The 139057-nt window shown below is 36.3% G+C and overlaps 5 protein-coding genes across 15 annotated transcripts; 3 read left to right on the top strand and 2 right to left on the bottom strand.

Annotated features, from left to right (window-relative positions):
* Positions 1-24071: 24071 nt before the first annotated feature.
* On the bottom strand, positions 24072-72866 carry LOC137237274 (organic cation transporter protein). Of its 9 annotated transcripts, none has more exons than XM_067760708.1 (10): positions 72826-72866; positions 69195-69400; positions 32823-33269; positions 29855-30009; positions 29540-29708; positions 29192-29324; positions 27263-27419; positions 25121-25303; positions 24871-25055; positions 24072-24808 (listed from the first exon to the last, which is right to left on the bottom strand). In XM_067760708.1, exons 2-10 carry the CDS (start codon positions 69314-69316, stop codon positions 24596-24598), a joined length of 1764 nt encoding a protein of 587 aa, XP_067616809.1. In that variant the 5' UTR covers positions 69317-69400; positions 72826-72866; the 3' UTR covers positions 24072-24595. The 9 variants fall into 9 exon arrangements, with proteins under 9 accessions (XP_067616809.1, XP_067616801.1, XP_067616802.1 ...); XM_067760700.1 differs by having other exon boundaries at positions 69195-69631; positions 72075-72851; XM_067760701.1 differs by having other exon boundaries at positions 69195-69547; positions 72075-72851.
* A 29657-nt stretch (positions 72867-102523) lies between these two features.
* Positions 102524-118747, top strand: LOC137237273 (protein CREG1-like). Of its 3 annotated transcripts, XM_067760698.1 has the most exons (5): positions 102609-102682; positions 102750-102824; positions 111958-112481; positions 112559-112640; positions 118462-118747. In XM_067760698.1, exons 3-5 carry the CDS (start codon positions 112032-112034, stop codon positions 118572-118574), a joined length of 645 nt encoding a protein of 214 aa, XP_067616799.1. In that variant the 5' UTR covers positions 102609-102682; positions 102750-102824; positions 111958-112031; the 3' UTR covers positions 118575-118747. The 3 variants fall into 3 exon arrangements, with proteins under 3 accessions (XP_067616798.1, XP_067616800.1, XP_067616799.1); XM_067760697.1 differs by lacking the exon at positions 102750-102824 and having other exon boundaries at positions 102524-102682; XM_067760699.1 differs by lacking the exon at positions 102750-102824 and having other exon boundaries at positions 102555-102639.
* Positions 118748-122202: 3455 nt separating this feature from the next.
* On the top strand, positions 122203-124943 carry LOC137237272 (protein CREG1-like). Its single transcript, XM_067760695.1, has 3 exons — positions 122203-122658; positions 122754-122835; positions 124590-124943. Exons 1-3 carry the CDS (start codon positions 122434-122436, stop codon positions 124697-124699), a joined length of 417 nt encoding a protein of 138 aa, XP_067616796.1. The 5' UTR covers positions 122203-122433; the 3' UTR covers positions 124700-124943.
* Positions 124944-136258: 11315 nt separating this feature from the next.
* Positions 136259-137406, bottom strand: LOC137237271 (uncharacterized). The gene is made up of 2 exons (XM_067760694.1): positions 136827-137406; positions 136259-136733 (listed from the first exon to the last, which is right to left on the bottom strand). The coding sequence occupies exons 1-2, from the start codon at positions 137379-137381 to the stop codon at positions 136392-136394; spliced, it is 897 nt and encodes a 298-aa protein (XP_067616795.1). The 5' UTR covers positions 137382-137406; the 3' UTR covers positions 136259-136391.
* A 398-nt stretch (positions 137407-137804) lies between these two features.
* LOC137237270 (uncharacterized) lies at positions 137805-138929 on the top strand. The gene is made up of 2 exons (XM_067760693.1): positions 137805-138388; positions 138476-138929. Exons 1-2 carry the CDS (start codon positions 137813-137815, stop codon positions 138815-138817), a joined length of 918 nt encoding a protein of 305 aa, XP_067616794.1. The 5' UTR covers positions 137805-137812; the 3' UTR covers positions 138818-138929.
* The last annotated feature ends 128 nt before the right edge of the window (positions 138930-139057 follow it).

Raw genomic sequence — 139057 nt, 5'->3', positions numbered from 1 at the left:
TATCTCAGATAAGATATCTGCATGTGTTTGTGCGTTGCTTCTCCGCTGCGTGTACGTACATATGTGTAGACATAATGATTGAATTATTGATGTGCATACAGTCACTGCTTAGCATCGGCTTAGAGATGGCAGTACCCCTTAGTGTTGCTAACAATATTGTGACGAATATCAGTGACACTAAGTGATACTCCCATCACTAATCTGATACTAAGTAAATAAAGCCACAACACAATGAAGCAAGCTGCTACACTTATATGTACGTAAACAAATTAATGATATGTCTGCGCACATACATGCGGGGCAACAGAGAGAGATACTCACAAGCGCATGCCATCATCAGCCGCTCACATATACACACGCATATGGATAAAAATTGCAAATATACGTGTATATATCTCATAAACAAGCATCTGGTTCACGAAATTACTAGACCTTACGAGAAATGGGTGAACGAGTAAACCGAAGAGTATAAAAGCGGTACAGGCTGAGGCATGAATAATTAGTTTCATTTGAGCTATCAATCAGTTGGTTATTAAGCAAGTTATTCGTTGCAAAGTATAAGTGTTTTCGTGGAGTACTTTAATAAAGGTCATTTTTCCATTATTCAATATTGGAGTTATTTATTCAACAGTTTACCGATATGAACGTTGGCAGAAGATTGCAATAAGGGGAATTGCTGTAAATTCGTTACAATTGGTGTCAGAAGAGGAATTGTTGAATAAATTCCAGAGTTGCAGAGCACAACAGGGACATGGCGAAGTTAAGTGAATTAAGGATCCAGAACTGAAAAAGGAGTTGGAAGCCCGTGGATTGAATACAACCGGCAATAAACTCGAACTTCAGGCAAGACTACGACATGCAATGGAATTAGAAGGAATTGACGTGGAAGAGTATGACTTTCATCTTGATGGCGAGGAAACAACAAAAATGGAAGAGACAGTTACGCAGACAGTTACGAGCACAGACTTGAACATGATTTTGGCTGCAATATCTGCTCAAACATCGACAGTGGCGTCTCAACTGGAATAGCAAAAGACAGATATAACATCTCAACTGGCACCTCAACTGGAATCCCAAGAGACACGAATTACATCAAAGATGGAAACACAACTGAAATAACAAGAGGCACGCATAACAGGACAACGAAGCGCAGGAGGCGCGTATATCATCAAAACTCGAAGCGCGTATGGACGAGAAAATAACGCAGTTAGAGGAAAAAATCGAAGCCGAGGTAGATGCTTTGAGAGTTCGTATACAGGAGTTGCAATTACATCGCCCAGCTGTTTCAGCAAGCAATCCAAAGGTAAAAACACCATCCTTTGACGGTTCTGTTCCTTTCCAGGTCTTTAAGCTTCAGTTTGAGTAGACCGCAGCAGTGAACAACTGGAGTGCTGAAGATAAAGTTGCTGCACTATTCGTAGCATTGAAAGGACCAGCTGCCGAAATCTTACAGACTATTCCAGAGTACGAATGGAACAGTTATGACGCATTGATGGCTGGTGTAGAACGGCGATACGGAAGCGAACACAGGAAGCAGATACACCAAATAGAGTTGCAAAACCGATACCAAAAAGCTAATGAGACTTTGCAGGAGTTTGCGTCAGATGTCGAAAGGCTTGCACATTTGGCGAATGCCGACGCACCCGTGGAATACACCGAAAGGGTAAAAATTCAGAGGTTTATAAATGGCATACGGGACGTCGAAACGAAGCGGGCCACATACGCAAACCCAAAGCCAACATTTGCAGAAACGGTATCCCATGCGCTGACTCAGGAAACAGCGTCACTTTTGAGTAAGCGCACATACAAAGCTCATCGCGTGGAAGTGGAAAGGCCAGACTGGGTAGACACAATTTTGGAAGCATTAAAAGGAACGCAGAAGAAAAACGATGGTGCCGTCAAATGCTTTAAATGTGGAAAGCCAGGGTACATTGCAATTGCAGTACCAATCCTAACAGTTCCAGCAATGTGGGTGGCCGTAAGCGCAGAGCTGAAGGAGAGGAGCAAATCTCAAAATCCACTCAATCGTTAAACTAAATCGAGTCAGCCGCAAGGGGCGACAGCTGGCTCCCGCAGTTGAATGCCACATCATCTCTATCTCGCAGATTGGAAGAAGATCGAGCAATCTTACTGTCGGAGGACATGTGGATGGAAAGGAACGTTTACTGACTGTAGATACGGGTGCATCTCATTCAATCATTCGAGCGGATTTAGTCAACAAAAAGATAAGACCATTGCTTGGAGCAAGATTTCGTACAGCCACGGGAGAGGACACCCAGGTAATTGGAGAAGTAGAATGTGAAGTAGCAATTGGGAACGTCACTGTACTACACAATTTTATAGTGGCAGATATTGTTGATGAAATCATAATTGGAGTGGTCTTCTTAATCGACCAAGGCATAAAGATCGATATGCAAAGCAAGACGATGCGATATAAGTACATGGATGTGCCACTTAATTTCGGCTACGAGAGAGGCTACAGCAGTAAACGAGTGCTGGTGGAAGAGAGTCAGCAAATACCACCAAAATCCGAAGCAGTCATCTGGGCGAAGGTTGATGGAGATTGTGGGACAAACAAATTGTGGGTTGTCGAAGCAGCAAACAAATCAGCACTGAACATACTTATAGGAAAAACCCTGGCTATGACAAAACAAGATGGACGTATTCCGGTAAGAGTACTCAATGAGTTCAAGTCACCATTTAATTTGACCAAAGGAGCTATTTTGGGAAGATGTCAAGAGGCTGAAGTAGTTATTAACTGTGAACAGCTCCAGGAACATGTTTCATCTAGTAATACTGATCTTTCGAATGACATCACGGCATGGGCGGAGGGGCTAGAGGAAGCCTATCAGAATAAGGCAAAACAACTGCTTCTAAAATACGCGAACATATTTGACCAGGATGGTTCCACCAATGTTGTGAAACATCAAATTGACACTGGAGACGCGAGGCCGATACGTGAAGCTCCTCGTAGTTTTCCACTGGCGAAACGGGAAGTTGTGAGTCAAATCGTGCAAGAAATGATCGACAGCGGCGTCATCGAACCATCAGCTAGTCCATGGAGCTCACCGGTAGTACTTGTAAAGAAGAAGGATGGAAAAATTAGGTTTTGTGTGGACTACCGGAAGTTGAATGACGTTACGAAAAAGGATAGCTACCCATTGCCAAGAATTGACGACACTCTGGACTCGATATCTGGTACGAAATGGTTTTCCACACTGGACTTGAAAAGCGGCTACTGGCAAGTCGAGGTGAAGGAGGAAGATAAAGAGAAAACAGCCTTCAGTGTCGGTGATGGTCTTTGGCAATTTACAGTAATGCCTTTTGGACTTTGTAATGCACCAGCTACTTTTGGGAGACTCATGGACCAGGTACTGGCAGGTCTACATTGGAAAACATGCTTGGTATACCTGGACGACATCATCGTATTGGGCAAGAACTTTGAGGATCATCTTAAGAACTTGGAGGAAGTTTTCCAGAGAATAGCTGGCGCTGGTCTGAAGTTAAGTCCCAAAAAGTGTGCGCTGTATAAAAAGGAAGTAAATTATTTGGGTCACAAGGTAACGATAGAGGGCATCTGCACTGCAAACGAAAAGATAGACGCTGTAAAGGATTGGCCAAGACCACAGAACCTACATGAATTGAGAAGTTTCCTTGGGCCGATTTGTACCAAATTTTTCCAGCGTAGCCCAAAGCCTCCATGAGCTTACAAGAAAAAATAAAGCTTTTGAATGGAAAAAGGAGCAAGAGGTGGCTTTCCAAACATTAAAGGAGCGTTTGTGCACTGCCCCAATGTTGGCATATCCGATTCCAGGAGCAACATTTATTCTAGATACAGATGCGAGTGGATATGCTATAGGAAGCGTTTTGTCACGACTGGTTGATGGACAGGAGAAGGTAGTTGCCTATTACAGCCGTTCGATTGGAAAACCAGAGAGGAACTATTGCATTACACGGAGAGAGCTCTTGGCATTGGTAGAGTGCATTAAACATTTTCATATATACCTCTACGGCCAGCGATTCCGTGTCAGGACAGATCACGCAGCGTTAAAATGGCTTCTGCAGTTCCGTAATACGGAAGGACAATTGGCCGGGAAATGCCGATGCAATGTCACGAAGACCATGTAGTTTGGAATGCAAGCACTGTTCAAGGGCCGAGGCTAAAGAAGACATTATAGATGTCCGGCTAATGACTATAACGTGTACGGATGAATGGGACAAGGAACAACTAAGAAAGTGTCAGCTAGAAGATACAGATCTGTCACATGTTATACAAGGGCTAGAACGAAACGAAAGACCCAGCAGAGATGTTAGCAGATAGTCCCATTGCGAAGTCATTGTGCACAGTGGAATAGTTTAGAATTCATATCCGGTTGCCTTCATCGAGTTTGGGAGAGTGAGGATGGTCAATGCAAGAAGAAACTGATAGTTGTTCCCAGAAAGAGGATTCCTGACGTGCTCAGCGAGCTCCATAATGGTCCAAGCGGAGGTCATCTTGGAATCACAAAGGCGCTCGAGAAAATTAAGCAGAGATTCTATTGGGTTGGTTGCCGTCAGTCGGTCACCGAGTGGATTGCCAACTGCGAGGTATGCAACAGAGCGAAAGGGCCCAAAACTCGAAGTCATGGCCAGATGAAGCAGTATATTTCAGGTGCACCATTTGAAAGGATCGCAATGGATGTCGCAGTTCCATTTCCTACTAGCAACCGCGGAAACAAATACGTGCTGGTGGTTATGGATTATTTCAGTAAATGGCCAGAGGTATACCCAATCCCAAACCAAGAAGCGGAAACAGTAGCAGAAGTGGTTACAAATGATTGGGTCGCAAGATATGGTGTACCAATGGAGTTAAATTCTGACCAAGGCAAGAATTTTGAATCAGCTGTGTTCCAAGAAATATGTAAATCATTGGACATTCCAAAAACACGGACAACTGCATTGCATCCTCAGTCCGATGGTATGGTGGAACGTTTCAATAGAACCTTGGAGGAGCATTTAAGGAAAGTAGTAGACAAGTACCATAACGAGTGGGATACCTGCATACTATTATTCTTGATAGCTTACCGATCAGCAGTGCATGAGACAACGGGCCAAACCCCTTCAAAAGTAATTTTTGGCAATGGCCTTCGACTGCCAGCTGATTTGAAGTATGGAATAGGTGCCGATGCGGAGAGGAATGTCAAGAAATCCACTGGTGTCTTGGAAGAAGAGCTGAGAGAGATACACGATCTTGTAAGGCAACGAGCAAAGATTATGAGTGACAAGATGAAAGCGAGGTACGATAAAGCAATTAATTGGGAAGGGTTTCAGGAAGGAGGTTTGGTGCTGCTATACAACCCACAACGAAAAGAAGGTTTGTCCCCGAAATTGCAGTGTAACTGGGAAGACCCATACAAAGTTGTAAAACGGATCAACGATGTAGCGTACCGCATACAAACCATTGGCAAACCACGAACCAAAATGAAAGTGGTTCATTTGGAGAGGCTAGCAGCGGTTATATCGAGAGATTTGTCTGATCGGGACGATCAGACTTAGGTGGAGGGCAGTGTGACGAATATCAGTGACACTAAGTGATACTCCCATCACTAATCTGATACTAAGTAAATAAAGCCACAACACAATGAAGCAAGCTGCTACACTTATATGTACGTAAACAAATTAATGATTATGTCTGCACACATACATGCGGGGCAACAGAGAGAGATACTCACAAGCGCATGTCATCATCAGCCGCTCACATATACACACGCATATGGATACAAATTGCAAATATACGTGTATATAGCTCATAAACAAGCATATGGTTCACGAAATTACTAGACCTTACGAGAAATGGGTGAACGAGGAAATCGAAGAGTATAAAAGCGGCACAGGCTGAGGCATGAATAATCAGTTTCATTTAAGCTATCAATCAGTTGGTTATTAAGCAAGTTATTCGTTGCAAAGTATAAGTGTTATCGTGGAGTACTTTAATAAAGGTCATTTTTCTATTATTCAATATTGGAGTTATTTATTCAACAGTTTAGCGATACGAACGTTGGCAGAAGATTGCAAATAAGGGGAATTGCTGTAAATTCGTTACAATATTATGACATATAGCGGTAATGAAATTTTAGCAAATGCTTTTAATCAAAGAGCTAGAGAAAATGCTCTTAGGGTTTTTGTATCGGGTTTAAGGCGTCCACTTTGTGACATATTGTTTTCTGTAAATCCAGCTGATTTACCCACAGCACTTGCTACAGCTCAAGAGTTGCAACATAACAGGTAAAGGTATGACTTTGCAAATACGTATGCTGTTGCAAGCTCAATTAAAAATTATTCGTCTTCTTCTTTTTTGCGTCGTAATAATAACCAACCTCTATATCGAGTAAATAATCAATTTAATTAAGATCGAATTCCAATGGAAATAGGTTATCAAAGTTCAAACTTTAGAAGCAAACTGATTGCAAGGATAATATTAAAAAGAAACCTCATAGTCAACAAAATATACCTATGCATTCAAATTCTCAACAAATTCTAATGTTAGATTTCCTACAAATAATAATCCAAAAAGAACACATGATGTCAATAGTTCTACTCAATTCATATTATTCAGAAAAATAATCTAAAAATTATGAAGATGAATATTTTGAAGAGGTTATTTTTTTAGGATAAAATCGAATTTGCCATTCATTAATAGAACACTTCCGAATGGACAAGTTATAAAAATTCTTATTGATACCGGAACATCAAAAAATTATATAAAACCATTTGACTTTTTAAAAGCCATAAGAAAAGTTGATTCACCTTTCAAAATAAAATCTATAAATGGATTAAATAATATTTCAGAAAAATGTAGGATTAATTTATTAGGAAAGATCACAACATTTTACATTTTATCAAAACTCAATAGCTTCGATGCAGTTATTGGCTATGATTTTTTGAGTGAAATTGAAGATCAAATAAATATCAAAGAAGGGTTTCTCTATCACAAGTCAGCAAAGGAGAAAGTTAGTAATTTTGAATTTCAACAAGTAAATATGCTGAACAATCAGGAGCATTTGCTCAACCTAATAGAGCCTTACCTTATAATACTCGTGTTGAGACTACAATAGATACAACCATAGTAGATAAGCCAATTTTTTCCAGGATCTATCCTTATCCCATATCTGCAGCAAAGTTCATAAATGGGGAAATAGAATCTCTGCTTATTGATGGTATAATTCGAAAATCATATTCTGCGTATAACTTACCGGTACATGTGGTTACTAAAAAAGGATTAGACGATGAAGGCAATCAAAAACTAAGAATGGTAATTGATTTTCGAAAGTATAATGAACATACTACTTAAGATAGGTATCCTATTCCAGATATTTCGGTAATTTTAGCAAATTTAGGACAGTCATACTTTTTAACTACTTTGAATCATAAATGTGGGGTTTCATCAAATTTCTCTTGCGGAAAAATATAGACATAAAACTGCATTCAGTATTAACAATGGCAAATATGAATTCTTTCGATTGCCTTTCGGACTAAAAAATGCTCCAAGCATATTTCAGAGAGCCATTGATGATGTTTTACGTGACAGTATTGGTAAAATCTGCCATGCCTATGTTGATGATATTATCATATTTTCATCTGAAGAACACTCGCATTTTCAAAATGTTGATTTTATTCATAAAACAAGTAAGGAAGGCTAAGTTCGGGTGTAACCGAACATTACATACTCAGTTGAGAGCTGTGGAGACAAAGTAAGGGAAAATCACCATGTTGTAAAAAGAACCTAGGGTAACCCTGGAATGTGTATGACATGTGTATCAAATGGAAGGTATTAAAGAGTATTTTAAGAGGAAGTGGGCCATAGTTCTATAGATGGACGCCATTTAGGGATATCGCCATAAAGATGGACCAGGCCTGACTCTAGAATTTGTTTGTACGATATGGGTATCAAATGAAATGTGTTAATGATAATTTTAAAAGGGAGTGGGCCTAAGTTCTATAGGTGGACGCCTTTTCGGGTTATCGCCATAAAGGTGGACCAGGGGTGACTCTAGAATTTATTTTGGTCGATATGGGTATCAAATGAAAGGTATTAATGAGTATTTTAAAAGGGCGTGGGCCTTAGTTCTATAGGTGGACGCCTTTTCGAGATACCGCCATAAAGGTAGACCAGGGGTGACTATAGACTGTGTTTGTACAATATGGGTATCAAATGAAAGATGTTATTGAGTATTTTAAAAGGGCGTGGCCCTTAGTTCTATAGGTGGACGCCTTTTCATGATATCGCCATAAAGGTGGACCAGGGGTGACTCTAGAATGTGTTTGTACGATATGGGTATCAAATGAAAGGTGTTAATGAGTATTTTAAAAGGGAGTGGGCCTTATTTCTATAGGTGGACGCCTTTTCATGATATCGCCATAAAGGTGGACCAGGGGTGACTCTAGAATGCGTTTGTACAATATGGGTATCAAATGAAAGGTGTTAATGAGTATTTTAAAAGGGCGTGGGCCTTAGTTCTATAGGTGGACGCCTTTTCGAGATATGGCCATAAAGGTGGACCAGGGGTGACTCTAGAATGTTTTTGTACGATATGGGTATCAAATGAAAGGTGTTAATGAGCATTTTAAAAGGGAGTGGGCCTTATTTCTATAGGTGGACGCCTTTTCATGATATCGCCATAAAGGTGGACCAGGGGTGACTCTAGAATTTGTTTGTACAATATGGGTATCCAACGAAAGGTGTTAATAAGTGTTTTAAAAGGGAGTGGGCCTTAGTTCTATGGGTGGACGCCTTTTCGGGATATCGCCATAAACGTGGACCAGGGGTGACTCTAGAATGCGTTTGTACAATATGGGTATCAAATGAAAGGTGTTAATGAGTATTTTAAAAGGGCGTGGGCCTTAGTTCTATAGGTGGACGCCTTTTCGAGATATCGCCATAAAGGTGGACCAGGGGTGACTCTAGAATGTGTTTGTACGATATGGGTATCAAATTAAAGGTATTAATGAGGGTTTTAAAAGGGAGTGGCCCTTAGTTGTATATGTGAAGGCGTTTTCGAGATATCGACCAAAATGTGGACCAGGGTGATCCAGAACACCATCTGTCGGGTACCGCTAATTTATTTATATATGTAATACCACGAACAGTATTCCTTCCAAGATTCCAAGGGCTTTTCATTTCGCCCTGCAAAACTTTTTCATTTTCTTCTACTTAATATGGTAGATGTCACATCCATTTTACCAAGTTTTTTTCTAAAGTTATATTTTGCGTCAATAGACCAATACAATTACCATGTTTCATCCCTTTTTTCGTATTTGGTATATAATTATGGCATTTTTTTCATTTTTCTTAATTTTCGATATCGAAAAAGTGGGCGTGGTCATAGTCGGATTTCGGCCATTTTTTACACCAATACAAAGTGAGTTCAGATAAGTACGTGAACTGAGTTTAGTAAAGATATATCGATTTTTGCTCAAGTTATCGTGTTAACGGCCGAGCGGAAGGACAGACGGTCGACTGTGTATAAAAACTGGGCGTGGCTTCAACCGATTTCGCCCTTTCTCACGGAAAGCAGTTATCGTCCTAGAATCTAAGCCTCTACCAAATTTCACAAGGATTGGTAAATTTTTGTTCGACTTATGGCATTAAAAGCATCCTAGACAAATTAAATAAAAAAGGGCGGAGCCACGCCCATTTTAAAATTTTCTTTTATTTTTGTATTTTGTTGCAACATATCATTACTGGGGTTGAATGTTGACATAATTTACTTATATACTGTAAAGATATTAACTTTTCTTGTAAAGTTTGAATTTAAAAAAAAAACATTTTTTTTTAATTTTTATTAGGCAGACATATAGTAATAAGAGTAACGTTTCTGCCAAATTTCATCATGAGATCTTCAACGACTGCCAAAACACAGCTTGCAAAACTTCTAAATTACCTTCTTTTAAAAGTGGGCGGTGCCACGCCCATTGTCCAAAATTTTACTAGTTTTCTATTCTGCGGCATAAGTTCAACTCACCTACCAAGTTTCATCGCTTTATCCGTATTTGGTAATGAATTATCGCACTTTTTCGATTTTTCGAAATTTTCGATATCGAAAAAGTGGGCGTGGTTATTGTCCGACATCGTTCATTTTAAATAGCGATCTGAGATGAGTGCCCAGGAACCTACGTACCAAATTTCATCAAGATACCTCAAAATTTACTCAAGTTATCGTGTTAACGGACAGACGGACGGACATGGCTCAATCGAATTTTTTTTCGATACTGATGATTTTGATATATGGAAGTCTATATCTATCTCGATTCCTTTATACCTGTACAACCAACCGTTATCCAATCAAAGTTAATATACTCTGTGAGCTCTGCTCAACTGAGTATAATAGAAAAGGCAGGCATGCATGTATCGCATGAAAAATCAAAATTCTTTAAGTCTGAAGTAGATTTTTTAGGATTTATTATTTCAGGAAAAGGCATACGTACATGTAGTGATAAAATTGATGCGATTGTGAATTACGAAGAACCTAAGTCACTTAGATCTTTACGGTAATTTTTAGGTCTTTCGAGTTATTATCGACGATTCATAAAAGATTATGCTCATATATCTAAACCCCTAATTAAATATTTGAGATGTGATAATGGTCATATAAAACAATCTAAATATGTAAAAATCTCTTTGGATGATGAAGCAAGAAAGTCTTTTGAAAAATTAAAATCAATTTTGACTTCTGAAGACGTACTACTCCAGCATCCCGATTATTCAAAGCCATTTGAAATTACAACAGATGCTTCTTCAGTTGCCTTAGGAGCCTTATTATCCCAATATGGTAGACCTATTACAATGATATCTAGAACTCTCTCAAGAGCTGAAGAAAATTATGCCACAAATGAACGTGAGGTCCTTGCAATTGCTTGGGCAATTCAAAAGCTGCGCCATTATTTGTACGGTATAAAAAATTTTCATATTTATACTGACCATCGACCACTTACATTTGCAATTTCTGACGAAAATCCGAATTCAAAAATTAAAAGGTGGATGGCTTTTATAAATTCGTATGCTCTCAAATTCTTTTATAAAACTGGTAGAGAAAATAAGGTTGCTGATGTTCTTTCTCGACAGTATATTCATAGTTTTGAAAACTCTATAAGTAATCAAACAGTTCATAGTGAAATTTCCTATTCAGATGCAATAAAATCAATAAAAAATTCAGTTAATCAGATTAAAAATCAACTTATTCTTTTCACCTCTAATCATAACAGCAAATCTTCGAAAACTATTTTCAAAAATTTTACAAGACATACCATTAATTTCAAAACAGCTGAATATCTCCTGCAAGCACTTCGGCATTGTCTTAATACAGATGTTGTTAATGGAGTTTGTTGCAATTTAGAAACTTTAGCAAAGATTCAGTGAATTCTTTTATCGAATTTTCCAGGCACAAAATTTATTCATTCTGAGAAATTAGCAATAGATTTAACAAATAAAGCTGATCAAATAAAAACTGCAACGATAGAACATAATAGGGCACATCGTTCTTTACAGGGAAATTATAAGCAGTTGATAGAAGAATATTACTTCCTGGATATAAAAAACACACTTAAAACAATAACAAAAAATTGTAGAATATGTTTAGAAAATAAATATAATTGGCATCCTGCAAAACCTGAAATAGGAGAAACTCCGATTCCCGAATATCCTGGAGAAATTTTACACATTGATATATTTTCAATTGATAAACAACATTTTTTAACTTGTATTGATACATTTTCGAAATTCGTTCAAGTAGTACCTATCGCATCTAGATCGATAATAGATATAAAACCTGCATTATTTGTATTATTAAATCATTTTAAGAAAACTAAACTTATTGTTTCTGATAATGAAAAGTCGTTTCAATCAAATACAATAAGTAATATGTTGAAAAATCACTTTGATATAGATCAATTTTTCATACCACCTTTTCATAGTAAGAGTAATGGACAAATAGAACGGCTACATTCTACAATAATCGAAATAGCTAGGTGTTTAAAAATAGAAAAAAATATTACTGATATATCTGATTTAGTTCTTTTAGCAACATACCATTATAATAACACAATTCATTCTGTCATACAATTGAAACCTTTTGATGTAATTAATTCATTTTCAAAAGAGTTTTTAAGTTCTATAAAATCTTTACTAAGTTCAGCACAGAGTATTGTTTTAAAAAGGTCAAGCAAAGTCAGAAGTAGTTTTAAAGAAGAAGTGGTTTTTGTACGTAGAAATAAACGTTTGGGTAATAAATTGAATAAGGTATATGAAAAAAATGTTGTACAAAAAGATCTTGGAACAACAGTTTTAATTATTGGAAAAAAAAATCATAAAGACAATATTGGTTGATAGCATTTAACTTGAAATTTGAAAATTTATAAATGAATTACATACGTATGTTTAGTGTTTAATTTTAGAAATTATTTGAGTATTTGTCGAAGCGAGGACGTATCGATTTTAAGAGGGGGAGAAGTTAAGCAATGTTTAGTTTAATAAATATAAATTAATTATTTTAAATAAATACTTTGTAATATTTTCTAAAAAAGTACTTAAATAATTTTTGGAATAACCAAAGATAGCATTTGTTGAAAAATTATAACAGAAAAATGTATAAAAAGATATTTTGAGTTTCAGTTTTCAGTTTTTTCAGTTTTCAGTCTGTGAATTCATTGTTAAATAAATAATATTTAAATAGAAAAATTTTAATATTTTTCATTTGTACCCACATGCATTACAGTAAGATACAATATTAAAATATTTTAAACGAAAATTTCACCAAATATGCGTACAAAATTCAATTCAATTTACAAAACAATAAACTAATTTATCAACAAACAAAACAAAAAAAATAACGCAGCATTCATTCGATCTCGGGCGTTACAGCGTACACCGGGTATAGCTAGCATTGTGAATCAAACTAAGTGTGATATCTTCTGCATATACGTCAAAATTCCAAGTGGATCACCTGATTTGTAATTGACTATCGCTGTCTCATTCTGTATCTCTTTCTATCACCCGCTGTAGATAGCCGGCCCTATGCGCCGCCATATTGAACACCCTGACACCCTGTCAAAACGCCAAAAAGTAGCCATATTGAACATCCTGTCAGGCAGTTGACAGATAAGATATCACACTTAGGATGGATAGGTTAGGTGGTAGCTGCCCTGATAAGGATAGCTCACTTGGACAACACGAAGGTCCGTTGTGATACCACATACACCAAAAATAACGGTGACTTAGATCTAGCTACTTAGAGAATCGTTGGGTAGCAACGATAAAGCTCCGAATGATACCGATCTCAACTATGGATATATCCTCGGGAGATCGAAGTGAGTCGCGACCGAAGTACTTTCGCCTAGTTCTGGCAAAAGCTTGACAATCAAGCATAAAGTGATTTGGTGATTCCACCTCATCATCCTCCATACAGCTGCAGCAGGATGGAGTTTCCAGTATATTGAGACGTACCGCATGGATACCCATGGAACAGTGCCCTGTCAAAACCCCAATGACCATTGATAGGTGAGCCTTAGTGAACCCAATTATTTCAGCAGACCTCCTGCCATCCACTTTTGGCCAGAAAGATCTTGCTACCCTGCAAGACGTGGTATCCGCACAACGTTTGCTGAGCTGATACGAGGCCCAGCTATGGAGGAGCAATCCAAAGGTGGCCAGCGGGATCCCGAAATCCCTACAGCCATCTTCACCCGGTTCAGTTGTACCGATGCGGGCTAAGAGATCTGCTTGACAGTTACCCGGGATATCACTATGGCCCGGGACCCAGATAATCTTAATTGTAAAATAATTCGATGCAATCGAAAGCGAGGTCAGGCACTTCCAGACCACCCTCGATCGCACTGTAGTTGAGCTCAAGGCCTTGATAGCCGCTTGGCTATCAGAGTAGATGTTAAATTACCTAACCGTGGTAGCACTGGATAGCATTCCATCCACCGCATCTTTAATCGCAGCAATTTCCGCTTGGAATACACTGCAGTGATCAGCCAACTTAAACTTGCGGCTTAAATTTAGCTCTTGACAAAAGACCCCCCCACCAACCTTTCCATCCAGCTTTGACCCATCCGTGAACAAGTTAACCGGTCCATGCCCCAGATAATTCCTCTTCCCCAATCCTCTCTCTCTGGAATAACTGGGGTGAAGGTTGTATAGGGAGCAGTTATCGGCATATAGTAGTCCGTTCTGTCCGGGATGAAGTCGAAACTGGTAAGAAGGCTAGAGTGTCCGCGGTCAGAAAGTCTATATCCCATATCACGAAGCCTGACCAACGACCTTGCCGCGGTCGCCTTTCTCGCAATATCTACTGGGTATATGTTCAGCATGACGTTCAGTGCCAAGGTAGGTGTTGTTCTGAGAGCGCCACTGATACCGATCAGCGCGGTCCGTTACACTGACACTAACATTTTGGAGGTGCTCCCCGTGTCCAGTGCTTCCCACCAGACCAGCACCCCATATAGCAGAATTGGTTTGACCACCATCTCATAAAGCCAGTGTACTATTTTTGGCTAGAGTCCCCATCTCTTTCCGATAGCTCCTCTGCAGCAGTACAAGGCAATGGCGGCCTTCCTGGCCCGATCTTCCACATTGGGTCTCCAGGACAGTTTCTTGTCCAAAACAATCCCCAAATATTTAACCCTATCAGAAAGTACCAACGGTACCCCTCCAATCTAGGGAGTTCTGAAATCGGGCATCTTATATCTCCTTGTGAAAGGACCAATTCCGTTTTTCCCGGGTTGACCGCCAATCCACATGATTCAGCCCACCTAGCCACAGTATCCAGGTAGCCCTGCAGATCATCACGCAGGATGCCCAGAAATTTGCCTCTGACTAGGATAGCGAGGTCATCTGCATAGGCAACCACCCGACAACCATTGGCTTCCAGCTCCCCAAGAAGCTCGTTGACTACCACAACCCAGAGGAGAGGAGATAGGACACCCCCCTGTGGCGTGCCCCTGCACACCTTCCTCTTAATTATCACCCCTCCCCACTCCGCTGCGACAATTCTGCCGCATAGAAGTTTGCTAATAAATTCAACCAGAGCCGCCTCGACTCCTAAACCCACCAGAGCTATTTCGATTGCCCCCGGTAAGACATTGTTAAAAGCTCCCTCGATGTCTAGAAAGGCACCCAGAGCATACTCTTTGTGTTCTAGGGACCCCTCTATTTGCTTTACAATCGAATGGAGAGCCGTTTCCGTCGATCTGCCCTTGCAGTACGCATGCTGTGAAGCCGAAAGTAACCCCCGAGGTATCCTTTCCCGTAGGTACAGGACAATCAACCGCTCAAACGTCTTAAGAAGAAACGACGAGATACTGATTGGCCTGAAATCCTTAGGTGATACATGAGAGCTTCTGCCGGCCTTCGGAATGAAAATAACCCTAACCGTGTGCCAAGACTTCGGGATATAGTTAAGCCTGAGGCAGTTAGTATATATGATGGCCAACCAGCGGCAGGAAATCCCCAAAGACCTTTGAAGCTGCGCAGGAATGATTCCATCCGGGCCCGGAGACTTATAGGGCTTGAACGACCCTATAGCCCAGGTTATTTGACTTTCCCGTATTGGAATGGCAGGCACTTCTGCATGGCCAACGACCGCCGACCATGCAGGCGAAGATCCCTGCGCAACTGGGACATCGGGAAAATGATTGTCCAGTAAAAGCCTTAAGGAATTCCTCGCTACTCATCGACCAGTCCCCACCATCATCTCTCAGATACCCCAGAAGAGCGGGGTTCCTAGAGAGTATTTTTCTAAATCTCGCGGATTCGTTGCAGCCTTCTACGTTTTCGCAGAAGCTTCGCCATGCACCTCGCTTGGCTATCCTTATTTCATATTTATAAATCCCCAGACTCACCTTATAGAGCTCCCAGTCTGAGGGTAATTTACTCCTCCTGGCTCTGTTGAAGAGCCGCCGACTGGACGCTCTTAGGTCGTCAAGAGAATCCGACCACCAGGGCGGCTTGCCCTTCCCCCTGTAAGTTTTCAATGGGCAGGACAGCTGAAAGGCGCTATTGCTTGCCGAGGTGAAGTTTTCCGCCAGAACGTCTATCTCAGATTCGGACAGGCCCGAACTAATGATAGGCACCGCAGGTAGGAGCTATCCCAGCTTCCTGCAATACAAGTCCCAGTTAGTACTTTTAGGGTTCCTAAAAGATATTTTACCGGGACGTTCTTCGTTCACTGAAAACTGAATATATCGGTGATCAGAGAAGGAGTGCTCGTTGAGAACCCTCCATCCAGATATCCGACCTTCCAGTTCCCTACTAACCAGGGTGTGGTCCAGGACCTCCTCCCTTACCGCAGTAATAAAAGTCGGGTCATTCCCCCTATTACATATACAAAGTCCCTCATCTACAATAAAAGTAAATAAAGACTCACCTCTAGTGTTGGTATCCGAGCTTCCCCAAATGCTATGATGGGCATTAGCATCGGCACCGATGATCACGCCAACACCTCTCCGCCTTGCTTCAGCGGTGATTTCACCTAGTATCGCAGGTGGTGGTCCCTGTACGTCCCCGTGGGACATGTACGCTGAGACCACCCACATTTCATTACTTCCTCGCTCGAGGCAGACCGTGGTTACGTCAGCATTGCTGAAATTAGAGAGAATAAAAGCTTTAATCTCTTTTTTAACAAGCACACAGAATCTAGGCCTACTTGCCTCCCCATGCACCAATGTGTTGAATTTTCCAGTCCTTAATCCAGAAATCTTACTGCCGTTACTACTCAGCCACGGCTCCTGGACAAGGACTATATCCACTCCGCCTTTTTCAAGGCAGAGCAACAAATTTGCGGAAGCCTCCTTAGAGTGCTGAAGATTGATTTGACGGATTTCCATCAAAAGCGCTCTTCTTCCGCACCCCATCCTTGGCGGATTCGTATTAGTCTTGTCCATTCTAAAAAAGTCCCCCCTCAAGGCCGCTATCCGGAGCCGATTGTGTAGTCGCCCTTTAACGGTCTCGTGGTTATCTATGCTATCTTATGAGTAATGCGTTCAGAGCCAGACCGGACGCGAAGCGGGAAAATCTTCAACCGCATCTACACCACCAACTTAACGGCGACGGAGCCGGAACGTACCTTGAGGCCCGCCACGGTTTTAACGGACGTGGGCAGGTGCAGCATTAGCCTACCAGCCATTTCGGTAGAGTTTCACCCCGACCTACTAAAGTGGCAGAATACCGCACCTACCAGCCCAAAGTCATCAAGTCAAAATGTAATGTCAAATCAAAACCCTAAAACAGTCCAGTTCGTCACCGTTGTGTACCGATCTTGACTCTTAAAGAGTTCTCCCTCCCCTGAGCTCGGCACAGATCCGCCATTATCAGTAGAAGCAGGGGCACCTCGTGCAGGACCAGAAAACTAATCACGCGTGACATTCGTCACTATGGCCGGTCTAAGACTGATATCAGTCCCTGATCCAGAGCCTGAAACCACTTATGATATCCAAGCCAAGTATCTTAGCCCCCAGATATCACACTTAGTTTGATTCACAATGATAGCTAGTCTGCTATAGAATTCAACCGATAGCTTGACTGGATGTTAAATTTGTCTACAGGATAAACATTACGACACTGCAGGGAACGAAGCTCTATTTAAAAATTGAATGAATTCAAATTGACTGGAAAAATTTAGCCTTAATAAGATATTGTAAGCCCAAAATTAGAATGCATAATTTCTGCCTGTAGACTTGCTAGTATTGCCACTCTATTGTTTCGCAGACAATAGCTTTGTTTTTTATTACTTGCATATATATCTGCCAAATGTTTCCTTGGGTTATGCGCAATTGTCGACAAGCAATATTTTAGGCCCATATATGCATGTAAAAAAAACACGGATAGCACTCGCTTCAATATTCCTCGTGTTCCAATGGTACATGAACCAGATACGGATAGAGATTTAACATGCAAATGCAACAACAATGTAAACCATATGGATATATGTTAAATCTCTATCCGTATCTGGTTCACGTACCATTGGAACACGAGGGTTATGTACGTTTTATCGAACAAATTCCATCCCTAAACCAGTGATGCCATTCACACCTCTAAGAGCATTCGACAGTACCAAAATTAAATACTTTTTCAACAAATATATGCACGCTTACACACCAAACCACAGTTTACTACATTGTGAATGAAAAATGGTTTACTATATAGCAGGCATGCTTAACCAACGAACCGATATCATTTCGTTACGATAATTAACGTTAATAAACGAAACGAAGTCGTCGAAATGACTTCGTTTCGTTTATTAACGTTGATTATCGTAACGAAATGATATCGGTTCGTTGGTTAAGCATGCCTGCTATATAGTTTGACACCTTGAATTGAGGCTATGTAGCGAATTGAGTGGAAGGCAGTAAAAAAACGGTAGTTCATTGTTTACTATATACCGTTATGTGAAAATAATAGGGACAGAGCTGCAACAGAACTTCATTTCTGTAGATTTCAAGTATGCCGAGCAAATTGTTTCCAACTAACTGCGTATTATTTTACTCAGGCTTATACTGTTTTCACACAGAAACTTAATGATCTCATTTCACCTCTAATGAAATCGTAAGTTTTTTGCTTTCACACAGAAGTAACTGCTCGATTAGTATGAAGAATGAGACAGACAATCATGGCGGAACGATATAAGGTGGGAGCATGGTGACATACCTACAAACAAACAAAATTCCATGTACTTGTAAATTCGATGGACAAATGTCAAAATCGTACTGCGCCGGTAGTTGATGTATCAAATCAAATCAAAAAGGTTATAATCAGCTGTTCGATGCGGCCACCTTGTATCGTTCCGCCATGCAGACAATGACATTTGCTTTGACAAATGACATTTTTAAGGACTGAACACACCAAAAACTAACAAGCGGAAACGGAAGTGGAACGCTGCCAACAGAGTTGCATTGTGCTTTTGACTTCATTAGGCGTTCGATTAGCTACTAATGAAATAATAATAGATTCGAATTTTGTAGGGAAGATTGAGCTCAATAAGCGTCTTAATGTAGAAAATTGCCTTTATTATTCAATAAGCCGTCTGTGTGAAAATAGTATTAAACAAAATAAACACCGTTTGAAAAATCCAAATTATTTCCACACATTTAAAAAAATCATTCCGTCTTCAACAAAGTCTGTAAACGGTTGTGCGATATAATAAGGACAACGTGTAATTTGATAGCCTTGTCGTAAATATTTTTACTTAAACGTGTATTTTTTAATAGATAATGTAAAAAACGAGAGAACATATTGAAAACATGGTGAAACATTCTAAATATACCATAAAGACCGTAAAACATGGTGGCCGAAACATTATGGTCTGGGGAGCATTTTCATACAATGGTGTGGGACTGTGGCGGCCACCGTGGTGTGATGGTAGCGTGCTCCGCCTACCACACCGAATGCCCTGGGTTCACACCCCCGGCAAAGCAAAATCAAAATTTTAGAAATAAGGTTTTTCAATTAGAAGAAAATTTTTCTAACCGCGGTTTTCTAACCCAATCGAAAATTTGTGGAATACCGTAAAAGAAGTGTATAAAGGAATCGAGATAGATATAGACTTCCATATATCAAAATCATCAGTATTGAAAAAAAATTCGATTGAGCCATGTCCGTCCGTCCGTCCGTCGGTGCGAGTGGCTGCGCCCTTTTTCATTTAATTTGTCTAGGATGCTTTTAATGCCATAAGTCGAACAAAAATTTACCAATGCTTGTGAAATTTGGTAGAGGCTTAGATTCTAGGACAATAACTGTTTTCTGCGAAAAAAGGCGAAATCGGTTGAATCCACGCCCAGTTTTTATACACAGTCGACCGTCTGTCTTTCCGCTCGGCCGTTAACACGATAACTTGAGCAAAAATCGATATATCTTTACTAATCTCAGTTCACGTACTTATCTGAACTCACTTTATATTGGTGTAAAAAAATGGCCGAAATCCGACTATGACCACGCCCACTTTTTCGATATCGAATATTACGAAAAAAGAAAAAATGCCATAATTATATACCAAATACGAAAAAAGGGATGAAACATGGTAATTGTATTGGTTTATTGACGCAAAATATAACTTTAGAAAAAAACTTGTTAAAATGGGTGTGACACCTACCATATTAAGTAGAAGAAAATGAAAAAGTTTTGCAGGGCGAAATCAAAAGCCCTTGGAATCTTGGAAGGAACACTCTTCGTGGTATTACATATATAAATAAATTAGCGGTACCCGACAGATGATGTTCTGGATCACCCTGCTCCACATTTTGGTCGATATTTCGAAAACGCCTTCACATATACAACTAAGGGCCACTCCCTTTTAAAACCCTCATTAATACCTTTAATTTGTACCCATATCGTACAAACACATTCTAGAGTCACCCCTGGTCCACCTTTATGGCGATATCTCGAAAAGGCGTTCACCTATAGAACTAAGGCCCACGCCCTTTTAAAATACACATTAACACCTTTCATTTGATACCCATATAGTACAAACAAATTCTAGAGTCACCCCTGGTCCATCTTTATGGCGATATATCGAAAAGGCGTCCACCTATAGAACTAAGACCCACGCCTTTTTAAAATACTCATTAACACCTTTCATTTGATACCCATATCGTACAAAAAAATTCTAGAGTCACCCCTGCCCTCCTTTATGGCGATATCTCGAAAAGTCATCCACCTATAGAACTAAGGCCAACTCCCTTTTAAAATACTCATTAACATCTTTCATTTGATACCCATATCGTACAAACAAATTCTAGAGTCACCCCTGGTCCACCTTTATGGCAATATCTGGAAAAGGCGTCCACGCCCTTATAAAATACTCATTAACACCTTTCATTTAATACCCATATCGTACAAACAAATTCTAGAGTCACCCCTGGTCCACCTTTATGGCGATATCCCGAAAAGGCGTCCGCCTATAGAACTAAGGCCCACGTCCTTTTAAAATACTCATTAACACCTTTCATTTGATACCCATATCGTACAAACAAATTCTAGAGTCACCCCTGGTCCACCTTTATGGCGAAATCTCGAAAAGGCGTCCACCTATAGAACTAAGGCCCACGCCCTTTAAAAATACTCATTAACACCTTTCATTTGATACCCATATCGTACAAAAAAATTCTAGAGTCACCCCTGGCCCACCTTTATGGCGATATCTCAAAAAGGCATCCACCTATAGAACTAAGGCCCACTCCCTTTTAAAATACTCTTTAACACCTTTCATTTGATACCCATATCGTACAAACAAAATTCTAGAGTCACCCCTGGTCCACCTTTATGGCGATATCTCGAAAAGGCGTCCACCTATAGAACTAAGGTCCACGCCCTTTTAAAATACTCATTAACACCTTTCATTTGATACCCATATTGTACAAACGCATTCTAGAGTCACCCCTGGTCCACCTTTATGGCGATATCTGGAAAAGGCGTCCACCTATAGAACTAAGGCCCACGCTCTTATAAAATACTCATTAACACCTTTCATTTGATACCCATATCGTACAAACAAATTCTAGAGTCACCCTTGGTCCACCTTTATGGCGATATCCCGAAAAGGCGTCCACCCATAGAACTAAGGCCCACTCCCTTTTAAAACACTTATTAACACCTTTCGTTTGATACCCATATTGTGCAAATGCATTCTAGAGTCAACCCTGGTCCACTTTTATAACGATATTCCGAAAAGGCGCCCACCTATAGAACTAAGGCCAACTCCCTTTTAAAATACTCATTAACACATTTCATTTGATACCCATATTGTACAAACAAATTCTAGAGTCACCCCTGGTCCACCTTTATGGCGATATCTCGAAAAGGCGTCCACATATAGAACTTAGGCCCACGCCCTTTTAAAATACTCATTAACACATTTCATTTGATACCCATATCGTACAAACAAATTCTAGAGTCAAGCCTGGTCCACCTTTATGGCGATATCCCTAAATGGCGTCCATCACGCCCTCTTAAAATACTCATTAGCACCTTTCATTTGATACCCATATCATACAAAATAAATTCTAGAGTAACCCCTGGTCCACCTTTATCGCGATATCTCGAAAAGGCGTCCACCTATAGAACTTAGCCCCACGCCCTCTTAAAATACTCATTAAAACATTTCATTAGATACCCATACCTTACAAACAAATTCTAGAGTCAAGCCTGGTCCACCTTTATGGCGATATCCCTAAATGGCGTCCATCTATAGAACTATGGCCCACTTCCTCTTAAAATACTCTTTAATACCTGCCATTTGATACGCATGTCATACAATCACATTCCAGGGTTACCCTAGGTTCTTTTTGCAACATGATGATTTTCCCTTACTTTGTCTCCACAGCTCTCAACTGAGTATGTAATGTTCGGTTACACCCGAACTTAGCCTTCCTTACTAGTTGATATTGAAAATCCTTTTCAGAATGGCATCCACCACTATTGCCTTATTTGCAGTTGCATTCTGCGAAAAACTATGCGCCACATACTGAAATGCCATTTTCCTAAACAAAATCACAAATTAATCTTCGAAATATTAATTTAAATATTTAAGTCAGTAAACAAATTTTACCAACTTTCTCGACACTTTAACCACATCAACAAAGACCACGATAAATTGGCAACTGTCAAAATCGATGATAACAGTTGGGTTTACTTTGTCGAATTTTAGGGTTGACGAAAGTGAGTGAATGGTAGAATTGTTAAAATTATTGTTAGGCTTATTTACCGCTGTGGAATGTTGTCAAAAAAGTTAGTAAATAGCGGTACTCGTAATGACACTGTGCATAACCAAATATGGCTATAAATTACGAAAGTAAGCAAAGGAACTGTAGGATTATTACTTTGATCCTTTTTTTGCCTCGTTTCAATAGTCCTTTTAAGAGATAAGGGCGTAAAATTAAATTCACCTCATAACCGTCAAAAATTTCCAGACCCTCCATCAAATATAACTGACTGGAAAATGAGGAAATGGAGGAATGACAATATATTTACACTTGCGCCTGGAATCAATTTTATTTCATTTAAGATTGAGTTGAGTTTATTCAATTTGACATTTTCAGAACACATTCAAGTATATTAATTAAATCTTATTAATTAAATCAAAGGCTAGTTTACACCTTATCGAACTGTGTTTCGGAAAATAAAAAAATGATTTCGACTGCTGAGACTATCTCGGCTATCGTTCGAAGCGTCCCATGTAAGCAAATTTTTGAAATCCGCTTAGAAACGAGCTATCCCAGAATAAAGTCCTATATCAGAATTGAGTTGGAGATCATCCTATCTAAGAAAATCCTATATCAAAAACTCTACCTCAGCATCAATTCAAATTATTTTGAGTTGAGATAGGGCGTTTATAAAAAATTCGTCATTCAAATTATTTAATGGGGCGTTTTGGAACTGGCAGCTGAATTCAGAAAAATTTCCTACTATCAAAGATATAGGCGAGTTCTGAAAACATTCTTCTTTTTCTAAAAATACATTTCTGAATTGCATCTGCAATTTTATGAATTTCACTAGACTTTTATAAAATTAATTTGCCATTATTGTAATACTATGTACAAACACACATCAAATTGGCAACTTATACCATTTGGGCAATTTATTACGCAATTCATCATATAATAAATTGTAATAATAAATTACCAATTTTAAAAAGAATTTCGTAATAAATTGTTTCAAACTGCAAATGCAACCTTGTAAAGTGTGTTTATTGAGAAAATTTAAACGTCAGTTACGCATGGCTCAACTATATGGTTGGCTTATCTTATCAGTCGATTTTATTTTTTTTTTTCATTTCACTGGAGGTAGGGATTGTCAAAAGAAGATGGCAAACTCAAAATAAAACCAAAAACTAAGACCAACACGCACATTTTAACAGTCTGAACAAAGGTATGTTGTTGCTTTGGAGATGAGACAACCAGCTTTGTGTAAGCTAAATTGAGTTTTCTGAAAACCACTCAATTTAAATCGAAATTGCCTCAATTTATTTTTCTGTTTGAACATAGTATAAGGTTTATTTTTAAATGCTTATACATACTCTTCAAATGAAAGGAAAATGTTTACTGGATTATTTTCTTAAGGAGCAGTTACATGTTTTCGGAACTTATATACTTAAAAAATATATTAAATGTAGTAGTGAAAATTGTGATCGACATAACTCGATTTGTTTATATGTAGGTACATAGGTATATGTATGAAAGTATATACGTTGTATAGATATTATTTAATCAATAAGTTTGTAAATAATTTTTTTTTTAAATATGTGTCTTATTAATTTATTTGAAACTACTTGAGATGTCTATAATTGTGTATAATAATATAAATATATAACAAATATATATAAGTATATAACTTATGTTTTACTTTACTTTTCTATGTATATCTTTAGTTTCTAAAAAAAATTAGACCTCGGCTTTATAACACTAGCAATAATAGATAGATGCGTCTGTAGTTATAATTACTAAAAAGTAGCACAAAAACACAATTAATTGAACTTTTGCAACATTTTCTCCATCAAGTATTGGTAATACGTAATATACATACATAAATATGCTTTTAAATGTATTTTTTTATTTAAATATAAATAAGTTCTCAATTTTTATTATTAATTTCGTCTTCTTTCGTTTTGTTTGTTGTTGTGGAAACCGTATTCTGATTAGCTTCCGAATCCGTTTCGGAAGGAACTTCCTCAACACGATCAGGCAATTTGTGTGTGCTTGTCTCGGGTAAAGTCAAAGTCAGTAAACCAGCTACTAAAACGCAGCAACCACAAATTGTGGTAGGAATGTACCAGCCTAGCGTACCCTATAAAAGGAGTGAAAATTATTGGTTCGTTGCAAAAAATTATAGTTTCCGTTAATACTTACCAACATATCTACTACATATGGCGCGGAAATGGATCCCACATGTGCCCATGTTGAGCATGTACCCAACGCTGAGTTACGTACTTCGGTGGGATAAAGTTCGGCGGTGTAGAGCGTAACTATGGAATAAGTAGCACTTATACCAAAACGTCCCAGCATGGCAAAGGAGATTATCCAAGCTGCCTGGCCTGCAATAACAAAAAAAAATCCCAATTAACATTTTTAATTGTTTAAAATAAGAAGATTTTCATACCTGTAGGCACAACGAGCACCATTAGCAATGCTACTCCGGTCAGAATAAATAATGAAGACGTAGTTGGACGGCGTCCGATATAGCGTAGCATGATAACGGGAACCAAATATGATGGTAGGTCGACCATACCGGTAATGGCCACATAAAGAAAGCGACTAACCGATAAGTTGGCAGCATTCAGTGCTAAATTATTAAAAAAAAAAAAAAAAAAAAAATATGTTTATTACTTTATTTTTTATTTATTGATTTCTTACAGCTTATACCTATATACATATAGTAATTATTATATAATCTAATTAAAGTAATTTATATGCATCTATGTATTGACTGCCCAAATGGAGTGAGAGATGGTTAGCAGACGAATAACACCAATACTAAGCAGAATGCTTGTTTATGCTTAGTATCCACATCAAAAGAAAAATTAAAAGTCCATATCAAGGTGAATTCAGTAGAGGTGGTCTTATCCCAACAGCTGATTGCTTCTTCTTGATAATTTTCCATACAAAGCCTCGTACAACAATATGTCAGTTAATCGAAATCAATGAACATTTTCTTTTGACTTGACATTCTTCTGCACAGCAATTTGGTTGAATTCGCTTTGCCACCACCTGGTATAGATTCGCCTTGGTCCATATAAAAAAAACGTTCACGAAAAGTTTCATTTGTCGAGTAATATCTATTTCAAGACGAATCCGTAACAGGTGGTGGCAAAGCGAATTCAACCAATTCGCCGTGCAGAAGAATGCCAAGTCAAAAGAAAATTTCAATTAATTTCGGTTAACTGGCATATTAAAGAACAAGGCGTTGTATGGAAAATAATGAAGAAGAAGCAATCAGCTGTTTGGACAACAACACCTGGTACTGAAGTTGCCTTGATCTATTTCTTAAGAAAACTATTACGCTTTCCGCTAGCTACCTTTTTCCAAGGTGAATTCATTATCAGGTGTTGTTATCTCAACAGCTGATGGCTTCTTCTTGATTTTTTTCCATACAACGCCTGGTACTACAATATGACAGTAAATCGATAACAATTAAAATTTTCTTTTCACTGGACATTCTTCTGCATGGCGCTCTGCCACCACTTGGTATGGATCCTACCAAGAAATATATGTGCGTTTCACTCACATTCTTAAAACCCTGTAAGAACGCAGTCAGTTAAATATCAGGGACAACAGTGACTGTATTTATGATACTTCTTTTAAATGGAACTTGTAATTCTATCCACAGTATAACTTGAAAACACGGCACAAATGATAAATTAATAAATATAGTAAATTATCAATCGAATAAATACTAGTCAACTTGCCAGAGTAGAACTTTTGGGCAAGCGATGCAGAAGATAATTCATGATTAGGGCATGATCAGACGGTTCGTGAAAATTGTTTCACGATAGACGGAAGTTTTTTGTTTTCATAGTTGACAGATTACCTCCTAGTAAGATAACAAGATATTTTATGGTATCGTTTCAAAATTCGTGCCCCTATTGATGATTGAGTTATGATGTTTTGTTTAGAACTGCTAAATATTTATTTATTTACTACAAAATTTTCAGTCCAGTGTCTTCAATATTTGCTGATAGCACACTTGATTTAGCCTTAACATAGAAATTGAGAAAATAGTAACTCACTTAGCCAAAACAAAACACTACTAGTCAATTTATAGGTTAGCGATACGAGAAAAAAAAAATAGATGCAAGGTGCGATAACGTCCGAAGGGGTTTAGGCCGAGTTTCCCATCCAATTTGCGTCGTGCCTCTTTTAATCTTTCCTACAAATTCGCGGGCCGGAACCTAAATATTTTACGCCGACTCCGAACGGCATCTGCAAGGCAGATAAGTTTTAGCTGAGTAGCTTTTCATGGCAGAAATACAGTCGGAGTGCTTGCCAAATCACTGTCGAGGGGCGACCCCGCTAAGAAAAACTTTCTTCTAATTGAAAAAACTTCTTTCTAAAGTTTTGACGTTGCTTTGCTTCATTCTGGTTAACGAACGATACGCTTAACGAAAGGAACCTACTATAACTTAGCCTTTTATTTGTGTGGAATTTTCAGACAAGTTTTCTTATCTACCAAATAGTATCAGAACTATAAGGGACATGCGCGCTGCATAGCTAGAAGTGCAAAATTGTATGTATAAGAACTTACCAGTTACATAATAACTGAGTGAGGTTACACAGAACATAAAATAGGAGGTGAAAATTAATCGGCGCAATTTCCATGTTCCAAATAGTTCACTGAATTGTTTGAGAGGGCCCTCTTTCAGTTTAACCCAAAGTGAGATTTGTGGTTGTGATTCAGCTTCCTAGAAAATGAGAAAATAGTAAAAAAATAATTGAAAAATAGTAGTTTAGTTAGTTAAGGGCCGTTTTCTCGACCGCTTCAGTCGACTGCTTTTTGCTTCAGATGTTCCTTTGAGCTCTGAAGTTGTGTTCAGATAGTTTTTTCGGCTACACGAGTTGTAGGGTCTTTAAGTATGCTTCTCGTTTCACCGCACTATGAAAAACAGATACGTATGTGACTCCGACTGCAGAGCTCGAAATGTGATAAGTAGGAATTCTAGAGTTTCAGTGGACCAAAACAATGTCAATTTAAACACAAGTAAGGAAGGCTAAGTTCGGGCGTACCGAACATTACATACTCAGCTGCCAAATTACAGCTTGCAAAACTTTTATATTATATTCTTTTAAAAGTGGAAGGTGCCACGTCCACTGTCCAAAATTTTAATAATTTTCTATTCTGTGTCATTAGGTCAACCCAACTACCTTAATAAAATCCTCAAATCTCTTGCTGGCAGTACTTGGGGAAAAGACAAAGAAACGCTCATTACCACATACAAAGCAATTGGCCAGCCGATTGCATGCTACGCGTCCCTTATATGGTCGCCAAGCCTAAAAACTACCCACTGGAAGAAGCAATAGGCCTGCCAAAATACTGCTCTCAGAATCGTCACGGGTTGTCTTCTTATGTCCCCAGAACACCATCTACATAATGAGGCGAGAATACTCCCCATCAGGGAGAGAAATGAGTGCTAACCAAACAGTTCCTGTTGAACACCCAGAAACCTAGGCATCCCAACAGACTTCTGATTGATGAGCCAACACCGCCTAGGGGCTTAAGGAGTCATCTCCGTAAGAATTTTGAGGAAATACGGCACCTGAGAACTCAGCCGTATGAACTCCATAAACAGGCGTCGGACCTTTATGCCAGGAATTGCCCGGTGAATCCAGTACTCAAAGAACAGTACCCAAAACTTGCGGAAGAGGAACGCATACTCCCCAGGGAAACGCGAGTCACTCTAGATCAACTTCGTTCTGGATACTGTAACAGGTTAAACTCTTGCCTATCCAGAATCAACCCCGATATACAAAATGTATGCCCCGCTTGCAATGTGTCCCCACATGACACCAACCATCTCTTTAATTGTAATGTGGAACCAAAGCCTCTAACACCCCTTTCATTATGGTCCATCCCTGTTGAAACAGCAAGTTTCCTTGGACTCCCGTTAGAGGATATTGATGACAATTTGTGATCGGTCGCAGCTGTTAGATGGGGCGAAGCACTGCTACAACAATAACAACCTACCAAGTTTCATCGCTTTATCCGTCTTTGCTAGTGAATTATCGGTTTTTCGAAATTTTCGATAACGAAAAAGTGGGCGTGGTTATAGTCCGATTTCGTTCATTTTAAATAGCGATCTGCGATGAGTGCCCAGGAACCTACATCAAGATACCTCAAAATTTACTCAAGTTATCGTGTTTACGGACAGATTGACGGACGGACGGACGGACATGGCTAAATGAATTTTATTTCGCCCAGATCATTTTGATCGGGTTCGGCTTCGTATGTGGACCAACCCAGTGTACTGTACATACATACATATGTACATTACTCGATGCTTCTACGAAAGATCGATGTTTCTTCAAAGCGTTTTCAAAGCAGTGGAGTTCACGTACGTCTTTTTAACTCTTCTTTTAGAGAAATCGGATAAACGTTCTAAATTTAATTAATCCGATTCAAAAATTGTCACTTTTTTGTAAACACTTCTACTTAAAATATCAATTATTTAAAACTTACAACTTTCTTATCGGTGATGGCTTCAATTGGAACTTTCTCAATCTCATAATGGCACTTCTCCTTAAACAAAATTTTGTAGACACTCTTATAGCGTCGCTTTGTTATCAGCCATCGTGGCGATTCATGCATCAAGCTGAATTATGAATGAATGCGGTTACGAATAAAAATGAAATACCCAGCGAGAATTGACGGCATCATTAGGGCACAGTGGAGCATTGGACAAATATAATGTAGCGATTCCCAGCGATAAACCGAATAAGTTCGTTGTTGTAATTGGTAAAAAAATTAAATATATTAGCAATATAAAAAATTAAAATAATAAAAACAAATAAAAAATAAATATCATACTAGCAACTAACGACCAGCAGGAATGCAGGAATTGTCAGCGTCAGTTGCAAATAACGCCATTGCTGAACGAGATATGCAGCGATTGCTAATATGATCATACCAATCGGATAGGAGGCCGAAAAGGCAATTGACATCCATGAACGATGGCGCAAGCAAATGTTTTCCACAACTAAAAAAAAAAATATTTAGAACAAAATTTCTAATTGTTTTTAAGATAATATTTACTAATAGACTAACGCAAAAAATATAAATAATTAAAATAAAAAAGACAAATAAATTAAATTGTGCTTAATTTAAAATTTTTATGATACATACTCATCGTAAATGCAGGATAGAAAAGACCCGAAGATGCTGCTCCTAAGCCGAAACGACCTGCTAAAAATAGCCCATACCATGGCGAAAAAGTACACAACAGACTGGCTACTAAGTAAAATAAGGCACCCAATGAAAAAGACGTTTTACGACCAAACCTGTGAACCAATTTTCAAAATTTAAGAAAGATGTTTTTGATCATATAGCATCTACAAGAGGAATGCAACTTTTTACAAGTCAAATGAATTTTGAATGAATGGTTCTCCAAATGAAATTAAACTTTTTTTATATCAAATGAAACTTTTTTATATCAAATGAAAATTTATTTAAACCAAATGATTTTTTTTAAGTCTAATGAAACTGTCTTTATTTAAAACAATTTTTCGGCTTATGACTTCTATTGGCTTTAAACCTGGAGTTTAGCTTTTATTTTTAATGTTAGTTTTTCATTTTCCCACAGAAATCTTGTACCTTAAAGAATAGTTCCAAAATTACTTGCAATACAAATTCTTAAAGTTCAACCGCAAACTGTATGTGACCACTGCGCAGTCTATGAATTCGGAAAACAAGAAAGAAAAATTTCACCCAAAGTATGTTTTCGGTTTTTGTTATTATTTTGTGATAAAGTTGAAGTAACGATTGACACTCGAAGCAATATTATAAAAGACGATAAGCATAAATGTTTTGGATATTAACTTACAGCCAGGGACGGAATATGCAGAAGCCTGGGGCCCCCGATTTTAGGGGGCCCGCGAAAAATGAAAAATACTTCTAAAATTTTCTTACAAACATAAAATTCTAGAGAGTGCAAGAAAAATATAATCAGAACTGAAAATAATTTTTACTCAAATAAATAAAACTCAATTGACCGCATTCAAAACGCAACGACCGACGAACTAGACAAGGTTCCTAAAAAGGAAATTTCCGACTCATTTGACAAATTCTATTAGCGTGCAAAGTAGTGTATCGAAGTAAAACGAGAGTATATTGATTAATAAAAAAGAATTATCTCAAAATGAACACTGGTTGTTTTTATTTTGAAAACTTTCGGTTCTTTTTGGAACAGAGGGTGTAGAAGCCATCAAGTCTATTTTGACTGCTATGAGTTCAGTGAGTAAGTCATTACAAAGTGAAAAATCAGATTTGGAAATGTGTGCTTTTTTGTACGGATCGTTAGAAGAGAGTTTAGTTTCATTCCGTGAAAAGTTCAATGATTTCGAGGAAAAAACAAAACAATTATTACCTGGTGTAGATTATACAGAAATCGTAAAACGTACTCGTTGTAGAAAAAAACAACCTAATCACGGAAATGCTCCAGAAGTAGAATTTTCGCCTCGCGATGATTTTAAGACAAAAGGTTTCCTCGAAGAGATTTGCATTTCTCATCAACTTTTCTCTGATGGAAACCTTCACGAAGCTATAAATAACTTAGTTATTTTGAAATGAAACAATTCTCAAGTTAAGTGAACTCCAGATATGCTGATGCACAAAAAACTGATAGTCATTTGTATAAGATTCTAATGGAAGATCAATTAGCCGATGTATTTCCTAACACAGAAATAGCTCTTCGGATTTTTTTAACATTAATGATCACAAATTGTTCTGCCGAACGATCCTGATTAAAAAGAATCAAAGCTGCTGAAAGAGCTACAACGCGACAACAGCGACTCAAGATGCTAGGTATACTTTGCATTGAGTCAGATTTATTGAACAAAATCGATATTGATGATATAATTGATGAATTTGCCGAAAAAAAATGTAAAAAATTACAAAATGTAGATAGTAATTTTATTGATATTATTACATTGTGACAATAAAATTTTTATGAAAGATATAAGTTTGTATTTTTTAATCGAAAAAAGGGAACGGACGTGAAAAAGGGCCCCAAATTGATGGTTGCCTAGGGCCCTGCTTACAGCTTCATTTCTTTTGCCGCAATCGTGTCCAAAACGATAGTCGTTCGTCTGTTTTTTTAGCACGATAATCAAAACGATAACAGCCGACTCTTACGTTATATCGGCCTTGTCTATCACGAATAGCTGAAAGCTTAAGAGTAAGTTAAGTTTCTCATATCTGTAGATACGTTAAACGCAATCTTATGCACATCGCCACAATCACGAAAGATGTTGCGTTTGTAAATATGAAGGAACTTCAGACCAGGCATGCTTAACGAACGAAAAGATATCATTTCGTTACGATAATCAACGTTAATAAACGAAACGAAGTCATTTCGTTTCGTTTATTAACGTTAAGAACGACAAATTAACGTTAATTTGACGATCTTAACGTTAATAAACGAAACGAAGTGACTTCGTTTCGTTTATTAGCGTTGATTATCGTAACGAAATGATATCGTTTCGTTCGTTAAGCATGCCTGCTTCAGACTTAGAAATTCAAGTTTATTTCTGGTATAAACATTCACACTATACAAGAAAAATAATTGCTAACATATTTTTTATCGTATAGATTTTTTAAATTGCAATTTTTAACTGTGAAAAATGTTAGAAAAGGACCAACAAGTGTAAAAATAATTTCACCTGCAAAGTATGAAAGCACCAAAGCTTAACCAAAGCAAATGTCGAATTCTTCTTCTTATGCTTTGGTTGCAACAAAAGTTGGAAGTTGACTACTTTTCCATGTCAGATGGTGCCAATTTCGCTCAATCTGCCATTCTCCATAATATACAGTGCAATCTTCTCATATTGCATAAGATTCTGTTATACTCATCTATATGAAAAACCGCTTATGTCACGGAACTTTTAGCAGACGATATCGCCAATACAGTTATTGTTCGTTATGCGTCTCGTTCGTCGAAGAGAAAGCTATGATATACTTTGCAAAGCCATAATTGAGAAGTTTCATTTGATTTGAAAACAATTTCGTTTGACTTAAAAAAAGTTGCACTTGACTTGAAAAAGTTTGTTTTGACCTGAAAATGATATAATTGAATAAAGTACAAAAATTTACTCACTTGTCTGCAATTACACCAAAGGAGAATGAACCAAAAAATTTGCCTAACGATAATGCCACTTGCGCTGAGGTTCGTTGTATCGCGCGATCACATACCAAATCCCAATCTGCTACAAACGTCGTTTCAGCATCTGAGTAAGAGTATGAACCATGTGTTATACACGGTATTTCCACTGCATTGCCGTTCTGTAGTTTTTGCCGTGTTGCGTTGAGCGCAGTCTCGTAAGGCGTTGCACTTAACGTATCGTAATCGAAGGCCCATATTGTACAACCACCTGTATTGAGATTCTTTTGTGTTATCTCACGCTGTTGATTAATTGTCCAGTTGGTCGTCTGTAGAGCGTGTACATTGCACCATTGATCTTGGGGTAAATGACCCAGAAGTGTGTAGGAGGCAACATGAAAACCATTTAGAATATTCGGTGTAACGCAGAGAAAAAATAATGACCTGTGGAAAAATTTCAGAAAGAAATGTTTTGAATTATGTAATGCTATTTGTATGTGATTCGAAGTTTGAATAATTGTGTTAAGTAAAACTATCTTTTTTGCTCGAAGAGTTCGGGTTTAGTTTCGTTTTTTTTTCATAAAAATGAAATGGTAAATTAAGTTTGGTCTGAGTCTCAAAAACTGCAAGTCCCTAAAAGAGAAGAGATAGAAGATAGAGTTCATTTGGGCATGCCCGTCGGTCTCTCCGTTTTTTCGTCTGTCTATTTGTTTGAACGCAAGCTTGTCCGTCAATTTCGATGAAATTTGGTGAGCAGGTAGATTTTAATACACGATTAGATATTTGTTGCACCAGCCCGGATCGGACCACTATGGCATATGCATATCACAGATACAACCGATTTTTCAGATAAAAGGGTTTTTGTAATCTGCCTAGAGAGGAGCTTCAAATTTCACTACATGCTTTTGTATATGCCATATATTTTGGTCTGAAAAAAAAACCGTCGAGATCGGTCATATAGGTATATAATATATAACCCATCCAACTGTTTATTCAGATAAGAGGGGTTTCGTAATTTCTACCCCATTTTAACAACTACAAGCTTCAAGTTTTGCCTAATGCTTACTTATACGGCATACACAGTTGGCTGAAAAAAGCGCCAAGATCGATCGTATGTATAAAAAATATATTTAACACAACCGATTGTTCAAATAAGAGGTTCATAGTCATAGCTATCGACCGCCAAATTTTGTGTGTGAATTAACAATCAATTATATACCTGAGATTTATCGAAAGTGTCGCTTATATATATATAGGATATATGTATATTATTTATCCCATGGACACGATTTGGCCATATTATTGTTCAGCTACATTCATAAGAGATATGAGGCCTGCGGCACAACATAAGACAGCCAAGAAACTTATTTGTTTTAATCAGGATATGAACGGGACTTGAACAGAACCGGCAACGAAAGTAGCAGCCAAACTCATTAATCTAAGTATAGAGGACCTACGAACCCTCACAAACAGGACACTGTAGTCTACGATATCGTAAAATCTATACGTAAAATCTATACGATGAACGAATCTGTCGCTTTTGTAAGCTGGCGGATGTAACACCGGTTCACGTTCTTAGCGAATGCGTTTCTTTGGTAAGGCAGAGACTGGTGGCGTCACTCTTAGTCGCTTCGTGATATGGAGTAAAAAGCCTGAAGAGGTACTTAAATATATTAAAAGCCTCCACCTCAGTTCAAACACAATAAATCTTAAGAAAGGTCGCAGTGCATTGAGGCTCAATAATTATAATAACGTACATGTTTTGCATACTAATGGTTTTTTTTATTTCCGAACCGTTGAGTAGAAACGAAAACCCGTTCAAAGAGCCAAAAACCGTTTGATAAACTAGTCCAAAAGTGTAAAAACGTTTCAAGCCGCTGAACCGAACCTATCATATTCTTGTCACGTCCCCTGCTTTAAAATACTATTTTACGGAACTTATTCTAAACCGTGAAAGAGAAGAAGAAGGTAGCCATTGCACATAATAACGATTATAATACAATACAAACTATTTTGGCGAATGTTAGATAGCTTGTCTGTGACAAAAATTGTTATGCATTTGTCTGCCGCTCAATTTCAGAAATAGTAATTCACTTCCTCATTTAATAAGTAAATTTATACTACTTACGAGGATTCCATGCTTAATTATTTATTTATTAATAATAAATGAACATTTGTGAAGATGGTATTGCCTGTAAGCATAGTATAAATGATCTAACCTACATATCGCACACCTAGATCAAAACAGCGATTAAATGGGGTTACATTTCTCCGGAAAAAGCTACAGGCCTGCCAAAATACTGCCCTCAGAACCTCCTCGGGTTGTCTTCTTATGTCCCCAGAACACCATCAACATAGTGAGGCGAGAATACTCCCTATTAGGGAGAGAAATGAAATGCTAACCAAACAGACATCTGATTAATGAGCCTACATCGCCCAGGGGCTTAAGGAGTCATCTCCGTAAGCATTATGAGGAAATACGGCACCTGAGAACACATCATATTAAGCTAAAAAACACAAGCAGGTCCTCAGTGAACTCCACAAATAGGCGACGGACCTCTATGCCAGGAATTGCCCGGTGAATCCTGTACTCAAGGAACAATACCCATAACTAGCAGAAGAGGAAAGCATTCTCTCTAGGGAAACGCGAGTCCCTCTAGCTCAACTTCCATCTGGATACTGTAACAGGTTAAACTCTTACCTATCCAGAATCAACCCCGATATACAAAACATATGTCCTGCTTGTAATGTGTCCCCACATGACACCAACCATCTCTTTAACTGTATTGTGGAACCAAAGCCTCTAACACCCCTCTCATTATGGTCCACCCCTGTTCATACAGCAAGTTTCCTTGGACTTCCGTTAGAGGATATTGATGACAATTTGTGATCTGTCGAACCTATTTGATGGGGAGAAGCACTGCTACAACAACAACAATCAAAACAGCGATCAGCTCCAAAAATTGTCATGTTCAGAAATCGCGAAACACTAACTGTCTATCCCATAAGCGCCAATGCAATTTTTATTTTTTACAAGGCCTATTCTCGCTGGTTAGTGGAGTTGTTAGTAAATTGAGTATAGAGCTCGGTAGGTATTGAATTTGCTAGTCATGAGGTGAGGTTAAAAACTTCAAACTTCAGATTTTTGAGTTGGCTCCCTATTGATTTAGGTGTGCGATATGTATGTGTGCATAGAAGTGACTTGAGATACTTTTCGAAGGCAAATTTTACCCCTGGACTTTTAGCTAAATTTTTTTAATAGCTGTTATGTGATATTACATCACGGCATAGCATTGAAATAATCGGGAAAGATGCTCAACGTTCCCCTTTTCTAGATTTTTTATTTGAAAAAAAAAAAAAATAAAATAAATAAGTAAAATTTATGGCAAAAGGAAAGCAGAGTTAAAGAAAGAGTGACATTTTTCAATAATTTTTTAGATAGTTCATTCAAACTGGTAAAAATTTCGTAATCATTGAAACCTCTATAATAGAACGGTTTCCATAAAAGGCTGGGGTTTAACTAGGTCAAATGTGACCTCAAGTGAAACAGCGGGAAATCATAAATTGGGTTGTAAAATAAACGAAATCGAAATTTAAGGTTAGGCTTTGACTACAAACTGCTTTATCGACCTAATTGGCATAACAGAAACCAAATGACCAGCGGGTCAGTTTGAGGCAGGTTTTGATGTCAGTCGTTTTATAAGTTTACAAGGCGTGTAGGCTTACGAACTTTGCGAGTTTTGATGACTCAAATTGTATTGGGATGTACAACTCACGAAAGTCAATTACATTTGTTTGCAATACATATTTCTATCATTCAAAAATTATGCGTAAGTAATAAATAATGTAAGCTAAATATGGTAGAATTTAAATTAGCAATTACTCCTACAACCTAATAAATATAAATTTAAATACCTTAACCTTGAAGCGATGATAGCTAATCGGCACTGATTGAATTAGTATTCTACATATGTAATAATGTAAATTTTGAAGAATTCACATACGCATGTATGTACATTAGACCGTTTCTAGATAATGATTTGCTGATAAGCTTGCCGTGAGAGAGAGGAATATTCGAGTATGTATTTAATATAGTATTTTAAATTTGACCAAAACCTAGCTTTTCATAAGTACATGTCTTCCTCGAAAGTGTCCGACGTTTGTCCCCTAGAGCGATCTTATGGATCTATCAGATCAGAATGATCAGCCATCTTTAATTTGTGGAGTAGATTTTCAATCATAAGCGTGGGAAATTTTACTGGCAACTCAAAAACTGACTTTGGATCAGAAGTTGGGCGCAATGGTTACGAACTTCACTCTTTTCTTGAGAAAGATGCTATGTTTTTCCAGGCTGAAGTATTCGGAGTCCTCAAATAATACCCAATTGGGTGGCGGACTAGTAGGAAGGCGGTGGTGTATTCATTTGCAGTGACAACCAAGTTGTTATTAAAACGTTGACTAGCTCTTTAACTATTTCAAAACTGTTTCAATATTGAATGTTGCGCCAGGGTTATATATAGATAGAGATAGATAATTAATTGAGGATCGCACTGCGACCATTGGTCTATTGTGCCCTCAGCTGCTTCACAGCACCTCATCCAAGCCGACATCTCTGAGATTGCGTCACGCTCCAGGAGGATATGGTCCGCCGTCTCCGCTGATCGAGCAGAAAATCTGCATGTGTTGTTCGATATTATACCCAGCTTTTGCATGTGACTGTGCAGTTTACAGTGTCCTGTAAAAATAGCTGTTAGGATTCTTAGGTTATCTTTCGTGCGCCAGGGTGAGGTCTGAACAGACATTCCTGGGCCCACAACTAGTTATAGCAATGTTGCAGTGCCAGAAGATCTAGTTGAGAAGTTTTGAGATTGTTGACAGGTGACTTCACATGGTAAAAACACATGACTGTGTTAAGGATACATGAAACCTTAAGCTGTCCTTATTGAGAAAGAAGGAGGAAGCATTTTCAGTGCGCCTGTTCTACCTTCGCTAGGATGAAGTATGTGGCTTGGGGAAAAGATGCTTTCGTATTGTAATTGCTCTATTTTGATATCTCAGTTTATACCGACAGAATTCGAATATGTTGCGACAGCGATAGTTTTTTCAAACAAGCCATATTGAATATAAGATTTTCGCGAAGAAAAAAATGGAACGGTCTAATGTATATGATGTGTGTCGCTTAGATCAAGGCAGTAAATCTTTATTCTAGAAAATCAGTTGTAACTAGAGGTTATCTGAATTTTGCCTAACTGTGAGATTAATTAAGTCAATGCATTTGTAAAATGGTTTAAGCATAAATAACAAATACATATGTGCATACTTTTTGTTGCATTTTTTTTGAAAAAGTACCCATATACTGATCACAAAAGCTGCTAAGTTATATAGCAAACATGACAACGGCTGACCCTGAACTCCAGACATCGGTTGCCATTCATAAAAATTATGAAATGGTTAATTAAACATGCAGTTTGTACTTAAGTGGCAGTTTAGTAGCAGCTAAAGAATTTATACTGTGATTATTCGATCCATACTGATGTATGGGAGAGTCGTATGGTGGTCCGCTTGAGCAAATCGTCAAACCTAAATTGGTTGGGTGAAGTCCACATAGACCTAGTATGATCATCATAAGTGGTGCTCTAAGAACCACGCCTAGCGAAGCTCTTCAGATCACTCTTCACATTCTACCATTGGATCTAGTTGATTATCCAGCATTGGAAAGTCAGTCCTGCGTCTAATGGGAATAATAGAACCAAAGGACACTCTAGCATACCCAACAAACACAGTTCTCTTCCTCCTAACACGGATCGCTGTGCAACCACAAATGTTGCGGAAAGCGACTTTTGGTAAACACTTATAGTAGGCATGATTGAGAGAAATTAAAAGGTGCCTTGCTTTTGACAGTAGCATTTCCATATACGCCTACATTTTTAAGCTAAAAGGCGGATCTGGAGTCTATTCAAGGCACCTAGACCACCACTGTAGTGTCTTCTAGGCAGAAGTATCAGCCATCATATTGGCAAACTTTACTTTCAGCGGCAGCTAGGCTGTTATCAAATTTCTTTGCTCTCACTCGTTCAATTCTAAACAAACACTAAACAGCATTGCAGACGAACTCGCTAGGCAGGGTACGACCAAGCAGATTATTTCTGACCAAGAATGCTTAGCTATGGCTCTTTGCAACATGCACCTTATGCCGTGAAGCCGAAGTAAGATAGATACAAACAGCGGGGTAACGGACATCAAAAGAAACCTGGATAAAATTGGATCCTAGTAGATCCCATCACCTTTACATCCTAAATAGGGACAACATTTTCACACTTGTAGGAGTACTAACTGTGCACTGCTTTATAGGTGGGTATGCAGAAAGGTTGGGAACTACATATCGTCGTTTCTGCAGGAGTTGTAAAGAGGATGAATGAAAGGAAACGGTGGTTCGCCTTATCTGAAACTACCCGGCCTTAAGTGGGGCAAGGCAGCGATTTCTGTGAGCTTCCCTTCTGGATAATTTGCGCCTGGTCGTGAAGTATCGCATAACGAACTTAGTAGCGTTATTCAAAATAGTTCGAAGAGGAAAGGTACTGTTGTCTTTTCTAATGTCATAGGCCTAGGTGTACTCTCGGGCAGTCACTTCAGCCTAACCCAACAGCTACAAAGCTTATACTTAAAGTTAAATAAATATGTATCGCATATTCTTTAGTCTCGCAACTCATAAGCTCTACCGCTCCTCCATAAAGAACGCTGCCTTTGCAGTTGATCGATATAAGGTTTTTTGAAGGCATTGAAGATACATATGTATGTACGTATGTAAAAACAAATAAAAAAAATTATACGCCTATTAAAATCGAACCTACGAGTATTTACCGAAATTATCAAGCACAAATCCATTTTATGCAATTTGTGTTTAGCTATGCCCCAATCAGTAGATTGAACAAAATTAACATAGAAAAGCTTTATCTTTTTTGTACAGTAACTATTATTATACAGATACATATTAGATTTGTACAGTAAATAAAAAAGCCTCCAAATATGTACATTTTTATTGTCATATTAAATGTGAGTAAACAAATTATTTAATAGTTGCTCGCGCTTTAATAACACCGTGTAAATAAGTACTAATCAAATTTTTTTTATTAATGCTAAAACTTGCACGTTGCTCACGTTAGCTACCAAGCTGTGGCTTGTAAGTATTTATGTAGGTATATTTTTTTGATTAACACCATATATTAGAGATTTACGCCGATCATTTTATCGGCGACGGCGGCGTAGAACCCATTGCATACCTGTAGGCGGCGGCGACGCCGACGTGGCGGTGCGCCCGAAAATTTTTGTTTATATGTATTTAACGGGTTCTATATACTGGAGTTATCCCAGGTTTTTGCCAGGACTAATGGCTGACATTTCAGTGTAACGCAGATTAATTTCCCGTGGGTCTTTCAAAAAAGTGCTCCTCACCAGGAAGGCGGGAAGCACTAGGTATAGCTCCTAAGACTTTCTGACGAATACTTTTGTCGCGGCATGTTGCCAAGCTAAAAGCCCACAAGAAACTATGCGAATCACCAGAGAAACACCTTGAAAAGTTAGGGAGTAACTATTCTTCAAAGGACGCCACCTTCGAAATCATAAACATGGGTGAAGCGGAAAAAGGTCACAGAACATTCAATGACAGGAGCTTCCTAACTTTTTTCGAAGTTAATGGCGTTATTATGTATAAAGCAAAGCGACGCGAAGAGTCACTTTCATCCAAGTGAAACCAAATTCGTATCATATAAGAGCATTCATTCACTTCGGTGACTCTCCGTGACTGTAGGTGATTGTCTTACGTTTTTTCGTATTATATAGCGACGCAAAGTGTCACGGACACTCATTTTTGCTGTCAAAATATTCACTTGCTTCTGGGTCGCGTTTGAGGTATTCACTTGGGTGAATATTTGCTCGTTATGTTCAAAAACATGAAAAAGCAACATAAGTTTCGCTGTAAAAAGTAAAAAATTGTAGTATCCTTTGGCACAGATGAGGTATGTTCAAACTAATAGCAGTTACAGGTTGAATTGCAACCCTGCTAGCTGTTGTGTATGTCAAATTAAAATAAGTGTCGGAAAACAATAACTGAAAGCCGGAGTTATTATTAAAGTTAAAATATTATTCAAAATTCAATGAAAAACACAAAATAAAAAGAAATGAGTGGCTTAAAAACCGGAAAAATGTAAGTAAATTTATAAGTTTGTATACTTATATGAAGCGTGCATGCAAGGTAAAGGTCTAGAACAGCGGCTGACTACTAATACCCGTCCATAAATATGGGCAGTGACCGGAATACGACTTGAAACTCGTCCAAAAATATCGGGAGAGCTGTTCAAAGACGCGCAATGAACCCAGGATCAATAATCGGAAAGCGGAAATTTAATTGTATTTCCTTAGAGCGAAAGAAATTTGGAAATTTTCATGTGGTTAAATTTTGATGGTTTTTACCCACAAAAAAACCCTGTGTAAAAGTGTTTTGCGCGGATTTAGTTTTGATGTCCAAACCGGTGTTCGACCCACCCTGGGTAATTTTTTAATTTTGATGAGAGGTGTTCTGCTCAAAAGTATGTTAATAGTCTAGTTGAGGGGTCGACTGCTAATACGCTACCAAAAATATCGAGAGAGGTGTCAAACGACGCGTCTTGACATCAGTATTAATAATCCGAAGGCGGAAAATAAAAATTTTAACGCGTTCAAAAGATATTAACGAAAACCCGAAAAAAGACCCGCGGGTACCTCCGAAACCGGGGGTCGGATCCATAGTATTTTTTCGCAGAACACCTGTCTGCGTTGGCGGCCCTCGGCCGCGATTATAAAAAATAACCCTGGGCTACGCCATGCCAAGTCCGGGTGTGTGGTATAACCGTGGCTACCGCCACGGTGATGCACAATTTTTTTTGGGGGTACGAACACAACAAAAACCACATGGAAATCGCCTACTTCAAATGCAAATATCTCCGGACAGAGATAAAATTTTTCTTTTCCGCCATCGGATTATTGTTCTCGAGATTAATACGCGTCGTTTGACACCTCTCTCGATATTTTTGGTAGCGTATTAGCAGTCGACCCCTCAACTAGGCTTTTATGAACTTTGGATACAGTCAACCCCGGCACGTTACTGCAAGACTCGGAAGGCTCTCCTCTTCCTCCTAGTCTCAAAAAGTGGATCGCCAATTATCTATGTGGTCAACAGGCATCGATGCAATTCAGGAACGTAACCTAAACCCAGAAGATTAAAACAAGGGGTACACCAGGGAGAAAGCTCGGCTATTCGCCTGCCTGGTTGGAGGAGACTAAAGTGGAACACTCAGGCATGTCACTTTTCACAAAATCAGTAATATGTGTGTTTTTTTATAAAAATTTATTTTTCCATGTTCACAAATAAAGCGATCTGCTTATTATTATTTACAATCACTGCACATAAAAATATTAGCAAGCAATCAATTTAACAAACAAGCGATTTAATTATTTTTTTACACTGTTTTCTTTATTTATTTTTGTCAGGTTTTTCCCTGCAATATTGCCAGGTCGTTAAAATGATGTTATTCCGAAAAAATTGCACTGCAAACTTTTCCGAAATAACAAAAGTAATAAGTGGCTATACTGGCTGCGTATTGGGCTTGACAGTCTCAGTGAATACGCAGTGAATACGTAGTGACTACGTAAGAGAACGAACGCGAATACGTAAGAAGTTACAAAATACGAATTCTGAGTGAATGTGAATGTGAGTGAATGCGACGCAAACATTAAGGGCAATAAATGATGCATTGACATATGTACGAATGCGCGACTTAGGAAGTAGTTAATTCCATTATATTTTACGTGTGAATCATAGTAAAACCAATAAATATGTGATACGTGTCGTATGAGTAACGTAAACAATTCCTGATGAGAATATTAATTATTTCAAAATTCGCAGCAAGACTACCAAATATAAAATTTAGCAAAACAAAACGTAGATATCGACAATATTTAAGATTTTTCCTAGAATTGAAAATAAATTTGTTATTTGTATTTCATTCTTGTCACGGTTTGTTTCGGCTGTACTGCTAAAATATAAGCCTATTATATTTCGCTACTTTCATTTACTGCCTTTCGCCTTTCGTTATATTTTCGCCTTTCGTTATATTTATACCTTTCAAGAAAATGACATGGTATATTAATTTCGTCACGAATCCCAAAATTGTAAGTCCTTAAAGGAAAATAGATAGACCCACCATTAAGGATATCGAAATAATCAGGATGAGTTGATTTGGCCCTGTCCGTCTCTCCGTCTGTCTGTTTGTATGCAAACTAGTCCATCAATTTTTGAGTTATCGTGATAAAATTTGGTGAGCGGGCGCATTAGACATTTGTCGGAACCGACCGGATCGGACCACTATAGTATATATCCTCCATACAACCGATTTTTCAGAAAAAGAGGATTTTTGCATTATCTTCCTCAATTTATCAGATTGAAGCTTCAAACTTCACCATATGATTTCGTGTATTGCGCATATTGTTGTCTGAAAAAATTAATGAGATCGGTCGTATTATAGTATATGTCCCCACAACCGATTGTTCAGATAAGAAACTTTTCGTAATTACTGCTCCATTTTAAGAGCTAGAGGCTTCAAATTTCAACGAATGCTTACGTATATAACATATATTGCTGTCTGAAAAAATCAGAGATCGGTGGTACATATATATATTATATACCCCATTTAAACTGTTATTTTTGCCCCTTTTTTACGGCTAGAAGGTTAAAATTTCATCAAATACTTACGTTTACGTTATATATTTTTGAAATACGTGATTTGTAGTCATAGTTTTTATACGCAGACCACAAAAAACGTGAAACTTTGCATCATCACACAAAGTACCTACCTATTTTTTTATTTTGTACTAAAAGACCCGGCAGACGTTGTTCAGCCCTAAATTTGGCATATCTGCATACATTTTAATAAGCTTTTCCAACTAACACACATTTTAGCCTTTCTTTTTATATATATAAATTTTTATTTTTCACACTTCACTAAAATATTAAAACGAAATGCAGATTTTCGTTGCTTTTGAAATTCGGCTTAAAAATTGCACATGGAACAACTAAAGACTCTCCTGAATTAAAAAAAATGTCATAGTACATCTAAATCGCGGCCCCCTCAGAAATCCCGGGCCCGAGGCAAATCCCCCTAACCTAACCATAACTTATCCTATATTTCAAGTTGGATCGAACTACACACGGGGCGCAAAACAAATTCAAAATTGGTTCAGTAGTTTGGGAGTCCATCGGGAACAAACATAGTGACACGTGATTTTTATATATTAAGATTGATTCGTTATAAAGCATAATATTTTGCAAATTTTCTTTGCAAGTGATGTTGTGGAAGTCAGCCACAGAAATGTTTATTTAAATGTCAGCTTTTCGTACCGGTTTGGGGATTTATCAATCGAAGACTAAGTTCATATCCATCTTCTCCACGACAAAACAATATTGGATATTGCAAGGCATCATAAGAAAGATAAGAAAAATGTGTTTCACAAACACGTTGCAGCTGATTGTTTCGGCAATGCAAAACAATGTCGCGTGATGGAAATTCCTCTCCAACCATTACGATGGAAACATCATCAATCGTAGGTGCGTAAAATCTACCTGGATGTTGTCCATGTGGTACTTTATCTGCATGAATGACAACTTTATGGTTATCCGATGGCATTCGATCGAGTGATGTTTCAAATACTCGAACCAATTCATTTTCTTGATGCAACAATATCTGCAGCTGTTCCACAATTTCTCGTCTGACGTTCGATTGAATTGCACATCGACGATCCAACTCGACATTCGAATTGCCGATAAAATAAATTTGCAAAAATTGTTGGTTAATATTGGGCAATGGTAATAATGATCTTATTCGATAAGTTTTCCCTTGAATCTATTTGAAAGAAAGTTGCAGTTTATAACCATTTATTGAACTAAACTATGAATAAAAGTGCATACATATCTGTACACACCTGTGTGGACAACGAAAGCAGCAAAATTTAAGAGAATTTCGCTTACATGTATTTTTCTCATTAAATATATATAGTTGTGTTAATTTTCGAAAACATCTCAAATTTTTGATATCATATTATATATGTTTCTTAAGCCCACTTGCTAAACAAAAATTTATATTTTTAACTCAGATTTGACGTCAAATGAGGGATTAAATTCATACATTTTTGACAAATTTTCAAATTAACTCTGAACTATAAATTTAACTTGCCGTTCAGCAAGTGGGCCTTAAAGTATCTATTCATTGAATATTTACTCTAAAATTACCGATATTTAATTTATCGAGGAAAAGAATTTAAAGCTTGCTGCTATTTTTTCACACATTCACCGAAAATAATGTAGCTGACATTACGCGACTAAATTACCTTGAAATTCGACGTAAAGTCATTATGTATTATATTAGTTGCGCCAAACGACGGCATTTGGAAGCACAAATTATATGCTTGTATATTTTGTAAAAAATGCTTCGATTGTCCTGTTGCTCCGGACATCAATGAAATCAAAGGCTCAGGTGGAGCTTGCAATACCGGCAGTTTCATTTTTTCCGTTTACACAGCACAACCCCACTGTTTCATTTTTGAATTTTTTCGCACCACAATACCAGGGATGCACCTTAACGTTAAGCTAATCGTTTATCAAAAAATTTCCACCGTTTCCGTTGAAACACTTCGAAATATTATCGATAAAGAAATTATCAAGATACATTGTATCTCGTTTTTAACCGAAACGAAAAGCTTTCGTTAACGTTAAAAACGTTAACAAAAACGTGATACTTTATGTTTGAATTGTGCTGGCAATGCTATAGCCATGGTGAAGCCGTAAGGTGGTAACAGCGCGCGGACATACACACACAAACTGCATGTAATTTGTTTGTGTAATTCGTTGGTGGTAATGTCAAATATACTCTGAGGAATGTTCGTACTGTAATCAGCTTGGCTAATGCTTTCACCTTTAATGACTACGCCATCAATCAGCTTTGCCAGCATAGTTTGAAATTAATAATCAACATAAACGATTTGATTTCGTTTTGATATGGCATAAAACGAAACAAAATCATTTCGTTAATTTGACGTGCTTAACGTTAATAAACGAAACGAAATGACTTTGTATCGTTTATTAACGTTAATTATCGTAACGAAATGATATCGGTTCGTTGGTTAAGCATGCCTGCACAATACTGATAAATTTTGTTCATTGTGCCAATGACAATGGATGTATGTGAACCGTAATCAACTGCGGGATCGTATTCGAACGCAATACGTTCTAAATTGTTACGAACACGGGTTCGTCTACGAACACGAACATTCTAATTGTAGCGTTCACTCCTATCATTAGATCGATTACGAGCAACCGCACTACGCTGCATCCTTAATCTGTCACTTCTATTACGTTCTTCCGTTTCTTCTTCACTTCGATCAGAACGTAACCTACCATTTCGGTCATGTCTGCACACATTAAATCGTTCGCGTTGTTCTTCTGAGCGGTTAGACAAACGTCTAGCATTACGGGACCAACGACCGATATTGCGTCGTATTGGGGGCATAATTAGTGCTCACTGAAAAATTTATTTTAAACTTTAGAAAAAAGAACCAAAAATTTATTATTATCAACACAAAAACATAATTCACTTTATATTTATAACATTTTTTAATAGCTGTCAATCACTGAATCCAATGTTTACGATTTTTTAAATATTTTTCAATCGCTAAATGTATTTTCTAAATTTTCCAATGTGTACTATGTTGTAAACATATCTCAATCATTGCATTTTCTTTTTAAGTTTCCGCTGGTTCACATGTACATACGTACTTATTTTTTGATTAATACGCGAGCTAATTGCAATGAAAGAAGAAAAAACGCAAACCCGACGAATTATGCATGACAATTACTATTACTTGTGGTGGTTGAAGTGTGATGAGGTGCGGTGGAGTGTGGTGAGGTGAGATGAGTTATCTATCATTAGGAACGTCTCCTTTCAAAGCATGTTCCAAACGCAAACTAAATCGGCTCAACAATTTAGTAGTTTGGTGGCATATAAAGTACTGAAAACGCAAGAAAAATGCGAAATCGTGAGATCTCAGCTTCCCGCATTTTCCGGCCGCAAAATCAAATATTTTTGAATTTTTTTTATCTATAAACCTTCCACAAAGAAGGTCCAAGAAACTACTTTTTACAGAATTGAGATCGGCTTAGCCGTTTGGGCAGGCATCGCGGTCGTACGAAAGATATTTCATTTATATATATATAGATTTATCTTAAAAATCGCTTAGGTGTATACATCTGTTCACTATATATTTATATTTATACAGCCGATTATTATTTGGAGGTTAAGAATGGGATAAGATTATTGTTCAGCCCCATTCATGAAAGGTATGAAGTTTTCGGCGCAACCGAAGACAGTTCCGTCCTTACTTATTTTTTTTTTTTTTTTTTTTGGTTCCGTTAATTAGATAAATTTGTATGCAAGGTACAGCTGTTTACACTCTCGTTTCAGCAACTGACTTTTCGAATGACCATCTTCCATTAAAGTTAATGTCATACAAAAGCAAAAGAGTAGTTACAGGAAATCGTTTCATAGCTATAGCACATTTAATTGTCTAAAAATAGAATTTTTTTCATTGATATCTTTTTTTATTAGACTTCCATTTTGTTGAATACATTTAAAATTCTGTTATACATAGAATTTACTAAATTTAAAATTAAATTATTCTCTAATTGCTCTCATTTACACACACAGTGGCACACTTCAGTGAGTTTGTGGAGCTATGTTGGTGGTTTTTCCGCATAGACTCTACGGGCTAATAATCCCGATATATTTTCTATGGGACTTAGGTCGGACAAACAAGCCATTCCAAAACATTAACACTATTTTCAGAAACATTTTTTTTTTGTGTCGCGACTGACATGTATGGGTGCATTGTTCTGTCGAATAGTCCACCGTTTTTCACTATTTGCTCGTAAAAAGGGAAGAAGACTGCATTAAAGTACATTAACGTAATATGAACTCTTAATTTTTGAGCTCACAATCTGCTGCTCTAGTACGGCGTCGCCTGTAAATGTTCCCCAAACCATCAACGACCCACATGCAAAATTTCTCTTTGAAAAAATTTGGGGCTGCTTCTCCAAATCTCTTCAAAATCCTATATTTCCATCCGGGCCATCTAAGTTCTATTTTTTCTCATCTGAAAATTTAACCTGCAACAAAAGGCGGGACGTAAATATGAGTTCAAAAAAGCAATAAGACTAGATGAGGCCAGTTCATTTTCATATGTTTCTTGGAAAACTCAATGGGAACATTTTTATGTCACTATTTAACAGAGGAGCAATCTTAAATTTTTGGCGGTAAATATTTGGAGCTTCTTGGGTAATCATCCATATTGATTATTTGCTTACGTTTATCCACACGAGTGTCGCCAATTTTGAATAGCTCAGCGAGGAGTTGCTGGCGTTTGTTATTATTTTTCATCTTTCGCGATCCGAAAGATTTTCTTAAAAAGCTGCGCATAACTTTGCGACTCCGATAATTTTTTTTTACAATTTCACAAATTTTTAAATTTTGTTACCTAAAAACCGAAATTTTGCCTCTTTCGGTTTCAGTTAATTTTGTTCCACCTGGCATTTTTATCGCCGCTGGCTTAAATTTATACATACAAAAAAGAAGAACTTCGTTAAAAAGATACTTTTGCCTTAGAGAGTAATTTTCGAACAGAGAGCTATAAATATGAAACGATTTTAAAAGCACAGTCTAGGAAGTGTTTTTCTTTTCTATAATGGTCAATTCAATGCAGGAGAAATATTCAAAAAATTGGTGGCTCAAATTAGTGAGGAGCTGTACTTTTCCTAATTTTTATTTCTATTTCTAACAGCATCACTAAAACTTCTTACTACTTAGTTCTCTGAAGAAAAATATGTGCTATAGTTATGAGACGCAGTATATATATGTGTTTATATACACATATACAGATTTTATATTGAGCTGATCCCTGTTTTTCATGATTCAATCACAAGAGCTTTGCTCGGCTGACAAATTTTTTGACAGTTGCAGCCATTTTGCTCCCAAATCCAGTTGACATCCATTAACTGTGTTGTTTCTTTTGCGATTTTTCGAAAAATATTAGTAGTAGAAAAAGGACGCAATCAGTTTGCAAATACCTGATAAGTACTGAACAGAATAATTCCTTAGAACAATTTTTTTGTATTTTATGGTGCCATGATCTATTAGTGCGGCTGAACAAAGGGAATTTTATGAAAAGTGAGGACACCAAGAAATCGTGCACTTTCGAAAACCTGTGAACATACGAAACCTAAACCAATTTAAAATTCATCGTTCAACGTCAAAAACTCGACTAGTAAATCGGTTCACGTAAAAATGTTATTAGTAAATAATGGAGATGTCATAACGAAGTGTACTCATTGAGCGTGTTAACTTATTCATTCCGTATGTTCGGCACATTCGTCTGCTTTTAAGAATTTGTGGCGTCGTTTTATATTTTGAATATTATGTATAACTTATTTGGAATATTCGGACCTCGTGAGGTAGTATCAAACGAACGTGTTCCGAATATTCTAAATTAGCTTTCCGAAATTTTTTTTTTGTTTTTTTGCACGGCCGCAACAAAACCTTAACCGTTCTGCCAAAGTCAAGGCCGGAATATAAAGTTCTAAGACAATAAGCCGTTTTCTTAAATTTTTGTTGTCAGCTCATTGCGGCTGCTGAGTAGAGTATCACCCAATGCCGGCAGCCAGTTCGAAATCGTCCTATCTCAAAATACTTTTCAAAAATTTCCCATTTCAGGATTTGTAAGAGAAACGCCCTATATTAGAATTAGGTTGTAGAACGCCTTATCTTAGAATGCTTTTCATTAACTCCCTCTTACGTCAAAATCCATTGAACTTATGCTCAGATAGAGCGTTTTTGAAAAAAATTTTGAGATAGTGTATTTTTGAATAAAATTCTGACGTTTGACATCTTTCAAACAAGTTTTGAAAGAATGACCAAACCAACAAAACTATATATCAATTCACGAAACTTAGTAGAAATTAATTATTTACCCCAGCATTTATCACTACCAATATACTACTAAAGGCACTTCTTTACTAAAATTTTCGCTGAGGGGGATTGAATTATTCCCGGTTTCTTTACGTCGTGAAAGCAACCCTCCCAGATTTTTAAACATGGGAGTGTCAAAGCTCTGTCATCATTGGAGAACAAACCTGTAGTAATTGAATCATGCAGGTTTTTATTTAATTAGTGCTTTACTGCAATTACTGGCATATGCTGATGACATTGATATCATCGGCCTAAACACCCGCGCTGTGGAAAAAGAAGCGGTAAAGATGGGTTTGATGGTAAATGAGGACAAAACGAAGTACCTGCTGTCATCCAGCAAAGAGTCAGCGCATACGCGCCTTGGCAACCACGCTACTGTTGGCAGCCATAATTTCGAAATAGTAAAAGACTTCGTTTATTTGGGAACCAGCATCAACACTAGCAACAACATCAGCACTGAAATCCAGCGAAGAATCAATCTTGCCAATAAATGCTTTTTTGGACTAGGTAGGCAATTGAAAAGTAATGTCCTCTCTCGGCGAACGAAAATCATACTCTACAAGTCACTTATCGTACCCGTCCTGCTATATGGGACAGAAGCATGGACCATGACAACAGCAGATGAAGCGGCTTTGGGAGTGTTCGAGAGAAAAGTTCTTCGAAAGATTTATGGACCTCTACGCATGGGCGATGGCGAGTACCGAAGAAGATTTAATGATGAGCTGTACGAGCTATACGCAGCCATCAACATAGTCCAGCGAATTAAAACGCAGCGGCTGCGCTGGCTAGGCCATGTTATGCGAATGAAAGATGATGCTCCGGCCAAGAAAGTGTTTCTATCGGAACCCGCCTATGAAAGCAGAGGTACAGGGCGGCCCCCACTCCGTTGGAAGGACCAGGTGGAAAACGATTTAAACTCCCTTGGTGTGACCAATTGGCGCCGCTTGGCGGAGCGAAGGAGCGACTGGCGCGCCTTGTTGGACGGCCATAACCGTTTAGACGGTTAAGCGCCAATTAAGTAAGTAAGTAAGTAAACTCGTATATTAATAATGTTAAGCAAATATGTTGATTGTTAAGTCCCGCATATACATACATAAGATTTAATAGCTAACACCACTGTTATGTTTAGTCCGTAATATTACGAAAAAAAGTGCAAAATATTTTTCTCTATGCGCTATTGCTTTGGAAAGATATTAATTTCTGTAATGAAAGGGTTAAAGTAAAATTTGTGTTTTTACGTCTTTAACCGCAATCGAGCTTTACAATTGAATACTAATTTCCTATGTATCATATACGAACTCAACTTGTTAATTTTCTGGTTGAGTGATTTTAAAATAGAGAGGATTTATACTTAATATAATACAAAAAGTACTTATATACAAAAATTTCTTGGTCGTAAAAAAACAAAATGTTTGAAAATAATATCAACATTGTGTGCGGCACCTCAACTCCTACCTTTGACGAAGTATTCATGAATGCTACTGATATACATAAACATCTAAAATGAGAACAGCTTTTGAATTTTATTTTAAATTCTTTTTTTGAATGAAAATAAAAACTCATCAAGATGCTAAACACATGTCATTTGTATTATATTTTATATTCCTCTATAACATAAATTTTTTCAAAATTATACATATAAACAATGTGTACTCGTATTACACAAAACAGCGATCAACTAAAAAAACGCAATGTTAGAAGACGCGAAAAACTAACTGCCTCTCCCATATGCCCTAATGCAGTTTTTATTATTTTACAAAGCCTTTTATCGCTGATTAGGGGGGGTATTAGTAAATCGAGTATACAGTTCGGTAGGTATTGAATTGGGAAGTTTGGATATACTCGTAATTTCGAAAATTCAGATTTTTGGGTTAGCTCCCTATTGATCTAGATGTGCGATATACATATGTGTGTATTATCCGATCCATAAATAAACTCGCAACACGTTGCGATTACGTTGTACAAAACGACAAGTATATTCGATCTCGTGCTGCCACCATATCATTTCAATTCAATGCCAACTGGTTGGCTAATATACATATATCCACAGCATCTCCGTTTGTGTGGATGATAATGGCACGTTTTATTGTAAATCGACTGACGTCGAAATAAATTTTTTTTTAATTTAATGACACACAAGAATAATCAAAAAATGGGATTACGCTGACGTTTATAAAATACCGAAATATACGGTGCATGTGTATATAAATCTCATTTATATAATAATAAGGGATAACTTATATGGAACATTAACTGTGAAAAAGGAGGGACCAAAATATGAACAGGGTGCGATGATGCAGGGTCACGAAAATTCGTTCCTTCTTCTTTGAGATTATTTTTGATAAAGATTTCATAAACATATGTAACCCGATCTATGAAAAGGTGGGTTATGACTAAAAAAAAAAAAAAAACAGCTGTTAACAGCTGTTTCTAGCAATTTCTTCTTTGAGTCATAAGCCACCTTTTCATAGACCGGGTCACATATACGTTGCCGCACAATGTTTTTAATTTACTTTTTGTAGGGAACGAGTAGACTTAATTCATTCTGAACGATACTAAAAAAAAGAATTGTATTAATTTAAAACGATGAAAATTAAAAAAAAAAAACAAGTAAGGACGGGACTGTCTTCGGAATGGGGCTGAACAATAATCTTATCCCGTTCGTAATCTCCAAATAATCGGATGTCTAAGAAAGAAATATATAGTGAAAAGATTACATACCTAAACGATTTTTAAGATAAATATAAAATATAAAATGGCAAAAAAACCCCTTATCTGAACGATCGGTATGGGATATATATTATATATAGCTCCGATCGAAATGATTTTTACAGGAAATCTTCTATGATATATTAGAATATATCTCCAGGTTTTACGTTTTTATATTCGAAACTAAGGGAGACATGGCCAAAAATCTTTCTATCTGAACGATCGGTTGTATGGGATAGGTATATACTATATACATATAGCTCCGATCAAAGTGATTTTTTCAGGAAATCTTCTATGATATATTAGAATAAATATCACCAAGTTTTACGTTTTTATATTGGAAATTAAGGGGGAAATTGCCAAAAATCTTTCTATCTGAACCATCGGTTGTACTATATATAGCTCCGATCAAAGTGATTTTTTCAGAAAATGTTCTATGATATATTAAAATATATATCACCAAGTTTCATGTTTATACTTTCTAAATTAAGGCAGAATCGGTTGTATGGGATATATACTATATATAGCTCCGATCACAGATATCTTCTAAGATATATTAGAATATATATCACCGAGTTTCACGTTTATACTTTCTAAATTGCGGCAGGAATGACCAAAATCGTCTTATCTAAACGATCGGTTGTATAGGAGCTATATGTTATAGTGGTCCGATCCTACCGGATCCGACAAATGTCTAATATAATACAAAAATTAATCCTTGTGCCAAATTTCATTGAGATATCTCAAAATTTGAGGGACTAGTTTGCGTTCAAACAGACAGACGGACGGACAGACGGACATGGCTATATCAACTCAGTTCGTCGCCCTGATCAATTCGGTGTACTTAATGGTGAGTCTATCTTCTATATTTCTCAACGTTACAAACATCGGACCAAAGTTAATATACCATTTTACGTTCATGAAAGGTATAAAAAGATATCAAAGTATTATATGCAATAGAGGCCGGTTCGTTTTCTTTTTCATGATGCTCAAAATAAGGCCAATTTTTGTACTACAAAAACTGTGCAGGTGGTTTTGTCGAGCAAGAGAAGACTTTGAAGAGATTTAAAAACTGTAATCGAAACAGCTGTCTCCTTTTCCGCAAAGCATGCGTATCTATATATATAAGTATGTATGCATTTTCAATTCATATCATTTTGGATATAGGAAACGAGAGAAAGGAGAAATAAGCAAAGGATAAAATAAAATAATTAAAAAATTTTTTTTTAAGTTAAACGGTTTTATTGAAAACAATACTTACATTAAGTAGTAATAATACTAAAAGATAGAAAATAATTAGGTAGGGCCTAGGTACTAGTCATCATACTCCTCATCAATCTAGGGCGTTGATCAGACAATTAAATAAAAGCGTTGGACGCGTCAAATTTCTATTGATAGTCAAAGACCAACTGAGCCTTAATCAGGTTATGCTACGCATCACATTTTTAGAAATTTCACGCGCCCAATGCTTTTATTTAATTGTCTGATCAACGCCCGAGATTGATGAGGAGTGTGATGACTAGTACCTAGGACCTACCTAATTATTTTCTATCTTTTAGTATTATTACTACTTAATGTAAGTATTGTTTTCAATAAAACCGTTTAACTTGAAAATTTTTTTTATTTATTTTATTATACTGAAATTTCACTAGTTAAATTTGAATTTATGTGCTCCAAAGTATTTTGATGTCACTTCTACCGGACTGTATATAATATTTGTTCAAAGAGCCAAATCGGACAGACAAGTACGAGTTTTTTGAATATCTCAATTTTTGCGACACCTAGCGTGAATTTTTTTTACTAAAGTGGTTTCTATTTCTGTATGTCAAATATGATTTCGAAATATGAGCCAAATCGGAACACAAATACGATTTTTGTGAATATCTCGATCCTTGCGCCACTTAGCGGCAATATTTTTCCATAGGTCGCTTTCTATTCATGTAGGTATTATGTGTTCCAAATATGAGCCAAATCAGACCACAAATACGATTTTTGTGAATATCTCGATCCTTGCCCCACCTAGCGGCGATTTTTTTCATAGGTCGCTTTCTATTCATGTATGTATTATGTGTTCCAAATATGAGCCAAATCGGACCTCCAATACGATTTTTGTGAATATCTCGATCCATGCGCCACCTAGCGGCGATTTTTTCATAGGTCGCTTTCTATTCATGCATGTATTATGTGTTCCAAATATGAGCCAAATCGGACCTCCAATACGATTTTTGTGAATATCTCGATCCATGCGCCACCTAGCGGCGATTTTTTCATAGGTCGCTTTCCATTAATGTATGTATTATGTGTTCCAAATATGAGCCAAATCGGACCACAAATACGATTTTTGTGAATATCTCGATCCATGCGCCACCTAGCGGCGATTTTTTTCATAGGTCGCTTTATATTCTTGTATGTATTATGTGTTCCAAATATGAGCGAAATTGGACCACAAATACGATTTTTGTGAATATCTCGATCCTTGCGCCACCTAGCGGCGATTTTTTTCTTATTATTGCATTATCACCGGGTTCTGAACTATATTCCAAGTTTCAAGCTTGTAGCTTATCGGGAAGTTACTTAAATTTTAATTAAAAAATTCGCGCTGGCCGTGCAGCCTGCCAAGTCAACCTAAATAAAACCGTTTAATAAAAATAGAGTTAGACGAATATAGAGATAGAGGGAGGTGGAGAGATAGATTAAGACAAAGAGAGGAATGGAGAGAAACAGGCGGACAGGTAAAAAGAGACATACGGAGTCTGAGCACCAGAGGAAGAAGCGAATGAAAGGAAGAGGAAAGGGGAGAGATGGAGGGGGAGTAAGAGATAAAGACTTAAAAGTCATGCAGATATACCAAAGCTGAGACAGAATAACGTCTACCAGGTCTGCTAATTAATAGAGGGGCGGACGGACACGGAAGTTTGCATTTGTGTCGTTTCGTTTATTCCTTTACAATGTATTGTTATGCTATCAAGAGCTGAAACAAAATTTAAACTTTTTCACCTCATTTCCTATACCAATAGGAGCAGAGCAGCCGTAAGATATCTATATTAAGAAATCACGTTACGGGTACTGATATTTTATATTCTCGCCCTTATTGATATGGGCAAATCCCAAAAACTTTTACTTTTTTGGATACTCGGGTTTTACCAACGGGCAAAAAAACTGAAGGCCAGAAAAAAGTACAAGGACATTAAGTTTTACCCTTTGACTATCCGATCTGAGGATTTTAAAAATCAAGAAAGTTGATAGTAATTTTTTGCAGAACTTCGAAAGGTAAAAAACGTCGATTTTTGCACTTGTTCAAGCGATACCCTTGATTTTTTTTTGTTTTGAATTTTTTCGATAAAATTTTGAGGCATCGCTCAAACGCTATGGAATTTAAACTGAGTGTTGTTTTTGAGACGGAGATTCTAAAAGTATGAGCAAAATTAATGTGCCCCTCCAATTCTCAAAACTATCACCAATCAAAGTTGCGATTCTTTTTTTTTGTCATTTTCAATACTGACAGTTTTTTGCTTATAGCTTTTTGAGGCAACTGAGTCTTGAAATTTGGATTATGCACGATAATAGCCTATCAGGGACTAAAAATACCTGGGGCTTCAAATTCGATGTGCCCCTTTCAGTTTTGAAGGTAGAGGCAGAAAAGTAGAAGCACTTGGTTGCGTAAATTTTTTCAGGACCTTGTGGGCACAGCTAAAATTTTACTTTTATCACTTCATACCCGTTTGTTAATTTTTTCTCTACACCACAGTAGCATACGATTAATTGCCTCATCTTGGAATATTCACGCAAGGAAAGTTATTGATGTTTGTACACGGGGCAAATATACGAAATTTCCGACAAAAATTGGCAATCGTCAAAAAGTGTAGAAAATTTTTTTCTTTTTTTTATGCGGTATATATACATAGATATGTACATCCTGATAAAATTTCAACACAATCGGTTAAGAAGTGTTTAAATAATTTAAAAATTTAAGGTTTTCCGGGTTTATATTTTTATCAATATCTCCAAAACCGGATCTCGGGTATTAAATTTTTTTTACCTAAACATACTTCGTTCACATATCTATATGTTTTTAAAGTTTCAAAAAAATCGGTAGAAAGGTGTTAAAATAAATGTGTTGCAAACTTTGCAGTAAAAAAATATTTGGCTTTATTCGGTTTCATATTTTTACCGATATCTACAAAACCGGGTCTCGTGTATCAAAAAAATTTTACATAGCTAACAGTTGCATATATCTCCATATTTTGTTAAAATTTCGATATAATCGGTACAGTATGGTATGTTTAACATTGCGACCTCAATTTATATATAGTTTGCTCGATCTTTTGATTATATCTTTTTGAAGCATTATGTAAGATGAATAACGGCGATGCGCTATAGCTCTAATTTACCCCTCAATGTTCCTAACAAAAAGATATTTGCGTGATACCATGTTTCAAAAAAAATTTTTTTTTTCCAAAAAAACCAAAGTTTGGCGGATTTCCCCATATATATTACACCCTTATGTAATTATGTTTGTATTTGCAAAATACAACGTTTATGATCAGAGCTGCACAACTCCAATAAACCTATAGCACTTTTGTTTTGCCCAGAAGAATAGGCACAGTTACAAATTCACACTTTGAATATAAAAAAAATTTCATAGCACTCCCATATCGTCTGTCCAATGCCAAAGAAATGAATGTGCCATTTAGGTTTAATCGAAATATTATATATGTCAAATTTTGCAAAGCCAAAACAACAAATGTGCATTTTTTGAAAAAAAAAAAAATTAAAAATAATTTTTCAATTAACATTACTTAGTGGTTTACAAAAGTAAACCTTCCAATAGTGGTTGAAGAATACAAAATTAAATATCTGTTAATTAAATCTCTTTTTTTTTTAACAATGTCTTACGCGTTTTTCTTTGGCACTGGACCGACGATATGCCCTCACATATATACATATTCGACTCATATGAAAGTGCCTGAATTTCATACGAAAGTGCAAAGAAAATCACTTTCATATGAAGCCAATGCACTTTGGTATGATATTCAAATTTACACAAACATATTGACAACAAAAAATTTTTCAAAAATATTGCAGCACTGAGAAAAATTTGAATTCCAAATGTATGCATTAGGGGACTACCAAATTCTTTAAGAATTTAAAATAATTTTTTTTATTTCAAAAAGTTGCAGTTTAATATAACAATTTTTGAACAGCCTTGTTTATGATGAATAAAATTGCTTATTATGTTTTTAAATGTCAAAAAAATTATTGACAAAATGATGATTTTAAAAATATATGTAAAAATGCATTCATGTCAAAAACCAAACAAATAAGAGCTTACGATTTCTTCGTGACCCGAGAAATCGATAACTTGGCTTCTCGCAAGATTTTCGTTCCTCGAAGTTTTCGTAAATCTCGCGAGCTTCTCGACATTCATTCATTTATTCGCTGTTTTGACAGTATTTACAAATGAACACTGTTTTTGCTTTACTAGTGGTTTTTTTGTGCGCTATATTGCTTCTCCAATAATACTTTACTCAAAACATATTTTAATAATTTTGTTCATAGTATTCTAATTTTTTATCGAGTAATCGAGATCTCGTCTTCTCGCGAAATTCTCGAAATACTCGTAAGTCTCGTGAGCTGCTCAAAATTCATTTTAGTCGCCTTATTAGTTGTATTAAATGTATAGAAGAAATCGTAAGCTCTATATAAAACTGCTAGGGCACAGAATGAATATCGAGAAACCCGCGAGCTTAACGAATATTTCGAAATTAGAAAATCTCCCTAGAAGCAGAGACTCGCGAGATATTTTTTCTCGAACAAACTCGAGAACTCGTAAGCTCTAAAAATAATTCAAAAGTTCCCAGAGTAAGCATTAAATACGTTTCCCTATTATTTGTTGTAAAATATTGTTGAAAAAATTTTATAGTATTGCATCCCGATATTTTTGTATTTACATACATCTGTTTATTTGTACTATACATACTTATCTCAGACGTATTTTCTCATGCATTCTTCCGGTTCTACATTTCATTTTATATATGTCTGTATGCATTTACATGTTTTCATTTTCAATTCACGGTCGTTAACATTCCGTTTTTATTTTCTGCGTTGACATAAATTCAGTTAATCTATATGGCGCACATTGAGATATAAAGGGAGCTAAATCAAAATTCCCGATATTTGAAGTTGTGTATGCTAACGTCTTCGTTACCTCATAACTCATCGATCTATGTATATATGCATCAGTTTTATATGCGTTTCGCTACTTAATAGGAAAATATTAAATAAAACTGGAAAACTTGATGTAATCCAAGCAAATATATCGTTGTGAATATGAGTTATCTGATAGCTTTTTGTGAATTGATTATATCAATACTTAATTAAAAAACCACAAAATATGTAGACAGCCACTTAAATTGCTAACAACTAAGTAAATACAATACTAATAAAAAGTTGTTAAAACAAATACAATACTTAACGTTCTTAATGCGTATGCATTGAATTGAATAAAAGTTGCATGTTATAAATTAGTTGTTATTTTAAGTACTTATCGATTTGACAGTTAAATGTTAGATTTTTACATGCAATTAAGCAAATTTAGTTTTGTTTTGTAAAAAATGTTGTTTATTAGCCAAATAAGCTAAACGAAACAGATCTAAAACAAATACTAAGATGAATCCCAAATAGAATTTTGTATTCGCTAGACCGTTTCCCAAAAATAGTTACCGTATATCTAATACATCTTATAGAGTAATGTTGATTTAATGTAATAACTCCGCCCAAAAAGCTCCGATTTGAAATCGTTTTTTTTTTCATTTTAAAGCTTAGCTATGTGCAGGCGCGGATCTGCGGCCACTAACTGCTTTCGTGATCATTTCGATATGATTTCCTATCTTTCTCTGGATCATTTCGGAATCTTCGCGAGGCAACTTTGGGATAATATAGCAATTTCTAGCAATTATAATTTTAATTGGAATAAAGGAATCGAGATGTATATCAGCTTTCTTATATCAAAACCATCAGCATCCAAAAGATTTTGATTGAGCCATGTCCGACCTTCTATAAGCACGATTTCTTGATACAAAAACAAGTAAGGAAGGCTAAGTTCGGGTGTAACCGAACATTACATACACAGCTGAGAGCTTTGGAGACAAAATAAGGGAAAATCACCGTGTAGGAAAATGAACCTAGGGTAACCCTGGAATGTGTTTGTATGACATGGGTATCAAATGGAAGGTATTAAAGAGTATTTTAAAAAAGAGTCGGCCATAGTTCTAAAGGTGGACCAGGGGTGACTCTAGAATTTGTTTGTACGATATGGGTATGAAATGAATGGTGTTAATGAGTATTTTAAAAGGGAGTGGGCCTTAGTTGTAGGTATATGTGAAGGCATTTTCGAGATATCGACCAAAATGTGGACCAGGGTGACCCAGAACATCATCTGTCGGGTACCGCTAATTTATTTATATATGTAATACCACGAACAGTATTCCTGCCAGAATTCCAAGGGCTGTTGATTGCGCCCTGCAGAACTTTTTCATTTTTTTCTACTTAATATGGTAGGTGTCACACCCATTTTACAAAGTTTTTTCTAAAGTTATTTTTTGCGTCAATAAACCAATCAAATTACCATGTTTCATCCCTTTTTTCATATTTGGTATAGAATTATGGCATTTTTTTTCATTTTTCGTAATTTTCGATTTCGAAAAAGTGGGCGCGGTTGTAGTCGGATTTCGGCCATTTTTTGTACCAAGATAAAGTGAGTTCAGATAAGTACGCGAACTGAGTTTAGTAAAGGTATATCGGTTTTTGCTCAAGTTATCATTTTAACGGCCGAGCGGAAGGACAGACGGTCGACTGTGTATAAAAACTGGGCGTGGCTTCAACCGGTTTCGCCCATTTTCACAGAAAACAGTTACCGTCATAGAGTCTATGCCTCTACCAAATTTCACAAGGATTGGTAAATTTTTGTTCGACTTATGGCATTAAAAGTATTCTAGACAAACTAAATGAAAAAGGGCGGAACCACGCCCATTTTGAAATTTTCTTTTATTTTTATATTTGGTTGCACCATATCATTACTGGAGTTGAATGTTGACATAATTTACTTATATACAGTAAAGATATTCAATTTTTTGTTAAAATTTGACTTTTAAACTTTTTTTTTTAAAGTGGGCGTGTTCTTCATCTGATTTTTCTAATTTTTATTTAGCACATATATAGTAAGAGTAGTAACGTTCCTGCCAAATTACATCATGATATCTTCAATGACTGCCAAATTACAGCTTGCAAAACTTTTAAATTACCTTCTTTTAAAAGTGGGCGGTGCCACGCCCATTGTCCAAAATTTTACTAATTTTCTATTCTGCGTCATAAGGTCAACCCACCTACCAAGTTTCATCGCTTTATCCGTCTTTGGAAATGAATTATCGCATTTTTTCGGTTTTTAGAAATTTTCGATATCGAAAAAGTGGGCGTGGTTGCAGTCCGATTTCGTTCATTTTAAATAGGTATCTGAGATGAGCGCCCAGGAACTCACATACCAAATTTCATCAAGATGCCTCAAAATTTACTCAACTTATCGTGTTTACGGACGGACGGACGGACATGGCTAAATGAATTTCTTTTTTCGCCCAGATCATTTTGATATATAGAAGTCTATATCTATCTCGATTAGTTTATGCCGTTACGGATTGCCGTTATGCGAACAAAGTTAATATACTCTGTGAGCTCTGCTCAGCTGAGTATAAAGAGATATCTTTACGAAATTTGGTATACTAGCTTATCTGAACGTAGAATTGATTGGTATCGAAAATGTGCGAAATCGAGCCATAACCACTCCCATTTTTTCAATACCGGGAATTAAAAAAAAAACCATAATTTATTATCAAAGACCGATAAAGTGCTGAATCTTGATATGTGGGTTGACTTTATGACTAGAAATAAAAATTTGTTAAAATTCTGGAAAATGGCCGTGGCACTGCTCACATTTTGTAGAGGAATATTTAAAAGTTCTTTAAGCCGTAATTCGAAATCCGAAGATGTCAATGTCGAAGATGTCATATTGAAATTTGGCATGAAGGTTGGCCTTTCCATTATATATAAACTTTATGAAAACTAACAAAATCGGTTGGCGACAATGCCCACTTAAAAAAAAAACAAGTAAAGGTGGCTAAGTTCGGGTGTAACCGAACATTATATACTCAGCGTGAGCTTCAATTGTACATTTCATTTCAGATACATTACTTTTATACATAACACGTGGCACCGCCCTTAAAGATTTCTCCCCATTTTCTCTTACAATAAAACTTGGTAAGTGAAATATCATTGATTCAAAACTATTTTTCGCTAAGATATAGCTTATTATTTTAGTCTACGACCCTTTTAAAAATCTTTTATATAAAAGTGGGCCGATATCGTCCATTTTTTCTAGAAATATTTCATGCTATAGGGAAAATTTGTGTACCCAATTTTATTACGATCCGTTAATTTTTCTTCGAGTTTTGGCTCCCGAAACATAGAAAAAGGGGCGGTGCCACGCTCATTTTTTAAAATGTGAAGTTTTTCCTATTTATTGTTATAAATCCACTTGGGAAATGAAATGCCATTGATATAAAGCTCTTTTTTTTTGCAAAGATATAGCTTATTTTATTCGTCCACGACCCTTTTAAAAATCTTTTATATAAAAAGTGGGCGTGGTCCTTAACCGATTTCGTTAATTTTTCTTCAAAGCATTCCTTATAGTAAAGGCAACCTCTCTGCGAATTTTGTTACGACAGGTTTAACGATTTTTGATTTATGATTAATAATATTTGTAAAATTGATTTTATCACAAGAGGGCGGTGCCACGCCAATTTTTTAAAATTTTTATCAAGAGCCTCAATATCAGTCCACATGTCAAATTTTAACATTCTAGGTGTATTATTTACTAAATAATCAGGTTTTTTGTGTTTTTAAAAATGTTATATATATAAAAAGTGGGCGTGGTTGTCATCCGATTTCGCTCAATACCAATCTATTCTGGGTCCAGATAAGCTCGTGTACCAAATTTGGTGAAGATATCTCAATATTTACTCAAGTTATCGTGTTAACGGACAGACGGACGGACGGACGGACATGGCCCAATCAAATTTTTTTTCGATACTGATGATTTTGATATATGGGAGTCTATATCTATCTCCTTTACACCTGTACAACCAACCATTATCCAATGAAAGTTAATATACTCTGTGTGCAAAGCACGGAAGAAGTTGTACTTGCTATTATATTTATACCTACTGGAAATCGGTTAATGACCCCGCCCATTTTCAAATAAATTTTTTCAAAGTCTAATGGCAAAAAAATTTGACACCTTTGCCGTATAGAACTAAGTTATGCTGAATATATGCGAAATATGCATGTATATGAGAGCACAAGCTGGGTATATAATGTTCGGTTTCGCCCAAACTTAGACTTCCTTACTTGTTATGTTATTATTTAGCAACGGTTTAAGGATCATTTCGGGGCTATTTCGAAATTATGTTCTATGCTGTACAGGGATTGGTTTTAAAGTTTGTGATGATCTCTGCTGGGAGCGGCTTATTTTAAGTGCTTTAATTCTGAGTCTAGTAGAAGTAAAAGCAAGGACAATCAAAACAATCTCCAATGGTTATTTTACAGCAATTTACTTACTAATGGAATAAGCTTAATATCCACATTTTTAATTTTTTATTTTTTCAAGGTTTGATTCAAGCTCAAGGTTAGAACAATAGTTTTTATGATAACTATTAATATAATTCTTTTTTTTTTTTTTTTGAAAACGGTCTAACCTACACTGCATATAGGCGCAAGTATCAAGTATCTAAAGTATTCGCTCAAAATAATTTTAAAAAATACCCTTGTCATACACGTACATTCATAAGTATGTAATTCCTGTGTACATTAATGCCTCTGGCGGCGCTTGAATGCAGACATAAGTAAATAACGGCAATGTTTTAAAAATAGTTTTGTTTTTGTAGCTAAATGCTTGTCGATTTTTTGGTTTTCGAAATTGCATTCAATAATAATTTCATTCATACACGTGTCTTTGGCGTATTTGTAAACATATGACAGGTATGATCAAAATACTCACGAGAAAAGGGCTATAAGTTCGTTTACGATAATGACATTAGGATATTAAACATTTTTTTTTTTTTTTGCAGAATGTTATAAAGAACCTTTTTTCCCCTAGAAATTGGCGGGACCTGCATATATTAAGTCAACCCTTAACGTCATCAGCTTTGCCAAATAAATTTTTTTAAAAAGCTTTTAATTGTTTCAATTCCGGTTATAATATTTATACAACTTTTGGACTTAATTGTTTTCTTACTTGAACCCTGGACCCGTATTATTTTATACGTGCCATTATCAAAATCAATTTTTTAAATCACATTCGTTTTGAAATGGTTAATCGGATTAAGAAAATATGTGCAATAGTAGCTACGAGTACATCTTAGATCCATAACTTAACACAATTTCTACCTAAAAGTTTGACAAATTCATATTTATCGTTTGAGTGAAATTGCGATACGTGATCCTATAAAACTATATGGCATAGAGGGGTAGTATGGTGGCTATAGTTGAAGAAAAAATTCTTCCTAAAATTTGTCAAATTTATGCATATATCTTTTGAATGTGTAATTTTGCGCATATACTAAGCAAAATAATTGAATTTCATGAACCATAATGTATGTTTGGCACCTTAAATTTAATTAGGCGACGTGCGAGGCAGACGTTTTCAACGGTCTTGCCATTGTCTAAGAAATTCACTTTTCGGCTTTAGCTAATACATACATAGAACTCGTGCAACAAGTTGTCACATAAAACTGTTTACAAAATTTAATTCTAAATGTATTGAATATGAAACGGAAAATTAAATTTGGCGCTGAGAAAACCTCTTTCATATACCATTTGTTTTTGTTGTATTTAGTATGTACTTAGCATCATAATAATAAATATCTAGAAATTAAAGACCAATAAAAATGCCGATTACTATGCTTGTATAAAAGCCAAAACCAATTTTATTAATTTTTGTTTTCAATAATTGTAAATTATCAAAAAAATAAGAAATTTTAGCTTTAGCAGCATCTCCAAAAAGATAAAATCATAGGCTCTTTGCTATAATATTTAGAGGTAATAATTCGTCCTAATAAAGAGTGTGGGTATCCACACTCTAACTGAAAGTGAGATACGAGACATAACGTATTTGTGTCTTTCCAACCCCTGCCGTTTAATTATGCAAAATTAATTAGGCAATTCACAGGGTATTCGCCGTACATATGTGCTATCCTTTATTCACATTTAATATTGGAAACCATGAAAAACAACTCAAATTTTAAAATTTTACATAAATACGCAAGGCGAATTCAGTACCAGGTGTTGTTATCCCAACAGCTGATTGCTTCTTCTTGATTATTTCCCATACAATGCCATGTACCACAACATGTCAGTTAATCGGAATCAATGGATATTTTCTTATGACTTGTCATTCTTCTGCACTTCTGAATTGGTTGAATTCGCTTTGCCAGCATCTGGTATGGATTCGACCTGTATATATGACACTCTTGTGAATTCCTCAAGTATTTTAGAAAAATTCTGAAATAAATGATAGAAATGCTGTTTTTATTTGGAAATTGTATTTTCCCTTTATATTATTCGCTAGCGTACCCGACAGACGTTGTTCTGCCCTGTATTTAAAAAGTGGACTTTCCTTCCCTCCTTCACTTTCAATATAATCGAATAGACAATAACTTTAATATTTCTTCTTCCATTTCTCCTTCTTAATTCCGTCCTTTCCTTATTACCTTTACATCCATTTGCTTTTCATTATAATTCTCCCTCTCATTCCCAAGCCCATTCCCATTTTCACCGCCACTCTCATTTCCACTCCCCCTCTCATTCCCATTCTCACTCTTACTCCCCCTTCAACTCTCTATCTCTCCCATCTAAATTACTTCATATATGGAATCTATATACCAAATAATGGATACCACTTTAAAAAATCATAGTGGCATTGAGAATAAATTTTTTTTCATTCACACTCTCACTCCTGCCACCACTTCCACGGCCTCTACCTTTTTCACCAAATTACCTCGCATATGGAACCTTAATACCAAATATTTGATATCCGCTTCAAATAATAACGGAGATATCGCCAATTTACACTTGTGGCCCACTCTCTTTCCTATTGCCACTTTAACAGCTTCTACCTCTCCTACCTTAATAACTCCATATATAGAATCTATTTATTAAATCTACATATATATCAAATATTGTATACCCCCTAAGATAATTACATAGATATAGCGCATTTAAATTTTTGTTTCACTTCTACTCGGAGTTTCATTCTCGTTTTCACATCCTCTCTCGCTCCCACTTTCACTCCTACCTCTACCACCTAAATAACTTCACATACAGAAAATGTATACCAAAGCAAATATAGAGACTTTAAAATTTTAGTTTCAGTCCCACTCATTCTCCCCTCCACTTTCACTCTTGATTCTAATTTGAATTTTATTTCTACTCCCTCCGCCTATGCCATTTAATTTTTTTGATATTTGCAATTTATTTACCTTCACATAGTACGGGGATAGAGCGAATTTGAATACTTGCTAATAGCGCAGCCCCTACACGCTGCTCACTTTTTCAAAATTGTATATTGTCATAAAAGTACAGGGTGACCGCGTGAACCTACCCTGACAATTTTGTGAAGATCGGTAGGGTACTTTGGACGCGTAGACCGCTTACCGCTGTTGGCGGAAAAAATGAAAGGAGATGTGAAATAAATGAACATTAGTATGAAGTTAATTTTTGACATACACAGCTTTTTCGACTTTGAGTGAGTTATGTGACACAATTGGAAGCGCGTTTGACAGCAAAAGAATGAATACCAAGCATGAACGCAAAGTGGTTTCGGGAATAACTATTTTTTGCAATATGTCACTTCTTTAATCTAAAAGTCTCCCCTGGCAGCCAAGATTGAGGTCGCAAATGCCCGATCTAACCCAAAGCTAAGCGTGACAGTGGCCTTTATTTCTTGGCACCTAGATAGCTTTCAGCAAAATGCAGTTGGATGCCACTGCAAGAGAGATTAACAAATTAAGCCATGTCAATCTGTCTGTCCGTCCGTTATATTCAGTATACGGCTTCGGTATTGCCTTCACTATAAGGAATGCTTCGAAGAAAAATTAACTTTTATATAAATGATTTTTAAAGAGGTCGTGGACGAATAATATAAGCTAGATCTTTGCCAAAAAGAGCTTTATATCAATTATATTTCGGAAGCCATAAATCGAAGAAAAATGACCGGATCGTGATAACATTGGGTACACGAGTTTTCCTTATAGCAGGAAATATTTCTAGCAAAAATTTACGAGATCGGTTAAGCGCCACCCACATTTATACAAAAGACCATAGACCAATATAATAAGCTATACCCTTGTGAAAAAGAGCTTAATATTAATGATATTTTACTTTTTAAATGGAATTATAACAAAAAGTTAGGATATATTAAAATTTTTTAAAATGGGCGTGACACTGCCCCTCTTTTGACCACGAAATTTTCTATGTTTCGGGAGCCATGACTCGAAGAAAATGTTAATTTTTCGTAATAAAATTGGTTAGAAGGAAATATTTCTAGTAAAAATGGACGGGATCTATTAAAGACCACGGCTACTTTTATATAAAAGAAGTTTAAAAGGGTCGTAGACTAGAATAATTAGCTATATCTTAGCGAAAAATAGTTTTGAATTGATGATACTTCACATACCAACGATCCCACGTGTTATGTAGAAAAGAAATGTATCTGAGTTGAAATGTACAATTGAAGCTCACGCTGAGTGTATAATGTTTGGTTACACCCGAACTTACACAACCTTATTTGTTGTAAATCGTTCTAAGTCTAGTTGCCCTAGACGAATAATATTTCGTAAGTGGGTTCTATTTCGGCTTTGAAGCAACTTTGCATTTTTCGTTCAAAGAAATTGAACAGTATTAATAATGTCTAAATGTTATTTTAAAAGAAAAGTGCTGTAATGTTTTAAATGAGAAATGGGATCTCAAAATACTCGAATTATTGTTTGACAGACACAAGTAAAACAAATCATATGCTACATATGTACAACATGTGTACAAATAAGTGTATGCAGTTGTATATTAGACTGTTTCAGAGCTAATTTATTTTTCGCTTATAGCAAACCGGCTCAAAAGCATCTTTCAATAATCTACAAATAAATATACCAATGAAGTTTATAGGTGCAGTAAAAATTCCAAGTTGTGGATCGATAAGGGCTAAGATATTATACTTATCATATTTTTTTTATAGTTATAAATTACTCAAGAAGCAAAAATGGCAAGGCCTACGTAGTTAATTCGAAAGCAACTTTCGAGCTTTTTTGAAGAATAAAATAAGCACTTTTGTTTTCTGAAACGGTTTAATGTAGGTACATCAATTGTGAATGGGTGCATATGTATGTATCCGACTGGGTTGGTCTCTATAGGAAATACAAAAAAGTGCTCTTGAATTTGTAATTTTTGTTGTAAGTATCAGAACAAAAATTGTTTCTTTCATTCATCTAAAAACTTCTGAAATCGCTTCTTATTGAAATCTCGTTTTTGAAATCAGATTTACGTAATTTATACATCATTAGCAGCTCCGCAATTCCATCTAATGCATTGGTGCACAACGCCGGTAGAGCTTCGAATACAAACTCTTTTTTTTCGTAGTGGTATGTGATTACATAGAGATATGCAAAATAAGTTTATTTTTTGATGTAAAAGCTAAAACTCATTGACTGTATGCTTTACTGAATCTCTGTCGCTGTGCTCACACGACATGTACATAGGTGAACGGCGAATTATTTTCTGAAGCTAACGAGTGCATCGCTGATCTAATGTCAATTTAAGTTTTGCCCTAATTTTCAAGCAGGTTTTTTTCATAGTTTGGTTAAAAAAGAAGCATACTTTAAGGAGCTGCAACTCTTCTTCTGCTTTCATAGGCGGGTTCCAGTAAAAATACTTTCTTAACCGGAGCGTCATCTTTCATTCGCCCAGCCAGAAAGCCGCTGCATTTTAATTCGCTTGGACTATGTTTATATCTACGTAAAGCTCGTACAGCTCATCATTAAATATTTAGAAGTACTTTTCTCTCGCACACTCCCAAAGCCGCTTCGTCTAATGTTTTCATGGTCCATATAGTAGGCCGGGTACGATAAGTGACTTGTAGAGCACGATTTTCGTTTGCAGAGAGAGAACTTTACCTAGTCCAAAGTAGCATTTATTGGTAAGAGTGATTCTTCACTGGATTTCAGAGCCGATGGTGTTGTTTGTGTTAATGCTGGCTCCCGAATAAAACGGGTTTTAAAATTTAAGAACAATTTCGGCTGTTTTAGAGGATACACATTTGTTTTTTTTTTTTTTTGTACCCTCTCAACATAAGCTTCAAATTCAAGAGTGGTTTTTTTTTAATTTTTTTGTCCCAGTCTAATGATCATATATATATTCATAAGCAGTCTGGAGGAATAAAAGTACATATGTATGTAATTACCAAACAAATGCTCCACCAGCGCCAATGCGTTCCAACTGTTCGGTAAGTAAACTTTTAAAATTCTCTTCGCTGATTATCTCCTTTGCTTTTTCATTGCAATCCGAATTTGTTTTTGTTGTCATGATTGCTGCTCTTTTTGTTGATGAGAGCGAAGACACGTTCAAAATACGCTCTTGGGAACTTATATTATCAGGCTATATATGAGGCTATTGACTTTGATTTTTAGTAATTTTTTATTTTTTTTAATGCTAAATATTTTTTTGTTTTTATTACAATCTAAAATCACTTTTGACAAGTCTCACAAACACACACACACATTTTTCGAAAGACGATTTATTTATTTTTAAATGCAACTGTTAAAATAGCGAACATTTTTTTCTTAACCTCGACCTTATTTATATTTTGCAATGTTACCTAAATGTTGTCTTTATAATCTGCTTCTTGTAAAGTTAGCAGAACTTGTTTTTGTTATTTATGAGCATCTTTAATTTAAAATTAATATAATTACTTTCTCTAAATTTTCAGGTTATATTTATTATTCTGTTAATTAATTTGAATTAACCGTTTTTGCTTATGATTCATGTTAAAAAATCAATTTTTGTTTCGAAAACGGGGAGGTTTAGTACTTGACTTCCTAAAAATTTGCTTTTTACGCATTAATATTACTGGGAAAATGGAGATGATATACTTGTGTATTTCATGACTTCTACAACCACGTAATGCAATGGTCCCTACGCTCAGAATCTCACGGAATTTTAGGGAGTCCATTGTGGACAGAAGTCTTTAGGAAAGAGGGATCGATCCATATAATGACGCTGAATCCGAGGTCTGATTCAAGGTTTAAAATTTAATGACGGAACAATGGGAGATTTTATCTATGGGTCAAACTAAAAGAAATCGCTATGAATGGTATGCTACCCTACTATTTTTCAGGCAGAAGTCGATGTAATAGAAGCTTGCGGTAAACAATGTCTACGAGGAGGCTTACCCTCAAGAGGTATCCTCATTATGTCAGACGGCCAAGCAGCCTCACGTGCCTTGCCGTCTTACATAATTATTTCTAGGCTAGTGGATGAATGCATTGGAGTTCTAAATGATCTGGGAACCAAAAACAAAGTTCAGCTAGGATGAAGAAGATAATGAACAGGCAGACTACCTAGGCAAGCAGGGTGCTTAAGAAGCATTCATTGGTGCAGAGCCCCTAAGTTGAGTTACAAAGGCACACTCTAAGGAACCTATAAGTATTTGTGGAACAAAGCAGTCCAGACGACGCCAGATTGAAATAGTTTTTACTCCCAGCAAAGTCAGTATCATCTAAACTTATTGATCTAAGCAGAGAGGGCCTACGAACTCGCACTGTGTACTAAGTATACGAGCCACTGCCGTCTATGATATCACTTAAGTAAGTTAAATCTATACGAAACACAAATATGTCACATTTGTAAGATGGAGGATGAAATGCCGGTTCACATTATTTGAAATGTGTGGCTCTGGCAAGGCTGATACTTTTCTATGTATTTAGGTAGCGCGACTCTTAATCCCTTAGTGATATGGAGTAAGAGGCCTGAAGAGGTATTTAAATATCATAAAGGCCTCAACATACAGTAATAAGCTAAACGGTCAAGCACAATAGATTTCTTATTCGCCGTATGTGCTATGCTCAAATAAAATTTGTATTGGAAACCATGGAAACAACTCAAATCTTAAAATTTTACATAAATACGATACTCTTGTGAATTGCCCAAATATTTTTTCAACAGTTTTGTAAAAAACTAAACAAACAAAAAAGTTATAACAATTCAGAGAGCTTCAAATAAGAAGGTCGAAATTTTCGTAAACTTTTCTTAAATTTTTTCGAAAACGTTTTGAGATTGGTTTGCACACTTTGATTTGCAAAATACATAGAAGTGTTTTCTTAAAATCTCGATAATAAAAAAATAGTTTAATTGGCGAAATGTGATAAAAAATTTGCACTGACATTTTTCTGTTCGTTGCTGTACATAGGTACATATATATGTATACCCTTGCCCTCAAATTTTAAAATTTGGGAGTTTTTGTTTTTATAATGAAAATTAATTGGCGGCCACCGTGGTGTGATGGTAGCGTGCTCCGCTTATCACACCATATGCCCTGGGTTCGCACCCCGGGCAAAGCAACATCAAAATTTTAGAAATAAGGTTTTTCAATTAGAAGAAAATTTTTCTAAGCGGGGTCGCCCCTCGGCAGTGTTTGGCAAGCGCTCCGGGTGTATTTCTGCCATGAAAAGCTCTCAGTGAAAACTCATCTGCCTTGCAGATGCCGTTCGGAGTCGGCATAAAACATGTAGGTCCCGTCCGGCCAATTTGTAGGGAAAATCAAGAGGAGCACGACGCAAATTGGAAGAGACGCTCGGCCTTAGATCTCTTCGGAGGTTATCGCGCCTTACATTTATTTATTTTATTTAATGAAAATTCATTTTTTATTAATTATGCTTAAAATTTCAAATGTTCATATTTAATTTTATTTAAGTACAATAATTGAAAACAAAAAAATTTTTTTAGCTAAATAGCTTTTGAAATTTTTTCGCTCTACTTAGTTTTAATAATTAATTTCAAATGTATAGCATAAAAATATACATATATGTATATAAGTAATTGTTTTGTACAGTTGATTGATTGACTGCTAAGTTACATATTCTTCGCACAAACAATTTTTGATTTTTTTTTATAATTTTTGTTTGCAATTTTATTTTTTAATTCTATGTTTTTACTTTTTGTGTTTTTTTGGTAGGTATATCAAAATTTGAAACTAAGGAATGTTTTATTAATTTTCACTTTTAATAAATATTTAGCGATATTTTGTTTACATTTTCTGTTATTGCACACTCAATACCCAACATACTTCCAACTTTTCTCCAATTTGATAATTTTTTGCGCGCCAAATGCCGGCAACCAAAGAAACAAGGTGACGTCGCCGTCGCTGCCTACGTAAGCAGCAGCAACAACTATTTAAACAAAGCGTAGGTAAATAGAGAATCCTCGCAATAGCCGATAGAGACGTTGGCTTCGTAACATGAATAACTTCACCGGCAATATGTTCCTTCAATTTTGCTGATGGCGCGATCAAAGAAAAAGCAAAAAAAAACAGTTTCTTGTTTGAATTTTCATTTTATTTTCTTACAACAACAATGTCAGTGGCAGTGATCATAAAAGGCAGCTGACAGCTGGTCTGCACTCTTTGTTTTCTTTTATATATTTACATACGCACATATGTAGGTATGTACGTTTGTATATAATCTTTATACTACCAAACCACTTTTATTGTTGTTTTTGTGCTCACCGCGTTGGTCTTGTAATTTTCTTTTCCTTTCGCTTGCGTTTTCTTATTTTCTAGTTTTCTTGCATTTTCCAATTGCACTTCTCGATACGATAAACATACTTTGTAGAACAATAACACTTAAAAATTTACAAAGTAAGATCAAGCAAACAAGTCACAGTGTAAAAAAAATTGACTAGGCGCCTAAAAAAATGTGCTCTATGTAGTTTAATTTGCTTTGAGATTCTACACAGGACAAAGTGTGTTATATGTTTTTATTTTCTTTTAATTCAATTTTAATATTATTTGAAATTCAAATTTTGTGTCACGCTCTTACTTTTCGCGTCGAGTGCGTTCCATCAACTAAAATGAGCGGCGATTGATCGTGAAATGTTATAGGCAGACGCTGGCGTATTTTGCGCGCAGCTGTTCGCAGTCGTCACTACTGCAAGCAGTAGCAAATGTTGCCTCTGCCACTGCTACTGCTTTTGTTGCCCATGCAGTCGCTTTCGATATTGCTGCGATCGGCTGATAATTTTGAAGTTAAAAATCGACAAAAGCAGTGATGGGCAAATTCATGCTTTAAAGACCATAAAATCGTATTTTTATTATAATTGTGAAAGTTTGGATGGCTAGACATCCAGCTTAGATGGTAGGACGATTTTAGATGAATTGCAGATAGATAAAAGTCTATTGGCTATTGCCAATAAAATAAAGTAAAATAAAACAAAATGAAATAAAATAATATAAGATAAACTAATATAAAATAAAACCAAACAAAATAAAATAAAACGATATGAAAATAAAATTACAATAAAATAAAATAAAATAAAATAAAATAAATTAAAATTTAATTAAAATAAAATAAAATAAAACTTAACAAAATAAAATAAAATAAAATGATATAAACTAAAATAAGTTAAAATAAAATAAAATAAAGTAAAATAAAATAAAAATAAATAAAAAAATAAATTAAATAAAAAAACAGATCAAACCAAAATATAATCAAATGAAATAATATAAAATAATATAAAATAAATATAAAATTAAACAAGATAAAATTAACTGAAATAAAATAAAATATAATAAAATAAATACAATTGAATAAAATAAAATAAAATAAAACATAACAAAACCAAATAAAATAAAATACAATATAATAAAATAAAATAAATTAAAAAAATTTTGTTGCTATATCGGCCTACTGATTTGTAAGATCGCGGGTTCAAACCGAGCTCAAGACCTAACAATAATTATTTTATCATTATTATTGTTATGATAAAATTTTCTTTAAATGAAAAATTTTTTAAATTAGAATGTAAGAAATAAACTTAAAATAAAAAATATAAAATAAAATATATAAAATAAAATATATAAAATAAAATAGCATACAATGAAATTAAATGAAATAAAATAAAGGAGAATTAAATTAAATGAAACAACATCATTTTACTAAAAAACAAAATAAAATAAAATAAAATCTATTAAAATAGAGCAAACTAAAATAGAATAAAACTGCCACAGTTTTCCCAAACGTAAATCACAATAAAAATCATATGTAATACCATAGTAGACTTTTCAACGATTTCCTTGCTGTGAAAAATACCTTTGAGTGATTTCTTTAAATAAAACGACAACTCCTGCACACAACTCGTGGAGTGAGTCAGAGTGAAAGAATCTGTCGGTTCAATATCTGAGGACAGCAATAGATTATATGTGCGCTAAGTAATATTAATTTAAAATTTTTTAACGATTTGGAAAAAAGTCGAAAAATAGCCAAAGAAAGTTGACTTTTTTTTAATTAAAAAAAGGACGTGTGGCACTCGGGGACTGCCGCGGTAAAGCTATTGCATATTATCAACTTATGCAATTATAATATTTATGCAACATTTTGTTTTCTTTGATATTAATTCAAGTTTTGTCTTTGATATTAATTCAAGTTAACCTTTATAAGCGTGGTGACCGATAAGAAAACAAATTTTTTACTTTTATTGAATAAATGAGAAGTTAATATTTAACTTTCACTTTAACTTTAACTTTATTTTTAACTTTAACTTTAACTTTCACTTTAACTTTAACATTCACTTTAACTTAAATTTTAACTTTATTTTTAACTTTACCTGTAACATTCACTTTAACTTTAACTTTAACTTTAACTGTAACTTCAACTTTAAATTTAACTTTAACTTTAACTTTAACCTTAACTTTAACTTTAACTTTGACTTTAACTTTAACCTTAACTTTAACTTTAACCTTAACTTTGACTTTAACTTTAAGTTTAACTTTAACTTTATTTTTAACTTTAACTTTAACTCTCGCTTTAACTTTAACATTCACTTTAACTTTAACTTTATTTTTAACTTTAACTTTAACTTTCGCAATAACTTTAACATTCACTTTAACTTTAACATTCACTTTAACTTTCACTTTAACTTTAACTTTATTTTTAACTTTAACTTTAACTTTCGCTTTAACTTTAACATTCACTTTAACTTTAACTTTAACGTTAACTTTAACTTTAACTTTAACTTTTACTTTAAATTTAACTTTAACTTTAACTTTAACTTCAACTTTAACCTTAACTTTAACCTTAACTTTAACTTTGACTTTAACTTTAACTTTAACTTTAATTTTAACTTTAACTTTAACCTTAACTTTAACTTTAACTTTAACTTTCACTTTAACTTTAACTTTCACTTTAACTTTAACTTTATTTTTAACTTTAACTTTAACTTTCGCTTTAACTTGAACATTCACTTTAACTTTAACTTTAACTTTAGCTTTAACTTTAACTTTAACTTTAACTTTAACTTTAACTTCAACTTCAACTTTAACTTTAACTTTAACTTTGACTTTAACTTTAACCTTAACTCTAACTTTAACTCTAACTTTCACTTTAACTTTAACTTTAACTTTATTTTTAACTTTAACTTTCGCTTTAACTTAACTTTAACTTTATGATCCGGGGTGGGCGTGAGCTTAGCACCTGCTAACAAGCCAACCTAATATAAACGCACGCAAGTCATTTTCTGTCAAAAATGTCTCATGCACATACAACTTGTATGAGAGCAACTCAAATTGAATTTGCTGCGTGAAAACCTAACTCGATTTCCAATTTTTGTTCTGCGTGACATTTAGATTTGACGTTTGCACACATGCTTTACATTGTCGCAACGCATGCTTATTTGGGTTAGTCCAAAAAACGCCGGTTGTTTGCGTGCGCTAAAAAAACGCAGTGCGGTTTTATTAGGTTGGATTGAAAGCGACCATATATGTATACGATAAGCGATAGCAGAATCAGTGTTGCCAGGTTAGCCTTTGCGAGGCTAGATTTAGCCTTTTGTTTTTGCCTTTAGCCTCGAAATTTTAGGTTTAGCTTCGTGACTTTTTTCTAGCCTTTTTTAATCCGAATGTATTTTTAATAATTTCTAAAATCAATAGTTCCTGAGAACACCTAATACCTAATAATATGAGTTCTCTACAAAAGATTAATTCTTTTTCTGCTGAAAATTCGTTGAAAGTTTCAAAGCCAGATGTATTTTCTTACTTTGAAAAAGAGAAGTATAGTTATTCTTCAAGTCAAATAGCATTAATAGAGCTGCAGTGGCGAAAACTTATAACTATACAATGGAAAAATGTACACTCCATCATGGAATTTTGGTCGGAAGTCCGAGAACATAAAAATGCATTAAACGAACCAACTTTTTTAGAACTTGTCGAATTCATATTTAGTTTTTTAGTATTACCACTCAGTAACGCGGAGGTTGAAAGAATTTTTAGTGGCATGAAAATTCTGAAAACTAAATTAAGGAACAAACTAAAAATTAAAATGCTTAATGCGCTGCTTAATATTAGATGCTCGTTAAAACACTTATCTAAATGTTGTAATGATTTTGAAATTATCGATGATCTCATATCTATGGTAAATAGCCAAACTTTATACGCAGACTTAAGCTCTTCTGATTTTTCAGACGGGGAATATTTTATATAAATAATTAATTTGTAATATTTTTTTTTGTGTATATACACATATGCAATCATTTAAAGTAATTCCATGTGCTAGTCAAGGAAAATGTGCCTGATATGTTTTGAAACAAGAAGTTATGTTTATAAGTTTTTATTTACAAATGTGTAAACTAAAATATAAAAAAAAAATTTTATGAATTGACCAAAAAAATTTCTGGCCTCTTTTTAGCTTCTTTTTTTTTCTAAATTTAGCTTTTTCTAACCTTTTTTTTTTGCCAATCTAGCTTCTTTTTTTCATCACCTGACAACACTGAGCATAATGCCTACTTCGTACAAATCAACGACAGCTCTTTTAGTTTGATTTCGATGGTCGTGCGGTGAGGAAGTATCGCACGCGCGATTAAAACAGAGTACCAAAGAGTGTGTGGGACACGTGTTCAACGTTCAAGCATTGAAATCAAACTAATTATTTGTAGATAATTAATTTCTCTTTACTCAGAGTAATGCGGCAGTTACTCACGAACGTACGTAGAAAAAACGTGTCAGCTGACACGACCTATCTTATGAGTGTGCAATGTAAACGAAAACTCACCGACGTGCAACGCCCGTACGTACGTAGCCCGGAACGTAGAAATCAAAACAATTTTGATTTTTTCCGTATGAACGTGTCAGCTGATCGCTCTCTCACTAGACAGAGTTGCCTAGTAAACTTTTGTGCGCTAATTTTTGACCGGTTGCAGTTTTATGCAAAAACACCTAATTAAAGTTTGAAAAATTGTGAAAATAATTCGAAATAATTATGTAAAAGTGCTGATTATAAATATGTAATCTATTTATACTTATTTAATATGTATTCCGGCCTTTTACAATATCAAAAATTAAATTGGAAAAAGTTGATGTTTCCATAAGCATACATGCAAAATGGTCAATGGCAACAGTGCTTATCTGTAAACAATACACACACAAATATGTTATGTACATGTACACAGACGCACACATTGATTTCTGCGGGCTTGAGAGTTCGGTCAAACGTGCTTCGTACGACAAACGTCTGTACGTACGGCACACGTCGGTGGGTAACTGCCGCATTATACTGACTTTTTTCTTCATGTTTCCACTTTAAGCTGGAGTCATTGGTGCCGTATGTCGTATCGCTGTATCCGTATCCCTAACGTAATCAGCTGTTTATCGTTACGACGGTAAACCAAAACCCAAGTGGTTGGCTACGATACGGTTACGACCTTAGTGGCACCAATAATCGATTGCATTGATTCTCATAAGATTGGTCGAATCAGCTGTTAGCCAACCAATTGGGTTTTGGTTTACCGTCGTAACGATAAACAGCTGATTACGTTAGGGATACGGATACAGCGATACGACATACGGCACCAATGACTCCGGCTTTAAGTTGCTGCCTTTTGATCAGGCATGCTTAACCAACGAAACGATATCATTTCGTTACGATAATCAACGTTAATAAACGAAACGAAGTCATTAACGTTAATTTGACGTTCTTAACGTTAATAAACGAAACGAAATGACTTCGTTTCGTTTATTAACGTTGATTATCGTAACGAAATGATATCGTTTCGTTCGTTATGCATGCCTGCTTTTGATAATATTTCCCTACAAAGATGGCATAGAACATATGGAGCATATATCTTATAAATTAATATGAACTGCGTTCCAACTGCTAACACAGCGATCTTGAAGGAGTGAGCAGTCGTAGCTGCAATCAAAACTATATAAATAGCTTTCTCTGTTCTCTACAAACCCTGTAGAGAACTTTTTAGTGCGTACCGAAATGCGGAATCGCTATATTTTAACATAAATAAATTTTTTATGCGAACAAGTGGCGAGTTTAACACTGCGAGGTGTAGGCAAAGAAAATTATTAAACCTAATCAAATCGTTGGCCGGGTGGCTTTCCGGCTCGAAAAAGTACCCTATTCTGGAAAGTTACTCGGTTTAAAAATGTTACCAATTCTAAAAAAGTTCGCGATATTAAAAAGCACTTGGGTCAAAAAGGTGACCGGTTCAAAAATAGTACCCGGTTCAAAGAAGTAACCGTTTAAAAAAAGCACCCGGATCTTAAAAATGTCCTAAGTTCTGAAATGTACACGATTCTGAAAAAGTACCTCGCTCTAATAAGGAAACGGTTGAAAAACTTACAGGGTTCTCAAAGCTTACATGCTCGCCGGATCTAAAAAAGCTAGTTCATAAAAGTATTCGCTTCAAAATAACCAATTCTTAAAAAAGTGCTCGGTTCTTATACATATCGCTCATTGACATCAATAGTCACAACCCAAACAAGTATGGAAGGCTAAGTTCGGGTGTAACCGAACGTTCCATACTCAGCTGGGGCTTAGCTGCGTTGGTTTCGTAGGGTTTCGTAGATGGGATATAAGTGGTTTTTAATTCCATATCACATACGTTTGGGAAATACCGACCAAATTATAGACCAAGAGTGACGGTTTTTGGAATGTTATTCCTTCATCCTTTGTCAAATAAGGTAAAATCACCATGTAGAAAAAAGAACTTAGGGTAACCCTGGAATGTGTTTGTATAACATGGGTATCAAATGAAAGGTATTAAAGAATATTTTAAAGGGGAGTGGCCCTTAGTTCTATAGGTGGACGCCTTTTCGAGATATCGCTATAAAGATGGACCAGGGGTGACTCTAGAATGTGTTTGTGCGATATGGGTATCAAGGCACTAATGAGGGTTTTAAAAGGGAGTGGCCATTAGTTGTATATGTGAAGGCGTTTTCGAGATATCGACCAAAATGTAGACCAGGGTGACCCAGAACATCATCTGTCGGGTACCGCTAATTTATTTATATATGTAATACCACGAAGAGTATTCCTGCCATGATTCCAAGGGCTTTTAATTTCGCCCTGCAGAACTTTTTCATTTTCTTCTACTTAATATGGTAGGTGCCACACCTATTTTACAAATTTTTTCTAAAGTTGTATTTTCGTCAAAAAACGAATCCCATCACCATTTTTCATCCCTTTTTTTTATTTGGTATAGAAATATGGCATTTTTTTCATTTTTCGAAATTTTCGATATCGAAAAAGTGGGCGTGGTCATAGTCGGATTTCGCCCATTTTTTATACCAAGAAAAGCGAGTTCAGACTAGTACGTGTACTAAGTTTAGTAAAGATATATCGATTTTTGCTGAAGTTATCGTGTTAACGGCCGAGCGGAAGGATAGACGGTCGACTGGGTATAAAAACTGGGCGTGGCTTTAACCGATTTCGCCCATTTCCACAGAAAACAGTTACTGTCATAGAATGCCCCTACCAAATTTCACAAGTATTGGTAAATTTTGGTTCGACTTATGGAATTAAAAGTATTCTAGGCTAATTAAATGAAAAATGGCGAAGCCAGGCTTATTTTGAAATTTTCTTTTATTTTTCTATTTTGTTGCACCATACCATTGCTGGAGTTAACTGTTGACATAATTTACTTATATACTGTAAAGATATCAAATTTTTTGTTAAAAAGTGGGCGTGTTCGTCATCCGATTATGCTAATTTTTATTAAGAACACATATAGTAATAGTAGTAACTTTCCTGCCAAATTTCATCATAATATCTTCAACCACTGCCAAATTACAGCTTGCAAAACCTTTAGATTGCCTTCTTTTAAAGTGGGCGGTGCCACGCCCATTGTCCAAAGTTTTAATAATTTTATATTATGCGTCATAAGGTCAACCCACCTACCAAGTTTCATTGCTTTATCCGTCTTTGGTAATGAATTATCGCACTTTTTTGTTTTTCGAAAGTTTCGATATCGAAAAAGTGGGCGTGGTATAGTCCGATTTCGTTCATTTTAAATAGCGATCTGAGATGAGTGCCCAGGAATTTACATACCAAATTTCATTAAGATACCTCAAGTTATCGTGTTAACGAACAGACGGACGGACGGACGTGGCTAAATAAATTTCTTTTTTCGCTTAGAAGTCTATATCTATCTCGATTAGTTTATTCCGTTACGGGGTACCGTTAAGCGAACAAAATTAATATACTATATGATCTATGCTCGGCTGAGTATAAATATACGATTTTTGAGCTAATAAAGTATATATATGTATACATAAATATGTAGTTAAAAAGCACTGAAACACACAAACTTTTAACGCACATCAAACTAAAATAACTTTAAAACAATAATGAACGAAAAACTATATTTATTAGCTATGTATGTATGTGCTCTTGGTTCTTTCGGACAAAAGTACAATACAATTCACTAACTTTTTTAACGACATTTGCCATCGCTTTATTTGCGAATCGATAACTATAACGATTTCGTTATTCAGTAACTATTTTTTATCGATATTCGTTTATCGACGATCAGCTGTGTCGTTAAATAAACGGCAAGTAAATTGGCTGCGTTAAAAATCACGATATTAATATTTCAATTTTAGTTAAAAAAGAAAATCGGAACTTTAATTAAATACTTTCAAACATGAAAGGCTGCTTTATTTATAAATCCAATGGCATTTGAGTACTTGGCGTACGTTTTATCACAAAATGAAGAATTACTAAGTCCATCGCCAGTGGTTCATAGAGAAGTAGATGACCCATTCCACTTGAATGCAACGGAGTTTCTAAAGCTGTACCGACTAACCCTAGACTTGGCTCATGATATTATTTCTCAACTTGATGGTCAATTAAGGGGTACAAGAATAACTGCGATATCAACAGAGGAAAAAAAATTAATACCGCATTTACTTACCTTTTGTTAAAATATGTAAAAACTTTTAAAAGCAGTTAGTGTGCGGAATTTATTTATTTTTGGCACTCCTTTTGTGCTTTTCGCATTTTTTAGGTTTCGTTAAGCTGTGCTGCCACCTTTATACTATTAAAACGAAATTAAAATGTAATTTATTTCGATTCGTTAAAACTAAGATAGTGAATAGCACAATCGATAAGGCAAGCGACAAAATCGTTAATTAAAATCTCGACAAATCGCATCGTTATAAGTTAGTGAATTCCGCTACAGATTAAAAATATCTCGTTACATAATTATCTCTTTTTGAACTGAACAAAATCTAGTTACAATTGCCTAGTTCCTCTTTTACATTGCAGTCATTGTTCTGAAAGCGATTTAGTGTTACGTAATAATGGATTTTCCTGCAGGGTATATACTGATACGCACATAGTCCTTTATGCATATATGTAGATCTACATAATTAAGTGCATACAGAATGAACCACGGAAATGTTCTGAATTTAAATTTGATTGAAGTTTCTTATTTTCTCTCAATGAGCGACTGTACAAACCATGACGGAACGATACAAGGTGGTAGCATGGTGACATACCTACAAACATAAATAAAAATTCCATGTATTTTGTTTTTGTAAATTCGATGGACAAATGTCAAAATCGTACTGCGCCGAAAGTTGATGTATCAAATCAAATAAAGAAAGGGTATGATCAGCTGTCCCATGCTGCCACCTTGTATCGTTCCGCCATGGAACAAACATTCAAACGTACATATATATGTACGCATACTCATACTTACGTCTAAATCATTACCCACAAAAACATCTACGCTTATGTTATTTGACAATTCACTTTATAATTTTAGGTCTTGAAACAATATAGAGTATCAGTTAAATGTTTTTTCTAAACGCCTAACTCTATACCTAAGAAAATGAATATTCAATATAAACATGGCACCCAAGGTGGGTCCATTGATGTGGCTTTGATCATGGAGTACCCTGCAAAAATTGTTGGATTACGTGTTCCATTTTCTTCATGTTGGAGTACTCTAACAATAGTACTTTGCAATGCGTTTGCGGACCACCATCAGCCGATCATTGCTCGTTTTTTAACGACAGTGATCACGACACGATGACGATCGAACAGAGTTGCCAAAAGTAAAATATTGCATGCAAATAATTAATAATAAAATTTTACTTTGGCAACTCTGATAAAATGCAACAGCGCACTGGTTTTATGTATACATATTATATTAGTTTCTTTATTCACGCAAATGCTAAATAACATAAGAATATTCGTAGTATAAAATATAAAAGTTGTATTGCCCCCCTTCATTTACTTTCATTTTAAATTAAATTCACTTCGATAATTCTTTTCGACACAATTCCTCTTTAGTACTTTGGCATATGATCCTCTGTGGGTGCTCCATGGAGTACTACAGTGAAAGTACTTTGGAAAGTACTCTCACGTATGTACTCTATGGAATACTCACAAAAAAAGCGAGAGTGGGATCACCTACTTCTCTCCTAGGACATCACAATGTTAATTGGAGCACATTTTTTGTATGAATACAGATTAGATTTGGAGCAGTCCTATACTCCCAAAGGAGTATTCCTTACATTATTTATAGAGTACTCGCGTTTTTTGAAGGGTACGCAACCAACCCAATAACTTTGTAGATAAAATAGCTTGTCAGAAAACAATCAGCCCAATTCTAAACGAAAATTCCGTGCGAGTTTTTTCCCTTCTCCCATTCCTCGTATTCTAAATAAAAATTCCTTGTGAGTTTTTTCACTTCTCCCTTTCCTCCTATTCTGAACAATGTTCGAAAAAGCGGAAACCGGTTATGGGAGAAAAGTAGGTATTATGAATGTGAGGGTGAGGGAGATTTCTCTGCCATTTCATAGGAGTTTTTTCACTAGTTGAAGGGAATGCATCAAAATAGTTAAAGGAAATTGGTTATTTTATGAAAGAACACTTATTTGTACAAATTTGTGCTAAAATATGTGTTTACGTTCTACCACAATATTCTCACTGTTAATACAACAACAACAACAACTACAATAACCACAATATTCTTTATTTTAAGTCGAAAAGTATATCATAAGCAACGAAAGAGCTCTTCGCATATTTGATGCAGCCATCCAGAAATTGCGCAAAGATTTTTTAAGAAGGCTTAAATAGATCTTAGCATATGGCGAAAGGCGAACTTAACTCGACTTGGCCGCCAGAAAATTGCTTTGCACAATGAATGCAGGCAACTCCGGCGGATTTGTGTTATCCCGCCGATCTTCTTCTTATGCTCCTCTGTTGATGTTGCTGTGGCACCAATTCATTACTCATTTCAGTGAATACCACATGAAATGCAATAATGTGCATTGTTTATACCTTATTTCTTAATTTTAAACAAATTGGGAACAATAATTAAACTTTACAATTTTTTAAACAAAATAAGAATTGCGCAACGAAATTTCAATTGACAAAACAGCTGACTTCGAAAATTCGAAATTCATATTCCCCAATTATTCTTCTCTCTAGGAGAAAGGAATTGGAGTTTTTCCGCGGGAATAAAAAAATCCGCGAGAACAAAATTCCGCGAGAATATTTAGAATTGGTCTGAATATGAGTACGTCCAGGCTGGTTAACAACACAAGTTGAATGTGCATCTTTTACACAAGCTTATCAAAGTTGTCTTGCATATTTTTTGACGATCAACTATCAATTGTCTTGTAATTTTGGTTATTGTTAGACGGAATTCATGGACAAAGTTCATGACATGTTCTTGTGGGGATTTACAGTGGTGGATATTTCCCTGCACTAGCTACAAACGATGCTATGTCTTTAGGTGCGTAAGCTATATATCTAATGGAATATTTTACAAAGAAAAAACTGTTATATGCAGTGGAAAATGATGATTAAATGAACTAGACACCACAGGGGAGATGGGACGACGAGGTTTTACCATATGAATCGTAATGATTGTATGTAGTAACAATTTATATAATGTATACTAGGGTGGGTCAAATTTATTGTTGGAAAGGCACATCCAGTTTCTGAATCTATGGGTCATACTGAGTAATATTGTCCATGGGACCATAGGTCTTAAATGAATTCCGAGCCTCCCTAATTTTGTTAGAAAATTTTATATCCTAATCCGAATAGCGGCTCTCACAAATAAAATACATGAAAATAAATGTGAAACTCGGATTCGGATTGGGCTATAAAATTTTCTAACAAAATTGGGGAGGCTCGAAATTCATTTCAGACCTATGGTCCCATGGACAATATTACTCAGTATGATCCTTAGATCCAGAAACTGGGTGTGCACCAGAAGTTTGTTTTTCCCAATTTTTCCCCCATCCGATTTGACCCGCCGTAATGTATACACTCAAAACAAAATTTCTTGAAAACGAGGAAAATAGCTATGAAAATAAAAAAGGTACATGAAATTTCACCATATAAGAATTCTGCTGGGATGAAAAATGTTCTATCAAATAAAAGAAATAAAATTTGTATACAAACCAAGAAATTCGTTTGCATTCAGTAGACATTTTCCTAAATTCAACGAAATTTTTTTTGAAATATTGGGGCATAGTCATAAAAATAAAAAAAAAAAAAATAAATATAAGGCGCGATAACCTCCGAAGAGATCTAAGGCCGAGCTTCTCTTCCAATTTGCGTCGTGCTCCTCTTGATTTTTCCCTGCAAATTGGCCGGACGGGACCTACATGTTTTATGCCGACTCCGAACGGCATCTGCAAGGCAGATGAGTTTTCACTGAGAGCTTTTTCATGGCAGAAATACACTCGGAGCGCTTGCCAGACACTGCCGAGGGGCGACCCCGCTTAGAAAAATTTTCTTCTAATTGAAAAACCTTATTTCTAAAATAAAATAAAATAAAATAGGTTATAAATTTAGTTGCAGCTTTGTTGACAGATAGCTCATAGAAAATCATGCCAAAAAGCTGCTACTAAATTTAAAATCTATTTTATTTTGACTATGACTATGCGCCATTGTCTTCACTTTAGGTTAGTTTTTGTATGCGCTGTCCCATACAATGCGCTCCAAAACTCAAATAGCTATCCCCTACTATTAATTCTGAAGAAAGAAATGGTGAACAATATAAAGAACGGACATATTGAACTTTTATTCCAAGATTTGTTATGATAAATAGCTAAAACTAATTTTAGTTTTGAATATAAATCTTCACTTATGACAACGATGAGAATGCCCTCCCAATTTTTTAAGTACCTTCCCCATTTTTTGATGGGTCGCTTTGTATGCTTTGTATGTATCAACCGCCCTGGAAAACAGTGCTTTTGCTTGTTCAGACATTTGTCCGATCATTTCATTGCATTATTTAAGTCTGGCCTTACAAAAACCTTACATATTATATTAAAAAATTATTTTAATAGGTACTAAAGAACTAAACTAATAATTTTACTTATTAATTTGTTAGCGTTTAACGGTCTAACTGGCGACAATCTTACGTAAACGTTCAGAAGAATTTTTTCAAAGCATCGATTACTTTCCTTTTGCGTTTATATATTCGTTAATCTCGTATCTACAATTGCGACATTTTCGGTAAAGCAAAGAAAATAACCTGAACGGAGTGCGTATTGCATACAAAAATGTAGATACGTGATAAATGAAGGAGCTTAAGATCATGAAGTTAATTTATTTTGACAAACTGACTATATCATCGCGCTCATCGATGCTTTATGAGTGTTTTCACATAAAAAACCGATTTTCTCATTAAGTGTAGTTACGCGGTTAACGAATAAAAGGGACGATATGTTTTAATTTTAGGATAAGCAAATAAGAGATTCTACCTTTAAAGCTTTAATTTGTTTTGGAAAACTTCTGTTGGTGATGCAAATAAATTTGTTAGAAAATGGGCAAAATTGTGAAGTGGGTCGGCGAACATTTCTTCGAAGGTCAAGAATTTTTGTTGTTGTTGTTGTTGTAGCGATAAGGCTTCTCCCCGAAGGCTTTGGGGAGTGTTATCAATGTGATGGTTCTTTGCCGGATACAGATCCGGTACGCTCCGGTAACACAGCACCATTAAGGTGCTAGCCCGACCATCCCGGGAACGATTTATATGGCCAAATTAAACCTTCAGGCCATCCCTCCCTCCCCACCCCCAAGTTCCATGAGGAGCTTGGGGTCGCCAGAGCCTCGTCTGTTAGAGAAACAGGATTTGCCGCGGATAGGGGAGGTTGACAATTGGGTTTGGAGAAGCTACATATATATTGCGCTGGCAACCTGAAAGGGTTGCGCTACACAGCCCCTTGAATCTGGTATTTTAGTCGCCTCTTACGACAGGCATACCTACCGCGGGTATATTCTGACCCCCTAATCCGCTGAGAATTTTTGTGTAACTTGTTTATGTCTATAACTTTAAAGATAAGTCGAATATTGTAAAATTGTGAAAATAAGTTTTTTTCTTTGTTACGCAAAAACGATTTAATTAAAAAATAAAATGTACCACTTCTAACTTAAAAATTAAACACTGTTCCTCCCATATTCTCTCTTTTTCTGGCGATTTGCTCAAATAATTCCACTGCACCAAAAATAAAAAACCTTTATTTTTTTGCTTACCCTAATGTAAATGCCTCCTAGTATCTAATTTGTACAAATATATATCATATCATCAAATATATATATAACAAGTAAGGAAGGTTAAGTTCGGGTGTAACCGAACATTACATACTCAGTTGAGGGGTATGGTGACAGCATAAGGGAAAATAACCATGTAGGAAAATGAACCGAGGGAAACCCTGGAATGTGCTTGTATGACATGTGTATCAACTGAAAGGCATTAAAGAGTATTTTATGAGGGAGTGGGCCATTTAGGGATATAGCCATAAAGGTGGATCAGGGTTGACTCTAGAATGCGTTTGTACGATATGGGTATCAAATTAAAGGTATTAATGAGGGTTTTAAAAGGGAGTGGTGGTTGTTGTATAGGTGGTCGCCTTTTCGAGATATCGCCATAAAGGTGGACCAGGGGGTGACTATAATGCATTTGTACGATATGGGTATCAAATGAAAGGTGTTAATGAGTATTTTAAAAGGGAGTAATCCTTAGTTCCATAGGTGGACGCCGTTTCGAGATATCGCCACAAAGGTGGACCAGGGGCGACCCTAGAATTTGTTTGTACAATATGGGCATCAAACGAATGGTGTTAATGAGTATTTTAAAAGGGAGTGGGCCTTAGTTCTATAGGTGGATGCCGTTTCGAAATATCGCCATAAAGGTGGACCAGGGGTGACTCTAGAATGTGTTTGTACGATATGGGTATCAAATTAAAGGTATTAATGAGGGTTTTAAAAGGGAGTGGTGGTTGTTGTATAGGTGGTCGCCTTTTCGAGATATCGCCATAAAGGTGGACCAGGGGTGACTCTAGAATGCGTTTATACGATATGGGTATCAAATGAAAGGTGTTAATGAGTATTTTAAAAGGGAGTAATCCTTAGTTCCATAGGTGGACGCCGTTTCGAGATATCGCCATAAAGGTGGACCAGGGGTGACCCTAGAATTTGTTTGTACAATATGGGTATCAAAAGAAAGGTGTTAATGAGCATTTTAAAAGGGAGTAATCCTTAGTTCCATAGGTGGACGCCGTTTCGAGATATCGCCATAAAGGTGGACCAGGGGTGACCCTAGAATTTGTTTGCACAATATGGGCATCAAACGAAAGGTGTTAATGAGTATTTTAAAAGGGAGTGGGCCTTAGTTCTATAAGTGGACGCGGTTTCGAAATATCGCCATAAAGGTGGACCAGGGGTGACTCTAGAATGTGTTTGTACGATATGGGTATCAAATGAAAGGTGTTAATGAACTTTTTCATTTTCTTCTACTTAATATGGTAGGTGTCACAACCATTTTATTAAGTTTTTTCTAAAGTTATATTTCGCGTCAATAAAACAATCCAATTACCTTACCATGTTTCATCCCTTTTTTCGTATTTGGTATAGAATTATGGCATTTTTTCATTTTTCGTAATTTTCGAAAAAGTGGGCGTGGTCATAGTCGGATTTCGTTCATTTTTCATACCAAGATAAAGTGAGTTCAAGTAAGCACGTTCATTAAAGATATGTCGATTTTTGCTCAAGTTATCGGGTTAACGGCCATGCGGAAGGACAGACGGACGACTGTGTATAAAAACTGGGCGTGGCATCAACCGATTTCGCCCATTTTCACAGAAAACAGTTAACGTCATAAAATATATGCCCCTACCAAATTTCAAAAGGATTGGTTCATTTTTGTTCGACTTATGGCGTTAAAAGTATCCTAGACAAATTAAATGAAAAAGGGCGGAGCCACGCCCATTTTGAAATTTTCTTTTATTTTTGTATTTTGTTGCACCATATCATTACTGGAGTTGAATGTTGACATAATTTACTTATATACTGTAAAGATATTAAATTTTTTGTTAAAATTTTACTTAAAAAAAAATTTTTTTTTTAAAAGTGGGCGTGGTCCTTCTCCGATTTTGCTAATTTTTATTAAGCGTACATATAGTAATAGGAGTAACGTTCCTGCCAAATTTCATAATGATATCTTCAACGACTACCAAATTACAGCTTGCAAAAGTTTTAAATTACCTTCTTTTAAAAGTGGGCGGTGCCACTCCCATTGTCCAAAATTTTAGTAATTTTCTATTCTGCGTCATAAGTTCAACTCATCTACCAAGTTTCGTCGCTGTATCGGTCTTTTGTAATGACTTATCGAACTTTTTCGGTTTTTCGAAATTTTCGATATCGAAAAAGTGGGCGTGGTTATAGTCCGATATCGTTCATTTTAAATAGCGATCTGAGATGAGTGCTCAGGAACCTTCATACCAAATTTCATCAAGATACCTCAAAATTTACTCAAGTTATCGTGTTAACGGACGGACGGACGGACGGACGGACGGACGGACATGGCTCAATCAAATTTTTTTTCGATCCTGATTATTTTGATATATGGAAGTCTATATCTATCTCGATTCCTTTATATATGTACAACCAACCGTTATCCAATCAAACTTAATATACTCTGTGAGCTCTGCTCAACTGAGTATAAAAATATTTATTATTGTAGGCATGTATATACATACATACATATGTATGAAACACATACATTCACAAATTAGTTCATCGGTGCATATGGGCATACACGGACAAGAAAAACAAAGTCGACAATTAGCAGTGGTCGGGAAGCCAATTTCTTCCCCCAAAAATTTCAACGTTTTCGTGGATTTCGCCATATGCACGCATATTTGCATCGCACTTTTTATCGCACATTTGTTGGTTTTGTTGTCACTGGTATCTAGCGTTGATGTCAGCCAACGTTGTTGAAGTAACAATTGAAGTCGCTATTATGGATATGCATTGGACACAATTGAGTATGATGCTTCTCTATATACATATTTTTGCATACATTTCTATGCACATAAATAACTTAAAATTTATGAAAAGTATTCCGACAGTAATTTATATAATGCAATGTAATGGCAAAAGATGATCTACCACACTAGATAAGCTTATTAGATACCTAACTATATATGTATATATGTATGCAGCCATTGTTCTGGTCTAGTAGTTAGTGTGGTTGCTTTACATGCTGGAGGTCCTGATTTTGACGTCCACTTCGAAATATTAACATTTTTTTTACAGCAGTTGTGTCTATAGCAAAAATGGTGCTATTAATGCCTTAAGAGAGTGATTTCCTATTAATCTCTTTTGAATACATTGGGGGTATAATTGATCTCTTCCAGTTCAGTTGGGATTTGTCAGCTTCGAAGGAAATATGTAAAATAAAAAATAAAAATAAACTATGGAATTAAAATCAATTATCTTATATATTATTTCTAATTGCTGTTTTTATGTACAGGTCCCTTTTTCGCTCTTATTTGAAATCCAAATCTATAAATAAAGTTTTGGTTGTAAAGATGGGGATTCGTGCTATTAGCGAGCTGTGGGCATTATTAGTCGTAGTGCTTTTGTTTAGCTATATTTTATTAAAATAACTAGCTTTACCCGGCGTACGTTGTACCGCCCGAGATCTAATGAATGTTCCGTTATTTTTTCTGTTTTGTTTGTTGATAATTTAATTTATTGTTCTGTAAATTGAATTGAATTTTGTACGCATATTTGGTGAAATTTTCTGTTAAAACATTTTATTCTTGTATCTTATTGTATCTTATTTTATATTATTGTATTGCTTTTATCGCTGATGATTGTTGCTTTGATTACATTCCGAAGAAGCATGACTGGTGAGCCAATTTTCAAAGTTGATATATGCGCAGGCATTCCTTTTGGTTCTAAGGAGTATAGAAATTCATTTGGATAATTCACAATTTTATCTTCATCTGTCGATCGATTTATATTTCGTCACTTCATCAGGAAATTGATTTTGCAAGCGATCATTGATTTTGTTAACATGATCATTTTTGGGAGCTAAGATAGTTCTTTCGCATAGCCAAAAGAAAAAAAAACATTTAAATTTAAAATTCTTAATTCTGAAATATGAAAAACTTTCGTCTTGATCGAAGGAACCTCGAGCCAAAATTTGGTGATGATCGAACTATAGCAAACACGTTTTCATAGGGAACACACACACAGAATTTGATTTTTATAGAAGATGTAGATATACTGAAGCTAAACAATTTTTTCAACAGCGGCAGATTACTAAACGTCCAGAAGGCATAACAACTAAACTCAACAATGCAGTCAAACTTTAGGTGTTAAAATAACTTAAGTTTGTACGGCAGCCATAGTTTTTCCCCAGTCCACATTTTACTGGAGGTTTTAGGACTTAACGTCACATAGCTACTTACCAATTTTAATTATCCTACCATTACGACATTCAGATATATGCAGTACCAAAGATTCCATTTGAATGGGAGGTTCCACGCCCCCTTTTTCCCAATTCCGCCTTTTCTTGGTGGTGTTAGGGATTGGCCTCATATAACTCCTTACTGAATTTCAATGTTCTGGCATGTATACCTTCAAAGTTATGCATTACTAAAGATTACATTTGTATGGGAGGTGCCACGCCACCTTTCTCCAAATTCCGAATTTTCTTGGAGGTGTTAGGGATTGACCTCATATAACTCCTCATTGAATTTCAATGTTGTGGTATGTATACCTTCAAAGGTATGCAGTACTAAAGATTCCATTTGTATGGGAGGTGCGACGTCCCTTTTATATATCGAAATTATTTTTAGCCTAAAACCTTCCCGTTGATCGAAGGAACCCATAACCAAAATTTGGTGATGATTGATGTGTGGGAAATACGTTTCCATAGCGAACACACACACACACAGAATTTGATTTTTATATATATATGGCTAAACCGATTTGGGATTTCAAAATCAACTAACCATCATCTCTCCTTCCTGTATCTTTTCTAAAAATTTCATTGCAATCTGTCAAGCCGTTCTTGAGTTATGGAGTGACAATCAAAATGTACACTTCTTTTTATATATATAGATTTGTTAAAAACGTTTGTGAGCACACAAAGAAATCTATTTGTACTATGGCACTATTGTGAATATTTGATTAGAACCAACACTGCATTACCGGCAGTTGCTAACATTCGCCAGATGGCAGCGCAAGCGCATGTAGGTTTATAGATATTTGATTGATAGAACAGCTGGTTTCTGTTTATATTTGATATAAGAATTTTATATTTATTACACAAGATGCGCACGGATCCGGCTTGTTTAAAAAAATACGGAGCGCTATACCAAACCTAAGAAGATAATAGGACCATATCGCACAATATTATTGTAAGCAGTTAAAATCCAAAACTTTAGTTTTTCCAGATTTTACGATACTGCATTACAGACGTGTGGTGAGATTATGTTCACATACATAGAATAGTCCTAGGGGCAAAACTGGTGGCACTTATGTTCTTTGAATTTAATTTTTGAAATTTTGAGTTACATACCCGTAGCGATACAAAGACTACGTTTCGAAAAGTACGCGTAAGGTTATAAAGGAGAGTAGAAAAATGATCTGTGCGACAGTATCCATAGTGGGGTACAGAAGACCCGTCCGACACTACCCGTTCAGGCATATACGGGAAAAATTGGTCTATTATAAGACATGTGACGGACTTATTCCTGCTGAGGTATGCCCAGTCCGTCCAGGGTTCCTATATTTGGTGGGAGAACCTATTCCGATGAAAATAAATAGACAAAGGAGTTCTGAAAAACGTTATAAAGTTTATTTAAAAAATTCAATGCCCTTAAGAGCTACTCCTATTCTTTGTCCCTGTCTAAATAAGAGTAGCTGAGGTAGAACCCCTCTGCTAGCTCTCCATCAGTTGGAGTAGAAACCTCCTACTGAATATAAAATAATTCACGAAATGAAGTAGAAACCTTCAGGTCGTGTTGGTCAGTGGTAGAAGCCCACTGACTCGTATGCCTATCTCCTAGCTTCTGATCTTACAAGCTAATTTGCCGCCCTTATATACGATTTTGTACGCCGGTGGACAGTTATTTCCTAAAAACAATTCATTGTAATAATTCCTCAGTTATAGAATTATGTAGGACTGCACGCAGGCAGTCAGTAATTTTACAATAACAATTATAAAAGTTGGAAATGCAAAAATCGAATTCTAGTTTAACGCTACTTTCGCTGTATTCTATTGGTACATACATACGCTTACATGCTAACATGCGTTTTCCCTCTTTCCATTATCATACATATGGTGGTACATCGGTGTATATACATATATGCATATTTTCGATCATGTATGACGATCCGCTATCCCGGCATTTCATATCCCAATTTTAGGGAGCCCTAATATACATAGCGAACAATGTGCCAAATCTCGTACGTACGCTTGTTGTATGCCTGCCGTGTTTTCCAGTCTTTGCTTTACCTATCGAATTCGATCATTTGTGTTTATGCGTATGTTCGCTGTGACTTGGTTTTGATGGTGCGTTGGCCTCGTTTGATGCTTTCGGCTTCTGCTTAGGGGGTGCGTTGGTGTGTCGTATGCTTGTACGTAAGTATGTAGAGAAAAGTCCCAATTAGTAGCGGCGCTTAGTTTGGCGACTTTTACTGCTGATATTTGTTTATCCAAATTATTATGTATGTTGTATTTGTGGCTGAGTACATTGGATGCGCAAAGGGTTGGTTGACCGGCATAATTTTATGTTTTGTGCGTTTCCATTTTCCTTCCAAATGTTTTAGTGTATGTTAGGGTGACCTATATTTGAACCTTATGTGGGCGAAAAACGTAAATATTTTGCTTGCGTGCAAAAGTACGCAAGTCTGGTTTATCCTTCAATTTAGTAAATAATAATTCAATATGCAACCGCATGTATGTGTTTTGACGTGTAATTCATAAATATATAATTCATGTTATAAAAATGTACAAATGTTAAATTGGGAGTTAAGTTCAATCATTGTATAACATGTAAAAAATGAGATAATAGATATATGTTGTGAGAGTACAAAACCCTCGGTTTTGGGGTCCTCAAAGACATGCTTAAACAAAAGGAATCACTCAAACTCATATTAAGAGATCAAAGCTGGGTTTAGTCGAAAAATTTAAGAATAATCTGAATTAAAAATATTTTGTATTTGAATTAAAGAATTATAGGGACAGAGCATTGAAAAAATTCAGTTCTAGTTGCTCTATAGGGCATTATTATTCAGACATTGCCTTTTCTCGCGCTACTACTTATTTACAACAACTTATAATGCCACGTGAACGCAACAGAGATGAGTCTCCCGATGAAAAGACAATAAAACAAGTAAGGAAGGCTAAGTTCGGGTGTAACCGAACATTACATACACAGCTGAGAGCTTTGGAGACAAAATAAGAGAAAAACACCGTGCAGGAAAATGAACCTAGGGTAACCCTGGAATGTGTTTGTATGACATGGGTATCAAATGGAAGGTATTAAAGAGTATTTTAAAAAAGAGTCGGCCATAGTTCTAAAGGTGGACCAGGGGTGACTCTAGAATGTGTTTTTACGATATGGGTATCAAATTAAAGGTATTAGTGAGTGTTTTAAAAGGAAGTGGCCCTTAGTTGTATATGTGAAGGCATTTTCGAGATATCGACCAAAATGTGGACCAGGGTGACCCAGAACATCATCTGTCAGGTGCCGCTAATTTATTTATATATGTAATACCACGAACAGTATTCCTGCCAAGATTCCAAGGGCTTTTGATTGCGCCCTGCAGATCTTTTTCATTTTTTTCTACTTAATATGGTAGGTGTCACACCCATTTTACAAAGTTTTTTCTAAAGTTATAATTTGTGTCAATAAACCAATCCAATTACAATGTTTCATCCCTTTTTTCATATTTGGTATAGAATTATGGCATTTTTTTCATTTTTCGTAATTTTCGATTTCGAAAAAGTGGGCGCGGTTATAGTCGGATTTCGGCCATTTTTTGTACCAAGATAAAGTGAGTTCAGATAAGTACGCGAACTGAGTTTAGTAAAGATATATCGGTTTTTGCTCAAGTTATCATTTTAACGGCCGAGCGGAAGGTCAGACGGTCGACTGTGTATAAAAACTGAGCGTGGCTTGAACCGATTTCGCCCCTTTTCACAGAAAACAGTTATCGTCCTAGAATCTAAGCCTCTACCAAATTTCACAAGGATTGGTAAATTTTTGTTCGACTTATGGCATTAAAAGTATCCTAGACAAATTAAATGAAAAAGGGCGGAGCCACGCCCATTTTGAAATTTTCTTTATTTTTGTATTTTGTTGCACCATATCATTACTGGAGTTGAATGTTGACATAATTTACTTATATACTGTAAAGATATTAACTTTTCTTTTAAAATTTGAATTTAAAAAAAAAAAAAAAAATTTTTAATTTTTATTAGGCAGACATGCAGTAATAAGAGTAACGTTCCTGCCAAATTTCATCATGATATCTTCAACGACTGCCAAATTACAGCTTGCAAAACTTCTAAATTACCTTCTTTTAAAAGTGGGCGGCGCCACACCCATTGTCCAAAATTTTACTAGTTTTCTATTCTGCGTCATAAGTTCAACTCACCTACCAAGTTTCATCGCTTAATCCATATTTGGTAATGAATTATCGCACTTTTTCGATTTTTCGAAATTTTCGATATCGAAAAAGTGGGCGTGGTTATTGTCCGATATCGTTCATTTTAAATAGCGATCTGAGATGAGTGCCCAGGAACCTACATACCAAATTTCATCAAGATACCTCAAAATTTACTCAAGTTATCGTGTTAACGGACAGACGGACGGACGGACGGACATGGCTCAATCGAATTTTTTTTCGATACTGATGATTTTGATATATGGAAGTCTATATCTACCTCGATTCCTTTATACCTGTACAACCAACCGTTATCCATTCAAAGTTAATATACTCTGTGAGCTCTGCTCAACTGAGTATAATAACCACTTGAGGATGGACGACTAAAGCCACATGTACAAAACAACGCAACCACGCTAAATAAGTTCCAACAACTAAAATAAGAAAAACACGAAGTTCTGGCAATACGTTTTTTTCTGATATCGCTCCAATAAAAATAGTATGTATATCATTAGTAGTTTTTACTCTAATATTTGCTGAGCTCTAAAACACGGCGTAGCTCATAGTAGAGCCTAAGAAATGCTATCACTTTTTAAGCTACGGCTCTGCTCTATGCTTTGTTCATGTTCAGAGCCGCAGCAGTAGCAGAGCATATTTTTCGTTGCTACCGCTACTCTGGAGTAGCAAATGCAAACACTGATTTATTTATTCACATAACACATAGCACACACAAATACTTGAAATTATACTAACCTACCGGTAAATAAGCAGTAATAATATTTTTTATCAACACTAATAACTACTCAACCCAATTCAATTTTTGCATAGTGCTCTTCAATTTGGAGTGTTCTAACAGACCTCTTCAGACAACATTGTAAAATGATTCTAATTAGGTTGCAGTTTGATTAGCTGTGCACTAGGTATGTTTCGAATATTCGCAAAGAAAACACAAGTTTTTCTGTTGAGACTAGGGATGCAATATCAGCCATAAGAACATCGATTATTTTCAATAACAAAAAATCAACTAAGTTCAGTCAAAAACAATTGCATATCTATTAATTTTCAGAATTCACGATATTAGCAGTGAACGCTTCGTTTCTTGGGCTATTTTTGTTAGAACCTCAGAGATCAAATTGCAAAAAATTGTCCAGAAACATCGATGATAAAAAATCGTTCATGGAAGAACGATGGATCAATGTTACTAGAGGCGTAACATCGATGTCACAACATCGATTTTTATGAATAATACATTAATGTTTCGGAATCATTGATGTATCCTTTGCATCCACAATAGTCTTTTTTTGGAATTTGGTTTTTGATAGACTTATTTTTTTACTTTTCTATTGGTTGGATTAATTTCTTTAGCAGCCGAGTCTATGCCGACCCCAAGCCTAGAAGGTTTCATGTGGTCATAATATACCGTTTCCGAGGTGGTCGGGCTAGTACCTTAATGGTGCTTCTTACCGGAACGTCCTGGATCTGTATCCGGCAAAGGACCTGCATCACCGACGATAACACTACACAAAACTCTCGGAGAGTATCCTTATCGCAATAACAACAACATAGGATTCATAGCTTACCCTGCAGTCAAAAGTAGAAGTAGTCAGCAAACATTCTGGTTCATTTTTCGGTTCTTTTTCATACTAGTCAGTACTTGAATAGTTCATTGACAAGAATGTTGTCTGCCGGAATCGATAAAATGCGCCAAGACTTTCTGCCAGCAATTTGCAATGCCTACTTCAGTTAACAAGGCTAGATGTCGTAGAAATCAACGGGCACGTCAACACAAACACGAGGACATAACATTTCTCCGTTATTCCGCAGATTAAAGAAGCCACTAAAAAGGCCAAGGCTTCTACATCAATAGGCCTAGACGGAATAGCTATGCCTATGCTAAAACTGCTTGGACATAACGACATCAGCTATCTAACGCATGTTTCCTACTTGTCGTTTTAGCCTTTGTCATTCCAGAATAATAAAGAATGTCAAGGATAATTCCATTACCAAAACCTCTAAACCCAGCTAAAGTCAGTCGTATCTACCGATATCATTGTTTTAGCCAGTAGAGAACCGTTGAAAAACATTCTGTTTCACTCATTTAAACGCAAATATTTGCTTAGCCAGACATCAGCATGGCTACCGTAAAATGCATATCACTACCACCGCGCTAAATGCCATTAACATACGGATAAATTGCGGACTGAACCACGCAAAACTCCATCCGTGCTCGTAGCACTTGACCTATATACAACTTTTGACACAGTCAACTACCGCGCACTACTCCAAGACATAGAAGGTTCACCCCTTGTTTAAACAGATGCACCGCAAATTATCTGAAAGGTCAGCAAGCGTCGGATTAATTTAAGAGCGAAACCATAAAACCAAGGAGAATTAAAAGGGGATGGGGTGGGTGCCGCAGAGTGGTGTCCTATCACCGTTTATATCTACCCAGTCTTTCTCTTTTTTCTTCCTGCGATCCAAACAAGTTCACGGCCATTCTGTTTAAGATGTGCAAAGGAATAGATGACGTGAATATTGGACAATGGCGATGGAATTACACTATCAACTGCCAGTCACCCGAAGATCATAGGTGTAACCCTCGACAGCACTTTCACCTTTAAGGCATATGCCTCCGAAAGTGTATCTAAAGTACAAAGCCGCAATGAAAACTCCAAGTCGCTTGTCGGCAGCACAACTTACAAAGCAGTTGGTTGGCCGATTATGTAGTGCACGTCGCCGGTTTGATTTCCCGACTTAAAATAACACACTAGAAATGGCTGCAGGTGTGCCAAACTACTGCACTTAGAACTACCACGGTATGTCGTCTTATGACCCTTTTTAAAATTCCGAACAGACAGTTTTTGCTGAATTGTCACAAAGCGGGATATCCCGCTGCTTCATCTAGCCCCGCCTTCCAGAGCGATAAGGAATCATCTCCCTAAGCAATACGATGAGATACGACACCGAACGACTCAGCCGGTTGATCCAGAAAAACATATGGAGGCCCTTAACCTAATCAACACTGATTCGGTAAGTATCTTCGCTAGGTCGCGCCCGATGAACGCTGTTATCAATATACTTTTGCATAAACTTGTGGTGTAGTTGATTGTATTGATACTACTATAGTCACGTTAGATTATACGTTTATTGATCCAACATAAATTTAATGGCGGCCACCGTGGTGTGATGGGTAGCGTGCTCCGCCTATCATACCGTATGCCCTGGGTTCAACTCCCAGGCAAAGCAACATCAAAATTTTAGAAATAAGATTTTTCAATTAGAAGAAAATTTTTCTAAGCGGGGTCGCCCCTCGGCAGTGTCTGGCAAGCGCTCCGAGTGTATTTCTGCCATGAAAAAGCTCTCAGTGAAAACTCATCTGCTTTGCAGATGCCGTTCGGAGTCGGCATAAAACATGTAGGTCCCGTCCGGCCAATTTGTAGGGAAAATCAAGAGGAGCACGACGCAAATTGGAAGAGAAGCTCGGCCTTAGATCTCTTCGGAGGTTATCGCGCCTTACATTTATTTTTTTTTTTTATTTATAATACTCTTACAACTAATAAATGAAATTTAGTTAAAAATTTAGATGTTCTTGCTGAAACGTGTTGCGCGTCTTTCGTTGTGTTCAAGAATCTGTCATTAGCCCAAAACGGGTTGCCGTCATGCAGAAAAGTGAGCATGTTGCCACAAACTAACTAGTATGTCAATTTTTAATATATTGGTAATGACTAGTTTGTCAACAAGTATGATGCTGATGCAGAGACTGGCAGTTGATAATTCGTAGAACATCGTCATGTTAAAAATAACAGTTGCATATATGGAAAAAGACAGAACTCTAACTAAATAGTTTGGATTGTTTGAAAACTAGTATTTTTCTAGTATTCAACTAGTTGGTTGGACTGCAGGAAAGTATCTCTCTGTCAAACACATTCCAAATACTTTAGCCGGGCCTGTATATACAAAATTTCACCATCTCCTTTAATACGCATCCAAAAATATCGGGATGAATAACCTCGGAAAAAATAACCAAAAGGCGAAAAAGAAAAAAAATTAGCTTTGTCGAGAAATGTTTGCAAGAAAAGTTGATCAGTCGATCGCTGTTTTGGTCTATTACCTATAATTATTTTGTCGGTTATGGTATAGAGCATTGTTGAGCACCACCAACCTGGGTTTTTTGCTGGACGCTCTACTGTCCTTACCTTGCATCTTTTTCTGACTGTTTTTTATGTGAATTCAATGATGAACTTTCGAAAGTTGTGGCATATTGGCTTTCATTTCGCGTTTTTACATTGGTTGAAGTCTTACCTGACCAATAGTTTCCTGTGTATCGAAAACTTCAAGTCTCGCATATTTATTACAAAATTAGCGACTCTCCAGTGTCGTATATTTAGTCCGCTCCTGTTTGTGCTTTTTACATAGAGACAGTGGTTCCTACTTTAATTAGTCTATTTTTCTTCTCTCTTCTGACCATCTTAAACTCTTCCGTATAATGAATCCTCCATCGTTTTCTTTTTCCTGCAACAAGACTTTAATAATGTGCTTAATTGATGTTGTCAACAATCTTTTCCTAAATGTAGAGAATACGCTTTTTTAAGTCATTCGAAAATTGCACTAGCGATCATTCTTCGTCAAACGATATCTCAGGCGGCCAGCTTGTCTCAGTTAACGAACATGTTGATCTCGGTGTTAAGCTAAATTTTTACGCAGATACAAACAAGACTATAAGCATCCTTATACCAGGAAATCTATACTCACCTTTTTAGGTGAAATAAGCTTGAATGTCTTTCCATTATAAGTCCTATCCACAGGAGCTTTTCGGCCCGAATGGATTGAACCCTTCAAATTATGTTTGTCTGCTTTTGTCTTCATTTTACTAATTTTGTTCGTTTTCGGTTTCTCTAATTGTTAGCTTATAAGTCTCAATTCTGTTGAGACAAAAAGAAGTTTACAGTTGTGTATGCTTGTTTTAAACCTTATAGTTGGATCTTGTCTTTCAATCTGCATGCTAGTAAGGCTAGTTGGTATATTTATAGCGCAATCTTCCGCATACTCGTATACCAGAAACGATATAATACAGAGACATTGCATGGACGAAAAATCGTGTGAGGCAAGCTTCACAAAATTCTAGTAGGTCACATTCACGACTTACCACAGCAGAATTTGTTAAACTACCACTGTCTGTATTTGTTATTTAACAATTATTTGTACACTTTTTATTCATCTAATGTTTTCAGAATTCACATTTTTACTCTCTAAAACTCCAATCAGTGTATTTCTGTGCTTAAATTATGTTAAAAATTGTGTTAAAGTTTTTGGTGTGGTGAAAGTGACCTACTAGAATTTTGTGAAGCTCCGCTGCTTTCCACCGAAGTTCGCGCATGCAACATCTTTATATTCAAAAATTTTTGCGCATACTTAGTAATACATTCAAGTCGTCTTTAGTGTTATTATTTATGTATATGAAAATTATTTTTACCACTAAATTCTAATAACTTTGTAGCATGGCTGTAAGATTCATCAATCATTCATATACTGAACTGCCTAAGTCGGTTCTCGTACCGATTACGATTAAACACATAATATGTTGCTGTTTTTGGTTATTTGTTACCAAAATTTCGTTTGGTTACGTGCTTCCCTATTTTGGTTACCGTTTAAACTGTCCAATTTGATAACTATAAATTATATTAAGGAAAGTTAAAAACCAGACTGTCACAACACAAGTCTGACTACAAACAGTCCCACAACACAAACTTTTATAAAACAGCCCTTATGTCCCACTGTAAAAGCACCGGGCATTCTCCTAACTTTGACAGAGCAACTATACTTGAACAAGAACAACACTACGGGAAACGTTTTACATTGGAAATTCTTCACATAATCAACGTACCTACAAACATACGAATGAATTATAAAACGGACATAGACCACAGCGCACATTTGTACAGGCATTTGTTAGAGAGCAAGCGACAACAGTAGACACATTAGACGGATCGGATATTTATCATGTATGTGATTTTTTGTTTACAAAAATTTTTTTATATTGGACATTGTTTTATATTGTGATGTTTTTATATTGTTAATAGTGTCCTGAGGATGGTTACCGAAGTGTAACCGAAATATATTGACAAAAAAGACGAAACGTTTGTGTTTTAATTTGGACCTTGAGCCAGCAAAAAACATATAGCAAAAAACATAATTATATAAATTATATTTTTTAGCTTTATTTTGCAACAATTAACATGTAGAGTGATTTTGACATATTAAGGAAAATTTGATTTAAAAATAGATGGTGTAGCATCTATGTAAAGCGGCGACTCCGCCATCTGAAGATTTCGTTATCGCAAATTTAAGTATCGATCTTTGCCAAATTCTTGTCATCGCTGGTTATTATCGGTGTGTTTGAGAAAAGTTTCATGTTAAAGGAATGGAATTGGGGAAGACCTGTTTTCAGAATCTTACGCGATTTGTTATGAAGTCATTGCAACATAGTTCAGCGGCGGCAGAAAGAAAGTTAACCGACTTAGCTTTAATTAAAACGAAGCTAAGAAACAATCTAGATTTTAAAGCTATAAACAGTACAATGCTAGCAAAATAGTGTCTAAAATGAAATGAAAAGAATTACGTATGGTCGGCTATAAATTATTTTTAATCGAATGTATTTATTATTATTTGTAATTGCATTTGCTTTTGATCTCTTTAAACATTTAGGTATGTAATTATGTCTAATGTAAAAAAAAATTATTTTTCATACTCATACACACAGCATGTGTAATAACATCATTTTATGTTTTTGTTTTATCAAATTTTATATAAAAAAATGTATTCTTAATTTGCTTCTAAGTGTGTACTTTGTTTACGTTATATGAACGCTAAAATAAAATAAACATTAGTGCTGCCAGCAAAAATGCAAGCTTTTTCGGTTTAGTTACCATTTTCCACTTTTGGTTACTTTTTTGGAAAATTCTGGTGACTAAAAATTTAAATTAGCGGCAACCCTGAGCACAATTGCATGTTTCGACTCCGACTTCGACTTCGGTAAACTCACTTTCGTTACATTTCTAACGTATTTAAATGCATTTGTGTTTCCCATTTTTGCAGCAAGCCAAAAGCTACATTTGTAGCATAGTTTTAGGCATACTTCGTTTATTAATGACAGTTCCAAATGCAACGCTGTGATAAGTTCCGGCGAAGAAATGTAAAGCAAATATGCAATTGCTTTGTTTGTTGCGAAAAGAAGAGCAAAACGTAAATGCTAAAGCAATGCAATAGCAAATTCTCACTATACACCAATACATATAAAGTTTAGCAGCTGATGATATAAAAACGATCGTCATTGTAAGAATGCAGTTTATTTACAAACCAGATTACAAGCAATTTGTTCGGTGCATGGTGAAACTGGAACGCTTGAGGAAGAACAAAGTACCTGAATAACTAAGTGTAAAAAAAAAACTAAACATATTAAGTGAGTAATAAGGAATTGCTAATTTTAAAGAAAGATAATAGTTATCTTTTGTTACAATGGATTTTAGTAATAGCAATACTCACTTTTCAAAGCTCTGTAGAACGCAATAACCAATGCCTTCTGATAGTGGGACAATGCCATTGTAAGTTATAGCTCCGACACATATGTAAGCAGTTTTTCATATAGATGAGTTTAACACAATCTTATGCATTATGAGTAGATTGCACGTATTTTTATGGAGAACGGTAGAATAAGCGACACTGGCGTCATCTGATATTGAAAAGTAGCCATCTCCCAAATTTTGTTCCAAGCAAATCATAGGAAGAAGAATTTGACATTTGCTTTGGCTAAGGATTTTGGCACACTTTGCAAGTGAAATCATTTTTCCCACTGGTTGGTAAAATTTCGAACATCTTTCGCAATTGAAACTGCAATATAACAATCGAATACGACACAAAATATGTTAGCAAGTATTTTTGTTGTATAGGGATTTTGTATGTGAATGGGCAAGGCGTAATATACTTGAATTGTCTAGTCTGAAGTTCCTTCATATTTACATACGCATCATCTTGGTTGATTGTGACGATGTCATTGGAATGCATAAGCTTGTGTTAAACGCATCTATATGAAAAATGTCATTGTGGCACGGCCTTTAAGGAAATGCAAATATTAACATCATACACCTATGTGCAGTAAAATAGAGCCAGTACAATGAGAATATTTCGATTATAATAAATAAAATAAAACAAAATTTACGAAAATAAACTTAGATTCATTGAAAAATAAGTGATTACTGATCTACATTTAATTGATTCGTTGGCAAGCAAATTTAAGTCAAAGTTACTCAGTAACGTGGTTAATTTTTGCCTAAAAACTGTTTAACTATAACTGACATAAATAATTACATATAAAAATATACAAAGAGATATTATATAATAAATAAATAAGGTTAGAACTAATTGTACACAAGGTACTTATCATAATTTGAAACGCATAAAAACTTGAAGGGTTGATTGACGCCACCTCCATTTAGAAGATGAAAATTTTAAAGTTTCGCAATCCGTAAATCAAAGGTTGTTAAATAAATCATGGTAAAATTTGGTTAGGAAGATATCCTCTCTACAGTATAAAAACTGGTTGAAAATTGATAAAAACGGTAGACGACTACGCCCAGTTAAATTTTTTAAGGTCTAATCTTAAGGAAAAATTCAATGGCGCATAATCATAGTCAAAACAAAATAGGTTTTAAATTTAGTTGCAGCTTTTTGACATAATTTTCTATGAGCTATCTGTCAAAAAAGCTGCAACTAAATTTAAAACCAATTTTATTTCGACTATGAATATGCGCCAATATCTTTACGGTATATAATTTCCTTACACTCACATTGTACATCCGTTGAAATATGAAGTAGCAAAGTACTACAGTTAAAACCTTTTTAAATTAGGCACGTTTCCGCCCTTATTTTCTTATAATCTCTCTATAAAGCTATTAATGCCATAACAAAACGAACAAACATCAACCAAACCTCATAAAATTCACTAAGACCTTTGATTTTATACGATAACTGTTTTGCTGCGAAAACTGTCGAAATTGGTTTGGAAGGCACGCACAATTATTATACCCAGCCGTCCATCTGCGCTTCCATCCATCCGTTAACATGACAATTTAAGCAAAAACTCAGACATCTTCACAAAATGTTGTACACGAATTTATCTAAACTCCGTATATATAGGTATTAGGGGGACACATGTAACCATATAAAATGCCTTATAAAGTGTGTAAACGTATACATTTATCTAGTGCGTAAACGAGCTGTCAAATTTTGTATGAAAAATCATTTACACAATTTGTATAAATTTACGCGCACGTTTCATTGTGTAAACGCGGTAAACTCAAAGGAATGCAACCTTGCAGACATTACAGCAGACATTTTCATCAGAAATCTCCAACATCAGCAAGTAAAGACGTTTTAGTTTTGTTTTTTCACTTAATCTTGGCGTTTTTTAATTTGTATAACAATCAAAAAAATTTCGTTTGGCAATAATACAGCTGATAAACAAAAAAGTTTATCAAGAATATTACTAGGTGCGTTCATATAACAGTGTGTGTAAATGGATATAATTTTACACCTTATAAGTTTATATGCTTTCATGAGTCCCCCTATTGAAAATAAACAAATTTGGACGTTAGCGATGCCCACTTTTTTATACCTTTCATGAACATGAAATGGTATATTAACTTTGGTCCGATGTTTGTAACGTTGAGAAATATAGAAGATAGACTCACCATTAAGTATACCGAATTGATCAGGGCGACGAACTGAGTTGATATAGCCATGTCCGTCTGTCTGTTTGAACGCAAACTAGTCCCTCAAATTTTGAGATATCTCAATGAAATTTGGCACAAGGATGTATTTTTGTTTTATATTAGACATTTGTCGGATCCGGTAGGATCGGACCGCTATAACATATATCTCCCATACAACCGATCGTTTAGATACGACGATTTTGGTCATTCCTGCTGCAAATTAGAAAGTATAAATGTGAAACTCGGTGATATATATTTTAATATATCATAGATGATATCTTGAAAAAATCACTTTGATCGGAGCTATATATGTATAGTATATATCTCATACAACCGATCGTTCAGATAGAAAGATTTTTGGCAATTTCTCCCTTAATTTCCAATATAAAAACGTTAAACTTGGTGATATTTATTCTAATATATGTCTAAGTAGATTTCATGAAAAAATCATTTCGATGGGATCTATATATAATATATATCCCATACAACCGATCGTTCATATAGAAAGATTTTTAGCCATTTCTCCCTTAATTTCCAATATAAAAACGTTAAACTTGGTGATATTTATTCTAATATATCATGGAAGATTTCTTGAATAAATCACTTTGATCGGAGCTATATGTATATAGTATATACCTATCCCATTCAACCGATTGTTCAGACAGAAAGATTTTTGGCCATTTCTCGCTTAGTTTCCAATATAAAAACGCGAAATTTGGTGATATATATTCTAATATATCATAGAAGATTTCCTGCAAAAATCATTTCTATCGGAGATATATATAATATATATCCCATACAACCGATCGTTCAGCTAAGGGGGTTTTTTGCCATTTTTTTTTTTTTATATTTATCTCAAAAATAGTTTAGGTATGTAAATCTGTTCACTATATATTTCTTATCATATACATCCGATTATTTGGAGATTACGAACGGGATAAGATTATTGTTCAGCCCCATTCATGAAAGGTATGAAGTCTTCGGCACAGCCGAAGACAGTCCCATCCTTACTTGTTTTAAGTTGTCTAAAGGTCTAACCTTAACAAATTTTAAATTATATTTTAGGCACATGATTGGAAAATTCAAATAGAAGGCGCGCCCCTTTTTGGTTATTCTATCCACAACATAAAAATCTACCAATTCTTATGAAATTTGGTAACATCATTGCTTTTGGGACAGTAACTGTTTTATAGCCCTTATAGAAGACGATATTTTCTTTCTAAAAGTAGTATCCCAGCAGCGAAGCGCACTAGTTTCCAAATGGCGCAGAACTATCGCATTAAAAGGCGATACTAGTTCCAATTCTGTCTCCTCGCGATGCTTCAACTGACACTTCTAACGTTGTGATATGCTACTAAACGGAACTGTTGCTTTGCGTGACTGTCTCCATTATCCGTTGCAGAGATTTTTCTGCTTTCATATTATTATATGTTTGTGAAATTTCTCTAAATTATATTTGAGAGAGCACACAGCTGGGTATATAATAATCTTTGGTTGCATCCGACGTTAGACTTTCGTAATTTTATTTGAAATAATATCATATAAGTGGCAACCTCGTAAAAGAGCTTTAATGACAGTACCTGAATAGGAAAAATCGTTTACAATGTAGCACATTATCTTTATCTACGGAGTACAAATTTCTGAAGTGATTTACTCAAGATGAATGTTTTGCGTGAGTATTTACAAATACCGTCATTTAAAGTTTTTAACTTTTTTTAGGGAACTTTTCAGTATAAAATTGTGTTGTTTTTAAATGGTGAAAAAAGCTTTCCAATTCTCGTCCATTTTTTTACGATCATGTGTATTTTTCCCATACATAAAAATTGCGTTCACAAATTTGTATGGAAGAAAATACGCTGCCCTACAAAAAGAATAGCAAAGAATTCTTATTAAACAAAATATAATTTTTTGGCCAACTAATAACTTTGAATAATCTAAAATGATTGCCCACTTAGTAAAAAAATTGTGCTTCCCCTAAGATCTTGAAACATACCACCAGCGTTGCCATATATTTTTTTTTCCAAGTCGTCAGACGCCGTCAAAAAAATCGACAAAAATCGTTATATCTATGGCAACAACCAATAACAACCAAAGTTGAGTTAGGATGAAGTTGGGTTATTACCAGGGGAGGTACGATTGTATTCGCCGGAAACCAAAATGAGATCGCCTGATTACATTCAACAATGTTCACTTTAAAAGCGCTTTTCTGAAAATTGTCTTTGATTGTTATTTTTCGTTGCCACATACAACATATAAAATCGTTTTAAATTCATTTCGTTTTATTTTATAAACAACAGAAACGTCTTAAAAGATAAATTTCAATATTATGACAGGAAAAGTTATTCAATTTTAAATAATCTTGGGCTAGCAATATTCCTTTTAATGTATCAATTTCCAGACGGTTTCGGATTTTTGTTTTGTTTAAATTTATTTTAGAAAAAATTCGTTCTACATTCGCTGAAGAGTGTGGCAAGCACATTAGATCTGCAACGAATGCACATATATTAGAAAAATCGTATGAGGGGTGCGAAGATTAAAAATATTTTTAATGGCTCAGAAAGTTCTAGTACTCTGTATAATACTACCTCTAAGGATAGCCAGCGAGTTTGACATGGATGTAGCATCTTTTTTGGCTGAAATTCCAATAGCGCAATTATGTTTCTCAATTGAGTAGGCACTTATCTGAGAACTATTGGAAACGTAATTATACACATTGCGCACCAATGTTTCTACACTGCTAGGTAGAATGACATATACATTTAAAAGTAATTAAATTACGAATTTCTTTTTCAAAAATTCGGGCGACCGAACTCTTCGAGCCGGTCATGTTATTGGCTCCAAAAGCTTAGTATAAGGTATACAATGTTCAATAAAGCTTGTATCTCAATTTTAAATATATGTTATTTCTTGGTATTTGAATCTTTAAAATAAATCTTACATAGAAGGCAGGCTTAAATCGTAATTTTTCATTACAAAATCGTCCAAGCGTCATTCTAATTGAAAATCGTCAAAATGAAGACGGCGTCGTCAATCTGTCAACGCTGCATACCATTGCAAAGTGTGAGTTGTTTATTTTATTGAACAACACTGTAGCGCTCGCACTCATTATTGTTTGTTGTTTTGTAAAGGCTCGTATACGTGACGATTGTCGTCGACCAAGACTTGCCATTTTATGCACTTACATATTAATCGTTTCTTTAGGGAAATGTACTTAAATAGATCCACGTGAAAGAGTAAAAATAAAACTACAACTTTCAAAAATTAAAATGTTAGTACTAGGGTGAGCAAAAAAATTATTTTTTCCTTTGATGAAGTAAAAATGTTCCTCAGGACATCCAAAAGTATAATCTCTAAAGATTTAAGATTTGTATTGTAAAGTTAAGAGGTACATCATCACCATTTTAATTTTTCAATAAAAATCGTATGGGGATGCGGTTGAACTTATACCTCGAATAGCTACTAAACGACTAAACTTAGCAACAATTTGTTTGCAAATTGTTTGTACGCCGTTCCTGTAGGATTATGTAAAACAAGTGATTTGTGTAGTAAATTCTATTTGTATGGGGAAACTAAAGTCGTTATGAGGCACATCCAAACATTAAAATAAAAATCTGAGGTAAAAATCTAGTTGAGGGGTCGACTGCTAATACGCTACCAAAAATATCAAGAGAGGTGTCAAAAGACGCGTATTAATCTCGAGAACAATAATCCGAAAGCGGAAAAGAAAAATTTTATCTCTGTCCGGAGATATTTGATGATGTTGAAGTTGGCGATTTTCATGTGGTTGTTGTGTTTGTACCCACAAAAAAAAGTGTGCATCACCGTGGCGGTAGCCATGGTTATACCACACGCCCGGCCTTGGCATGGCGTAGCCCAGGGTTATTTTTTATAAGCGCAGCCGAAGGCCGCTCCGCAGAAAGGTGTTCTGCGCAAAAATACTATGGATCCCACCCCCCGTTTCGGAGGTACCCGCGGGTCTTTTTTCGTTTTTTCGTTAAAATCGTTTGAACGAGTTATAATTTTTATTTTCCGCCTTCGGATTATTAATACTGATGCCAAGACGCGTCGTTTGACACCTCTCTCGACATTTTTGGTAGCGTATTAGCAGTCGACCCCTCAACTAGACTATTACCAAATCTGAAAGTCTTACAGGATATCTTTTAGGATGTCCTTAACAATATTTCCACTATACCAAAACGAAAAAGAATTTTTCTTTGGTCCACCCCAATACACAGTTTGTATGTTAATTGTTTTTGAGAGGAAAACCGACTGAATTAAGAGATTTGTTTACTCATTTGTTTACTCGTTTACGAATGATAATGCACACTGGGAATACATGTTTTTTGAGTATTTCAATGCTGTGGTTTCCGGGACTTATTATACAATCCCGGAAATCACTATTAACTTTCCTTCCACAGTTTTCTTTTGAAAAAGCTAATACGTTTTTTCTAGAAACTCTCCACCATTTTCTTAAAACTTTTTTTTTGTTTCAGCGCGGTATCACCATAGATCATAAGAAAACGCTGAAGAAATTTTTTTATTTTCTACCTATAGTAAGCCAAAGTTAAAGGTTTTTAATTGAAAATATGTATTTACCTATTCTATTATTCACGTTCTTTAGAAGAAATACTTCGTGGCTTAAGCTTTTGCTTGCAGCACTCATCCCGATAGCTATTTTATAAAGAAAATGAATAATAAAGTGGGAAAGTGCAAATTAAAATATTTGAAAACATACAATTTTCAAGGTTAGCTTTAATCTAGATACCGCGTTTAAGCACGAAAATTACTTAATCACGTTTAATCACCGACAATAAGCGAATATACATTATTTTTCCCTCGCTTCCTCATCAGCCGCATTAAATCGCTTATTTTTGAATCGTTACTCAAATCCTACTCTTTTTAAAGAAATATTACTAGACAAATCATTTTCTCTTTGAATATTTTTACAATTAATAAAATAATAAATACCGGGATTCTTTTAAATCTATCTTGGATTCTTCGGGACTCAAACGTGGCCGATGTTCCGGGTTTTAAATCTCTCATGCATTGTGCAAACATAGAAAGAAGACAGTTGTTTTGAAGATTTTCGAACAATAAAACAATCTTTTTTATATGCCATTACCTTTCCTATTAAAAAAAATTGCTGAAATCATCCTCATTTATTGTTATTTTTTTTTTTTAACCGGAATTCCTTTAAATAAAGTACTCCCATTCTAAAGGGGGACATATATAAAAAAAATGTTAAACAAGGGAGTGTGCCATGATCTATCCCACCACTTAAGAATAGATAGCACATGGTACAGTACCCAGATCGTCAATGAAAATTGCTATGTGTTCCTTGAACCCACGTGCGTGTTGTTTTGCTTTTCCATTTTTACTCTTGCTCATCCATTTACTCTAATGTATTTCCGATGCATATGTGTAGGATCTTCAAAATTTTCTGTTGATGTAATGATTCATTGGTTAGACAGATTTTGTTGAGATGTTATATATTTCCAATAAACCTAGTTAAGGAAAATTTTTGAGGGGCCGCTGGAACACCTTCTTTGTTTATATAATTGCTCAAATTTCAGTCAGTTTCTTCCACCCTTCTGTAATTTCAGACTTTTATAAAAAAAAAAACCGTGAAAACCAAGTACTCGTGAAGGTCAATGTGTAATTTTACAAGCTAACTAGAGCTCGCCCATGGTTGAAGTTAAACCACAACAGAGGTAACTTTGCCAGAAACAATTAATTTCGGGTTTTTTGAGAGCAGCTAACGATAAGCTTCTTTTGGCGCACATCCGATATCAGCAAGTTATTGCTTTGTTATCGGATTATTATCGCCAAGTCATCGACCTTTTATTGGTTCCTTCTCGGCTGTTTATAGACTGGTTACACGCCGATAAACAATTTTAGCACTCCAATAAGAAAACTTGTTGATAACAAACCGATACAAAATCGTTAACTCAGTGACAACCTTTATTATTGATGGCAAATTTATAGCGCTTCGAAAACAAATCCTTAGCCATATATACCTCGTCAATAACACACCGATAACACGTCGATAAGAAGAAGATAACACTCACATACCGGTCGTTATCAAACTCATAACTCATTAAAAACAAACCCTTAACACTTCGTTAAAAATGGGATAACTTGACTGTTTGATGATATCGTTCATATTAACTCTACTACTTACATACATATTAGGGTGGGTCGATTTGTATGGACGAAAGTGAACCGATATCGCCCCATTGATTTTCCGTAGGATTTGAACTCAGAAATTTAATTTTTTTTTTTTTACTTTTTTCGGATTTTGTTTTTAAGGTTTTTTTCATGACCTACTAAAAATTTTTTTTTTTTTTCAAAAAACTGTTATCGCCAACGTTGTTAGCGGACATTTTTTGGTCGGACAGGGTTTACATGAAAATTTTACAATGAAATGAAAAATTTTTTAGTGGGTCATGAAAAAAACCTTAAAAATCAAAGTCGAAAAAATGAAATTTCGCAGGCTCGAAAATTATTTTTTTGGGTATGCGTAGTGGAACTTTTTTTCCTGAGCTCAAATCCTATCTGGCGCGATATTGGTTAATAAATCGACCCAGTCTAATACATATATTGAAACCCTCATGACGATACAGTGTAGTAAGTACAATAATACCGATCCAAAAATTGCGCCTGCTTTTAATGTATGCTCCCAGTATCATGAGAAAAGATGTTTAAGTAGCAATAATCTAGGAGTCCTTCAGTTATTGCACTAAAACTATCTGGAGGCTTTTGAATAACTAACTTTAATAACCTTGTATTACCTAAAAAAATATTAAAGTTTTATTGCAGTTCCATTTTAATGTACATATATATGTATATATGAGCACTTGAATAGTATATGTATATGTATGTATGCTAGTGTTTATATGTTTATATGAATTTTTTTTGTTTACGAGTACCTATTTGATAATACTATTTATAATCATTCCGTCATAAGCCAACAAGCAGCACTTCTCAAAGGTGCATTTCGACACATCGTCGGCAAACAAGAGCCCCAAAACCTTAAAAAACATGTCGAAAGCAGTCGCATATATTTTACCACTCCTCTTACTACAATTATTATCCATCGACCTTTCTATGGGCTACTCAGCGCTTGAGGATGCACAAATAATTGCAGAATATAAAAGCCACATGAATGATACAAATCATGCCTTCGTAGCTCGAAAGTTGGTGCATCAAGCAAGTTGGGCGGCAGTGGGTAGCATATCAACCAATGAGAAGATCAAGAACTATCCAATGGTTAATATAATATCAGTGGATGATAGTGATTTGAATGGTTCATCAACTGGGCGTATACACTTTTTGTTAACCGATTTGGATTTCACCGGCCCCGATTGGCAGCATAATAATAAAGTGACATTTCTTTTTACGGATGATGAAAACTTGAATTGCAAGCAACGTGGCGAAGATCCAATGGAACCGACTTGTGCGCGCGCCATAATAAGTGGAAGGGTTAAGAAGGTAAATGATAAGAACTTAATATTGATGTGTGTTTCTTTTTAGATTGAGTTTGAATGGATTTTGTTTTTTAATTGCAGTTGAGTACTGAAAGCGTGGATTATAACGATTGGATAGAGGCATTCAAAGCACGTCATCCTGCTGCTAGAAACTGGCTCAAAGGTAAATGAATATCGATAGCAGGGAATTGAGTTTGTATGCGAAAACTTGTTTCAGTTAATTCAACTTCAACTGTAGACAGCCTGAAAGTATGCAACAATTCACTTATCGACTTTTGTTGAACTTGTACATTAGGGTGGGTCAAATTTATTGTCTATCTTATCTATGTGTCATACTGAGTAATATTGCCCATGGGACCATAGGTCTGAAATGAAAATGAAATGGCTCGAAGCCTCCCTAATTTTGTTAGAAAAGATTTTTTTAGAAATTTGTATTATTATTTTTGTTAGAAAATATTTTGGGCTGGGTATTTAAAAATTGAATTTGCAATATGGGAAAGTAAAATATTCGTCGCTATAGGGCGCTTTCCCACTATTTTTCGCATTTTATCGCTTCTTTTTGGCAAAATCGACGAATATTTTACTTTTCCATATTGCAAATTCAATTTTTAAATAGCCCAAAATATTTTCTAACAAAAATAATAATAACAATTTCTAAAAAAAAATATTTTCTAACAAAATTAGGGAGGCTCGAAATTCATTTCAGATCTATAGTCCCATGGACAATATTACTCAGTATGACCCATAGATTCAGAAACTGGATGTGCACCTGAAGTTTTTTACCATACAATTTGACCCGGCCTAATGTACATATACTACGTTAGGGTGCCCATTATTTACCAAGCTGGTTTTTTATACCCATCTTGTAATTGTACACAAGGGTATAATAACTTTGATTTTATAACGGTCGTATGCAAGAGCATAAAAATCGAGATAGATAGAGATTTCCTCATACCAAAATTATCAGTATCGCTCACATTTGGGAGAAAAAAATTCAAAAGTTTTTTAAGGCGTAGATCAAAAGCTGTTGTAAAAATATCATGTTGAAATTTGGCACGGAGGTTTTGCATACTATTATATATCAACTGGTAAATGGAGTATCACCATATCTTGGCTGCCGTTTCGAAAACGCGGTATCTCAGAAAACATTCGAATAACGTCCTATTTCAGAATTTGTTTCAAAACCGCTCTACGTGTGCTTGAATTCAATACATTTGGACATTATCAGGGGGATTTATAAAAAAGGTTCTAAGGTAGGGCATTTTTGAAACCAATTTTGAAATAGGCTGTTTTTGAGAAATATTCTCAGATAGGGCGTTTTCGACAGGTAGCTGAGATAGGGTGATACCCAAGGCAGTCGGGTCTATGTACCGGAGCGACTCGGGATTTTTCCCGACCAAGGACTGTCATATCAGTGTGACCCCATTTAATTTGTTTCGTCCCTCCCACAAATTGTCATCCTCCCAGCAGCTCCTTGCAGCAGGACTGCTACATATTCTCTTACTCCGGGAAGGTATCGAACCCAATCCGGGTCCGTCTCCTGACCCCGGTCCTGAGAAATGGTTTTCTGCATTTGCCAGAAAAGAATCTTTTTAGGACGGTCATACTCTGTTCAGTGTGTCTCGTGCAAGGGCTGGTTGCATCGGACAGGTTGTTCTGGGCTTGATCCCAAAACCCGACGTCCACGTAACTTTTATAAATATTTTGTGGCTCCTTGCTGCTCACGCCCAAGGGCGTCCCGTAGTCTACGCCTAAGCGCATCCCCACTACCTTCCAGCAGCTTCGCTGCTCAGCAAGCCACAACAAGTACCCGCTGCTGCTCGCGCCCACGGCGCCAACAACTCAAACAGCTGATACCACTCATAACTACTACCTTCGTAGTAGAGCTGGTAGCAATGCTGAGCATCAGCCCCTGCCCCCGTCTTCTTCTCCCCCCTCTTTCCTGGCAGCAATCGTGCAGGTCAGGGAAACAGACTCTTAGTCCCTGCCTCCGTTTGCACCGTCTGCCAGCACAGAATATATAGGTTTGCGACATCCGCTCAATGCAGCTCCTGCCTTGGGTGGTGCCACTTTCCTAGATGTTCTGGTCTCCGCGACGGCAACCCCTCGACGGGTTTCATCGCGCCATGTTGCCAGGTCGCAAACCCAAATCATCCGGGTACCCCAATGCTTGCCCAAGGGCGCCCAGTCCCAAGGCCACAACAGCAATTGCGTCCTGGCCTTCCACAACCTAGGCGTAGTCACCCGTCACTTACCCCTAGAGTGGCGGCGTCACCCCTCATGCACTTCAGAATTCTGCAATTCAACTGTAATGGACTAACTGGGAAGATTACGGAGATAGTCGATTTCATGAAGCGGCACAACATCCGCATTGCTGCGATTCAAGAGACTAAACTCACAGCAAGATCTGCATTGCAGACTTGCTCTGGTTATAATGTCCACAGGAAAGACCGCGAGAGCGGAAATGGAGGCGGCCTCGCGTTTATTATACACCACTCTGTGCAATATTATATATTTGATCCTGGCATCGACCGCAGGGACAATGTCTTAGAACGTCAAGGCCTATTTGTCCGGTCAGGCGATGCAAATCTAGAAATCATCAACATCTACATCCCTCCTGTCACCTGTTGCTCCAGTGGATACCGCCCTAATATCGAGGCCTTACTCACTGGCAACAATCGCATTATCTTAGGCGATTTCAATGCCCATCACGACCTATGGCATTCAAACTAGCGGGCGGACAGTAGGGGTGAGATGTTGGCGGATCAAATAGACGAAACGACGTTCTGCACAATAAACGGAGACGCCCCCACACGTATGGTAGGAAGCTGTCATAGCTCGCCAGATATCTCAATCGTGAGCGCAGAACTCGTAAACTGCGTCAACTGGCAGCCGATGGTAACATTGGCATCCGACCACCTGCCCATACTTATTTCGTTCGAGCGTACCGCCGACTTCATCGTCACCGAAAAACGCACTTTCATAAACTTCAAAAAAGGAAAGTGGGAAGAATATAAATCTGCAACAGACAGCAGCTTTGCTGCCCTCCCTATCCCGACTGATGCCCGCCAAGGGGAGCGTGCCTTCCGTAAGGTCATTGAATCCGCCTCGGCACATTTCATTCCCGCCGGGAGAATTCCCGAAATCCGGCCCCACTTCCCGGCGGAGGCCGCGAGCTTAGCGAGGGAACGCGACCTTATAGGACAGCTTGATCCAGGCGACCCCCAAATAAGGGATATAAACCAACGCATCAGATTGCTTGTGGACGAACACAAGCGGGCGAAATGGGAAGAGCACCTAAGAGGTTGTAACCTCTCTACCGGTGTAGGTAAACTTTGGTCCACCGTAAAGTCCCTATCGAATCCGACTAAGCACAAAGACAAAGTTTCCATCGCCTTTGGTGATAAGGTGCTGTCGGATGCGAAAAAATGCGCGAGCGCTTTCTGCCGACAATATATAATGCATCCTACGGTCGACAAAGGTAGACGGAGAGCCAATAGACACGCACATAAACACAAACTCAGCGCGTCACCAATTACCATCACCGCTAGAGAGGTCACGCCATTGGTCGCGCTAAACCATCCAAAGCAGTGGGCCCAGACGGCATAGCCATGCCGATGCTTAAAAACCTAGGGAAAGAGGGTTTCAAATATTTAGCGCATGTCTTCAACCTGTCTCTTTCCACCTTTGTCATACCCGAGAAATGGAAAATGGCCAAGGTGGTCCCGCTACTAAAGCCTGGGAAACCAGCTAACGCAGGTGAGTCATATCGTCCGATATCTCTCCTATCGCCAGTGGCAAAGACGCTTGAAGCCATTTTGCTCCCTTATTTCCAAGCACATTTGCAGCTAGCCCCTCATCAGCATGGCTTCAGAAAACTCCATAGCACTACCTCCGCGCTAAATGTCATTAGCACCCAGATAAATTGCGGTTTGAATCAATATCCCCACAATAGAACAGTACTCGTAGCGTTAGACCTATCAAAAGCTTTTGATACGGTCAACCATGGCTCGTTACTGCAAGACCTGGAAGGGTCTACCCTTCCCCCATGTCTTAAAAGGTGGACCGCAAATTATCTGGGTGGTCGGCAGGCATCGGTGCAATTCAGAAACGAAACATCAAAACAAAGGAGAATTAAACAAGGGGTGCCACAGGGTGGTGTCCTATCCCCGCTTTTGTTTAATTTCTACATATCTAAGCTACCTTCACTACCGGAAGGAGTCACAATCGTTTCCTACGCCGATGACTGCACAATAATGGCCACAGGCCCAGGCCCAGAGATCGATGAGCTATGCAATAAAATAAACGGCTATCACTCTGATCTCTCCAGTTTTTTCGCCTCGCGAAACCTGGCATTGTCACCGACTAAATCTTCCGTGACCTTATTTACAACATGGACGCCCCAAATGTCGACCATATTGAACATCCACGTCGATGGCACTACGCTACCGACTGTCCTACACCCCAAAATCTTGGGTGTGACGTTTGATCAGGATCTACATTTTGGTGCGCACGCAACCACAATTGTTCCAAGAATTCAGAGCCGTAATAAAATCCTCAAATCCCTTGCTGGCAGTACCTGGGGAAAAGATAAAGAAACGCTCTTGACCACATACAAAGCAATTAGCCAGCCGATTACGTGCTACGCGTCACCCATATGGTCGCCAAGCCTAAAAACCACCCACTGGAAGAAACTACAGGCCTGCCAAAATACTGCTTTCAGAATCGCCACGGGCTGTCTTCTTATGTCCCCAGAACACCATCTGCATAATGAGGCGAGAATACTCCCCATCAGGGAGAGAAATGAGATGCTGACCAAACAGTTTCTGTTGAATACCCAGAAACCTGGGCATCCCAACAGACATCTGATTGACGAACCAGCACCGCCTAGGGGCCTAAGGAGTCATCTCCGTGAGCATTTTGAGGAAATACGGCACCTGAGAACCCAGCCGTATGAAGCGAAAAAACACAAGCAGGTCCTTGGTGAACTCCATAGACAGGCGTCGGACCTTTATGTCGGGAATTGCCCGGTGAATCCAGTACTTGAAGAAAAATATCCAGAACTCGCAGAAGGGGAACGCATACTCCCCAGGGAAACGCGTGTCATCTTGCTCAACTTCGTTCTGGATACTGTAACAGGTTAAACTCTTACCTATCCAGAATCAACCCCGACATACAAAATGTATGCCCCGCTTGCAATGTGTCCCCACATGACACCAACCATCTCTTTAATTGTAATGTGGAACCAACGCCTCTAACACCCCTTTCCTTATGGTCCACCCCTGTTGAAACGGCAAGTTTCCTTGGACTCCCGTTAGAGGATATTGATGACAATTTGTGATCGGTCGTGGCTATTAGGTGGGGCGAGCATTGCTACAACAACAACAACATAGGGTGATACTCCACGTAGTCGTCTATATACGCTTAATGAAAATTAATAAAATCGGCAGGCGACCACACCCACTTAAAAAAAACCGATTTCGAAATATGTAAAAATGCAATAACGCATTACCAAACACCTAGTAAGTAATAAAACTTGATGTGTGAGTTGAACAAAAAATATAAATTTGGTAAAATTTTATAAAATGGGCGTTGCACCTCCCACCTGTATAAAAAGAAGATTTAAGTTTTTTAAGTCGTAAATCAAAAGCTGTCGAAGATGTTATGTTGAAATTGGAAAAATTAAAAGGGATGAATTGATTAAAAATAAATACCTAGTGCAAGATACCTGCTGCGATGGCTTGGCCAAGCTTCTTTTCCAAAGAATTATAAAGCTAGACAAAAAATGTGACAGACATGGTAATCTGCATTTTGCGGAACAATCACACTATTGAGACCCCTTATAATATCTTCTATATAATATTGAAAAGAAAAAATTACATACTTTAAATAAGAAATGAAGGCAGATCACACCTAGATTTTTACTATTCTAATGTTTTAAACTTTATAAATAAGTTTTTTAATTGTTATTTTATCTTTTTCAGCACATAATTTCTATTTATGTGAATTACAAATTGAAAATATTTTTGTATTGGACTACTATGGCGGCCCACACGATATAACTGTCGATGACTATTTTAATGCAAAACCGAACTGAAGGAACAAGCAGTGATAAACACTGATCTAAATAACATTAGACGTACATGGATAGTTTCAACCTTAACTTAATAGATTTTAAAATTTTATGGTATATTTACCAATTTAACAGAAACTTGGTTTTGTAAATATAAAAGTGATAAATAAAATGATTAAAACAAGATATAAATAAAACTTCTACATATGTTTCTATGGATATATTAAAAAAAATATATATACCATGTTTTATTTCATGGTGGATATTCAAACATCTATGTTCCTATGGATATATGCTCTTTATAATCCATCTCTATAGAATTTTGAAAAAGTAGAAGATTGGCGATTATCTGTAAAAAAATAGATACACTTTTTTCTATCTGCATAAGCAGTTATATGGGATATATCTTTCCTATAAAGCCGATCTTGCTGATCTTTGCCTAAAACATTACCTCACGTACTAGTAAACATTTGCAGGTCTTAGCCGGTAGCATGAAAACAGCAAAAATCCGATTATATGAACAAACGGTTGTATGGACAATATGTGTAGTAGGATCTCGGGTTACCGTGAAAAATGTTGTAAGAGGCATCATTATTTATAAGTCAGTTCTTTCTCACCCTCGCATATCATTTAATCATAAAATGGTATAGGATGATTTATGTATATGGTAAGGGTTCACCTCAATAGAAACCTTTATCGGAACTTATGTTTTGCAAACTACTTGATGTACAAACTCTATTCATGTGCGGTATGGGATCTGCTAACCCTTTGATCTGAAGATATTGGCTTAAGTAAGCGTATGAGTGACCTTCATTCAAAAAATCGTATTTCAAACCAAAATGGAATTAACTTACAACAGGGGTCGTCTCCTAATAAGCGTCCAAAAATATCGGGAAAATATGTTGAGTCGTTAAAAAGATACTAGCCCAAATATGACCTTGGGCCACTACGAAACTACTTGGTCATTTCGCAAAGCATATTATCAACATTTAAGGAATAATTTTGCTGTAAAAAGGTTAGCTAGCAAAATTAAAAAAAGGTAAATACTTTAAGATCGCTGTAAGTTAGAATCATTGCACGCATTATTGTTAACACTTGAAATTAAAATTTGGTCCAACTCAGCGAAGGATCAAAGAAGCCGACAGAAATAGAGTGGGAGGGAAAATAAGAAAAAAAGCGAAAGAAGTAAGACAAGAAATAAAATGTGGATTTAAAGAAAAACAAATTTTTTTAGTTATTGGATTATTGCAGGGTGGTCCTCAACTTTTTAAAACAAACTTGATTTTTTATTGAAAGCTTTTTCAGATGAAGTTAAATTTTAAATAGTACAGAATAGTACTAAGATTAGGTCACAAATTTCAATATAGGCATGGTACCAGGGTGGTTAGATCGATTCCCAGTACTCGAAAAATATCTGAAGAAGGAACGGCGGGTCCCGAAACACTTAATCCATGCATCAGTATTTTTTAAAAAGTTTGAGATCTCATCAACATTTTTCAAGTTTTAGTTTAATGCGATTTACGAGGAAGTCGCAGTCCAGGCCTGTCGGTTTTTACTACAAATTTTATTTAATTAGATTAGATGACGCGAAACAATCAATTTCTTTTAACACATATTTACAAATTTTTACATTTTACTTTATCACGCATAAAATTAATTTTAATCATTACAAAATATGTAAGTTTTGTAATAGTCTATTTATTCAAGCTAAATGCTTATCAATATTAACATTTACATATTCTTGGACAAACGAATATCAATTCTCAGATCTTTTAAATATGTTTATACTTATTTACAGTAAGTCAAAGAAATATATGTATATACCTTCAATAAAAAATAAAGCTTTAGTGTAAAATAGTCGAGATTATTTCTTGGATCCTTTCTGTTGTGTTTCGGTATAATTTCGTCGCTGTATTCGTAACTTCAGGGCCATTTGGGTTTCGAAAATCCTTCGCAACTTTTTTCGGGTTGATTTTTAAACTAAGTTGGTACAGTTTCGGGATTACCTCCTTCATTATTTTCGCGACCATTTCAGGAAGTATACGGAACCGTTTTAGTATAATTTTTAAAGGATTTTTCGAGATTATTTTGAAAGTAATTCGAATTACTTGCTGCATCATTGTTATTGGGAAGGTTAGGTTGAACTGGACGGTCAATAAAGAACTCACATTGACTGATTGTGTCCATAGTGTTACCAGAATTTGTTTGGCAACCAAACAGAAGAACCCCAATCAGGTGCCAGGATATATGTTATAGAATAACTCCGTCCTCTTGGCAAATACTAGCAGCTTTCTAGGAGCCAGCTTAATTGCTGCCTCGAGATCTGGCAACTCTGCCGCCACTAATCGCTGGAGCCTTGACCTGGCGAGCGAAGGACACGCACACAGAACGTGCTCAAACTTTTCTTCCTGCAGTGTCCAGTAAGTATGCCCATCGTGAAAGGGTGTTGTCAGAAGACTAATAAATATTTTCACGCGCCTCAGGAAAAACCCGTCCCCCTATGTCCATCCCGTGGAGTTTATAAATTTGAGAAGTTCTCCCGGCCTAACATCCTTGAGTTCTGGGAGGCTTTCGAAAAAGGGCTTTCCAGAAACTTTACTCTGCTTCGACAGTGTGCTGGGTATTCGCACAGCAGATGTTCAACAGTTTCGTCCGCCTCCGGACGCTTGCAGCTGCGACAGGAGGTATTCTGTTCCAGTCCCAATCGGGCCGCATGTACCCCAATTGTCCAATGCCCCCTAAGCATCGCAAATCGTATTGATATATCCCTTCTGTTCATCTTAAGGACAGCTACAGATCGTTTTTCGTTATATAGTGGCCACAAGCTCTTGGAAACTCTACAGGTCCGCAACCGATTCCACCTATTGTTGGCCTCACTCAACCAGTGCAGGGAGATGCCTGTATGTTTCGATGCCCCGGCACCCATATCAGGGTAAAAATCTGCCGGCTCGCCAGAATCATGGTGCTCTCCCTACACTGCCCAACCATATCATCAGATGATATTGTCCCCAAGAGCCGCCTGGCTATCGGAGAAAATGGCTACCCTGTTACCGTTACCATTGACATCCATGAACGCTTTACACGCCTCTTGGATAGCGAAACTCTCAGCTTGAAACACGCTTGCCGAGTCGGAAAGCTGCATACATAAGGACATGGGCGGGACAGTCGCAAATACTCCCGCTCCCACTCCGCAAGCCATTTTAGATCCGTCCGTGAAAACCGAGATGTCGAATCTCTGAGTGATCCCCCATCCTCCCAATCTTTCCTTGTGGGGGGAAGAGAATTGTGTAGTTTGTGTTGAAGACTTTCCTTGGACATATGTTGTCCTTTTTTGACGGGAGTCGTTAATATAGAGCAGGATACGGCCGTGCCCGTATGTACGTATAAGTTGATTGTTATAGTTATGGAACTCACTGTTTAAAATATAGTTAACAAATTCTGAGAATTCCCCCAATCAATACATACAGATACATATTAGGAACTTGCATATGTAATTCATCTACAACTCGTTTGAAGATGCACCGACAGTACTAGGAATACCTTGCAATTGTTTTTTGTTCGTAAATATGCATTTTCTATAGTATATATATACATATATATGTATCTATTACATATATAACACATTTACTATTTAAGCGCAATGTAAAACGTAATTCGCATTAAAAGTTAACCAAACGCCGGCCTTACAATGTCGAAATCATTCGCAATCTTCTGAACTTTACTCTTCGCTCTAATATTCTTGGATTTCAGTGCAGCCTACTCTGCTCATGGACGTCCACCACGTCCCATTAGTGATCCTGTGCTTGCACGTCAACTGGTACATAACAGCAACTGGGCTGCAGTGGGCAGCATTTCGCACAATGACAAAATTTTGGATTACCCAATGGTGAATATAATCGCTGTAGATGATAGCGCTTTGAATGGCTCATCGACTGGACGTATACACTTTTTGTTGGCTGATTTTGAATTTACCGGCGCCGATGCTTTGCATAATAGTAGAATGACTTTCTTCTTTAGTGAAGAACAAAGTAATTCGTGTAATAAACGTGGTGTAAATCCCATGGAACCGGCTTGTCCACGTGTCATGATTAGCGGTCGAGTGAAAAAGGTGAGATCTATTTTGCGATAGGGGTGTCTGAGTGAAAATTTAGCTGTAACTAAATTTTAACATATATTTAATGCATTTTTTATTCCTTTATTTAGTTGGACACCACGAGCCCGGAATATGAGGACAATATGGAAGCATTCAACAATCGTCATAAACACTTTAAGATTTGGGTGCAAGGTGAATCGGGGTTTGAATACAATAATTTTTTATGTTTTCTTGAATATGATATAGTACCTCTCACAGAGCTTGCCTATATAGGAAACTAGTTCAGAATCAAACAATTTTTGGGCAGGGTCCGTAACGTGTTATACGATCACGGATCGAAGCCCAATTTTATATAAATGAATTTTGATCACGGATCCTAAGGCTTGATCCACACGATCCATTGCATATGATCCAACAAGCAGGAAAGGCGTGGACAAAAGGCTCACGATGGGCATACTTACTGGACACTTCCTTCTGGCGTAACATGCGTTTAAGTTAGGTCTCTTCAGTAACAGCAAGTGCAGGAAGTGTGAGCTGCGGAAAGAAACGGTTGAGCACGTTCTGTATTCGTGTCCTGCGCTCGCCAAGTCAAGGCTCCAACTATTAGGGTCAGCAGAGTTTCCAGATCTCGAGGCAGCAATTAAGCTATTTCCTAGAAAGCTTCTGATATTTGCAAAGAGAGCGGAGTTATTCTATAAGATATGTCCTGGCACCTGAGCGAGGTTTGGTCGTCAACAAAATTCTGGTAACACCAAGGAGACACTCTGTCCAAGTGGGGTCCAGTTCAACCTAACCTAGATGCACACGGGGGTAGCGTCATAGACACGTTCAAGATTTGTCATGTAGCTACGATTCGTCTACACGTCCAACTTGTTTGGAGAGCTTTTCAACCATTTAACACTTCAACAATGTCTAACCAAGCTTTTTTTTTGTTTTAAATACCTTTTTTATTTTAACTTTAACTCGAGGCGGACCAATCTTCTGAGCGCTATTTGTTTGACCGTAAACTATATTCTAAGTGACTGATTCATTCATGCCGACATACGTTGTCTTGAACGAACTTTTTCCCACCTGAACGTAAATTCGAACACGCTCTGTGGCGATTCTCTTCTCCTTTTCTCATTTTACGCACCCTCCCCCTGCATATATCCTCAAACCCTGTTATTCTCAATCAACACTTCTATTTCCATATCCATGTACCTACTCTCGTCTCTCTACACCGATTTCAGTCCCACTTACCAGTAACAAATTAAATACACAACCATCGAGCGACTTACGCTATTCTTCACCAATCACAGTCACTTTTTGATACCCAACCATGTTGCTTAATAGCTCCGAAACATATTCAGACTTTAAGATGGGTTCGGAAGGGCTCGGCATACTTAAATATAAGTCGTGATAAAATGTTTGAGAAACATACATACGTACGTGTTCACTTGTATCGTGCCTGTTTCTTATATTTTCTTGCTGATCGCTCTTTACAGTGGGGTTGCGTGAGGTTGGTAACGGCTGGAGTGTATATATTTCTTATGTTTCTTTAATATCAATCAAACGATTTTTCAAATCGAAGATTTTTTCAGCTCTTTCGTATGTCTGCCAGTTCAAAAACGTCCTATCACCAAATTATTTGCAGAAATCCCCTTATTTTCAAAAATGCTTCACATCAGAATTTGATTGAATAACGCCCTATTTGAGATTTCGGATGAAGTTCGGCGTATCTCAGAATATTTTCAAAAATGCCTTATTTCAGTAAAAAATTTTAAATTTATACTAAGATGGCTCGGTTTTGAAACAGCTTCCGAGTTGTTCTTCAAGGACATTTTTTCAAACGTTTTTTGAAATAGGGTGTTTTCGGAACAGCGAGTACAGCGAGTACAACGAGTATCTCTCCAACTCAATATATATGTAAAAATTTACTAAGAAAATATTTTTTATTTCAATTTCAGCACATCATTTCTATCTAAATGAATTGGAAATCGAAAATATTTTCATTGTTGCTTATCAGGGCGGTCCACGTACAATCGATGCCGAGGATTATTACAATGCACAACTTTAAATTGTGCGTAAAATCTGTTATATGAAATTGAAGACGGAAAATTATGTATAATGCGATGCATAAAATCTTGATGTTTTAAAGAAAATATATATTACTAGCTGTGCCCGGCGCGCGTTGCTACGCTAACAACTAAAATAAATTTAGGAAAAATTATTTTAAAGAAAAATCAGTACACAAATATTTAATTCATTCTAAACCATTTTATTGATTTTGCTTATTTCTAAATTATAAAGTTTAGTTTCAATTCGATGTTTATTGAAGTGCTGTGGGATACACAATATGTTTTGTTTTTCCATCTGGTGCGTAGGCGAATAAATCAGAAGGTTTTCCGACACGTGAGCAAGCTACATAGAGCTGTCCATGTGAGAAGCATGGATTCTCCAAATTTAATCCACACACTTGTAAGGATTGTCCTTGTGCTTTGTTAATAGTCATTGCGAAAGCGAGTCGCACCGGGAACTGTACACGTTTGAATTCGAATGGCATATTATCGGGATCATTGGGATACGTGGCAACAGTACGTCGTCACCTTTGAATTTTCCAGTAAAAATTGTTGTCTCGATAACGTTGTTCATAATTTTCTTTACTGATAGTCTGGTGCCGTTGCAAAGTCGTGGTGGATTTATGTTTCGAAGAAGAATGATGGGTACACCAATTTTCAATATAAGAACGTGTGGTGACATGACTGGCAAATCAAGCGAATTCCAGAATTCAGTTGGAAAGTTGACAACCTCGTCTTGATTCACCACAGTATCGATGGACTTATATGTTGTCGTTTCACTGGGTATTCCATCCTGAATGGTGAAGTTGATGTTATTGGCATCGATGTTTTTGGCTGCTAATATAGCACGCGTACTGAGCCACTGAAGGTTTTTGTAGTTTTGTGCAATGTTTGGGAAAACTTTTTGCACCAATTCGTCGATGCTTCCTGTGATCTTACAGAAGTTTGCTGGCAGGGTCAAATATGTGCAGATGCATCAATTTCGATTCGCCCATCTTCAATATCCATTAATTGTTTTGCAAAATTTCCAGCCGATGCATCCCGTTGTAGTTGTACACGCATGTTAGTTTTCAAAGTCAATTTCTGTAAATGACGCCATAGAAGACATGCATTAAGTTCATCAGCGGGTGTTGAACGTTGTATAATGTGCAGTGTTTGTCCAAAATCACCAGACAATAAAATGAGTGCGCCACCAAATATCCGTCTGTTTCCTCTTAAATCTCGTAGTGTACGATCAAGCGCTTCTAATGCTTTCTTGTGAGACATTGTACATTCATCCCATATGATAATTTGACACGTTTGGAGTACTTTTTCCATTCCAGAGTTTTTGCTGATGTTGCATATTGGTGCCTCAGTTTTTTGCAAATTCAACGGCAGTTTCAGTGCTGAATGCGCTCTTCGGCCACCATCCAAAAGAGTTGCCGCAATCCTAGATGATGCAATAGCCAGTGCAATATTATTTTGTGATCGTATGGTTGCCAAAATTAGTGAAAGAAGAAAGGTCTTGCCTGTACCACCGGGCTCATCTATGAAAAACAGTCCACCGCTTTGTTCTGTGATTGCACGCAAAATTCTGTCATATGCAATGCGTTGATCTGGAATCAACTTCGGAAGATTTGTCCTAACGAATGTCCTCAGTTCGTCAGAATCATAGTGTGTTTCCCGTTGCAAATCACGATCGAAAAGGTTGTTTGCAGGTCGGTTTGAAGCAGGCATTCCCAGTTGCACCAGTGCCTTGTTAGCGATTGTCAAACATATGTCTTCAATCAAAATCAATTATCATTATACACGTTTTGTGTGAATTGAATGTCTGGATTTAGATTCGCAGCGTGGAAACGATGTAGAATATCATCACTCATGTTGTCCTTGTATTTTTCCTAAAGATCTTTTGGATTATATGGGAAGTAGTTTGTCAATATTATGGCAAATAGCGTGCGGATTTGCTGTAGTCGAGCAGTATGCGATGCATCAGCTAGTAGTGTCCCAATGTGCATCGTTCTCAAGAAGATTTAGTTCCTGGTAAGCTTGGCTATAAGTGGCGCAAAGCTGACCGTTGACTGTTCTTCAATCTTGGAAGGATATTGGTCCACATATATTGATCAACAGCAATCTTAGATAGAAACATTCTGTATTGTTCAGATGAACAGTGTACAGATGACCTTAGGCATCACTGGAATATAAATTGGGATGTCCTTCAACTGCTATACCTTCTTTGCGACGTTGAAATTTTTTAGCCTATGCATTTCACGTGTAGAATCGGTACCTCAGAATAAAGCAAAGCCTAAGCAAAAAGATCATCCTGGCATAATGAGAAAAACGCAGTTAAAGTTGTTGCCGATGCTATTGCACGTACATTATCTGCTGTAAAGTACACGCGCTGTCCATTCTCGAGATGCACCGCCAAGTGTACTACTGTGGGATATCGTTCATGGATTGGAAATGATAAGATGCGCCATACTGCTTCATTGCTGCTTATGTAGCGTCCAAGTTGGTATTGGTTGATTTCATTGAGCGGTGAAGCTACGTTCCCTACTCCGAAGACTACCATGTCGCTACCTTTGTTGACATATTTGCAAATTTATTTGATCGACTTCACTGAATTGCAATACTCAACATTAATGTGTGCTTTGAAGGTCTTTGAAAGCAATGGTGAATATGGCACAATCCAACGATTATCTACTTCAGTATCAATGTTTCGTACTTTCACAACGGCAGATCTGCCACCTTCCTCAACTGATCGTCGGCGATATAGTGGATATCCGTCATTGCCAGTGATGGTATCAGAAACAAATTTTCTTGGGTATCGTTTGGTACATTTCCCATCAGACATACGTGGTGAATTGTTGTTAAATGCGCCACATGGGCGTGGGTCATAGTTTTGGTGACGACGTCGAATAAGTCTGGATCAATGTGTTTATCTGGTATTTCTGCTAACATGATTTGGTCAATTTGATCTGGCATAATTTTGTTGATCAACCAAACCAAAATATGTGCATGTGGTAATCCTCTTTTCTGTCATTCAATGGAATACATCCAGCAGCGTGTCTCTCCAAAAACATTATGCTTGATAATAAAATCCATCAAATATTTAAATTTTTGTTTAAATAAGAGTGCGGTGTTGTCATGGCAGTCCAAAAATGGTTGCCCAACTAATAGAAGTTCTTTAATTTCATCCCATGTTGGATTGCATGTAAAGGTGACGAACAAATCTGGACAACCATATGCGCGAACGTATGTCATCGCATCTTATGCATATTCATTCATGTGCCGTGGACTCCCCGTGAATGTAGACGGTAATATGACCATTCTTCCCAATTCGTTTGCATTGCCGTTGCCATCATTAACAATTGCGTCACGTAAAAGGATGTACTCTTCAGAACGCAACTCAGTTTGATTCAATCGTATATATAGGAGCCGTTCGGTTTCAATCCTCGCGTACATGTCGACGATATATTGATGGAACAATTGTCTACATTTCAGAATGTGGTTTTCAGCGTTTTGATGAATCAGCAATCGATACGAATAATAAATCATGACACTGACTTTCTTATTCGTTTCCTCATCTGTTTCTCATTTTGATGTTAAAATTATATCCATCATCTCCTCGCCAAAACAGAATCGGATACTACAATCCGTCGTATGAGCGATGAGTTTCGGAGACTCGCTGAATGTTACTACTTCTGCGATGGAGAATTATGTCGCGTGATTCAAAGTGTTCGCCAAGTATTACGATCGCCACTTCATCGATTGTTGGTGCATTGAATTGTCTCTCGTGTTGGTCAACGGGTCTTTTGTCTGCTCGAATCACTACTCTGTAGTCATCGGCTGGCATTCGTTGAATGACGGTTTTAAACAACTGAATTAATTCATTGTGTTGATCGAAAAAGCCTTGTAACGCAGCCACAATTTCTCGTCTAGTGCCCGCATTGTAATGACATCGTTGTTCAACTTGTTCATCACTATTTGCCATAAAATAAATTTGAAGAGAATTGTGATCTGCATCCGGCAATGGTAGAAGCGATCCGGGATGATGATAAACTTTCCCTTGGACTTTGAATGTAATTTTCGCGCACGATGTTCGTTTTACCGAATGATGTCATTTGGAAACATGAATTGTACTTGCGGATGTTTTCCAAGAAATGCTTCGACACAGGTGTATTACCAGATAGAAAAGTTGACAAATGTTCGGGTGGTGAATCCAATTCTGGTAGCTTAACTTTTCCACTGGCGCAGCACATTCCAGGCGTTCCATTTTTAAATTTGTGTGCACTACAATACATGCAAATTTTATCCATTTTTCCAATGAAGACTTTTGGATGAAGACTGTAATCATTATTACTGTCATAATGGAATGCCCTACGATTCAAATCAGTGGACAGTGTTCGTCTTGATCGAGCAGTGCTTATTCGAACATTTTGCAGCCTTGATGCTCGTTGTTCAGACGATTCAGATGAACGGGTCCTAGCGGCGTGTACACGAAGATTTTATAGCCTTGATGCTCGTTGCTCAACTGATTCTGAGGCTCGTAATGCTCTTCTGTTTCGTGCTTGAAGTGTAGATCGGCCAATTGCTCGTCGCTTTGGAGGCATAATTAAACTGCAACGACGTGATAATTAAACAGGAACGTGTGATGATGAATTTATAAGATGTCGCCAAGTCGCCGATGGTATACGATGCTACCAAAAAATGTGATATTTTTTGATCTCTTTAATACCAATTTTTTTGATCTCTTTGGTATATTTGGAAACTTCTTGTAAAACTTTTATTTCTCACTTGTTCACTTAATTCAATACTTCTCAAATCTAATTAAAAACTGCCCTGCTTAAGTACTTTTTAGTGACGACTTGTTCAGCTACATCGTGCAATCGCTTCGGCTTCGGTTATCACGAAGCGTCGCACAGTGTTTCGTGTAGAACAAGCTAGCTGGAAAAAATTATTTTATGAGATTTTCCGTTTCATATGCAGTCATTTATTACAACTACGTCATTTTTTTCAGCCATATGTTCTTTTTTTTATTTTTTTCCAAAATTTTACTTCATATGCATACATTTGCTTATTTCATATACAGTAACTCATGTGAATAAGTGACATAGATCCAAAAAAATTTCAAGGAGTCAAGAATATTACTTTATTGTACTTAAATTGAATGGACTACAAATCTCAATACTCTAAAAAATTCTAAAAATTCGGAAAAAAATTAAAATTTTTTATTAAAATTTGTCGAATTCTTCAAACATTTTTTAAATATAATTTAGTTTTTGTTATAGATCGTGACAAAATTTCTTATGGAAAATAAGTTAAAATATGAAAATTCGTCGAATTTTTCAAACATTTTTTAAGTATAATTTAGTTTTTGTTATAGATCGTGACAAATTTTCTTATGGGAAATTAGTTAAAATAAATTTGCGAAAGCGAAAATTGTAAGAATTGTCCAAAAAGGGTGTCTACTTATTTATGTGAGTGACTGTACATATGTCCGTACATGTTTTGTATTTATTTGAGTATTTATCAATTTATTTTTACAAAATTATTTTATAGTACCAGTCAGGAATGTAAATGTGAATTACAATAATAATAATAACAAGTTAAATATTTAAATTAATTATGTGAAAATTACTTATTACAAAAACTTAAAAGTAAATTATCATACAAAGTAGAAAAGACAATAGATTTAAATTAAATAAAACCTGATCCAACAAAAAGTTATATGGTAGGTTATCTTTTGTTTGTTTAGAAAAAATAAATTTAATTGGACGACAATACATGGTAGAAGAAGGTCGAGGATTCTGCCAAACAATGTTACCTCTTTCATCCTGTAATTGAAGAGGAGCGAAAGAAAATATAAACAAAAACTCATCAGTGTCAGAACTGCATGTAAACTTTTGCTTATATGTACTATGGTCAGAGCTTCCATCGCAACCCCACTTGCTGACTAAAGTATACGTCAAGTTTGTAGGTAATAAACTAACAAAAACTTCTTGATTTGCTAAAACTAAACGCTCAACAGTTTTATCTAATACGGCTTATCTGCCTTAGCTTTTCTTAGATTATAAAATGATGGATAAACTTTATGGCCTGCCTTGATGCTCCACTTCCGAGTCGTTTTGTACCTATGAGTCGTCGACTTGCTATCTACGTAGTATGCTAAAGCTTTTACATTGCTCAAGCCTATTGTATCTGGCTCACATGTCATCTTTTTTCCGGATATTTGAGTGGTTTCCTGTGATTTTTTTATAATGTTAGCAACATTTCTGTTGCCGGACATACGCGTTGATACTTCTGCCGCATAAAGTAATTCACCAGGACTTCTAGATTGCAAAAAGTCATCCACTCGACGCCGTTTGGTTTTTTTCACTGCAGCTAACAAAGTCCTTCTTTCGTCTTCCGGGGCCGAGGTTACCTGAAGAAGTGGTAGGCTGATCTGATAGCAACTTTGAATCCACCGTTATTGTAAATGTGAAGTCTGGACCAGAAAGTCACTCCGAGTTTTTATTCAAAAATCGCTCCTTATGAAGTGTTCACTTCAGAAGTGTTCCACTTTTGATCCAGCTTCGACGAATATGCCGATATTTGTAAGCTTAAACTTTTTATCGAATACTCGGCTGCTTCGCTTAAATCGTACTTAAGGACAATAAAACTCAACAATTCTTTATATCTGGTTTCCTTCGAATGTTGAACCCAAATGTCAAAAAACTCCGTTCTTGGTACGGGTATAACTAAACTGCTTTGTGTTGTTGATTTTCCGACAGGGTGAATAGTTGATGATTGTTGTGCTGCCATCTTAAGTGTCGTTGATCGTTCTGATTTGTTATCAGTTGTGCAGTATTTATATGACATTCAGGTATTTGCGTAGATGCTAACAAATGGGGTTGTTTTGTGTAGCGTTCCAGTGTGGTTATACCTGCATTAGGATTGCTTTGTATGTACCTGTTTTTATGCCTTGGTGACTGGTGCGGTAGGTTGTGGCAGGTTGAAGTCAGTGATCTTCGCCTTTTTGCCTTTGGTGTGCTCTTGTTGACCTTGCGCGTTTATTTTTGTGTGTTTTATGGCTACGTGTTTGTTCCCTGTACCTGCGAATTGGTTTTGCCGTTTGATCAGCTTTATCTCGTCGGAGCTGGTACGTACATACATCCTATTTTATATGTAGAGATAACTAAATCTACAAAAAAAAAAACTTTAAAATAGATGTGCAAAGAATTCGCAATGGTTTTTTCTTTCGACTATTTGAGAATACTTGCGGCTATAACATATGTAAAATTTAGCCCGGATGTCCGCGGATGTATGTAACTTTTTTGTCCCTAAATTTAAAAATATAGAGAAAAAATAACTTTTCTTCTTAATAACGGAATGTTAAATATATTGAAAATACTCTAATTGTGAAAGAATTACTATTAAAAAATTTTACTTACCTTCGAGCTTAGAATCCATCAAAAAAATTATATAAAAGTGTTCACTTAAAAGAAATATGAAGCTTAATATTCAGCAAGAATTTTGCAAATTAATCAATGCATTTTACGGCCACTCCTGCCTTCGTACTTCAATTACTCAATATATATGAGCAGAAATATCAAAAAAAAGCAAAAATCCCGTTATTTTGTTTGTTTTCTTTCATTTCTCATTACACTTTTCTTGGAATAAGAACTTTGTTTTTGTCCAGCTCGCTTGTTCTACACGAAACACTGTGCGTCGCCATGAAGAAAAAGTATTTAAGCAAAGTGTTTGTGAATCACAGCAGCATTGTATGATGATTGATTACATATGCGATCAGCCATCGCTGCGCTCGCCTATTTGAATGAATTTTCATATACGTATGTTTGTTTATTAATTGAACTCGATACGTGCATACATACCGCTGTGTTAACTTATGCGGCAGTTACCCACCGACGTGTGCCGTACGTACGGACGTTGCATTACACATTCGATGATCTACATAAATTCACTGTAGAAAATTAATATAATCAGCTCACGGAAACTACAAATATTCAATTCGATTAAAGTATTTATCTAAATTAATTTAGCCTACACTGAAAATAAAATTTCGTACATTGTACGAAATCTTTCGTAATTTTGAGGAACGAAAGATTTCATAGAATGTACGAAGATGCTTTCGTACATATTATGAAAGAATGAGACATCAGGTGTTTAGTATATTTACGAAAAATTTCGTAGTATTTACAAAAGAGTTTCGTATACTTAAAATAAAATTTGCATTCGTACTATTTACGAATAATTTCGTAGTATTTAGGAAAGAGTTCGGTAGTATTTACGAATTAGCAATTAGAAAATGCTTTTCCACCTTGACCGCGCATCGAACCGGAGATTTTAATTCGCAACTGCATAGCGTTATGCCGTCACTGCCTGTTCAACCGCCGGCTAAGTCATAGTTTTCACATACATGTTTGTTTATTACAATGTACGAAATTTTTCGCAAATTGGTTGTGGTTTTATAAACATTATAAAGTGTACTTATGTATACAATTCTTGTGAAAGTGTTCGTATGTAGATAAAAAGTCATAGTTATACCATGGTAACTTTAACTACTAATTACTAGTAAATTGTTAATAACAATTAAAAATTACTTACTGATACTCGTTGGGGAACTCCCTGAGAACCTATGTACAAAATTTCAAAGTTCAAACCCCTTTGGTTTACGAATAAAACCAATTAGTCCCTTAATGTATAGCCGACCCATAGAAACTGTAAGAAGAACGTCAAAGTTTTATAAAATTGTATTTTTAAGAAAATGAAATAACTCCCAACAAAAATGAAATAACTCCCAATGCCTGAATTACAAACAATGAAGTAAGTCCCAATAAAAATGAAATAACTCCCAAAGAAATTTTATTGGGGATTATTTCATTTGGGAGTTATTTCATTATGAAATAATTATCAGCAAACATTATGAAATAAGTCCCAATTTGTATGGAAAATATTTGGGAGTTATTTCATTTTTTTGTTTGGAGTTATTGCATTTGGGAGTTATTTCACTGCACCATAAAAATTACCCTGTACTAAAGTACTCATCAACAGCTTACATTTGATATCCATATTGTACAAACACATCCTGGAGTTACCCGGCTCCATGTTTTGCTCTATATCTCGAGACCCTAGTCACGCATCGGCATGAAAAGTACCCTGTACTAAATCATTCATCAAAAGCTTCCATTTGATATCCATTTGTACAAACACATCTTGGAGTTACCCGGGTCCATGTTTTGGTCTATATCTCGAGACCCTAGTCACACATCGGCATGAAAAATACTCTATACTAAAGCATTCATCAACAGTTTCCATTTGATATCCATATTGTACAAACACATCCTGGAGTTACCCGGGTGCATGTTTTGGTCTACATCTCGAGACCCTAGTCACACATCGGCATGAAAAATACTTTATACTAAAGCATTCATCAACAGCTTCCATTTGATACCCATATTGTACAAACACATCCTGGAGTTACCCGGGTCCATGTTTTGCTCTATATCTCGAGACCTTGTCACAAATCGGCATGAAAAATACTCTATACTAAAGCATTCATCAAAAGCTTCCATTTGATATCCATATTGTACAAACACATCCTGGAGTTACCCGGGTCCATGTTTTGGTCTCTATCTCGAGACCCTAGTCACACATCGGCATGAAAAATACTCTATACTAAAGCATTCATCAACAGTTTCCATTTGATACCCATATTGTACAAACACATCCTGGAGGTACCCGGGTCCATGTTTTGCTCTATATCTCGAGACCCTAGTCACGCATAGGCATGAAAAGTACCCTGTACTAAAGCATTCATCAACAGCTTCCATTTGATACCCATATTGTACAAACACTTCCTGAAGTTACCAGGGTCCATGTTTTGGCCTATATCTCGAGACCTTAGTCACCCGGTATCAAAGTACTCAGTATACAAACCTTCCCCGTAGAAAAATACATATATATACCAATTTTCATAATAATCGGTCCGGTAGTTTTTGAGTTAATCGATGACATACATACAAACATTCATTTTTATATATATAGATACATACTTAAGTAGGTTTATCTACCTAAATATACAACAAAAGATTCCTTATTTATATAGCATTTTGATTTGATACCACTCCGAGACTAAAAAGTAGAAGGTCGCATACGCAATGATAGCAAAATTGTCCTATTACATGGCGACCTCTATTTCAGAAGACAGGTAAGTTTAAGCGGCTTAGCGTATCAAGAAGATACTCAAGTGTGCTGCACTGCCGACAAAACTCTGAAATCAGTGAAGCGGCACCCTCAGTGCAGCAAGTGGAAGTCACCGGTGAGAGGCAGATACACTTGGACTTATCAATATTCTAATCGTATAAGTCACCAGAAGCAGATGGTGTTTTCTAGGTCCACGCAAATCAACAATCGGCAATGCGCAACTCATTAAGCTAAAGATTATATTTCAAAGCTGCTTAAAGCTTTAGAACGTACTAGCATTAGACTGGAAGAATATTGCACTCTATTTCAAAGCTGCTTAAAGCCTTAAGGGCCCATTACTGATACTTAGCATAAACTTGACTTGACTTGCCGTAAGCTTGGCAACTTAGGCACGATTATACTCATAATCAATAAATGTCAATTTGTATGACAAAATGTCAAAATGAAATTGAAACATACAAATGGCATTTCAAAATGTAAACGTCACTTAGAACTTACATAGAAAATCAAAATTCAACAGACTTCTAAGTCAAGTTAAGTGTTGCTAAGTTTTGAGTAATCAGTAACATGCAATGCCATTTAACAGAACTGTAAGTGACAGTTCTCAAGTCAAGTCAAGTCTGTGTTAAGTATCAGTAATGGGTCCTTTAGACTGGAAGAATATTGCACTCTAAATCGGGCATTTTCAGGTGAGAATACGGTCCTCAGACTGGTCAGTCACCTCGCAAGCTATGGTGCTCTGAGTGGTGACTATTAAACAACTTTTGCGACTCATGAAAGTGGAGGGCGGGAAGGTGATTGTCTAAGCGGACGATATTTTGTTACAATGAAGAGAAAAATCTCTCAAACAGTGGTGCCATTTTTATAAATCGTTATCTGAATTTATTTGTCCTAGACTAATGATATTTGATGATATTGATTGGGGTCTACAAAAATTTGGAAAACTATTTAGCTTTCACTATCTCCGGGTTATTTCGAAACTATGTCACGATGATTTCAGGTGAATTTCTAGATCACTTTCAAACTATTTTCGGATCACCACGGGATTGTTTTCGGGATTATTTGGGACTATTTTCGTATGGTTTCATGAATATTTTAGGAATAATTTCGAGAGTATTTCAAGCTTATATATGTACGTATGATTTTTGGACTCCTTCCACCACCTAGCGGCACCACCCAAATACGGAATTATATCAGGACTACTTTGGGACCGTTTGCGTTAGCCTTTTGGGACTATTTCGAGAATTTTGAAGCATCTTATTGGAGCTACAGCGGGATCGGGAAATCACCGAATCAAATAACATTCAGACTTAGTCCCTACGCTGCATTGGGGACCAAAGAAAGCAAAAATAAGGCTCATTAATAAAAAAAAAACATTTGTTTCTGGCACACATTTATTTCAAATTCTTTAAAAATTTGCGAGTTTTAAAGATTCTTTTTTTGTCAAAATATATTCGCAGCCCCGTTATTCGTTTAGAAATTTTTGATCGATGCAGTTTAGGTATCTACTTATAGATATCTTAGTTCCACACAACCCTGCGCTTTAGATAACCCGACTAACAGATTTGTTATATTGACATTTGTGAAATCTGTTGTTTCGTTAACTCTCACATTTTTAACAATAGAGCACCCAGCAGTTACTGGTATACAGGGTTTACTAGCTGAAACACCACTTATGCAATCATTAATTAAACGTTCGGCAGCGCCAAGTGATACCAAAGCCGAATTATAAAATGCATACGAACAGCTAACAGTCGCATCGATGCGTGCAGTCAAAGCGCAATTGGCCGTTTGAAAAGTGGTGACGAAAGAAGTGCGCTGGTTGTTTGTGACGGTGTTTGTTCGGGAAATCTAAAACAGGACAATTTTGAATATAAGATATAGTTTTTGCAGAGAAACTAAAAAGTGTAGCTTTATTATTTTTTCTTTTTTTTTTTTACTTACCACTGGCAATATGCAGTTGGTGTAATTAATTGAAGGATTAGGAAAGGTTCTAGAGCAAGTGAGCAGTGCATTTCTAAAGTCAGCATTATAATAATTAAGCAAATTTGAGTAGAGCACATTAAGTTGACTGACAATGCCGGCATAAGAGCCTCGTGCCGTCGCGAAACAACTTTCAATATTTGCCTTTACAATATCAGCATATGGCAATTCGGCTTCATATTTTTGTACGCAAAATTCTGCTTGTGCATTGAGACCTTCTAGAGGTTGTAATCTTTCATTGGTTTCCTTGATTTGTTTAAGTAATAATTCCTTTTGTTTGTCTAAGGATGTCACTTGATTCTCAAGACTCGTATTTATATCAGCTATTTGATCCAAGAAATTTTGTAGTGTAGCATTGTATTGACGACGATTCTGATTAATATAATCATCCGCTTTGGTGGATACATTAAATGCGCCAGTTTCATCAGTCAACTGATATAATTGAGCTGCGGCGAAGCTAATCGCTTGGAGAGTCACTACCAAGCAGATAATATGTCTTGTGCTACTCGTGAACATCTTCGAAACTTTTAATGTTATTCGACAAATTTGCACACTTTATATAGGAAAAAATTTAGGCGTATTTTACTTATCAGCTTATGATCTTATGATAAAAAGTCCCTTTTTTAGTATTGCTTATAAAAGATAACCCAAAGCAACTACAGTATGAGGTGTGATCGAAAAATATGGTTTATCACATATTGAATCATATCGTGGGATTTGTTGCAAAGTTTTGGACCTCATGACAACCATATAACCTGATGTATTCTTTTATCTGTATCGTATTTGACGCTACAGTGCACCATACCAACATACCTACAAACTTGGTTATAATCAAAAAAATTCGCTATCTTTTTTTGATATAAAAAAAGTCGTTTCTTATCACAAAATATCATAATTCGATAAGAAAGCCACAATTTTTTGCTATATAAAGCAGGAGAACTGGTGAAATGTTACAAAACATTTTCAAGATGTTCAGAAGCAGCACAAGACAAATTATCTGCTTGGTAGTGGCGCTCCAAGCGATTACCTTCGCTGCTGCTCAATTATATCAGTTGACTGATGAAACTGGCACTTATAACGTATCCACTAAAGCGGATGATTATATTAATGAGAATCGTCGTCAATACAATGCTACACTACAAACTTTCTTGGACCAAATCAACGATATTAATAAAAGTATTGAAGATCAAGTGATACCATTGGACAAACAAAAGGATTTATTACTCAAACAAATTAGGGAAACCAATGAAAGATTGTTACCATTAGAAGGACTCAATTCACGCTCAGAATATTGTGTGCAACAATATAAGGCAGAGTTGCCATATGCCGATATTATAAAAGCGAATATTGAAACTTGTTTGACAGGCGCACGCGGCACTTACGCCAGCATTGTCAGTCAACTCAATGTACTCTATTCGAATTTACTTAATTATTATAATGCTGATTTAAGAAATGCACTGCTCACTTGCTCTAGAACCTTTCCTAATCCTTCATTGAATTACACCAATTGTATAACACCAGTCGTAAGTGAAAATCAAATTCCAAATTATTTATACCCAAACACATATGTATGTAAATATATCTTATCTCTCAAAAATGTCCTGTTCCAGATTTCCAGAACAAACACCGTCACAAATAACCAGCGTACTTCATTCGCCACAATTTTACAAACCGCCACTTGTACTTTGACTGCACGCATGGATACGGCTGCAAGCTGCACGTACGCCGTTTATAATTCCGCTTTGTTATCACTTGGCGCTGCCGAACGTTTGATTAATGATTGCATAAGTGGTGTTTCCGGTCCAAGACCCTGCACAACAGTGACGGCAGGGTGCTCTACTCTTAAATATTTGCCTGTCAAGGATTCAGATTTCGCAAGTGTTAATATAACGAATCCGTTAGTCGGCTTATCAAAAGCACAGGGCTGTGTCGAACTGAGATATACTTACTAAGTGCAGTATGAATTCGAAAAAAAAGTTGCGACGATTTTATTATTTGGTTTCGTAAACAAGTTTATGAACGGAACAAACAAGCAAAATAAATAAGTTTTAACGAAATTTAAAATTTGTTATTATTTAAGGTCTACTACTCACTTATTTCCTTCACCTCTTGGGTTTCCCCGAACTTAATCTGTGTGGTTTCTCCTCAAAACCGATGTCTTTCCTTACCTTGTTCGGAATCTTTCAGAATTC

This window comes from Eurosta solidaginis, chromosome 1, assembly GCF_040869045.1.
Source record: "Eurosta solidaginis isolate ZX-2024a chromosome 1, ASM4086904v1, whole genome shotgun sequence".
NCBI lineage: Eukaryota > Metazoa > Arthropoda > Insecta > Diptera > Tephritidae > Eurosta > Eurosta solidaginis.
The sequence above is the reverse complement of the archived record's forward strand: the minus strand, read 5'-3'. Positions and strand labels throughout refer to the sequence as shown.

Bases quoted from the DNA above. Each gene is read 5' to 3' on its own strand.
- LOC137237270 (XM_067760693.1), top strand. From the start codon at position 137,813: ATGTTACAAAACATTTTCAAGATGTTCAGAAGCAGCACAAGACAAATT. The intron at 138,389-138,475 runs GTAAGTGAAAAT...GTCCTGTTCCAG, and splicing joins CCAATTGTATAACACCAGTC to ATTTCCAGAACAAACACCGT.
- LOC137237272 (XM_067760695.1), top strand. From the start codon at position 122,434: ATGGTGAATATAATCGCTGTAGATGATAGCGCTTTGAATGGCTCATCG. The intron at 122,659-122,753 runs GTGAGATCTATT...TCCTTTATTTAG, and splicing joins TTAGCGGTCGAGTGAAAAAG to TTGGACACCACGAGCCCGGA. The intron at 122,836-124,589 runs GTGAATCGGGGT...TTTCAATTTCAG, and splicing joins CTTTAAGATTTGGGTGCAAG to CACATCATTTCTATCTAAAT.
- LOC137237274 (XM_067760708.1), bottom strand. From the start codon at position 69,316: ATGACAACAAAAACAAATTCGGATTGCAATGAAAAAGCAAAGGAGATA. The intron at 33,270-69,194 runs GTAATTACATAC...ATTTTTCCACAG, and splicing joins GCTGGTGGAGCATTTGTTTG to GTCATTATTTTTTCTCTGCG. The intron at 25,304-27,262 runs GTAAGTTCTTAT...TTAATAATTTAG, and splicing joins ACTCAGTTATTATGTAACTG to CACTGAATGCTGCCAACTTA.
- LOC137237271 (XM_067760694.1), bottom strand. From the start codon at position 137,381: ATGTTCACGAGTAGCACAAGACATATTATCTGCTTGGTAGTGACTCTC. The intron at 136,734-136,826 runs GTAAGTAAAAAA...GTCCTGTTTTAG, and splicing joins CCAACTGCATATTGCCAGTG to ATTTCCCGAACAAACACCGT.
- LOC137237273 (XM_067760697.1), top strand. From the start codon at position 112,032: ATGTCGAAAGCAGTCGCATATATTTTACCACTCCTCTTACTACAATTA. The intron at 112,482-112,558 runs GTAAATGATAAG...TTTTAATTGCAG, and splicing joins TAAGTGGAAGGGTTAAGAAG to TTGAGTACTGAAAGCGTGGA. The intron at 112,641-118,461 runs GTAAATGAATAT...TATCTTTTTCAG, and splicing joins TGCTAGAAACTGGCTCAAAG to CACATAATTTCTATTTATGT.